The 144,179-nt window shown below is 42.8% G+C and overlaps 2 protein-coding genes across 4 annotated transcripts; one reads left to right on the top strand and one right to left on the bottom strand.

Moving 5' to 3' along the window:
* Nucleotides 1-11,569: 11,569 nt before the first annotated feature.
* Nucleotides 11,570-25,631, top strand: SPHK1 (sphingosine kinase 1). Its single transcript, XM_063458997.1, has 5 exons — nt 11,570-12,124; nt 21,164-21,310; nt 21,957-22,051; nt 23,222-23,337; nt 24,135-25,631. The coding sequence occupies exons 1-5, from the start codon at nt 11,728-11,730 to the stop codon at nt 24,919-24,921; spliced, it is 1,542 nt and encodes a 513-aa protein (XP_063315067.1). The 5' UTR covers nt 11,570-11,727; the 3' UTR covers nt 24,922-25,631.
* Nucleotides 25,632-45,454: 19,823 nt separating this feature from the next.
* UBE2O (ubiquitin conjugating enzyme E2 O) lies at nt 45,455-140,838 on the bottom strand. Of its 3 annotated transcripts, XM_063458996.1 has the most exons (19): nt 140,814-140,838; nt 133,404-133,466; nt 78,848-78,907; nt 78,551-78,661; nt 77,828-77,925; nt 77,392-77,455; nt 73,708-73,851; nt 73,042-73,151; nt 68,034-68,184; nt 66,823-67,289; nt 63,190-63,344; nt 62,796-62,908; nt 61,734-61,862; nt 61,194-61,283; nt 58,562-59,255; nt 55,475-55,611; nt 51,890-52,093; nt 50,615-50,672; nt 45,455-48,981 (listed from the first exon to the last, which is right to left on the bottom strand). In XM_063458996.1, exons 2-19 carry the CDS (start codon nt 133,446-133,448, stop codon nt 48,281-48,283), a joined length of 3,531 nt encoding a protein of 1,176 aa, XP_063315066.1. In that variant the 5' UTR covers nt 133,449-133,466; nt 140,814-140,838; the 3' UTR covers nt 45,455-48,280. The 3 variants fall into 3 exon arrangements, with proteins under 3 accessions (XP_063315066.1, XP_063315063.1, XP_063315065.1); XM_063458993.1 differs by lacking the exons at nt 133,404-133,466; nt 140,814-140,838 and adding an exon at nt 83,808-84,253; XM_063458995.1 differs by lacking the exons at nt 133,404-133,466; nt 140,814-140,838 and adding an exon at nt 83,808-84,253 and having other exon boundaries at nt 66,823-67,286.
* Nucleotides 140,839-144,179: the final 3,341 nt, after the last annotated feature.

Here is a 144,179-nt window from a genome sequence, read left to right as displayed (position 1 = left end):
GAAGGCATCATAACACAATCAGCTGGAAACTCATGAGAGACCTACCACATGTTTCGCCCATGCCCAGTCCTTTACTCCCCATCACCCACAACCCGGTGATAGGCGGGGGCTTCCCACCGAGAGCATGGCCCTTTGCAGAGGGCCGCGCCCATGTCCCCATCTCCACGGTCCTGCGTAATGGCGCCCTGAGATCTTTGGACTCCCTGCTGGGTGACTCGCTCCGGACACCACTACTCACGCTACGCTATATGCAGGTAAAACACTACTACGAAAATGTACGCAACAAGGAAAAACTACACAGAGATCTCACCTGGTTCGAAGTGAGATGCGAGAGGGGCTCATTGCTGGGAAAAACTATATCCACCCTCTACCAACATCTGTTGGTAGGATACTTGGCAGAGAATAATGTCTTCCGCAGGCAGTGGGAGACATTGTTAGACACCTCCTTTACATCCCAGCAATGGGAAACCGCGCTACTCTGGCAGCACAAGAGCTCCATTTGCACCATATCAGGAGACGAATTATAAACTACTAGCGCTATGGTACCGGACGCCCATATTACTTCATAGGATCTTCCTGACGACGCCCCCAACATGCTGGAGGTGTCTCGAAGAAAGAGGCACGCTCATACATATTTGGTGGGAATGTCCCATACTGGGAGATGATCAGGGACAAGATAGCCGACATCTTGGGGGAGACAGCGGAGCTGTCCCTTTTACATATTTCGCCGATGTCAATTGCTGGATACAAAAAGTCGATCCTGTGCCACCTACTCAATGCGGCCAAAGCACTGATCCCGCTATATTGGAAGAAGACGGAGGCTCCCAAAATGGAGGAATGGATCCGTAGGGTGGAAGATATTCACGGAGCTGAAGCAATTCGAGCCTCGTTGCTTGGTAGGGGGGACAGACACGCGGAGCTATGGCGACCATGGTTCGCATTTATCTCACGTAACCGTTAGGAGCGGGGGGGGGGGCACCTGGCCCAGTGGGACTTAACCACCCCTTCCCTCCCTATACTTCCTAACCCACCTGTACCCGGACCTGGGGGCGGCTCTTCTATTCTTCTACTCCTCTTCTCTCTCTATCCACTTATTCTTGACTCTTCAACTCCTCTTCTCTCTCTATCCACTTATTCTTGAATCTTCTCTGAGATCTTTAATTATTACAAGCACATGACTAGCTGTGGCATTGCGCTTACATTATGGTAAGGACCAAGCGATTAGGCTACGAACATTGGGCACCTCATTTACCCCACACCACCTCCCACGGGACCTTTTGACAGCTTAAGGATCCTCGCACAACTGATTTAGGAGAGGCTATGGTGGTCGGTAAACTGACAACGGATCTCGTGACCGTAACCACACACGCACACATGCATATTATGGTGGCGCGGAACCTCATAGCCACACGAGGACCCATGACAGTCAGTTGTACCCGGTCTGGGTTAAACCCCACTTTAGTGACACCCTTTAAAACACCTCATGTGAAACACCAACACAGGGTACACTTTAGACACGCAGCGCACTAAAAGTTGACCTCTAGCTGTACACACCACCACGAAGCGAAATCAGATAACGTCATTACATATTAAGTGCTGTTTACAATACTACATATGCCTTACCGAATCTCCATGTGTCATGTACAATTCTGTGTGATAACTGTTCCACTCAATTTTTATGCAACTTTACTCTGTTACGAGCAATTGGGACCTGCGAGTCCTCACTGACGACTATGTATGCACATTTAGACTTCTAACTTCGTGATTCACCAATAAAACAGATTTTTTTAAAAAAAGGTTTCTATCCCTTCTTTAAAACTAACCACTTTGCCAGAAGCTAAGGAATGCTTAGTATATACAAACCTGTTGATAAGGAATGAGAACGGGGGATGGACAGACTGTTGAAATGCTAATGGCATATAATCAATTCTAAACCCAGACATTTGTGACAGAGAAGATTAAATAATTTCATTTTTACTTTCGATAATGTATAACGTCCCATTGTAAGTTTAGGGGTCATATTTAGTTATAACTGTCATTTTAGAAATTATAGCAGAATTTTCCAGACACATAGTCTGGACAAAACTTAAAGAAACACTTTGTACTGACAGAAAACTTAAGTTATAGACAACTATAAAGATAAGGTAAATGACGTCAAAATAGCCACCAGGAAAAGTTAACTCTTTCCTGGATAGGTATGTTTAGTGGGACGAGACTGCCCTCTATAGACCAAATACAAATTGTTATCTGGAAGGTAACCACACCTCCAGTGTTTCTATTGGTCGATCACCTAGTGCATTTTTCCTTTAAAAGACAAAGGGAAGAGAAGGGATGCAGAGAAAGCAAAGGGTATGCAAAGGAGGCAGTCAGGATCGCAGGCTAAGAAAGAAAAGCAGAGTCAGAGCAAGAAATCCAAACAAGTTCCTGAGACTACCTACTAATCTGATGAAAATATCTACTCAACTGGTAAATATACTGGTTTCATTTAATTAATCTAAATTAATTAAAATGTTCTAATAGCATGATATATGACTGGATAAATCACGATTAGATTTCGGTATGTAGAAATCTTAGTTACTAAAGAATATATGATTATGACATCCCAATCTGCAGATGGGAAAAGATTAATTATGTATTTATGTGACATATCACTTGTTAGCATATCGTGATATTTATCCAGGTGTATTGATTTGCTCTAAAATAAGATAAAATATCTTTTTAGGCAAGTTAAAATTCTGCTTATAGAACATGGTAGATTACTCTTATTGGATGGTTCCAGGAAGTGTCTAATGAACTGGTTTAAATGTTATTTTATTTAAAATCACATGAGAATAGGTCTTAATTACTTAGGAGGTCTAGCCAGCATTGAAAGGGTTATTCTAACTGTCAGCTAAAGTTTTATGGCCTTAAGCTGCAGCTCTGTGTCTGTGTGTAAGTTTCACTTTCAAAGCTCTGTGAAAGACAGTCATAAATCTTGTCTTGACAATTAAGGCTGTTAACCATTGAAAAATGTTTTTGTATTGCCATTGTATTGCATATCATGTTATACTAAATATTCATTGATTATTGTCACGCATGTTACATATTATTATTATTTAAATTGTCACAATAAATTGTATCTATTTTTATAACAAATTGTGATTTTATTTATATGGAATACATTTCACTTACACAATAACGATCTTTGGGATCTGAGAATTGAAATAGTGGGCAATTCTCAACTGTTTACTATTATTATCCCATAAATATCCCCACAAGCCCCCATCTGCTAGCTACAGTTGGGAGCAGGGGGGTGGACAGTAATCATTTTAACCCCCACTTATTTTTTTTTATTTTAAATCCGCCAACCAATCCCCACAAATGGGGGCTGTAAAATGATAGAGCTAACTATGTTCCCTCTATTATTTTATAGATCCTATCCCTAAGAGATGCCGTTATCTGTCTAAATTTTTAATAGATTTGGCCTGGCCTACTGCCTGGAAGGTGGGGGCATTGAAAGGTTTATAACCTCCCTTATAGTAAACTAGGAGGACCCCGATAGGCTTTTTTTAATGTGGTGTCTGGCTAGCAAGTCAACGCCATCTACCACATGGTTAACCCTCACAGTGCTGAGTGTTTTACCTATTTGGCTGCTAGTACAGGTAATAGTATAGATTTTTTTTATCATCCAGGTGTCATGGTAGTGTACCCCAACATGCAAGATTTAGTCCAACAAGAGACAAGATAAAGAAGATACGTCTTGGCGGGCCTTATAATGGCCGGACTCAACGTAGTACAGAGAAGTGACAGAGTCAGGAACGAGCCGAGGTCAAGGGAACAGAGAGACAGCGAAAACAAGAACTAGCCAAGGTCTCGTACACAGGAGTCAGAAAACCGGCAAACAAGACAAAGCAGGGATAAAGAGAAAAACGGAGTCAGGTACAAAGCCAAGGTCAAGCAAGAAAAAAACACTACTGAACGATACAAGCACTAAAGGGAACTAAATCAGAAACCACATAGGGCAGGGAGCTAAGGAAAAGGGGTGTATAATAACACTAGTGTTCAATTTGATTGGCCCCTGTCATATCCACGCCCCCAAAACGTAAGTGTAGGGGGAATGTGGAATGACATGGGCCAATGGGAGACCAGTTTACATTTCGGCTCCCACTGTCCCTTTAAGAGCGCGCCCGAGACACACGGCGCGCTCGAGACACGCGGCGAGCTCCCAGAGCCAGGCGAGTCACGTGATCGCGGTCAGTGCACGCCTTCCTGATTTCTCCTTCGGACGAGCCGCATGCGGCTCGTGCAGATGCAGGACCGCGCGCGGCAGGAACAGAGGACCTCGGCCGGCCCCCGGAGAGAGTAAGTACTGCTACACTAGGTCCACATTTGAAGCATTTTGGGTCTGGATTTCAGACGTCTGACAGCATTCAATCCGGCTGAAAATCAGATGTCATTCAAGTTCTTTTAGAGTGAATTTCAAAATCCAGACATTAAAGGAACATTGTAGGGTTAGGAACACAAACATGTATTCCTGACGCTACAGTGTTAACACCTCCACCTAGTCCCCCTGCCCCCTCTTTCAACCCTAAAAATAGTAAAATATTACTTTTATTCCAGTCTACTGCTGCTGGCTCTGAATCTGATCTGCCTGCTTGGCTGAAATAATCAGAAGTGATTCTCTCCATCAATAACAATGCTTTCCCATGTGATTGGCTGAGACTTTTAAGGAGGCAGATCAAGAGCAGAGCCAGCACTGTGACTGCCCCAGGAAGCACCTCTAGTAGCCATCTGAAGAGTAGCCAGCAGTGTTAATTTCAATTTAGTTTTAGTCATAGTCTTTTGACTAAAAAACCCTTTTCGTTTTTGTTGTATTTTAGTCAACTGAATTGTTTTAGTTTTAGTCGACTTACTCTCAAAAATTTTAGACGATTAAAATTGTTAGTCGACAAAATTAACACTGGTGGCCAGGGAAGGTCTCCCTAGGCTGTAACATAAACACTGCCTTTTCTCTGAAAAGACAGTGTTTACTGCAAAAAGCCTGACGGTAATGATTTTACTCACCAAAACAAATTCAATAAGCTGTAGTTGTTCTGGTGACTATACATTCAGTAAAGGGTCATTTGTTTTTTATTGAATAATCCGGTATATTATTACCTTATGATTCAAGGGACACTATAGTCACCTGAACAACTTTAGCTTAATGAAGCAGTTTTGGTGTATAGAACATGCCCCTGCAGCCTCACTGCTCAATCCTTTGCCATTTAGGAGTTAAATCCCTTTGTTTATGAACCCTAGTCACACCTCCCTGCATGTGACTTGCACAGCCTTCCATAAACACTTCCTTATTGCAAGTTCTGTTTAATTATGATTTTCTTATCCCCTGCTATGTTCATAACTTGCTAGACCCTGCAAGAGCCTCCTGTATGGGATTAAAGTTCAATTTAGAGATTGAGATACAATTATTTAGGGTAATTTACATCTGTTTGAAAGTGAAACCAGTTTTTTTTCATGCAGGCTCTGTCAATCATAGCCAGGGGAGGTGTGGCTAGGGCTGCATAAACAGAAACAAAGTGATTTAACCCCTTAACCCCTTAACGCCGTTACGGCGTTCTATGCCGTCGCGGCTTTAAAGGGCTTTAAAGCCGTTGCGGCGGCATAGAACGCCGTAACGGCTTGCAGCCCCAGGAGCAGAGGTGTACTCACCTCAGCCGCGATCCTCTTCTGGGGGGCTGTCTGAGAGCCCAGGCAGCCCCCCTCCGGCAAATGAGGCCCCCGGGGGCCATGTGATCGCTCTCAAAGAGCGATCACATGGCCCCCTATAGCTGGCTATGGATCTGCCAGCAGGGAGACTGTCTAAAATATTAGACAGCCCCCCTGCTGGTAGGTAGTGTAAAAAAAAAAACATTAAAATGTTATAAAATAAATTAAATGCCTTTTTATATATATATAATATGTATATATATTATATATATAATATATATGCATATTATATATATGTAACGTCATACGTAATGTATTTTAATATTAATATTAGTATATATATTAATATTAATACAAACTGCAAATATCCCGCACTCAATGTACCGGTCTTGTGCTTGCCTCGGTGCTGCCTCAGCCTTCAATATATACAGATGAAAAGAGTGCACTCGAAAGGTCTTCTTAAAGATATAAACAATTTATTGTGCCAATGTTCAAAGACATACAAGTCGACGTTTCAGTCAGATTATCTGGTTCATACAGATATATCTATGGCGCATCAGTCTGTTCAAAGTCCAGGCTGTTATCGTTGTTTGAAGTGCATGGCTTGCAATAGTATGACCCCGGGTAAAGCGTTTTACCACCCTCGCTCAGGTAAAGAATACAGGATACAGCAAAGGATCACGTGCACCACTACACATGTAGTCTATCGCATCACCTGCCCATGTGGACTCATGTACATCGGCAAAACGTCTAATGACCTCAGGGAGCGCATGAGGGGACACAGATCTACCATTAGGACTGCGTTATCCAGCGGCACAGCAACCACCCCCATAGCCAAACATTTTCTGGAAATAGGGCATACACTGCCCACATTGAAATTTATGGGCATTGAACATGTTCCGGCCCCGAACAGGGGGGGTGACAGAGATGTCCTACTTCTTCAAAGAGAAGCCTTTTGGATCTTCACATTAGGAACTTTGTCCCCGGGGGGACTTAATGAAATCAACCCACTCAGTTGCTTCATCCCGAAAAGATAAAGAAGCCACAGTTTCGTAAATAATAGTAATGGATACATATCTGTATTAAAGGTCACAGAAGAACCATTATTGGTGATTAACTCATGAGACTTTTTGTTAAATCAATCATATATTAATTATATATTAATTTTTATTTAGCCGGGTATGTTAGCTTATAGATGCTCCTGTTATATTCCATAGACTGTATGGCCGTTAGTTTGTAATACAATTAAGTAAGTATATATATAGTATCCCTAGGGTTATTCAAATATACTTTGAAGTTTTTTCTACAATGTGTCTATAATTAGGTCTGCAACCACTTGGCACTTGGAATTCCAATGTAAAAACGTAGCCACCTTATGCTATTGTTTAAAAATTTAAAAATGTAGCAATCGTAAGGTATTGTTTAACTTTGTTTAACAAATTTGTTTAAATATTCAAATAGAGTCTTAAACACTTAGTCAATCTAAGGTGGCTTCGATATTTCTTATCCTTGAATTTTAATATGTCTGCGAGTGCAGATTATTAGACTTTTGGCCGTAACCACACCCACTTCCAGGCCTTTCTATTAGGCACTTAAGGGGTTAATCCCTATTTCAAAGTTGAGTAATCACTTTCACGTTTGCACAGCCTCTCTTTCATATAACCTACTCTCCAATCAAATCACCTGTAAGGTATATTTAAATCACTTTTTTTCCGCCTTTCATTGTCTTGAAAAAAGTCCCACGAGGACTGAAACGTCGACTTGTATGTCTTTGAACATTGGCACAATAAATTGTTTATATCTTTAAGAAGACCTTTCGAGTGCACTCTTTTCATCTGTATATATTAATATTAAAATACACTTAGAATGACGTTACATATATATAATATGTATATATATTATATATATATATATAATAGATCTACAGATATATTATATATATATATATATACGCACAATTACAATAATAAATAAATAAAATAATTAAATAAATAAATAAAATATTGAAACAAAATATAAAATAAATTATATATTCATATGTAATTTCATTCTAACTGTATTTTGTTATTAATATATATATATTGGAAACAGAATACACTTAGAATGACATTCTATATATATCTATCTATATATAAAATACAAATAACCGCAAATATATATATAGAGATAAATACATATAATTACATAAAAGATTACATTAGTATACACGTAGAATTTATATACCTATAAATGCATATATATTAAAATTCTACGTGTATATTTAAGTAATTTTTTAACATAATTATGTCATTTGATTAATTAAAATTTGATTGACATGCCTGACAACACAGGGAGAAAGTGCAGAGAATTTAATTCGCAAGCACTATATTAGACCCTGTAACTCTCCAAGACACCATAAAACCTGTACATAGGGGGTACTGTTTTACTCGGGAGACTTCGCTGAACTCAAATATTAGTGTTTAAAACTGGTAAATTGTATTACAACGATGATATTTTAAGTAAAAGTGACGTTTTTTGCATTTTTTACAAACAAACGGCACTTTTATGGACTATATTATTGTTGTAATATGTTTTACTGTTTTAAAACACTAATATTTGTGTTTAGTGAAATCTCCCGAGAATAACAGTACCCCACATGTACAGGTTTTATGGTGTTTTGGAAAGTTAGAGAGTCACATATAAGGCTTGCATTTCATTTTTTTGACATTGAAATTTGCCAGATTAGTTATGTTGCCTTTGAGACCGTATGGTAGCCCAGGAATGAGAATTACCCCCATGATGGCATACCATTTGCAAAAGTAGACAACCCAAGGTATTGCAAATGGGGTATGTCCAGTCATTTTTAGTAGCCACTTAGTCACAAACACTGGCCAAATATTAGTTTTTTGCTTTTTTCACACAAAAACAAATATGAACGCTAACTTTGGCCAGTGTTTGTGACTAAGTGGCTACTAAAAAAAACTAAACATACCCCACGTTCAATACCTTGGGTTGTCTACTTTTTCAAATGGTATGCCATTATGGGGGTAATTCTCATTCCTGGGCTACCACACCGTCTCAAAGGTAACATTACTAATCTGGCAAATTTCAATTTGAAAATGGAACGTTCTATATTTGACCCTGTAACTTTCCAAAACACCATAAAACCTGTTAATGGGGGGTACTGTTGTACTCGTGAGACATCGCTGATTACAAATATGTGCATTTTGTTGCCGTAAAACCTAACAGTATTATGACATTTACAGCTGAAATGTGAGGCGGAACTACAAATTTAAAAAAAAAAATTACATTTCTCACAGTTTTTTTTTATTTTATTCATAATAAATTGTTTCATATACAAATATTTTATATGAAATGAAAGCCCTGTTTCTCCTGAACAAAATGATATATAATAAGTGTGGGTGCATTTAATATGAAAGAGGGGAACTACGGGTGAACAGACATATAGCGCAAATTCCAGTTTTTGTTTACGTTTTGTTTTGATCAGAACGTGTACTATTGACTCCGTCCTGAAGGGGTTAAGGACCGGCCTGTTTTTGCGATGTTTGTACGTTAAGGACCAGAGCAGTTTTAACACTTTTGTGGTGTTTGTGTTTAGCTGTAATTTTCCGCTCTCTCATTTACGGTTCCCATACAAGTTATATATTGGTTTTTTTCACGACAAGAAGGGCTTTCTTTACATACCAGTATTTATATTATGTCATATATTGTATTTAAAAAAAAATAAAAAAATATGGTGAAAAATAAAAAAAAAACATGTTTTTGGACTTTTACGTGAAAAATCTTTTACTTATCTACAAAAGCTAATGAAAAAAACTGCTAAATAGATTCAAAATGTTATCCCGAGTTTAAAAACACCCAGTGTTTACATGCTTTATTGCTTTTTTTTGCAAGTTATATGCCTATAAATACAAGTAGGAAATTGCTGTTTCAATATATATATATTTTAAATGTACCAATAGTGACATTGTTACACCGTTATCTGTCATAAATCCCCGAAACACACCTAACATGTACATATTTTTGTACAAGTAGACAACCCAGGGTATTTAAAATGGGGTATGTCCAGTCTTTTTTAGTAGCCACCTAGTCACAAACACTGGCCAAAGTTAGCATTTATATTTGTTTGTGTGTTAAAAATGCAAAAACCGCTAACTTTGGCAGGTGTTTGTGACTAAGTGGCTACTAAAAAAGGCTGAGCATACCCCCTTTGCAATACCTTGGGTTGTCTTCTTTTGCAAATGGTATGCCATCATGGGGCTAATTCTCATTCCTTGGCTACCATACGCTCTCAAAGGCAACCTAACCAATCTGACAAATTTCAATTAAAAAAAAAAGTGAAATCAAGCCTTATATTTGACCCTGTAACTTTCACAAACACTATAAAACCTCTACATGTGGGGTACTGTTATACTCAGGAGACTTCGCTGAACACAAATATTAGTGTATCAGAACAGTAAAATATATCACAGCAATAATATCCTCAGTGAAAGAGCTGTTTGTGTGTGAAAAATGCAAAAAAATTCACTTTCACTGACAATATCATCGCTGTGATAAGTTTTACTGTTTTGAAACACTAATATTTGTGTTCAGCGAAGTCTCCCGAGTAAAACAGTACCCCCATGTACAGGATTTAGGGTGTCATAGAAAGTTACAGGGTTAAACACAGTGCTAGCAAATTAAATTATCTGGACTTTTGGCCTGGGTTGGCAGGCAGGTCCCTCAAATTTCAATCATTAAAATTACTTAATTAGGTAAAAATATTACATAAATATGCACGTAGAATTTTAATATATATACATATTTATATATTTGACGTCTACGTGTATATTTATGAAATTATTTATGTAATTATGTATGTGGACATATGTATATTTCGTATTATTTTTATTTATTTATTTATACATAGATATATATATCATTACATTCTAAGTGTATTTTGATATAAATATATATATCAATATCAAAATACTGTTAGAATAAAATTGAATATATATATCATTTTTTTTTAATTATGAAAAATTATTTTTATTTTTTGTTATTTATTTTTATTAACATATTATTTATATTTTATAATAATATATATATATATACCATATATATAGTTATTATATATATTGTTTATATTCGTGTGTAATTTAAATATAAGTGTATTTTTATATTAATATACGTATATATAAATATAAAAATACTTAGTATGACATTATATATATGATATATATACATATATTATATATAGGTATATATAGATATAATACATGTATATATATCATATATATATATACACATATTATTATTTTTTTTACACTGATTGTTTTTTTTTTACACTTTATTTTTGACTTTACAGATGCAGGGAGACTGCCTGTCAGCACAGACAGTCCCCCTGCAGGCAGATACACAGACCCCTATTGCGGTCATGTGATCTAGTGATCACATGGCGTGGGGTCCTGATCTGCCGAGGGGGGACTGCCCGGGCAGACAGGCAGTCCCCCTGGACCGGGAGGAGAGCTGATCGCCGCCGTGGGACCGACGGCGATCAGGTAAGTAGCCCCTGACCGTTATGACGGTTCAGGACCGTCAGCGGTCCAAATGCACATTTTACCGCTGACGGTCCTGAACCGTCAGCGGTCCTTAAGGGGTTAACTCCTAAATGACAGTGAATTGAGCAGTGAAATTGCAGGGGAATTATCTATGCACTAAAACTGCTTTGTTTAGCTAAAGTAATTTAGGTAACTATAGTGTTCCTTTAAGTTTTTGGGGACATTAGTGCTCTTAGGAAATAGTGCACCGTGTAGTTTGTAATGTTACCACAAGAGGTCAGCAGGGAGCAGAAGGTTCTAGGAGCTACAAACTCAGCAAGTAACACACAGAGTAGTCAGATGGGATCTACCAGGCACAAGAGCTGAGTTTTCTCTCTCTCTCTCATTCATTCTCATTCTAGCTTTCTGCATGGCTCTCCCACTCATTGGCTCTAATTTGTAACTAAATTATTTCCTGCTTCACCACCCCTATGTCTATCTGCTTGTGATCCCTAACTAACAGAGGATGGAAGAACACCAGGAACCTCTCAAAGCCTCCTCAGATGTTCTACTCAGTGATACCTTCACACTGGTTCCCAGTCAGGGCTTGCTCCTTTCTCTCCAACTTACTAAGACTGAGCTGCAGGTGCATAGCCAGCCCAGTGGACATCATGCACCAACCAGCACTCGGCTGTTCCTGACTGACTGCATAGGTTGTCGCTCCTTCAGGGGTAAAGACCCAACTGACATTGGAGGCTACTTTACAGTTGTGTTTTACCCTCTCACGATGGGTAAAGGGTCAACAGCATATCGCCAGCGACTTTCCAGGACCTTCCGTGCGGGAAGTTTCCAGGGCAGAGATCAAAACATGCAGGTGGCTAGGACCTGGGTGCAGACCATACAGCAACTAGCAGACCAGCAAGGTAACAAACCAAAAACAAAAAACGAACAATCAGGTGTATTCTACAAGCCCAGTTTTTTCTAGTTCTATAGAAGCAGGTATTTCTACAACAAAGTTCTAAATGTGGAGCAGTTGCCATAGTGATTGCTCCACTATTAGAATGCTGCCCCAAACTATTCCATTAAACGTTCTATAACCCATGAAGTGTGTTAAAGCTGCTAGTGGATGATCATATATAGATATTTTAGATATGTTCTATTGAAAATAACACTCCAAGCACCATAACCACTACAGCGAGCTGTAGTGGTTATAGTGCTTGATCTGTTCCCCTGAGAGTGAATATTAAGATGGTCTGTATGTAGTAATCAGTATGTCATAACACTGCATATAGCAGCCTTTGATAAATATTGTAGGGAAACATACACCATATTTTTTTTTATTTCTTTAAGGTACAGACAGGTGTGTGTAAATGTTTGTACTTTTTTTTTTAACCTACAACCTACTGGTTGCCATATCAGCTACAACAAAACAAATTGGGTGTTTGATAAGACGAGTAGTTTTCGAACCCTGAGACACTTTTTGCACCGGTTCTACAAGTTTGAAGAAAATACTTTTTAATGGACAGGTAGAAGAGAGTTTCATAGATATAGTTATCTGTGTTTGCATTAGATCGTTTTATTTGTACGCAAAGCTTCGTTTTTTATTTCCTGTGTAAAAGTGGTAAAGTCATATAAGATAATCATTTTGCGGAAGTTACGATAGGCTAATAAATTACTCTGTCCTCGTACCCATTCAATAAATGAATCCACCGCCCAAGATACTGATATATATATATATATATATATATATATATATTTATTTTAGGTTGGTAGCTCCCCATGCTTCACAAAATACTCTGGGGTTTAGCTACTCAAATATTGTGAATTGAAAACCAAATTTAAAAATTTGGTCTAAATTAGCCGAGTTGTGACTGTAGATAATTTGGAGAATTGTAGAAATCGAGCACTTTTTGTCACATTTTTCAATTCATTTTTAATGCATTTCTATTAGGTATTTAGTAAACAAACCTCCCTGGAACTGTGGGTAATAGAACTATGAAATTCAAATAAATACCATATTTGGAAAGATTCTCCAAGTCAGCAATGGTTTTAGTTCTGCTGTTTTAGGAATAAAATGTGAAATTCACAGGCCAGCTCCCAGCTATTCAAGGTTCAGTTGCAAGGACCTTGGACCTTTATTGACATGCGTAACACAGCCGTTAAGTATATTGATCAGTGGGTATGCAATTCAATCTCCTGTGAACTTTTCATGTGGATCAAAGTAGAAACAGGTGTGACAGGTTGGGACACATTCCAAAAGCAGATTATGCAAATTGCACAGGACAGGTGCTTTTTTTGTATGTTGTTGGCTAGCTGTGATGAATGCTTTAGCTTTAATAATACCAAGTAATTCGCTACTTAAAATAATCACCCACTGATAAATAGCACCTATTTTTGTATAAATAAACATCCCCTCTACTTAGAATTTGGTATGGCAATTTCCTTTTTCATTGTTCCTGTACGCACATATTTTTATTTATTTATTTATAAAATATATATATATTTTTAATTCTTTATTTTATTTGTGCACATCTGTCTTACAATGCCACAACAGCTAAGGTAAGCATTTTTCAACATAGCATGACAGTAGTTAGGCATTAGTGGGTATAGCACAATTTTGTATATAATAATGTCGCTTCTCTAGGTGTTGTTCTATGTTGCTGAACAGGAAAGATGAGTTACACGATTAGACAGAGCAGGATAAGATATGGTTAATGCTATAATGTAAGGTGTTGCTATTAGGAGGTAGATTGGCAGTTGCCTAAAAATAACTGCATGTTGTGGAGCTATCGCTAGTGATTATGCTAAATATTTAGAGGCTTCAGGCTTTTAGTACCTCTATAGTTTGTTAATATAGCTTCAGCTAACACTGCATACGTTTAAATGTGTAGGCTAAACCATCAAAGCAAAAATATATTTAACGCAGATCTTATTATAACGCTTGCCCCCAGACCGCTCAGCCGAAGCTCCCAGAGGATGAGGTGCAGCCCTTGGGCAACCGAAGTCCAGCATGTGTGGGCAGGTCGCCCCTCCAAGCCCCTCTGATGCGGTGTGTACCGGAGGTCTATCCTGACCGCTCACTAGAACCGTAGTGTGTGGGTGTCCGGCACCGCTTAGTGAGGAGTCCTCCTTCTGCAGGTTGATTGCCGACAGGAGCCCTCCTGCGCAACTCGGGATACAGGTGAGAGGCAGTTGGTGTGGATGTTGTGCCGTGAATTTGGTGTGCAGCTTGTGACGTCCACCTGTGTCTGCACCTCTGTGGTAGCACGCGTGGGACACACAGTAGAGGCCGCCTCCATGCCTTTGTATCCTGTTCTCTTGAGTCGCATGCTGCGAGGTTTGGCGACGGTTTTGCCGTCTCTCCGTGCGGCATGTCCGGGATGTCTGAGCCGCCTTGTTGGCTGTGAGCGTGAGATGGGAGCAGGTATTCCCTTTACCGTCTGCGCACATGGCGCCCGCCATTTTAGGTGTGGCGGTCTGGCTCCCCAGTTGCAGCGTCGCGGTCAGGGCCACAGGGTGAGGGCCGGGATCACCCCCCCGGCCCAGAGGGGGGGGAACGGAGCCGGATCCGTGCCGGTCTGTACCCGCAGCTGGGTTCCGTGGTGCAGGATAGTGGGGCAGCGGCCGTCCGCCCCACTCACCGCAGGAGAAAGCCCCGGTTGGGGCAATGTGTTTTTCTCCCCCGGGGGACTGAAGCTCGGTGAGCCAGCCTCTCCCCGGGTCCAGCAGTATCTCAGCTCTGGGTATCTGCTCTGGCGGTCTGATTTTAGGTGGTGGGACATGATTTTAGAGAGTAAATGTTGTTGGATGGCAGGAGCTGCTCAGGCTTGCGACCATCCAACTCGGCGGCCGGCCCCGCCCCCTTTTATAAAATATTTTAACAGGAAAGCTGCATATGTCTAAAAAGCTGCAATCGAAATTAGCGGGACCCTTAACTCCTTAAGGACACATGACACGTGTGACATGTCATGATTCCCTTTTATTCCAGCAGTTTGGTCCTTAAGGGGTTAAAAATTATGTCTGAAACGTTTGAAAGCTATAGAAGCCGAATGTTTTAAAAATTCAGTTTTGTGTTTTAGCGCTAGACTGTCACACTGTATACCTGAACCAGAAAACAATTAAGATTCCACGGTGCCTTACGCAGGTTACTCGTTTAGGGCCACACTTCATTTGGGTGTGTAATGGGGCCTAGCAAATTCATACTTCCGAGGAACCTGTCTAACATGTGGGCAGTAGGCAGCCGCCTAGGGTCGCCTTATAGATAAACTTGCTCTGACCTGGTCTAAATTAACAGGGAGGTAGCAGCATGGGCCGGTACAGCCTCAGCCTCAGCCTCAGCAGCAATATTAGTTCTGATGTGTGTTGTAGCATCTTAGTGTTTGTTTTTTTTTGTATAGTTAAGGTGGCTGGTTTAGTGTTAGATATGTGGCGTTTATAGAGAGAGTAAAAGTGCCGGTGTTAACAATAGAGATGTCCAAATAAGATGGGCCATAGCTAGAAATCTGAGCTTGTTGGTAGAACATGCTTGCTTTCTTATCTAGCAGATTCAGATGTATTCCTTGCACATTCCTAGCTTAATTAACCCATAGGCAAGGAGGGGGAAAGTGGAACAATAGAGGACAAAACTAGTCGGTCTGAGAAGGGTTGAAATAACTATCCTGATCTGTGTGTGAGTAAGGATGTAAAGTTTTGCGTGGTTAGGGGAAGAGGCTCTCTAATTACATGTGTCCTTAACTGGGCCTTTAAGAGGCAGTCCTGTTTGAGGTCAGGTTGTGGCTGTGACATGAGTGTCTGGTATGGCCGGTTTGGGTACAAATTCCGCAGCTGTCCCTGGGTTCCATCTGTGGGTCGGCTGAGGCGCTGTACTCAGAGCGTCGATGTTGACGGAGTTTTGGGGGATTCCCAAACGCTGCAGGATCGCTACAGCTTCCTGGAGGTCTCGTATGATGTGGGTCATGTCCCCCGTGGAGATTCGACAGTGCTCGAAAGGGGCACCAGCGGCAGCGTATGTTGTGCCGTTGTAGAAGGGAGGTGAGTGGTCATAGTTCTCGGCGCCATGCCAGAGTGCTGCCACAGAGGTCTGCGTAGAATGCCAGTGACATGTTTTCGAAGGTGTAAGGTAACTTGCCCCTTAGAGCAGTCAGAAGTCTCCAGAAGGATATTGATACTTTAGAGAGCGTTCAGAGATGGGCTACTAAACTGGTTCATGGATTGCAGGATAAAACTTACCAGGAAAGGTTAAAGGATCTTAACATGTATAGCTTGGAGGAAAGACGAGACGGGAGGATATGATAGAAACATTTAAATACATAAAGGGAATCAACACAGTAAAGGAGGAGACTCTATTTAAAAGAAGAAAAACTACCACAACAAGAGGACATAGTCTTAAATTAGAAGGGCAAAGGTTTAAAAATAATATCAGGAAGTATTACTTTACTGAGAGGGTAGTGGATGCATGGAATAGCCTTCCGGCTGAAGTGGTAGAGGTTAACACAGTAAAGGAGTTTAAGCATGCGTCGGATATGCATAAGGTTATCCTAACTATAAGATAAGGCCACGGACTAATGAAAGTATTTTAAACAATTGGGCAGACTAAATGGGCTGAATGGTTCTTATCTACAGTCACATTCTATGTTTCTAGGACCGCTGCCTTGTCTTTTCCGTTTTGGAATTGGATTATCAGGTCCCTTGATATTGTAGGTGGCGCCTGTCTTGGGGTCAGTAAGGCTGGCAGCAACCGTCTCACCATGTGTGATATCTCAGCTTCAGGGATATTTTCAGAGATCCCTCTGATTTTGAGATTATTCCGGCGGACGGAATCGTCTTGTGCAGCAAATCGGCACTCATATGTGATTCTGTTTTTGCAAGTCACGGATCTCATGTTGAAGAGATGTTATCTGCTGTGTGCAGAAGTGTGAATTAGTTTCCAGTGCTCCGATTCAGCTTGTCAGGCCCTGCAGGTCCTGGCGCATTATGGCCATGTCTGCCTATAGGTTTTTTTGCAGGTCTGCTAGGCGCTCCTTTAATATCGTAGTTGTCATCGAAGCCGAGTCTGGCTTTATGGTCATCGAAGCCGAGTCTGGCTTTATGGTCATCGAAGCCGAGTCTGGCTTTATGGTCATCGAAGCCGAGTCTGGCTTTATGGTCATCGAAGCAGAGTCTGGCTTTATGGTCATCGAAGCAGAGTCTGGCTTTATGGTCATCGAAGCCGAGTCTGGCTTCATGAGAGGGGTCGGTGGTGGAAGTGCCTGAGCAGATGTGTAGCCCTCCTCTGTTTCGCAGGAGAAGTCATCTGTGAGGTCTGAGCAGTCCCCAGTGAGGGACGCCATTTTAGGCCCATGAGCGCCATGAGCCTGCTGCCACAGATCTCCAATGTTCATGCCCATTCGGGGTGCATCCTGCCTTGGTTTTTTTGTTCTTTTCCCCCATGGGGTTTGAGCAAGCTGGGGGGTTCGTCAGAACTCAATAAGGCTGCTCTGGATGTAGAAAATTGGGTAATTATAACCCTCGAGGTCCGGAGCTCTAAAAACATACGACCTTCTGCTTTGGCTGTCAGATTCCGCCCCCCCCTTTAAAAAGTTTTAAGACATTTGAAAAGTATATACAAAAATATTAAATCGAGGCCAAGATTTCTTTCTTATAACTCACAGGAAGTAACATGCATGACCTTACCTCGTCTCAAATGTAGTTAAAAGTAGTTTTTTGGGCTGGATCCAGTTCATGTTTTCCTGATGTACTGTAAATTCCATCAAACATAGCTGTGAGTATGAACTTCATCTCCACAGACATCGTTTAACTTCATATCCATTGATCCAGGATGCAGAGTCAAAACAACAGCTTGTATGACTATCTGCGAGCTTATTGACAGCCTTGGATTTACAGATAAATGTCTATGGAAAATGTGTCCAGAAGGTGGCTATAGTCCTTTTGCTTTTGTGAATAGAAAGCAAAATCACATGATGTGTTTCATAGAATCTAAGAACTGATCTCAAAATGCGTTGGTGCCATGCAGTGCAGACTTTTTGCAGTCTCATTTTAAAGCAGCACTGTCACCGTTTGGGGAATTTGCAATGTCCCCCGATGGTGACATCGCCACTGGTGATCCGTTGGCACGTAAAAAGGTAAGTTTACTTACCAGTACCTGTCCCTCCCGGGCGATGCCATCTTGATCCGCTTTGGTCCTCCTCGGTGCTGATGTCACTTCTGTACTCTCTTTTATGAAATATTCTGTCTTTATGAAAAACTAATTTTTGGGGGGCAGGGGGGATCAGGGAGGGTGACAGTGCCGCTTTTAGATATAGGCCAGGAGTAGGCAGCATTCGGTACTCCAGATGCCATTGTGGCTTTAAGAGCATTATGGGAGATGTAGTCCACAGCGTCTATAGTGCTGAAGGTTGCCTACAACTTATAAAGGTAGTCTGGTGAATTGTAACTGCATGCTGTGGGCCTGTACGTGCAATCAATTGAAGATTTATAGTGAGACACTAGGTATCCCCACTCAGCATCATAATTACAGTGTATATTTATATTGAGCTGTGACTCAGAAGGAAGCCAGACAATTAACTTTTGTGTCTAAACCTTACATGATATGATTTGTTGTAGATTTTCTCCTGTGGAATATTTAGCGTTTACAAATAGGCTTTATTTACAAAGCCTGATTGGCTCACATGGTAGACTGGCCGATTCACTGGCCCTCTAAAGAACGCAGCTGTCTAGAATTCACACTGGGATGTTTCTACTTCCACATTTGCATGATACCTGGAACAGATAGTGATAAGAACTGGGAGGGCTTCTTTTAATGGTGTGACTGTGTGTGACTGATAAGGAGTGAGAAAGCTTCTCGGAACCCCATGCATGCTGTATATACACAAAATATGAGTACACCCGGGTACATGATCTTACACAGGCATGTATTGAAATGAGACTGTAAGTTCTGAATTAATCAGCATTCCTTCAGGCTGGTGGTAACTAACGAGGGGCAAAGGCAGCGTTTAGCATCACGAATCTTGAAGAATTTGGATATGTTTTTCAAATGATTTAGTATTTTTGCATAACGTTTTAAGATGATTTTTTAAAATATTTTTTAAAATATTTAATATTTTTTTCCATATATTGTTTAAATACTATCATATTTTAATAGTTTGAAAAATACATATATATATTTTAGAACTTTATAAAAAAAAAATTAAATCATTTTAAAAGTTTATCCAAAAATATCAAAATCGAGGAATTAATTTCCAGCTCTTAATTCTCATGTACATCCACATTTTAGCTCTAGATTTTTTTTGTATGAACATAATCCTTCATCCAGTTAAGTGTCCAACAATAGTAAAACCGTTTAACATCTTACCATGGGATGGTAACGGGGCACTCCTGCCACCATCATCACTACATCAAACTGAAGTGGTCATGGTGTTTGGAGTGTTCCTATATAAAAATAATTGGGGGAAAAACAGCCTGGATTGTACCCTTTTGCATATAGCTTGAAAACAAAGAAACAAAACAGTGTGAGACCAGACCTGTCCTGCTGGCCTCTCCCACTAAAAATAAAGTGTCCCTCTTTGTCATATTGAAAAGTTGGGAGGTATGTCCAAGGTACCGTATATACTCGAATATAAGTCGAGGCCCCTAATTTTACCCCCAAAAAACTGGGAAAACGTATTGACTTGAGTATAAGCCTAGGGTGGGAAATGCAGCAGCTGCTGGTAAATTTCTAAATAAAATTAGATCCCCCAAAAATTATATTAATTGAATATTTATTTACAGTGTGTGTATATAATGAATGCAGTGTGTGTGTTTGTGTATATAATGCAGAGTGTGTGTATGAATGCAGTGTGTGTGTGTATATAATGCAGTGTGCGTATGAATGCAGAGTGTGTTTGTGTATGTGATGCAGAGTGTGTAACCTTGGTGGGGGGTGGACATTTTTTTTTTATTATTATTATTTTAATATTACATTTAAAAAAAATAATTTTTTAATATTAAAATAGCAGTCCCTGGTGGTCCAGTGGAGTGCACTGTGTAGGAGGGGGGCTGGCAGCGAGCTGTTACTTACCTTTACAGCAGCTCCTGTCAGCTCCCTTCTCCTCCATTCCGGTCAGCTCCCCACTGTAAGTCTCGACGTCTGAGCACCGCGCGGAGCGTTGCCACGGTAACCCATGGCAACGCTCTGACGCCGCGGCTCTCGCGAGACTTACAGTAGAGCTGACCGGAACGGAGGAGAAGGGAGCTGACAGGAGCTGCTACAAAGGTAAGTAATAGCTCGCTGCCAGCCCCCAACAGGACTGCCGGGCTTATAATGAGCCCGGCGGTCCGGGTCTGTATTATGGCAATGTAAGTTGCCATAATACAGACACTGACTCGAGTATAAGTCGACTGGGGGTTTTTCAGCACAGAAAATGTGCCGAAAAACTCGACTTATACTCGAGTATATACGGTATATTTACATATATGCTTTCAAATTGATTAAATTAAATAGAAATAAGGGATTTGGGGGCACACCCGGAACATGCCTTTGTCAGCAGCAATATTGCTGTAAGGACCAAAATATATAAAAAATACAGATTAAGGAACAACACACGCACAAAAAAATACAGTGTTACATTTTATAAGGCTATTTAAAATCACCTATCTCAGCAAACAAATATTCAGGTTCAGTTCCACCATATGGCCACCCTGTGTTAAGCCGACCACTATTTCCCCAATATCGGTAGGTCCTACACTAATTATAACATGGGAGATTATCATGCTAATTGTAATACATACATCTTAAACGGCTATCATTGGCTTTTCTGTGGGTTTCCTGTGGTCACCTCCAAAGGAGCATAATTAATTTATACACAATACAGTTTATATATCATGTTGCTGGCACAGCTCCATGGGAAATGTAGTTGAAGAACATGCCAGGTGCCAAGGTTACTTATCACTGCATTATTGTTGACATATATAATTTTTATTCCCAGGAGAGCCATATTTTCTACCTACCTCACCACACTTTCTGGTGTTGGTAAATCCCCACGGCGGAACTGGTAAAGCGCTAGAACTGTTCCAGAAACACGTGGTTCCTATTCTAATGGAGGGTGATGTACACTTCACCTTGCTGGTAACAGGTATGGGTTCTAAGGGTATTATAGGGGCAGGGTTATTTGGTTACTTACTAAAATGGGATTTCAAAGTGAATTTCAACTTTAAGTTAACTTATGTTTTCAAACTTTGCTCTGCTAATTCTGCTAAGGCTAAAATTCACCATAAAAATGGTTAATTGGTTTCTGAGATGAAGGTGTTTTCAACAATTTACAGTGTATAAAGAATCAAAGTTTCACTTATTTTCTTTATTTTTTTTTTTTATTACATTTTATTAAACCTATTAATATGTTTTAGTGATTTATAATTATTTTTTTATGAGAAGTTCACTTATTTGTATCTGTCTAATCAACCATTTTGGGCCAGACTGTACTGTAAGACAAGCTTAACCTAACTTGCTTGCTGTTGTGATTGCTCTATGAAACTGCAGCAGGCAAATTAGACAAAAAATATGAATAATTTAGTTTCATTAAATGTAATAATTCAAAAAAAAGAAAGATAGAAAGTGACAGTTGTGCTTTAATTTTGTAACAATTCACGCTATGTCTGTGGCTCCCAGGCATACTGAAAGAAAAAAAATGTTCTTCCATTATTATGTAAGGGTCTCATACAGGGTAGGCAGCGGCGTTTATTCACTCCTTCTGCACCATTTTCTGTCTCCTGGATCCATAGAAAGGCCCAATCAGGCACGCGAATTGGTACGTGACCAGGACCTGTCCAGGTGGGACGCCATTGTTGTGATGTCAGGTGATGGGCTCATTTTCGAGGTATCAGGACACCTACTCAATCTATGGTTCTCTCTCTTCTATATTTCTTGCTCATCTGCAATCTTTCAACTGTAGGCTCCAGAGGCAGGACCAAAATATGTAAAGGGCACTCCAGGCACCAAAACAACTCCATCCAAATTAAGTTTTTATGGTGCCAAGGCGCCCCCGAGCGCACTTTCACCTTCAGGAGTTAAACCGTTCTCCAACTGTTTAACCACACTGTTTAGGTTGCCTCCTGTGCCGGTCAGCTGACGCTCTCAGTGACTCCCCATTCACAAAATTGTCTTGGAAAGGGTACATTGCTTTCCAAACCAATTATGGGAATAGAGAGTCACTGATTGGCTGAGCGTGTCAGCTGACTGCTTTCAGACAATCAGTGGCACCCCTGCTTGGTTGCACTCTGCGCATCTTTAAACTGAAATTTCAGAAACCGAATGCCATCTAGGGGGGAGGAGTGGAGAACGGAGTGTATAGTTGAGAACTGTTAAACCTCCTGGCACCATAACACCTTCATTTAGATGTAGTTGTTATAGTGCCATAAGCAGCCTAAACTGTCCCTTTAAAGGACCACTATAGTGCCAGGAAAACACTCGTTTTCCTGGCACTATAGTGCCCTGAGGGTGCCCCCACCCTCAGGGTCCCCCTCCCGCCCGGCTCTGGAAAGGGGAAAAGGGGTAAAACTTACCTTTTTCCAGCGCTGGGCGGGGAGATCTCTGCCTCCGATCCTCCTCCGTTCCGCCCTGTCGGCTGAATGCGCACGCGCGGCAAGAGCTGCGTGCGCATTCAGCCAGACGGTCGCATAGGAAAGCATTTACAATGCTTTCCTATGGACGCTTGCATGCTCTCTGTGATTTTTCACAGTGAGAAGCACGCAAGCGCCTCTAGCGGCTGTCAATGAGACAGCCACTAGAGGACATAGGGGGAAGGCTTAACCCTAGCTGGACCTGGCACCCAGACCACTTCATTAAGCTGAAGTGGTCTGGGTGCCTAGAGTGGTCCTTTAACCCCTTAAGGACACATGACATGTGTGACATGTCATGATTCCCTTTTATTCCAGAAGTTTGGTCCTTAAGGGGTTAAGCTTTAGGATTGCTTTACTCTTTTACTCTATGGTATTTCTATGTCAAGTATTTAACTACAAATAAATGTGGCTTTTTTCATTTCATCCAGGTCGTTAATGGGTTAATGGAGCGGCCGGACTGGATGCTTGCTATTAAAAAGCCACTTGCAATTCTCCCAGGAGGATCGGGGAATGCCTTAGCTGCCTCTGTAAATCACTATTCTGGGTAAGGAAACGTATGCGTCTTCATTACATGTCTTGATTAATATTTAACCAACAAATTGGGTTTTTATTAATTAAGTAGTGAGTAGTGAGGGAAATGCTTGGAATTAGAAATTCTTCCAACTCTATTTCACCTGCTCCACTAGTTTGGCCTACAATTTGCAGTCCCTTTGTAATTTGTAAGCAATTCCTGCTTAGAGAATTATCCACAGTTTTTCCTGCTTCCTTTGAGAATGTGACAAAGTTCTACAATAAAGTAATATTGGTCCAGGCACTCAAGTTCAATCTAGTGGGCAGATTTTTTGGAACACTGGATTGAACTTGAGTGCCTGAACCATTATTACTTTTTTGTAAATCACATTGTGAGGATTGGCCAACTCAGGACCGGTTGCACCCTGGAATCCAGGAGAGTGCGGTATCCATATTTGTAAATATAAAGTTCTACAATAGTCATTAGGACTATAGAACATGCTGTCTTCACGTAGGGACGGAAGTGTGTGACAGATGTCTGCCCAACCTCCTTCAGCCGTATTCCTATTTTTCTCCCAATTGTGCTAAATTGTAATACGTCCCCGAGGAAATCCATTGCAGGAAAGAATTCAGGCTGCCTTGTTGATAACTCATGGGTTGCACACTTTGTAAGACATAACAATTTTCCCAACCCCCATAGATAACAGCCTGGGTATGGTCCCATTTTACAAAATTGACATTTGTTAAATCTCTGTAAATAAACACGTGGAAGCCTAATAGCTTACAATATATAGCCATCTGGTTATATAACATGTATTTATCTTCTTGCAGGCAACAGCAGGTGATGGGCACCAAACTGCTGATTAATTGTTCTTTTGTGCTGTGCAAAGGTCGACCTCAACCCCTGGACATTGTCTCGTTGACCACCCTCTCTGAAAAGCGCATATATTCCTTCCTTAGCTTGGCATGGGGTTTTATATCTGATGTGGACATTGAGAGTGAGAAGTACCGATTCATGGGTTCCATACGTTTCTCATTTGGAACCTTGGTGAGGCTAACTGCGCTTCGTACATACCGAGGACGTCTTTCCTATGTGAAAGATAGTAGTTTGTCGAAAACCAAAGACTTAGACACAATCACTAACAATCCCAGCTCTGATAGCAAATGCCCAGTAATACAGACTGATGGAGTGGTGAAAGAGGAGCTGGAAGATGCATTGCTTGTACCATTGGGTCAGCCTGTTCCAAGTCACTGGACTGTAGTTCAGGAAGATGAATTTGTCCTAGTCCTGGCCCTTTACCAGTCTCACCTTGGTGCTGACCTTTACACTGCTCCTATGGTGCAAAATTTAGGAGAAGGCAACATACATCTCTTCTATGCCACTTCCAGAATCTCTCGGGGGTCTCTACTCAAACTGTTTCTTTCTATGGAGAAAGGCACACATATGGATACTGAAATTGCACATTTAGTACATGTTCCCGTCAAAGCCTTCCGCATAGAACCATTCCAAAACACGGGAATAATGACTGTGGACGGAGAGGTCATACCATGTGAACCTATTCAAGGACAAATACACAGAGGCCTTGGTTGTTGCATTTCAGCCCCAAGTAAAACATGATATCCTTGGTTTAGACATCAGCTCACTACAACCAGGGCACTGGCACCCTTCCCCCCTCCCCCAGTGTAACTATTCCAACCTTTTGTTAACACCTTGAGAATTTACCTTGGATCTACTGGGTACCAATTTTCTCCTCCATTGCCACTGGGAGCTGGAAGCTTTCTTCATTGAGTTAAGCCCGAAAGTACAGAGCTCAGTTGATTGGCTGAGCACAATCCGGTGATGCTCTCAGCCAATGATCTGGCTCAGCACAACAGGGTTTCACCCAGGAGAGCTATTGAAAGCTCCATGAAGTCTTCAGTGGTGGATGTGACTGGTGACCAGTGCTTGGTGGACTTGTCAGCAAACACTTTGCCTGATTGCATTGCAGGTGACAGGGCACTTCTGCCACCATAATTACTACAGCATTCAGCAGTGGCTATGGTTCTTGGAGTGTTCCTTTACTCAGGTGGACTCCAAGATTCAGAACATAGACACGTTTCTTTCAAGGGCATTTGGGTACTACAATAGTTTGACCTAGAAAGCCTGATGTTTACGTAGTTATGGATTTCCAAACCACTCACAAATCTATGTTTAGCATTTTATCCCTTAACTGCAACGCCCAAAATAGTCTACAGATCGATAAGAAGCAATTATATGATGATGATGACTCACAATAACCTGTAGTAGGCTGTCAACAAAGTGAAACTATAATTATAATTTTCAAAGTATTTTGTGTATGTATTTTTTTTATTCATATCTGTTTCTATTTAAAGGGAAATTGTCATTTCTCTGGAATTGATGCCACTGAATAAAACATTGAAAATCACCTATAACTTGTGCTAACATTTTTATACACAAGTTGAATGATCTGATTTCTTTTAACTTTATTTTAAAGATTTAGCAAATCACATCATATTCTAGTTCAGACAAGGCAAGGGCGAAGCAAAAATACAACCGAACAAAAACAGATTGTTTTAGTTTTTCTTTAGGTTAGTGATTTATTTCTCCTGTTTTCTGTTCTGACAGCGCTTATAACAAAAATTGACAGGGAGCTAAGATGGCGGTGCTCAGTTACAGGATGAAGAAGTCTGAATTTCTACATTTAATTATTTTTTTTTTTACATCTCACAAATATATTTTTGTTAAATATAGAGATATGTAAATATATTGTAGCAAGACTTAACTTTGCAGAGTATAAATACAAAAAATCCTTTGAAGTGACAGTCCCTTTAAATCCTGTTTGCCAACACCATCTGTAGCATACACAACTTGCGTCAGCTAATCTATGGCTTTAACATTTTTTAACAACTCATTAAGGTTTATTCACTAAACGGTGGATGAGGGTGAATTGCAAAATTGAGTCCAAAATTGATAAACTGGAAAAATTCTCCAATTTACCTGCAGTCACGAGTTAGTTTTGCAATCCAGATTATAATTCATCACCGCCCACTGTTTAGTGACTAAACCATAATCTATCCTTACATTTATACAACATTGGAATCACTGAACCACACCACAGGTAAATATTACTAAAATAAAATGCAATTAAAAGGACACTATAGTCACGAAAACCCCTACAGCTTAATGTAGTTGTTCTGGTGTCTACAGCCTGTTCCTTCATACTTTGTCATGTAAACACTGTATTTTCAGAGAAAAAGACAGTGTTTACACTACGGCCTAGGAACACCTATAGTGGCAGTCACTCAGACAGCCATTTGAGGTGCTCCCTGGGTCAGGGCTGCACGATGTACAGCAGTAACGTTCCGCATCTCCACCGCACTGCATCTATGAAGAGATGCTGATTGGTGCTGTGCAGTGTTTTGCCGCGCATGCACAATAGGCTTCCAGCGCTTTCCTGTGGGAAAGCATTGGATTGTCTGAGATCATCAAATTTGATGATAACAGCCAAGAAGGCGGAGCAGGGGCGAGACGTGCACAGCGCTTGAAATAAGGGGAGTAAAATAACTCTTCTAACAGTGGGGCCAATCACATAAATTAAGGTTTTAGAGCTGTAGTGTCAGGAATACACATTTGTATAAATAAATGAATAGGTGTAGTTTTATACTGAATAAAAAGTTAACCTACCAAAAATCTTTTTATAGCGGGAGTGGGGTGATATATGGGACAGGTCAATATATATGCTAATTTACTGTTACAATTCTGCTAACACTTCAGGCATTTCTGGTTTTATCTGTGTTGGACATTCAGGTAGATTTCCCTTTGAACACAATTAGCAGTTCCATTGTCTCAGGGTTACTAACATATGATTGTGGTTATAGCCCCCGGCTTATTGCAACTATTTAGTTGGGTTTAATCAGTAAAGGAACACGCCAATGTTATAAACACATGCAATACCTGAGGTTTTGCAAGGGGGCACCTGTCTGGCTTGGACCTCTACTTGACATGCAAACTCCAGGACCCATTCGAAATAGTGACCATTGCGACCCTGCTAGTTTCCATCACTAGACAGACCCTTCTCTTACCAGGATGAGACGCTTCAAACAGGGGCATTTAATTCTGGAATATTCTTATCTCATGAAACAATGTCTGGCAGGTTTCTTTATTATGCAGGATTATGCAACAAACCAGTTTCCGAAAAATCTTTGATCAGTGGAGTTAACATCAAGTATTCAAGGCTAGCCCCAGTCACAACTAGGAATTATAATCACTAAATGACAATGATTATAGGAACACTATAGGGTTAGGAACACAAACATGTATTCCTGACCCTATAGTATTAACCCCTTAATGACGAGTGACTGACAAGGTCCGTCACAGAAGGGAGACCCTTAACGACGAGTGACGGACCTTGAACGTCACGCGGGAAAATTAACCCCAGATCGCCACTATTGTGGCAATCGCGGGGTTAATGGTGCTCCGGTCTGCCTCTGTATTGGCGGCAGACCGGGAGCACCCGATCGGGCTGTCCCAGGACTGGTGCTCGCTCTGACAGGCTGTCAGAGCGAGCACATGTGCTCAGTATACTTGCCTTCCGCCTCCCTGCACTTCCTGGTTCTGTGTGACGTGCAGGGAGACGGATCGGTGCTGATCCTGCCCCCTGTGTAAAAAAAATAAAGTTTGAATAAAATCCCACCCCCCTTTACCCATTTTAATAAAAAAATAACCCCTTTCCTGCCAATTGATCACTGACTACAATGATCAATTGGCAGGGATTACATTTTACGGTGATCTGATTTTTTTTTTTTTAACCCCTGAGGGTTAATAAATTTTTTTTTTTTTAACCCTCAGGGGTTCAATTTATTTAATTAATTTAAGTATTTTAAAATTTATATATTTAGCTAGCTGGGGTGGGTGAAAGTTAGTGGGGAATTTGGTGTTAGGCTAGCTAGGGGTTAACGTTAAAAAAAGTTTTAAAATAAGATTTAAAAAGTTAAAAATTAAGTTAAAAAAAGTTTGAATAGGGGCGGGGCCTGACTGCCATGGAGAGAAGACGTGCCTAGCTGAAGCTCCCGACTAAACTACAAAAAAAAAGCTACAATGGCACCTTCAAACCACACGAAACGACAGATAGTGACCATAAGCGAAGACCTAACATCCAGTCCACACGGTGAACCGGTGATGCGGACCGTACACGGACGACAGGCAACAGGCCATGCCCGCGGAGGCATGTGGCCGGGTGCGCAATGGCGGAGAACAACGGCCGAGTTCCCAGACCGGAGTGACCCGAGAGCTGAATGCCACACGCGGGTACACCGCAACCCCCCCCTATGGACCGGTGGGGGTGATCCCGGTCCACTACTGGGAGTCCTCCCAGCCACAGCAGGCTCACAGAATTCCGCCGGTGGGCCGAGAGACTCACCAAAGATGGCGGCGACCACGCGGCTTGTCGACAACCTGGACGAACAGGGATATGCGGCCAGGCTGGAGAGCATTTTTCAAGATTTCTGGCGCAAACTACAGGACAAGATGCTCCATCCAGCCCAGACCTACTAAGCTGCCAAACTGCCACGGAGGCGACTGCCGGTCCCACGACTTAAGCACCCGGAGCCCGCGCAGCAACAAGCCCCAGTAGGGCGACAAAGCAACTCACACCTGCACAGACAAGCAGGAATCAGGGACACTAGTCATACTCACCCACGGCCTGCCTCACGACAGCTAGCCACGGCAACAGACATCGTCCACAGGAACCCGACAAGGCCTGGTAACCTGTCTCCGGAATCAAAGCTGCCCCCACAGCGGCAGAAGTGCGGGACCCGTCAGCTACGACGAAAAACCCAAAGCCTCAATCACCTCATTGGGGCGAACATCGTCGTCCGCCCACAATACCTTCCCAGGCCGAAGACCACATGGAGTATACCTCCTAGGCACCGACCACATCGCCGGAGGAGCGCCCGTCGCGGGCGGCGGCAGGACACCCAAGCTCCCCATGGCGCCCGACAAAGGGATGACCCGGCCTCACCGAGAAACCGAGTCAGTGGTACACAAGTGCAGGCCTTCCCAACGACCTGGGGCTGGAGAGCGACCGACACCCATCCGCACCCTGCTGCTCCCATGGGGATCCTACAGAGAAGCGGTTCCAACACCCAGGCGACCAGGAGCTACCCCGGGGTAGTCAGGGATTTACCGAGCCGAGGTATTGGCTGACCGTGCTACATACCCTCGAGCAAGGTACCCATGCCCCCCTAAGGACATGCAGTGCAACCCCAACATGCCAGTACTTAAATAGCGGCCCAAAACACTCTATCCTATTGCTGTATGTTATTGTGTTCCCTTAATCACACCGACCTAGCTAAACTATTTGCTTGATAACAATGTTTGTACATAATTCTGTTTCCCACGTAATGCCACTGGTTACACTCCCAGCCTCAGACTCCAGGCCATTACCAGGTTTGTTAGGATGATCGTACAACTCAGCAGGCTGATAACGTGTGTTAGTCAAGTCGAGGGTAATGATGACATATACTCTTAAATGTGGCCAGCTTATGTTATGCAGCCGTCAGACAAGGGTCCTAGAGTGTATTTAGATATCTCCATTAAGTGTCCATGCCATGCTAATGTCGATTTTTAACCGGCCTGATGGTGCTTCTTGTTACACACACTTGCCTCACGTAAATAATAGCCTATGACTGCCGCTTTTCTGACTAAAACACACTCCCTTAGACGACCCACGAAACACAACACTAAGGCACCAAGAAACTGGAAATGTACTCGACAATGCTACTACTTGGTAACCTATGCTGAACTACTCATGCACCTACCACACTTTCTCTTGTACTCTGCATAGTAGCCTTGATAAAAGAAACACATTTGAGCAAGCGTACGTGCCTGGTGACACAAACCTTATACCTTTATGCGCCTCACCGCCTTAGTCACAAAAACTCAACCTGCACACCCCCTAGTTACTTAACACGTAGCCTGCCTAAGCTGATATAATGTACACGTGACAATACTGTTAACTATTCCTCGCAGACACACTACATGAAACATGCTTGTATCCTTGACTTTTACCTCAGCTTGTTAACAACACGCTATTGTTCATCGACATAAAAATATAAAAATTAGGCATTCATGTTCAGGAAATGTATACGACCACTGTTAGCACTGTTTTGACCCTACTTTTTAAACCATATATGCATCTCCCACTTTTTATTCTGTACCCCTCAAATATGCCTTAATAAAAGAAAGATTGACAAAAAAAAAAAAAAAAAGTTTGAATAACGTTTAAGTAGAAAATAGAAAAACAACCCCCCTTTACCCAGTCCAAATAAAAATTAACCCCTTCCCTGCCAGTCGATCACTGCCTCCAGTGATCAAAATACAGATCACAGTATTATACTGTGATCTCATTTTTTTTAACACCTGAGGATTAGCTTTTATTTATTTTTTAACCCTCAGGGGTTCAATTTATTTAATTAACTAATTTAAATATTTTATATTTTTTTGCTAGCTCGGGTGAGTGGGAGTTATGGGAAAATGGGGAATTTACTGTTAGTGCTGCTTACTGCTAGTTAGGGGTTAATGGTAAAAAAAAGCGAGTTGGATGCGTCCTGCAGGAGCTCCTCGGGTAAAATCCACCCAAACGCTGAATACAAGCGAAAACGGCACTTTTACCAAGCCACCAACCGCCTCCTGTGTGCCTTACATCATGGGCAAAAAGGCGAAAAAATATAAAGTTGATCCCGGCTCGGGAGCTTTTATGCGCACGACCATGCGGCAGGACCCGTGCAAGATGGCGCCGGCTGGGGCCTATACCTCGCCTTCGACAGACGACGAGAGCCAGACGGCCACCCACACACCTCCACCTAAGGTACCAGCGAAGCCCGCGACACACATGGAGCTAGGTGACTCAGCTCCAGCCACGAAGGCCGACGTAAAGGCTCTAGTATAGGAAATACAAGCAATGTTCCATGCTGACATGGCCCTGATTAGGGAGGAAATCTGCACGCTCACAGGAAGGGTGAAGATGGTGGAAGAGGACCTTAAAAGTGTTGGGGTAGCCCAAACTGCCACACATGCAGCCCTGGGATCACTACAAAAGCAATGCAGCACCCTGACTACACAAATAGCTACTATTGAGGATAAGGCAAAGGCACGGAACGTGAGGATCCGATTATGGCTGGTCCCGCACATGCCCCACCCCTTGGCTGAGATCATCAATCTTTCTTTTTTTTAATTCTTTATTTTTGTTGTGCATATGTGTTAACAGAAACAGGATCAAACATATCAATCCAGGAAGCGTGCAGTTATCTTATTATAAGCCTAGATATTAATGCGACGAGACTCTACATAATAAACTCCACCTACCTATATTACCTTAGCATGCTAACCTTAAGGGTTATAAGACAAGCCAATTCTAATGCTACTAACTGCTGAGACATATAGGCCCTTCTTGTAACCATGCCTTTCCCTTCACATTATAAAATGTGCACGGTTCCTCATGTCACACAATTGTTATATTCTATTTGAAGTTATTCACGCACCAGCTGTTGTGGCAGTGCAATCTTGTATTCTTAGCCTATGCACGAATAAAATAAAGAATTAAAAAAAAAAAAAAAAAAACATATCAATCCATTTAAACTTTGGTCTAGAGTTAGGATAACTAGACATGTCAGCTATACTGAACATTATTAACATTAGGTTACAAGGTTGTTAGTCCTAGGCAAACTGCAGGGATTGAGTATGCGCTATGTGATCCCTCCAAACAGGCCCAAGCCATAGAACACGCTACTCTACTAAAATCAGGCAGGGGTAGACGAAATACAAGCTGGACTGTCCCTGTTTAACATAAAATAAAGTAACCCTATGTATACACTATGTATATCACAGGTAGAGTGAAACGCATATGAATAGTTAGATGAGTAGACCAGCTAGGAGGCTCTGCATAAAACACACTGAAGACTTGGATCTAACATAGGTAAGTTAAAGACTAACTGGAACAACTGATTCATGAGGTTTATGAATTTCTACCAAGACACATATTTTGACATATTGTTAAGCGCCCGGCTGAGAACCACAGCAGTTGAGGCCACTTCAGTCCACACCCGATAATGAGGTGACAAGATAGTGAACATGAATCTCGCGTCTCCAGACCCAGCTCTGACTCAATGGCAGTGTCCGATGTGGCAGGGTCTGGCCACACTGCAAATCCAGGTAAGTCCCTTGTTTCTTGCCAGCATAATCTTCCCAGATGGTAAAGTGTCGTTTTCCAGCAGTCACTGATGCAGCTTGTTGTCTAAGGGAATCCCAGCTTGGACGTGGCTGTAGTTGTGCTTGGAAGTTGGGAGCCAGCTTGGGGTGCTGGAAACTGTCACTGTGAGTAGGTGGGCATGCACGCTGCTAAAGGTTCCCCCTAAATTGGGTACAAATTAGGTCATATCCCTCCAGCTGTTTGTAAGAGTCCTCAGAGATCTCAGACTCCATTGCATGTTGGATGTCAGCCATCTTGGCTCCCCATGCTGACTGGTTATGGGGGCATTGCAGGCCTCTGAAGTTCGAAGGCGAATTGAGTGACCCTGGCAGAGTAGCCTGGGACAACCCCCACTGGTCCGGTGGGGAGGAGGGACGCGCCAGCTGTAGGCTCTAGCAGAAGTTCAGCGTCTGGCAAGCCGGAAGAGCGGACGTCTATCCTGTCCAGCATCTGCACCAGGCCCCACTGTGTCCTCTGTGCTTAGTTTTGGCAAACAAAATATCAGTTGCTCAAGTAGATACCCAAGTTGCGCCATAAATTACTCAGGTATAGGGTTTGCAGATTTGAACTCAATTGAATTAACTCAATTACGTAACATTATGATATTATGGTAATAGAGATTAAGGTGACACTCCCAGAATGAACACAACTCTAAAGGTTAAACTTGATGGAGTCGTTTTTCAATCTAAGTTAACCTTGATTATTACTTATTTTTTATATATTTTACTTATATCCTAAATAATTATGCATGCTCAGTTTTGTAGTATAGAAATTGCATTTGAAAAACAAGAAAAAAATCACAAACAAAACAAAAAAATTATAATAAAAACAAAATATTTACTGTAACTAGAATATGTGAAGTTCTTTTGCTGGTCTTTCACTATTGGTGTCCCACACCCAATATTCTGTTACTTATTATGAACATCATACTAATTCTTACTTAATATGTTACTTATTGCAAGCACAATGAAAAGAATTCACTTTGGATGAAGCATTCCTCTACCAAGCGGGCAAAACGGTGCCTATGCTGTAACATGCTAACATGTTTGACCCAAACTGTGTACATAGTATGACCTTGTGGATCAGTTTTACCCGAGACTGCTGCCCTGTCTTGGCCTGTCAGTCCTGCCCAATCCTGTAACCAAAATGGAAAATATTTGGAAGTACCAGTGATGGAGAACATCTGGCTCCATTTGTTGAGGACCGTGGTTTAAGCTCAGGAAAGCTTTGGAAATCTATGTTATCAGTTTTAAAGGGGAACAGTCACTTTTCTGGAATTTACCACATTGTATAAAACATTGCACATGTCCTGTAACACATGTTAACCTTTATTTCTTTCATTAGACGTTCCGTTTTATTTACAATTTGTATTAAATAATTAGCAAACAACAAAAACAGATCCAGTTCAGACAAGGCAAAGCCAGGGCAAATCAGGAGAAGAAGAAAACAAACTATTTCTCCTCTGCTCCTCTGCTCAGTATGCTTTCTGTAGAGAACCCACTGAAAGGATGAAAATTTAGGCATGTATCCCTCTCAGATAGGGTAAAAGATCATATACACTCATAGGCGTGCGCACGGGGTGGACCGGGTGTGCCTGGGCACGCCCTAATCAGGGGCGGCTCTCTAATTAGTATTACCAGTATACTCCATCCAACACCACCATTACCCCTCCCTCCCAGTACCCCCCTCACTATCACCCCCTCCAGTACACCCCCTATCACACCACAATTACCCCCTCCCTTCCAGTTTCCCCCCTTACTATCACCTCCCTCCAGAATACTCCCACACCACCATTACCCCCTCCCAGTATCCCTCTCACTATCACCCCCCTCTTAGTATACTCCCTCCCAGAATCTCCCCTCACTATCACCCCCTCCAGTATACTCCCTCCCAGTATCCCCCTCACTATCACCCCCCTCTTAGTATACTCCCTCCCAGAATCCCCCCTCACTATCACCCCCTCCAGTATACTCCCTCCCACACCACCATTATCCCCTCCCTCCCAGTAGCCCCCCTCCCAGTATCCCCCCTCAATATCACCCTCCTCTCAGTATACTCCCTTCCACACCACCATTACCCCCTCCCTCCCAGTATCCCCCCTCATTATCACCCCCTTACATTAAGTGTATGTATGTATATATATATATAATTATATATACATATGCACGCAGCGTGTGTGTTTGTGCTTTAGTGTGCACACCCTAATGCAATAGGCTGCGCACGCATATGTATACACTAGTGATCTTCAAAGTAAATCTTAGCACTCAAAATAGAGAAAATATAGTGCAGATGATAAATGTATTAAGTGGTAATGCACTTACAAGACATCAAATGAAGTGTCAGCATATCTTCATATGACACGTGGTATCCAGAGTTCTGCTGATAGCACAAAGTTCCAGAAATAAAATTGAAAATCTTCAATAAGAAATGAAAATAAAAATACAAAAACAAAGTAAAGTAATACAATAAACAGTCCTACGCATTTTGTCCTGTTGGACTTCTTCAGGGATGTGTAATAAGAGTTCCTGATGCTCCTCTAAGGCATATATATTTTTATATATATTCACTTTGGTGATTTTCGTACATATTCTGTTTTTTTCTTTTTGTTTTTTCTGTATTGTTGCTGAGTGTTTTAAGGGAACACTTTTTTCCTTGAAGGGCTTAATGTGTTTTTAGCGCATATAGTGTTTTGTTTTTGCACTTCTGTTTTCTTCCCTTTTTTCCATAAATAAGCATAATATTAAAAACCCAGGGGAGTGACTGTTTTCCTTTAATCATTATGTATGAATTTGTTCTAGTTCACAGTTGTAAGTAGACAAAATACTTAAGCCACAAAATGGCGTTTTCACCATTTTATTTTTTTCACAAAAAAAATTTAAGAAACGAACTAGAACTTACCTCCATTCCAGCTATGAGACCTAGTTCTCCACGAAGCCCGATCCTCTTTGGCTGACACCACTCCCATTAGCAGACTGGGAGGTAGGCTGGGGAGATGAACTAAGGGGAGGACAAGTGCAGCATGGAGGATGGGGGGCAGCATGCTGCCATCAGAGTCCAATTTGCACAGAACTGTCATTAGCCTTTCTGGAACTTTATTCCGGGATTGTTTATTCCGGGTTGCTAATGATGCTGCCGGAGGTGGAGTTACATCTCTAGCAGCTTAGAGGTTAAATTCTGTGTGCCCAACATTTCAAAGCCGAAAGCTGCACATACAGACTCCCAGTACCATTGACCAAATCAATGAAGTTGTTATGGTGCTCTGAGTAACCCATTAAAGTTTAATGATAAAATCGGTTAAAATCTATGACACTTTAGGGATACTTTTTCAGGCATACAGCATGTACTGTTGGGTTAGATCCTTCTCTTACAGGTGATATGATGGAGAAAGATAGCGAAAAATATTAAAGGGACCCTTAGACAATTACATGTTATTCTAATCTTTTTCCTATCCTACTTTCCTAAGTTTAAGTTGCTATAAAGATTTCCATTAGAGTTTTGGGATATTATTATGTAGGATCACGTTTCCAATAAGAGTAGTATTCCACTTGTGATTCTTCCTCCCAATATTTTCCCCTTCGGTTGGTTTTATAACCTTCTCTCTTTGGAGGATTGAATTAGGCAATTTAACAATTTCCCGTCGGTAAGAAATAATAGGTCTCAGCCATTCTAGGGAATTCTAGACATTTAGATATTACGCCTCTCTCAGCAGTTAGGAAACTCATTTGATATAAACACTGCAATTCTGTGATATCAGAAAATGATCCCCATCCAGAGACACTCTTGAAGTGACACAACCTGTAGACCGTATAGATATAAGTGTTCCTTCTTTTTCTAGATTAGAAAAACTGTTTGAAAAATTATGTGGACACCATACATTCATTAAAGACTCACTTGTCCCCTAGACTCCCTGCATCCTCCAGAATGTCCCCTCCCCCCTCCCTTCCCTCTTCTTTCTGTACCCCCCCTTAATTCATATTTCCACATAAAATGTATGGGGCATGTTTTTTCCTCGTATCATGTTCTAATTTGTTTTGATACTAAATGCAAGCAGCTACAATGTGATGTCCACGATAAATGTAACCAGACCATAACTTCCTCTGTTAAGTTAAATAGGACATTTTGAAGATACACTTGCATTACTGTTTTGAATGCATGTCCCAATAAAAATTGTCAAATTCAAAAAAAAGACTCACTTGTACTCCTTCTTTTCAATTCTTAACCGATATTCCATTCTACCATAACAGTAGACATCCCACCAACAACTAGGTAGACTTACAGATGGTGTCAGCATGCTGATGGTGTCTTCTCAGAACAACATTTGAAAATGAGAATATTAGACACAGTTTTGGGGAGGGATCCACACTTTTCAAATGGCAAATAAAAATTGGTTGGGAAATCTCATTCTAGAAAACAATTTGAACAAAGATATGATATCAACGTGTTCATAAGTACAGACTACCCAGCAATTCAAGTAATAGATGATACATTTGTCAATGGTAGGAGCCTCCCAGGCATTGTTCCAGAAACTTGTGGAAATTATATGGATATATGGAAAAAAATTGAGTGGAGGAGGTTAATTAAAAGCAAGGACACATGCCAAGTTCTTGAGACACAGTAAAGATTACTGAACCAGACAGGTTTGTAGAATCTTTTGAAAAGTAATGAGATGTGACTCAGACAATTATATGGCTTCAGAATGGAAGATTTTAGATACAGGATAGTTTCATCTCCCTTGTGCTGGTTCCAGTTAGTATCTCTGTTACAGTTGTGTGACCGGTTTACCAGAATGCTGTCTGGAATAACTATTGGTAGGATAGCAATCTTTTCTCAATCTCATGCAAGCCGGTTTTTAACAAATGTGTAGAGAAGTATAGTTTTTGTTTACGACGCTTGGCCATGCCTATTTTATGGAACCTGCGCGTGACACTGGCTCTTGTGTATAAACATACTCTCACCGCACTGGGAATGACACCAGAAGCTGTTTGGGTAGAAGCATTTGCGGAAAATTCTGGTTACTGAAATAAAAGTGCTGGTTGTAATGGGGACCTATGTATTGGCCTATCGGTTTGGATAAGTGTTTACCAACAGAATGCTTTTTGTTTCAGCCTCAAGTGAGTTTTGACTCATCGTCTGCTTGCTTATTATATTATTATTATATACCTGTATCATTCATAAATGGTATTTGGTTCTATTACTTTTTAATAGTACAATGACCTCCTCATTCGGATTGGGAAAGTTGTTCTGTGGATACCGACACAGAAGTACAAGCTTATCTGACCAAATAGAACCACAGAGGTGTGAATATTTAGAAATGGGAGAATTAGTTGAGGGACTCTGTGCACCAAAACAACTTTAGCTTATATTACATACCTGCAGGCTCACTGCCTAATTCACTATCATTTAGGAGTTAAATCACTTTTTTACAGCCCTAGCTACACCTCCCCCAACTGAGACTTCACCAGTCTCTCTACAAACTTGCTATAAAATAGTCTAAATGTTTTATTACCCTTTGTTGCATTGTGTTTTACTCTAGGATTTATTTTCTGTTAATAGCCTGCTAAAGCCAATAACAGCCTCCTGTGCAGCGGTGGACCAAATGTAGAAAACTAATGTAAAGAGCCCCATGATGTTTTGCCAACTAGGGACCTTCCATGTTCCCATCTTTCCCGGGTTGTATTTGTGAGTTTAGGTGTGTGTGTGAATGTAGGGGTGTATTTGTATATACTGTTGCTGTTTGAATGCAGTGTTGTGTTTGAATGTAGAGGTGTGTTTGTATGACATGTTGGGATATGAAAGCAAGTGCACATTTGTGTGTAGTGTTGGCATTTGAATGCAGGGTTTTGTATGCAGTGTTGTGGTTTGACTGCATGGTATATTTGTGTATACATTTGGCATTTAAATGCTGGGATGTATGGACATATACACACACTGCCACACATACATACTGACACGGATACATGTACACAGTCAGAACTGGGTAACCCTTAAGGTGCCTAGGCCGAAGGATAGTGCAGCCAGAGGAATGGGAGTGAGTGCGGCAACTATGGCATGTGTACGAGCTGTGCTGTGATGAGCCGCACAGGAATCTTAATCCGCATGTGTAAACAGTGACACACTTTCTGACACAGATACATAGTGACACACAGAGATACTTGCACATTCTAAAACAAATACACATACTGATGAAAACATGCTCAAGTCATAACTTACATATTATAGCCACCCCCTTCTTCCATACCTTTTTGGTGCAAGAGATTCCCTGGGGTGCAGGTCTGTTTTGCTGTTATTTTGACCCAGATTACTTGACTATGTTCTGCTCTCTTGCCCTTGTTTACCTGACCCAGCCTGTTTGCCTTCTGCCTGATTTAGTGGACCAGTTCCTGGCCTGTCTGACTTCTTGTTTTGTGTACCTATCCCTTGCTTGTGCTTCACATTGTCTCCTGGCATGTAGACTTTTTCTTAGTTAAATCCTGCTACTTCCTAGCTCATGCTTTACGTTAAACCTGGCCACTCTAAAGTCCTCAAACTGCATAATGTATACATTTTGGTCACTACGGCAGCACCATTCCTACAAGCAGCATGTTCTAGGTGTGCCCTAAATTTGCTTTTGTTTGGAATGTAAAGTTTGGAATCCAGACCAGATTTCTTTGGGTTGAGCACCCCACTGAGCCCCCAGCGTCAGATGCCCCTTTGGAAGTGGCCACAGGTCTAGATTTGAGGAGGTTTTGGATAGTAATGTCACTTTAATTATAACTTTCATAGAGCTAATATATGGTATGCATTGTGAGTATACTTCTAAGCACCATCACTTTAATTGTTAGTTTTAACACCATCTTTTAAATTCCCTTCTTAACATTAATTTGACATTATATACACTGCTCAAAAAATAAAGGGAACACTTAAACAACACAATGTAACTCCAAGTCAATCACACTTCTGTGAAATCAAACTGTCCACTTAGGAAGCAACACTGAGTGACAATCAATTTCACATGCTGTTGTGCAAATGGGATAGACAACAGGTGGAAATTATAGGCAATTAGCAAGACACCTCCAATAAAGGAGTGGTTCTGCAGGTGGTGACCACAGTCCACTTCTCAGTTCCTATGCTTCCTGGCTGATGTTTTGGTCACTTTTGAATGCTGGCGGTACTTTCACTCTAGTGGTAGCATGAGACGGAGTCTACAACCCACACAAGTGGCTCAGGTAGTGCAGCTCATCCAGGATGGCACATCAATGCGAGCTGTGGCAAGGTGGTTTGCTGTGCCTGTCAGCGTAGTGTCCAGAGCATGGAGGCACTACCAGGAGACAGGCCAATACATCAGGAGATGTGGAGGAGGACGTAGGAGGGAAACAACCCAGCAGGACCGCTACCTCCGCCTTTGTGCAAGGAGGAACAGGAGGAGCACTGCCAGTGCCCTGCAAAATGACCTCCAGCAGGCCACAAATGTGCATGTGTCTGGTATGAGGGCCCAACACTGTGCAGGACGTTTGGCATTTGCCAGAGAACACCAAGATTGGCAAATCCCCCACTTACATCAAAGTTGGATCAGCCTGTAGTGTGTTTTTCCACTTTAATTTTGAGTGTGACTCCATATCCAGACCTCCATGGATTGAAAAATTTGATTTCCATTTTTTTGTTTTTGTGTGATTTTGTTGTCAGCACATTCAACTATGTAAAGAACAAAGTATTTCAGAATAATATTTAATTCATTCAGATCTAGGATGTAATTTTTTTGTTTCCTTTTTTTTCTTGAGCAGTGTATATTCACAATGGTCTTACAACAGATTATATAAATACACTTCATGTAAAGAGCATATTTAGCACTATTTGATTTTCTCCCACGTCAGAATTAGTGTAGGACCCACCGATATTGGGGTACGATGACGCAGTAGTTGGCTTAACACGATTTGGCCATATGGTGTAACCGAATCCCTATTGTGTTTGCTGAGATAGATGATTTTAAGTAGCATTATAGAATTTAGAAATGTATAAAATACTTGGTTGCAGCATCAGTCTACTAGGCACCTCCAGTCGATGACACCATCGTGATTACTTTCTGTGCAGTTCTCTCCTCGACAAACTCAGGAACCATTTGTCTTCGTCTCTGGGTTCCACCTTTTCCAGAATCTCCAAAATCCCCACACAGATCAATCACATCAGTGGATTAGAATATTTGATAAAGTGATAGGCATCTGTCTATTTCATCCCATTAACAATGTCTGTATCCTGAGAAACCGCTTCTGCTTCCAACTAATAAAGGGAGGGTGACATCGCAACAGGGACAAAACCTAAAAGAAAGGTCATTCTACCTAGGGACGTTAGTAAGGCTATATTTTGTTCTAGAAGAGGTTATGTTTTCTTTTAGATGGCACAGCATAAAGTGGATAATCCAATTTCCAGGTACCGATTTGCTACAGCCAGCCAGAAAGAGGCATATTTGGATATTAAAGGGAAACTCCAGTGCCAGAAAAATGATCCGTTTTTCTGGCACTGGAGGGTCCCTCTCCCTCCCACCCACCAATCCCCGGTTACTGAAGGGGTGAAAACCCCTTCAGTGACTTACCTGGGACAGCGGCGATGTCCCTCGCCGCTGTCTCCGCCTCCGCGACGCTCCTCCTAGTGATTACGTCGGCCGGTGGGCGAGACTGATCTCGCTCACCGGCCGAGGAGACAATGCGCATGCGCGGAAATTCCGCGCATGCGCATTACGTCTCGCCATAGGAAAGCATTGAAAAATCATTTCAATGCTTTCCTATGGGGTTTTGAGCGACCTTGGAGGTCCTCACACAGCGTGAGGACGTCCAGCGACGCTCTAGCACAGGAAACCTGTGCTAGAACCCAGATAGTGACCTCTAGTGGCTGTCTAATAGACAGCCACTAGAGGTGGAGTTAACCCTGCAATGTAAATATTGCAGTTTATGAAAAACTGCAATAATTACACTTGCAGGGTTAAGGGTAGTGGGAGTTGGCACCCAGACCACTCCAATGAGCAGAAGTGGTCTGGGTGCCTGGAGTGTCCCTTTAAGATTGTGGAACATTTCGTTGTTAGGAACAGTATACAGAGTTGATTTGATTTGAGAAGAAAAGGCATCAACGGAAATTTACAGCTTCCTGCCTAAAGTAAAGTCTTCCAGTGATTTCACATTGAAAGAAATCCATTCTCAGCTACTTGGTAAGGCATATACTAAAAATGTCAAGTTACATATTTGCACCGACAGATGCAGGGGCAGAGGACTGTGGCATGGGCTCCCATCGAGCCACTAAATGGGCCCTCTCAGAATGCCAGGAAAGGAGGCTACAGTGATCCAAACATTTAAAAAAAAAAAAACTCATTCATGTCCCCACCCCTCTCCTTGTGCATATTACTTTTTAATGTAATGCAGCAAGGGTCACTTTAACCCCTTAAGGACACATGACATGTGTGACATGTCATGATTCCCTTTTATTCCAGAAGTTTGGTCCTTAAGGGGTTAAGGAGTACTATTTATCTCATATTCTATAGCAAACAATGCATACCATCCTCTATGCCCAACATCGGCATCCTGTGAAGCAGATGTCAGTGGGGAGGCCAGTGGGCGGGAGTTAAATTGTGTAGGTCACGGATGTGAATTATACCACTAGCACTGCCAAAGTGGGCAGAACCACCTTAAGAACAGACAGGTCATCCTGGTGTGAATGCACTATAGGCTGCCTGCCAATAAGCATGCAAGTCCACCGAGGGTAGATAATGCAGGGAGCAAGGTTTTAATACTTACTGCAAGATCCTAGTGCCCTAATGATGCATTTACGCTACTCTGTTTGGGTACAGTGCCCCACAGCAGGACTACAGGGAATAAAATTGGGACGGCAGGAAAGGATCCTAAAATTAGAGCTGTCCTGCCAATATCGCTAATCCAATGAGGCTTAGTGATGATGTGTCTGCAGTGAAACATAGTGGAATTACAACTCTGGCAGCATCATTAAATACCTCTAGCTGTGCGTCTATAGCTGTGCGTCAGTGCAAATCACTGACGTGATCATGGTGCTATAGTAGCCATTTAAGAAGGGATCAAAATTATTGGCCAACTTCTTCATACAATTGCATTGAATACAGTTGAAGTGTATATATAAGGATGCTGCAATCAATGAGATTTATTTGGATTTTGCTAAAAACTGATCTGGTTTCTCACAAAAGGTTACTGAACAATTTAACATTCTCAAGTTTAAACAAAGGTGCTGAGAGGAGTCCCACTGGTGTCTATTTTTGTTGATAATAATGATCTTCCAGTATGCATTGAAAGTCAGTGTTTGCAAATAATATAAAACCTGGTACAGTAATGCAGTATGAGCTGGTTATTGTATTGCTGCACAGGGATTTGGACATATTACAGGACTCTGCCGCCAAGTGACAGATTAATGTAGATAAATGCAAATGATGCATTCTGGAGTGAGGAATGCACAAGCAATATATATATACCAAGTTAGGCAAAACTTTTTATTCCAGGTAATTCAATCTGAAAGCCCCGTGTCAACGTAACACTGGATATTTCAAATGGCTCATCTATTGACTTCACTTCATCTGATTCCAACCGTTTTGTTAAAGCTAAAGATGAAAAGAAGAGGAAGAGGGGGGAAAAAAATTTTTCAATTCAAATAATGATAGTTGTGCTATTCCAGTGAAGAAGACCTAGGTCACTAATTACAACTCGAATGTTCCTGGAACCTTCAGGAATCAGTCCACCCAGATCAGTTTACTCTACTTCATTGATGGACCCAAATGCAAATTTCCTTTCATCAGCTATGATTTTAGGATTTCATCTGTTCAGACTTGACAGAGTTCTCAGTTGTGGGCTTTCTGAAGGTCCAAATGTCCACATTATCTGTTCTCTCCAAGATGAGAGAATTTATTGGCTTAATATAAGAAGCCTTCTCTCGTGGTCCTCCTTTTACACTTCTTTGCGCTAAGGTTGGTTCCTTTGAGTCAGTTAAAGGGGATCTTGTAAAATAATTTTTTAAAAATGTAATAAAAAATTATATATATTTGATATAACTATATTTGAAGGATTTTAGTTTGAATACCTAGCCAACCTGTATTGCTTTCTCTTCTTATTAAAATATTGCTAATTTTGTTGAACCCGATGAATGCCAACATTGGATCATTACAGTTCATTTGCCTTAATAAAGATTATTCACTCATTTTTAAATCTGGCCTTGAGCAGACATGGAACATACAAAAATGGCCCTTATTTGAAATGACTGAAGAGTTCAGTATAAGACTTAATTAGAATAGTAATTTTTACATATATTTAGGAGTTCTATTTTAATAATGATTGATCACATAGATCTGATTTTGTTGAGGGTTACAAATGCCTCGTTTTTTTGTTTTGTTTTTTTATACAAAGCTTTGCCATTAAGAGTCTGAAATTAAGCAAAAGATTCATGTACACATTTAGAAGTCATGGTCCCGGTGGGAAAGAGCTAAGTAAACATATTTTATAGTCACTTTGCCCAGGTACACCATATCAGTCCAAGGTTATGTGAACGGAATCCTTATCTTCAAAACCTAAAGCAAGATTTTAGTAAAAGTACTTGTACAGGTCAGCGAGTTAAATAGCAGAATAATTCAACTTGTATTACAACTCATTGAGAAGCAAAGGAAGGTCACAATCACATGTGCGTTCGTTGTTTTAGCACAGAGGCTGCTCAATGGATAGTCTGATTGGACTATCCCCCCGGAGGTGTGGGTAGGGTTGTATAAACAAAGTTAAAATACTTCTAAGAGGCAGATAATCGAGCAATTGAACTGCAGGGCTACAATATAGACACCAAAGCACTTCTCTAAGCTAAAATGGGTTTGGTGCTTAGAGTGCTCCTTTAAAAAGAGTCACTATAGGTGTCTAGACTACTTCTCAGTGAAGTAGTCTGGGGGCAGTGTCCCTGTTACCTTAACCCTGCAATGTAAAACATTGCAGTTTTAAAGAAACTGCAATGTTTCTATTGCAGTGCTAAGACTGCCTCTAGACATAGGCAACCTTCAGCACTCCAGATGTTTTGGACTACACCTCCCATGATGCTTTGCCAGCATTATGGGTGTAAGAGCATTATAAGGGATGTAGTCCACAACATTTGGAGTGCCGAAGGTTGCGTATCCCTGCTCTAGTGGCTATCTACCAGACATCCACTAGAGGCACTTTCTGCAGTTTCACAGAGTTTGACTCTGTGAAACCCTAGCAGTCCTCATGCTTTGCAAAAGGAACACTGTAATGGTTTTAGCTCATTGAAGGTTGCAGTGTCTGGAGTCCCATTCTTCTATTCAGCATTAAACCATTTTAATAATAAAATAATGTGTTAATGCTAAATGTGAGCCCCTAGCAGCCCAACTACCTGTGCTGCTTTAAGAAATGATGAAGCATTGGCCTGAGTAGCAATGGGTGGCTGTGATTGGTTGAGAGTATCAACCGCCCACATTCGGCTTGTCACAGTGCCCATTGCTGGTATGAATTGGTATGGCTAGAAGAAATTGTGAAGTCTGTGCCTTAGCCATACCTCTCGTAGCGCCTGACCTGTGGGCAGCCAGGGACCCTCATTCAATGTTAAAATGCTTTTAAATGGTTTAACACTGAATTTAGGGACAATGCCAGAGGACTCCGTTCACTATAACCAATTCAATGAGAGGAAATGTTATAGTGCCTACAGTGTCCCTTTAATCATAGCTGCATAATGACTTACAGCAATACCTTAAAATATACCCCTTCCTCCACTATTCCAAAGGGAGTAGCTGGGAAATATCAGGCACTTACTACACCTAATAAGGGGAAACTCAGGCAGGTAGGTGGGAGTGTTGGGAACAATTCATATACAACTAAATTCATAAAGGAAAATGGGTAATATTGCAGTTTAAGTGAATCACAAAATTCTCAGTCAGTCAGTAGAGGCATCTTTAATTAAACAATCCTGCAGTTTTTTTTCCAAACATTAAATTAGCATAAGAAAAAAAACCCTGTAAAAAATTAAATATCACAGCACTATACACACACGCACACATCAGAAAGCTCTGGCATTCAGCAGTTTACAGCATTTTGGTTCAAAACAGATCCGTTGCCAGCATTTAAATACTGTACATTTGCCAGATGCAAGGAATTAAGTCATTCATTTATTTTTAACCCCTTCTGCCCCAACACTAGCTTTACAGTTTATCAGCTTATTAATGAACTCCAGAGCAGCATGGAAAGCCTTCAAAGTAAGACCCGTAGGCTAGCCTTTTTTTTTTTACCCCCATGTTCTTTTAGAATCTAAAGACATTCATTGTGAATAGAATCCAACATGCCTAGGTGATCCAGGCTGCCTGGTGCAATCTTGGCACAGCTACCCAAAACATTGTCGTGGGCATGCTGCTAATTTTCATGCATTCGGCACGTGAGTAAGCAAAGACAACGCCATAAGGTCAAAAAAGGTATCCTACACCTTTTGCATTACTATTAGGCTTGTTAAGCAGTATACTGCAGGAGAGAAGGGATTAAAATCAGTTAAAACAAAAAAATTTGCAGCTTAGTTTGTACATGGTTTAAATAAGATCACGCAGCCTATATCTACTGGCCATCAACACTCATGCGCTCCTTTTTGCACCTTTTTAAATATTATTTATTTTGCATTATTTAAACCCTTAAATATTACATACACAGAGGATATTACCGCATTAAAGAGGGGCAGGGAGATGGCAATAATTGTCCCCCGGAATAAGTTTCACATTATTAGGAATGTGGGGAAGGGGGTTTGTAAACATGCCTAGATGTAAGGCAGTGTGTGGCGGAGTGCGGGAAAGGGTTACAGGGGTATACTTTGGCCATGTTTGGCGTTTGCGTGGCAGTGTGCTCCTTATCTTCACAAATAAACTACACATAGTTTGCTTAATGCAGCAATGATCAGCATTATTCTCAAAATGTTCAGTTCTGAAGATTCCATTGATAAAATATAAAGACGTCAGACCTGTTTAAAATGGTAAATACTTCAAGCACAAAGAGGGCACAACCACAACTGGGTACAACACTGGACCATGATACCATAAGCTTTTAACTAGTAGCTACTGAAGGCTTCACTTTACTGAATTTATGGAGAAGCATCTTCTGGTTATATACGCAAAAAAAATAAAAAAAATCCTTATTTAATATAATGGCACTAATCAAAAGATTAACAAAGCCATTTTTCCGTATTTATTTTTACTTTACTGTTCCCGTCAAAGTAGAACTACAAGTTCCCTTTTTTTATTTTAGACAGACTATCAAGGTTATTTTTTACATCAAAAAAAGGTGTGCACTTTTTTTTTTTTTTTTAGATATATGGTTTTTCAGCGTGTATATTTGGGCTATTGCACTTTATAAGGTGCTACCAATTATAATTTTATATGGAGATATTTTTAGAAAGAAAAAAAAAAGGATTTAAAAGTGCAATTTTTCACTTATTTTTGTATCAGTATTAGGATTATTTGATAAACTAGGAACTGACCGGCGAATTACATTTTATCCCAAAATGATTAAATATTATTGAATAGACGGGAAAAATAATTTTCCAATCCAGAAATTTGGCTTAAAATGTTAAACATATTGGTCCATTTATCACCGAGTAGTCAATCTTAAGTATATAATAAGATGGTCCTTTTTATATCTGTACAATATTTCATTATTTTCATAATGTAAAAAGTGTGTGGTGGCATCTATCAAACGTTTTTCTTTCCATTATTTAGCAAAACACAAAATTAAATGGTTTGCTGCACAAAAGATATGTCTTTAGTGATAAATTAGCTTTTAAAATGAGGTTAATGATAGTTTTATGAGGCACTATACTCCAAGTACTGTGCAATGGTAATTCCCACGCTCAATTTAATGAAATAGTGGTCAAAGATAATGTGTAAAAGTACCATACCCTTTAATGTAGGTTAAAGCATGACAAACCCCATTAGTCAAGGAACTATAGCTTCTAAAATACAACTAGACAACTCCAAATGTATTACACATTTGATGTAGAACTCCTTAGGGTTGGTCTCAATCTCGCTCATACTAAAGAGATCGGTAGGTCTGACTGTCCCATTAATTTCACCAAATATTTGTCAGCACCAGATATGTGTGCATGAACGTAATTACAGTCTAGGGTAGCCTTTGGCCAAAACATGCATATGGGTAGTATATATTCCATTGAGGAACGTTGATTGTTAATATATTAGAATAATAATGCCATTTTGTTTAATTTAATCATTTGGGTCCGGCCCAGAAATGTAATAGCCAACTCTAAGTCGCCATACCACCATTTCTCATCTACAGTTTTTTTTCCCCCTACATTTTTTAGGTACCCATATTGGGTTGTTTACAGACTTGGTGGATATATTTTTTTTATACCAAGTATCTTTTGCAACAGTGAAAATAAATAGCTTTTTAAGGAGAGAAAAGGATTGCGTTTTTTTTTTGTTAGACGGTCAGTGAACACTTCACCCCATAGCAGCAAATTTGTCTCCAGCATATGATGTCAGGAGCAACAAAACTAACACAGCAATATACAATGAAAGCGAAAAACTCAGATGTTTGAATTCAATTACAATCTTGTTTGGTCTTCGTGTTTACGAGTTGTTCTGTGTTTCATAACATTAAGATATTGCAGAGACCTATGGGACCACCTGGCAGTGGAAAGGGTTTGTGAATATTAGTGGTAAGTTGGGGAAGGAGGCAGCATGTGCATCTCCCTGCCTCTCTCTAGTTTTTACAATGGTAGTACTAGTCTGTCAACGCGGGACTCCGTGATACCAGCTTCCAGAAGTGAAGCCTTGTAGTGACTTAGAACACCTTGGATGCTTTTGATGAAGCCCTTTGACAGGGGAAACAGAGGAAAGCCGATGTCAGGGTAGCCTCTCTTATCAGGCAGGAAACTACGATAGCTCTTTCTGCGTTTCTTTGGTTTCACACTGGGCTGTGCTCCCCCAGTTGCACCCTTTGCCTCCTCAGCAGGACTGCTGCAAAGCAAAACTCCTTTGCCCATGTTCTCCAAGTCAGAGTATTGCTGGGTATCCCCAGGAGAAAGGGTGGAGGCTCCACAACCTGAATCATCCAAATCCTTTGAACTCAGTGGAGGTTCCGGAGTGCATTCTTGATCAGTGGGGCTGTAAGGAACGATACATGGGTGCTCCTGGCCATTAGGCAGCGCCTTTCTTCTCTCCACCACGGCATTTGTTTCTAGCCAGTTATCTATCCTGCGAGCTAGACGCCAGCCGCTAATCTGAAAGTGCTCCTTAATCTCTTGTTCGAAAACTTCAATAGGTCTGCGCAACAACTGTGTCATGGACTGGACAACTCTGATGAGCGACATTTCATTATAGCAGCGACTGTTCTCATACCCTTCTTGTAAGCCGCGGTCACTGTCGAAACCAGCCTCGTTGTAGTATGGCTCGTTCACTAAAATGAGACCTGTAAGAAGAGAAATTGGGGGGAGGGGGTTATGCATATATTTTTACTCTATCACTATGCACACACATCTAACTTATCTCTATCTATATAGGTAGATACATATACACACACACACACACACATTATATAATATGTAATACACACACTATGGACAAACCTAAATCTTTCCCATCAGACCAATTACCACAGGTGTATAAAATCAAGCACCTAACCATGCAGTCTGCATTTACAAACATTTCCGAAAATATGGGTCGTTCTAAAGAGCTCAGTGAATTCCTTATTGCCACCTTTGCATTAAGTCAGTTTGGGAAATTTCATCCCTGCTAGATATTTCTTACAGTCAACTGTAAGGGGTATTATTGGAAAGTGAAAGTGTTGAGGAACACCAGCAACATGAAAAGGAAGACCAAATAAAGTCACAGAGGGGGTGACTGAGTACTGAGGTGCATGGTGCGTAAAAGTCGCCAGCGCTCTTCTGATTCCGTAGCTGAAGAGTTCAAAACGTCCACTGGCATTAATAACACAAAAACTGTGCAGAAGAAGCTTCATGGAATGGGTTTCCATGGCCAAACAGCTGAACGCACGCCTTACATCAAGTACAATGTCAAGCGTCAGATCGAGTAGTGTAAAGCACAGCTCCACTGGACTCTGGAAAAGTAGAAATGAGTTCTGTGGAGTGATGAATCATGCTTCTCTGTTTCGCAGTCTGATGGGAGAGTCTGGGTTTGGTGGATGCCAGGCGAATATTGCTTGACTGCAATGTGCCAACTGTAAAGCTTGGTGGAGGACGGAAATGGCATGGGGCTGTTTTTCAGGGGTTCGGCTAGGCCGTACACTTCTGGGAAAAGGAAATCTTAATACTTTAGTATACAAATACATTTTCAACAATTCTAGGCTCCCAACTTCAAGGTAAGTTTGGGGAAGGCACTTTTCTATCCCAGCATGACTGTGACCCAGTGAGCAATGCAAGGTCCATAAAGACATGGCTGAATGAGTTTAGCGTGGAAGAACTTGACTGGCCCACACAAAGCCCTGATCTCTACCCCATTGAACACCTTTGGGATGAACTGTAACGGAGATTGCTAGTCAGGCCTTCTCGTCCAACATCAGTGTCTGACCTCACAAATGTTCTACTAGATGAATGGGCAAAACTTCCCACAGAAACACTACAAAATCTTGTAGAAAGCCTTCCCAGAAGAGTGGAAGGGGTTATAGTTGCAAAGACGGAATCAACTATATATTAATGTCTATGTATATAGAATGAAATGTCATGACATTACCTGTTGGTGTAGTAGTCAGGTGTCCAAATCCCTTTGTCGATATAGTGTACTATATATCTATTAAGCTCTACATACAGCTTAACTTTTATTCTGGTGCCCCTAAAGACGGACGTAGATGACAGACGGGAGTCCCATGCATAGATTGGTACCTGGGACTCCATGGTGTGAGCAGGGATTTAACCCTGCTCACAACAAATCTATAGGAAGTTCCATGTTGTCCTAATTGTGGAATGTCCTAATGATGGTAAGGGGTTAAATTTAGATGTAATATTACAATATTTTTCCAATTGTAAAAGCCCCTCTAAAAAAACAAAACAAAACCCCCCCACAAAAAACCGCAGACACCCACCCACCTTGTATAGAGATGAGCACTTGTAGCAGACTGGACTTGCTGGTCCATCTCTCTGTACCCTGCACAGATAAAGACAATGTTATGTTAAAGTAATTAAAAACACTGGGGTAACAAAGATCAAATGGTTATCATCTGTACATCATGTGAATAGGACAAAACCACATACAGAAATTCTATATTACAAAAGCAAAATCTAAACAACTATAACAAAAAACAAAAAAACCCAAAAAACACACACATTAAAAACACCCCTACAAAGAAATTATTTAAATACACACACTATATAGTATTGTACAAAAAAGTGAAGCAGATTTAGAATTCTTCTACTTTACCATTATTTGGGAAATCTATATACTATTCACATATGGATTCAATAGGAAAAACTAAAATACAATTCAATTTAAAGGGATACATACAAACTACATCTTAAAGAAGCAAAATATATGCAGTCTCTTTAATTGGGCAATGTAAAATGTGTTTCAAAGAAACAGAAATTTTTACATTTGTTTTTTAACTTTGAGGCACATCTGCCCGTTCAAATTCAGGACTATCGTACACAGTGCAAAAACAGGCTCAAGCGTGCACAGAAATCATCAATCTTTATTATCTCACAGAATGACTCCTGCAAAGAGAATGCCCTGGCACTGGCATTAAAAGCAAGTTGTGACAGATCACCCAGTCACTTAGCTCTTTTAGGTGGAGGTGGTGGATGGGAGCATCTTATTCAGCGGTCACGGAAACGTCAATACCCTGTAGGAGACCGGGCACAACCTGGAACTCTAAAATTGGATTGCAGAGTTTGTGCGATCCGGTAACATTTGTGAGGCTGTTCACGGTTCCATGACCACCAAACAGGGTGCTATTTTAAGGGGTTAACAGAGGAGGTTGTGAGGCTTTGAACAGTACCAACAACTTGAACGAGCTCCATGTACTATTGGAAAGCGCCCTTGTTGAAAGTGACCAGTACTTTCCACCAAATGTATGAATGCTATTTATTTTCTTCCAAAATACCTTTCCAAAATTCTTCTACAATCAAAAACACAGGGCAGTATGTTTTGTCCAAACTCTAGAATCAAGTGCTTATCTACGTAAAAATACATTCATAATTGTAGACTCCGATAGGTACCCGGAGCCTGGGTATAACACTTTAAAACAAATAAATACAACGATTGCTCCCCACTCATATAGTGTTCATATAAAAGTAGACTGTGTACAGACCACCACGTGGTAGGATACATGGATAAGTGGCTCTGATTACCAATACGATGGAGCTTACCTTTCCAATCCAGGTTCCGAGCAAGCTGACACACACCTTCCCATTGTCATACAGATTTGGGTTCAGCCTCCCACTGCACTGGGAAAGATAACGGAAAAGTGGTGGCACCGCAGGGTAGATATTGGGTAACTGAATGTCAAAGAGGAAAAGGCCATCTTCATAAGGTGTTCGATTGGGACCTTTGATTAATGCAGAGAAGAGGTCCTATTTGGAGGGGAAAAATAAATATACAAATTGGACTATTTTCTGTATTTGCTAATCTAATGTGATCTAATAGTGTAACACTGAATGCACACAGCATACTTTACACATGCAGACGCAGAATGTTTGAAATAAAATACATTCAATTGGAAACTGAGCAAATAAGTTATCAGTCAAAGAGAAAACTCTGACCAATAACTGAGGAGGGGTTACAGGGGTAGTGTAGGGCTTAACCCTGAATATATAATTTATCAAAAAGTAAAGGAAGTGAGGAAAGCTCCCCGTAAAAAACGGGGTCCTTAATCTCACAACCGCTACCCCCAATCTCAAAGCAGTTAAAACTAAAAATAACAAAAGCTTTAATAGAACACAAATTATATCAAACAAACACACCTAATGTATCACCCCAAAATGTGAGGATTAAAAAGCAAAAAATGATAAAAAGCGACTGCAACTATACATTGGCAAAACAGTGCGGCAGAGAACCTTATGGGGTACAAGCAGCAACAACAGTCACATAGATGCAATTAGTGTATGAAACATCTAAACAAAGTTGCAATAGTGAGGAAACGTAGTTGCTGACAAGACCTCCCACGGAACTGCAGCCTATTTGTAACTGTTTTATGCCAGGAGACAGAAAAAGAAAGGAGGATTCTCCTAATTCAAGCAGTCCCAGGGAAAGCCAGGGTCTGGGTTTCCCTATAGCAACTTCCGATAATCCTAAGGAGTATATGCTTTATATATTGCCAGTTATCAAAATCCCTGGTATATCTAGTGCAACCAAAGGAGAGTAAATCGAAAGGATAGCGAGATCAGAAAGTCCCTACCTGTTAAGAAGGGGGTGGGGTTCACAAGTGCCCGCCAGCCGAATATGCTTGATTGCAGCTGGCGGTATGCGCATGTCCGTATCTAGTTATTGGCGCATGCGCGAGGACTTTACTTTCGTAGATGTATATCTTCTTTAGCGGGCGCATGCGCCTGGACTTAGTCTCCGGGCAAGGCGATTATTCCACTAAAGGAGATGCGCATGTCCGTATCTAGATACCGGCGCATGCGCGGGGACTTAATGTTCGTAGATATATGTTTTCTTTTATGCGCATGCGCCTGGACTTCATCACCGAACGGGGCGATCAGTCCCCTAGAAGAGGCTGATCCTAGGGGCACTTGTGAACCCCACCCCCTTCTTAACAGGTAGGGACTTTTGGGTATTTAAGGGATGAAAGGAGAGGCTCAGTATGCACTACTTGCCCTTGAGAAAGGCGGTTAGACCGCCGAAACGCGCGTTGGGCAGCTTTGTTCATTGCTTTCTGAAATGATCCTGTAATTGGACAAACTTCTGTCGACTGCCTTGACAGCTTGTTGGATACTCCGCAGTCTGAGGTCTATACTAGAGGGACTACCACAATTCTGAGTTAGGAGCTGCTATGGCGATTGAGCCCTTCTTTTAGCTCTGTTTAGACTCAGCCCTTTTCATACTATTTTATTTCCTCTACTTCTGATCTCGCTATCCTTTCGATTTACTCTCCTTTGGTTGCACTAGATATACCAGGGATTTTGATAACTGGCAATATATAAAGCATATACTCCTTAGGATTATCGGAAGTCGCTATAGGGAAACCCAGACCCTGGCTTTCCCTGGGACTGCTTGAATTAGGAGAATCCTCCTTTCTTTTTCTGTCTCCTGGCATAAAACAGTTACAAATAGGCTGCAGTTCCGTGGGAGGTCTTGTCAGCAACTACGTTTCCTCACTATTGCAACTTTGTTTAGATGTTTCATACACTAATTGCATCTATGTGACTGTTGTTGCTGCTTGTACCCCATAAGGTTCTCTGCCGCACTGTTTTGCCAATGTATAGTTGCAGTCGCTTTTTATCATTTTTTGCTTTTTAATCCTCACATTTTGGGGTGATACATTAGGTGTGTTTGTTTGATATAATTTGTGTTCTATTAAAGCTTTTGTTATTTTTAGTTTTAACTGCTTTGAGATTGGGGGTAGCGGTTGTGAGATTAAGGACCCCGTTTTTTACGGGGAGCTTTCCTCACTTCCTTTCCTTTTTGTTCAATTGGAAACTGTTAAATGTAAACCGTTCCATTTTTCAGGAAGGATGCAGAGGTAGTATCTATGCCCTGATATCACTTTAATGATTTTTTTGGTACCCTTTAAGCTTCAAATAGTACATTTTTCCCTGAGTTGCTGGGCCCATTTATCAATAATGTATTCAAAAACAGATCATTAATCATATTAAAAGGAACACTATAGGGTCAGGAACACAAACTTGTATTCCTGACCCTAGTGTTAAAACCACCATCTAGTCCCCTGGCCTCACTAAATTTAGCAAAATCATACATTTATTCCAGTCTGCTTCTGCTGGATCTGCCCCTGACCTGCCTGCTTTGCTGACATCGGAAGTGGGGATCTGAGACAATCACAATGCTTTCACATTGGAATGGCTGAGACTGAAGGAGGCAGATCAGGGACAGAGCCAGTACAAGTCAAACACATCCCTGGCCAATCAGCATCTCCTTATAGAGTTGCATTGAATCAATGCATCTAGATGAGGAAAGTTCAGTTTCTCCATGCAGAGGGTGGAGACTCTGAATGCAGTGCTGCACCTTTAATATTAGCTGGAAAAAGGTGACAGTTTAGCAGAGGAATTTAAAATTACATAATCTAATGAAAGACGCAGGAAGGCGTCTTCATTTTTGATTATTTATTTTAAGTCGTAAAAAGAGCATAGCAATTTCTAGTCTGTACAATTACATAAGCTCCAAAAAATATCTGGAATGTTATTATGATACAAACTTCCATTCCTATTTTTTCATTCTTATATCAATGTTTAACAGCCATTGGTAAAAACACCCACTAAATGGGGAGCATATGCAGTAATGAACACACAAAAGATTGTCATAAAATTACAAAAAAGACAGACTTAATATATTTTTGATACAGAACACCCACTGTAGTTGGTAATTTAGGTGACAAATCAAGATCTAAAGTTATTTATGGAATATCTAATTACCAGAAATAGGGTTTTCGCAAACTGTTGTTACTAGAACGTATGTGGCATTGTTAAAGCTGTAATGCTCAGCTTGTGACAATTGTAGAGACTATTTTCAGACTCTGCTATGTCTTACTGCCAGGCAAAGTGTAATTAACATGATTTATAATGTGTTCAAGTGTTGACAAAGACCTTACGGTGAGGTTGAAACATTGTGTGCTCACTTTAATCCAATGAACACCACCATGCTTTGAATTGCTGGGTGCCCTGACATACTTGCTCTACGTGCTGACTGAATAAAGATATATATCCAGCGTCTTTCTAAAACTCTATATATCATCCTGGAAATCAGAAACAATTTCAGGGGGTCCTAATTGTATTTACCATCCTATCTTCAAATGTTTTCACCATGATTCCATCAGGAAGGGATGTGGCAAGGAGTGCCATCTCTTTGCGCACAGTGCTAAAGAACTTCTTGGCTTCAGCTGGCTGGAATTCCACCTTTTTGAATGCATGACTTTCTAGAAGGATAGAGTATTGGAGAAACTGTCACCTCTCTGGAAAATACACCATCAAAATAAACATTGGAAGACAACTATACCTTTCTGCACGGTTTTCTTTTTAACATTATTTTGGGATCTAACAAATTACATCACAATAAAGTTCAGATAAGGCAAAAATTGCCCACTAGGAAGAGATAGAAACTTGAATTTCTCCTTTTCCCTGCATGCCTTTTCTAGGATGTCCACCAGGTGCATAGGTTATTCAGATTGGAATTTAAGAGCCTTGGTTTAAACTCAGAGGATATATGTGTGCACACACACAGTGAAAATGTGTGCACAAGTGTAGTAAAATAAAACCTAGAATGATAACAGACAGGGTGCTACAATGGAGGTGCCCAGTTACATAGTTACATAGTTAGATAGCTGAAAAGAGACTTGCGTCCATCAAGTTCAGCCTTCCTCACACCTGTTTTTTGCTGTTGATCCAAAAGGCAAAAAAAACCAAAAAAAAACCAAAAAAAACCCAGTTTGAAGCACAATTTTGCAACAAGCTAGGACAAAAAATTCCTTCTTGACCCCAGAATGGCAGTCAGATTTATCCTTGAATCAAGCACATATTACCCTACATTGAAAGATTATATCCTTGAATATTCTGTCTTTGCAAGTATGCATCTAGTAGCTGTTTGAACATCTGTATGGACTCTGATAAAACCACTTCTTCAGGCAGAGAATTCCACATCCTGATTGTTCTTACAGTAAAAAAACCTTTCCTTTGCCTTAGACGAAATCTTTCTTCCAGTCTAAACGCATGGCCTCGTGTCCTATGTAAAGTCCGGTTTGTGAATAGATTTCCACACAATGGTTTGTATTGGCCCTGAATATATTTGTATAATGTTATCATATCCCCTCTCAGGCGATGTTTTTCTAAACTAAATGGGGTTAAATTTTGCAGTTGCATGGCAAAGAGGTGTGGATTTCTACATGAATGGACCACAAGAAGCACTCCGATGACTACTCCACCATATTGAGATTAAGTCATTTAGTGTTAACCCTTCAATGTATAATATTACCATTTAGTAGATATGGCAATGCTTACATTACAGGGTTTAACATGCCTTTTTGACAGCCACTAGTGGTGGTTGTACTGTGAGAATAGAACCAAACTATGTTCTTATAGCTAACCTCCATTTCGCTGGAGGAGCACAGCACTAGGTGCTTTTCAAACTCAATGCTCCTCTATGAGAAGCATTGGAAATGAAAAGAGAAGAGTTTGTGTGATGTTACAGGGTGCCTATTGATTGCCTGCAGGATCTGGACCCCAACAGCAGAGTATTGAATATTTGATAGAGTCCTATCCTCAACATCTGAGGAAATTGATTTAGAGGTAATTATTTCTGATGACTTGAAGGTAGGCAGATAATGTAATAGAGCAGCAGGAAATGCTAGTAGAATGTTTGGTTGTATAGGGAGAGGTATTAGGAGTAGAAAGAGGGAAGTGCTCATGCCATTGTACAGAACACTGGTGAGACCTCACTTGGAGTACTGTACGCAGTACTGGAGACCCTATCTTCAGAAGGATACTGATACTTTAGAGAGAGTTCAGAGAAGGGCTACTAAACTGGTTTAGGATAAAACTTACAAGGAAAGGTTAAAGGATCTTAACATGTATAGCTTGGAGGAGAGACCGGGGGGATCTGATAGAAACATTTAAATACATAAAGGGAATCAACACAGTAAAGGAGGAGACTATATTTAAAAGAAGAAAAACTACCACAAGAGGACATAGTCTTAAATTAGAGGGGAAAAGGTTTAAAAATAATATCAGGAAGTATTACTTTACTGAGAGGGTAGTGGATGCATGGAATAGCCTTCCAGCTGAAGTGGTAGGATGTTAAAACAGTAAAGGAGTTTAAGCATGCGTGGGATATGCATAAGGCTATCCTAACTATAAGATAAGGCCAGAGACTAATGAAAGTATTTAGAAAATTGGGCAGACTAGATGGGCCGAATGGTTCTTATCTGTCGTCACATTTTATGTTTCTATGCTGAATTTTAAGTAAAATAGTAAAGTAAACCCCCCCCTTTTTTATATTATTGAATTTGGGGTGAGGAACCTTAAACTAAATGCACAGGACACCAACAATAAAGATTTCGGAATACAGTTTTTTTTGTTTTGTTTTTTATGGTTATAGTTCTCCTTAACATAAAAAAAAAAATAAATGTGTCAGTTGGGAAACTTAAGAGTTAAATATATGAATCCGTAAATAGAATATTAGAAATCATGGAAATTTATAGTTCCCCTACAGTTAATTATTTTATAACAAACTTCTAATTACAACATTTTCATGTAGCAGGATATTAGAAAAAGTAAATGGAAGATGGCCAACTGGTACTGGTGGTGGTTTGGAGAGAATCATGAGATCTAATCCAATTATGCCTATATATTATAAATACAATAGCAGATTGCATGTGTGTGACACTTTGTTTATTCCTTAGTACAGTATACCAGGCAGACATAAGGCAAGCTAGTGTTGGTTTGCATGAAAGATGGAATCAATCATTCTATTTAAACAGCACACTGGTAACAGCCTCATAGGACATACACCATTCCTCCTAGTATAAGCTGTATGTAACTGATAACCACTCTGACAAGGCGCAGTCCTTGCAGGATAAGGCACACTTTTTTTTTCCTTTTTCTTTTTATTGACAGTTTACTTCTACGTACACACACACACACACACACACAAAATGAGTTTTTTTTGTTTGTTGTTTTTTAATGGGCGTTTCACACCCTCGTTGAACCTAGCATCAAGTATATATTTTTTTTACAACATGGTTCTTGCGATCTATATAATTTTACTAGGCTATTTAGTTGTGCTAAAATCTGACGTGACAGTGCCTGTTCAGGTTATTTGTCCTATGTGCTACTTGAACCATTACATTGTTCCCCCCCCAATCGCATGCTCACCTGGTGCAGAGTCTAACACAGAAAACACCTCTCCCTTGGCACTGGTGAAAATGACTCCTGGCTTCCCACCACTCTGCTGGCACAGTACAGGTGTATCACTTGGCCACTCCGACCGAACAGGTGTCTGTGCCTCGGCTTTATCTTCTTTATCTCCCTCAGCTGCCATCTCCATCTTCTCTTCTTCTACAATGGCAACATTGTCCAGGGTCTTCTTGAGATTATCCTGCAGTTTCTTGATGTCATCCAGGAACTTCTTCTCTCGGGTGAACTTTTCTGGTTCAGCAGTAGGAGACGTTGGGGATCCAGACAAAAGCTGCTCCACTGTCATATTCTTTAGGCTCTCCAAGATTTTCATAGCCTCCTTCAGCTCCTTAAAGCTTTTGATAATGACTTCTTTCTCGTTCATTTTTACAGTCAGCTCACGTATACGGAGGGCAGTGGCTACAGCTGATGCAGAGCTCTGCTCTGGTTCTTCTTCTTTAGTGTCTGGTGCTGCCTCTGCAGCTAGGCTCTGGCTTGGGGTTTCAGTTGCCTCATCTGTTAGTGTTCGACTATATTCATCCTCTGTCAACCCATTGTCCGTCTCCCAGCTATCACTATCATCCTCCCACTCATCAGAAGAGGCACCACTAGAGCTGCTGTCTACAGAATCATAGTAAGATTCCTCTAATTCAGACTCCACATTGTACAGGTGCTGGAAGCAAAACCAAAAACATTATGAGCACTTAAGTGGATCAAGATTGCTTTTTCAGACTGGAATCTGCAAAAATGCATGAACATTTACCATCACTGTAGCCAATCTCAATTTAGAAAACTAGACAGAACGAATCTAAAGGCTTGCCAGTGGACCATGCAGTAGAACCTCGGCAGTAGCCTTGTTAGGCCAAACTACAATCCAGCTAAGCGGGGTATTGGAATGTAGACAAGCAAATAAGAAGGTTGGAAAAGACGAACAAGGGAAGATGGGATTATGCCAAAAGGCAAAAGAAAGTGATAGAAATGTAGAGCAAATAGGTAGAGAGAAGCATGCTTCACTTATGGCAAGGTCTTTAAATGCATATTTATATATTGGTGGCCATTACCACTGACAAACGAGAGAGTGGGGCACAGACTATTCAAAAGCCCATCGAGATTGAAGAAATCTGCTAGTCAGCCATCAACCCTTATTTACTGTATAATAAATGCGACAACATACAGTCTGCATACCACCAAGACAAGCTGACAGACTTATAGGGGAGGGAGATCATACATATAGATAAGCATGGAAACTTAAAAGGAACAATCCAAGAACCACATCTACAGTTCGCTGTAGTGGTTATGGTGCCAGGAGTGCCCTGGTGCCCTTTCAGGGAGAATAGCGAAGACATTTACAAGCAGGCTGACAACTTACCTGGGGTCTGCCAGGCACAATCAACCTCTTCTGAAGCCATAAGCAAGGAGCTTCCATTAGGACCATTATGCCAAGCCATGCACTACTGAGCTTAGATCAATGCAGGGAGCTTCCAGAGGTACATGGCAGACCACAGGTAAACTGTCAATACGACTGCAAATGGTTTACTTACAGTGGGTATTAGCAGACTCTTGGCACCATAACCACTACAGCAGGCTGTAGTGATTTTAATGCTTAGAGTGCTCCTTAAAAATAAAAAAGTACAAGTTATTCACATTATTAACATAGCTTTTATTAACTTTTCTATCTAGTACAAAGCTATACACAGATTTTTGTTCTAACTTCCTAACCCTTGCCTGCCCTGTTTTGTTTCCCCATCAGTAAGGACTGCTATTAAAGAGACACTACAGGCAGCTAAACAAGTTAAGCTTAAATTAAAGCGAATAAGCTCAAAATACCTGTGATCAATTTATCTGTGTCAATTCTGTGTAGTTCTCCTGTTTCTGTCATCCAACCTCACTACCCAGTGTTAATCCCTCCCCTGCCAGTCCCGGTCAGCCAACCTCACCACCCAGTGTTAATCCCTCACCTGCTAGTCCCTGTTAATAAACCTCCCTAGAAAGAAAAAGGTAGACAGACAGACATAGGCAATTTGAGAGAGAGACACACACACACACACACAACACAAAGCTCTACAGGTATTTTGTCTCTTTATATTTATATATAATAAACATATGACAGGATATGATATCTAATGTGGTGAGGAAACGCTTGTGTGAGTTGTGGTTTGTAAGTTCTAGTGTCTGAATGCTGAGGACTCCGAGGAGGCTTGGGCAGGCATTATGGGCATGTGTTGTTCAGGCACACCCAGTAAGGCGTATTATTACTGATTCTCAGAGAATCACTAGAGCATGGCCATTGGTGGACAGTCTGGCTGAAATATAGGAAGCAGGAAGAAAGCAAAGGGGGAAATGACATGCTGTCAGAGGAGGAGCAGAAAATCTGATCAAAATAAAGATTAAAACAAAGGATTCTAAAAACATGCAAAACATGTAATATCAAAAATTGCAGAACAGTAACGTATGTGTTTGAGGAAAAAAGTGCAATTGTGGGATCGTGAAGAACTTGGGTCTCGTGGTGGATTATAATCTCTCCAGAAAACGTTGACAACATAAAATTGCAAACCACATGACCTAGTTTAGTGGTTGAACTGGATTCACAAGACAAGCCGTATATCATTACCTGTGGAAGAACAATTGACCGTGTATTATCTGGCCAGATTACTTCTACTTTGCTGCTGACGTCCACTTTAGCAACCTGTCCAATAGAGGGCTGCAAGACATAAGGGTTGAGTGAATTGATTCTTGTAGTAATCGGCAGATGATCCACATTAATAGAAAAGGACTTGTCTATGGATGGTTGAGCAGCATGTGATTTAAATTCTACAACTGAAGATCTAACAAAATTTCTGCCGTCACTACTTTACAAAATAAGCAGTTTTCTTTGCGTAATCCACACCTGCATCTGCCTGGCGATGCAAGTGTTGATTAAGCAAAGAAAATTATTATTTTGTAGTTTCATGAAAATATTTTAGTCACCTAGAGTATGGTTGGATAGTTTACATCTGTCCATAAAGGGTCTATCAAATTCCACCATGTCTTTAATCTTCAAAAGATCCATCCCCAAAAGATGAGCTGAACAACAAATAAGCCTGAGCACATCATCACAACCTCTATAAAAAAAAAAAGAAAAAAGAAAAAAGGAAAAAAAGAAAGGTCTCACCTTGCTGACATCTTGAAGGGCAGATAGCTCAGAGTATCCAATAAATATCACAATGTCTGTTGATCGAAAGCGGAAGTCTGGGTGGTCAGCAATATCATATACACTCACATCCTCTTCTTCCCCAACAACCTGAAGAAGTTGAAATCTAAGAGTTACCACAAACACATCACACCTAAAGGCACTACAAGTAATATTCTAGCGAAGATAAAAAATAAAAAAATCCACATACCAGCCCTGTCAAGGACCTAGTATTAGGTAAATCTCTTTTAAAATTAGGCTAAGGACGTAATTTCAATTGCATTCTCCTAATAAACAAACACTTTTTGGGTACAGTATGTAAGCCTTCTTTAACGTCCAAGAACAAGGTAGCAACTAATACAGGCTAATGAAAACTACACTATATGGACAATAGTATTGTTACACCTGGAACATTACACCAACAGGGACATTTACAACATTGCATTCCAAATAGCAGATATTAATATGCAGTAGGTCCCTTCTTTGTGGCTATAATAGCTTCAACTCTTCAGAGAAAGTTTTCCACAAGATTTTGGAGTGTTTCAGTGGGACATTTTGCACATTCATCAAGAACATTTTGAGGTCAGGCACTGATGTTGAAACAGAAGGTTTGGCTAGCAGTCTCCATTCCAGTTCATCCTAAAGATGTTTAATGGGGTAGAAGTCATGGCTCTATGTGGGCCTTCCACACCAAACTCAACCAACCATGTCATAGACTTTGCTTTTTGCACTGGGACAGTCATGCTGGAATAGAAAAAAAACAAAAAAAAAAAAAAAACTGTTCCGCACTTCTGACGAGGTCACCCAAGCAGGCAGATCAGGGCAGGGCCAGCAGCAGGAGACTGGAATGGAGTAAGATTTTACTATATTTAGGGAGGGCAAGGGGGGGCCCAGATGGTGTTTTTAACACTATAGAGTCAGGAATACAGATTTTTTCTACAGTATGCATATTTGGAATAGAAACATGCAAAGCTAAAATGACAGCAGATACTAAACTGAATGGTACAAAAAGACAGGAAGGACTGAACAAAGGGATCAAACCACCTCTACATCATTCTCGTCAGGATTCTGTTTGACCCATTTTACGACACAAGTACGTCCTGTGTGATCTCCAGACTGGACCACTCCATATACACTGGGATCCTGAGAAGCATGTGCTATAAATGGGAAGGAAAAGACATGCTTAAATAAGACCAATTGTGTCTAGCTCTCAAAAAAAGAACAGAAATATACATAGATATGTATAAATTCAGATTACTTTATAGCCAACATTTGGCAATTCCTTTGAGAAAAAAAATAAAAAAAATAGAATAAATCCCAGTTCAATAAATAAATGTATTTGCTGCCGAACGTGTATGGTCACTTACAATGTTGCATTGCCAACTGAACCAGAAAACAAGAGCTTATAACAGTTTAGGTTATCCCAGTGACTACTAACCTCTTTTATCAACCACAAAGTCTCCAGGGCAAAACTCATTGTTATCCAAGTGTTGAATAGGCAGTAGGTCATTGGACCGGATATTTGTCTCCAAACTGCCATCCTGCCACATAACGTCCGCTGTAGTTACGGTGGTAATTACTTCTACAGCCACCCTGTTAAGGAATGATGAATATGTCAAACAAACAAAAAAAATCTTAAAGAACTATATGTACATTGGTTCAATAAGGGATAATTGGGTCATAACACAATGAGAAGGACCAGAGCCATCGTGGCCTTAGGCTTGTAATATATGCATTTTAGGCCTATGCATATCACTGCATCCAGCACGCAATGTGCTTGGTGTTTCCATAGACCTAAAAGGCATGCCTAAGGATACTGTTTGCTGGCACATGGTCCCTGCCTGCATTGGGAGATGGAAGCTCCTGCATGGTGTTTGTTAGCTCTCTTGTGATTAACTATGCAGCGCCAGCTCATTGGCCTGAGGCTGTACATGAATAAAGTGGCCAGGTGCACTAACATCTAATTTCTGTATGTAGACAGCTGCACTCACGATCGTTTAATAAAAAATAACTTTTAATCCAAAGTGCTTAAAATCAGGATCAACGTTTCAGTCCTAAATAGGGACTTTCTTCAGGATCATAATTATTAAACCTATTGCTAAATGTACATACATAAATTAATTGTCTGACCAGCTTAATTCCGGACAACAGATTATACAAATTATAGTAGCCAGTTTGGCTACTATAATAAATTTGAAATTTACTTTGACTTTTCACTTTAGCATATAACCTTGTATAAGTTGTGGACCATGATCCAGCGGTCATGGTCCATATTGGTTCCCGATGAAAAGGTCAGAGGAAAATGGGGTGTCCTAAAGAGTGAGTTAAGGGAATAAGGAATAAAACAGATCTCCAAGGTAGCATTTTCAGAGATATTACCTGTGACGTGCTACAGTAGAAAGGCAGCAGAAGATTTGAGATTAACGCATGGCTAAAATTGTGGTGTACGAAGGAGGGTTTTGGCTTTTTAGAGCACTGGGCTGATTTTGCACTTGGGTACATTCTCTAGAGCCGTAATGGAGAGCGGGTGTGCCAATGAACTGGGGTTTTTGTGGATATATAGAGTAGGAACTTTAGGCATATTTTACCGAGCAAACGCAGGCTGAGAGAGTGTGGCATGTAAGCGCCCATTACAGATAGTCGCAAGCCGCTTGGCTGTGCGAGGGCGTTCGCTATTCGAGTAGCCGGGAGCTCTAGAAACTAAGAACAGTTGTAAACAGAGTTTAAGAAATATAAGGAACCATTTGCATTGCTTATTCCTTCAGTCCAGTTGTGGCTTGTGCCGCTCGGTTAGTGAGAGCTGGACTGATGGCAGATGGGTACGTTAGTTTTACGCCTCTGGGTCATTGTGTGTTCTGTCTCGCAGTCAGACTCTAGTAAAGAGGCGGGGGGAGAGGTGTGATGGGAGTGAGCGCAGGACTCATCTTTTTGTATTTGTATTCACTTTTTGTATCACACAGCTTTGTTACACTGCTGCCGCCCATCCCATGTGTTCCCTATTAAGGGTTAAATATAAAAATACCCCTCTCTGTCTCATTAGAGATATCTTTGCCAGAAGCTCAAGGAAGCAATGTGAAGGGTCACAGTAGGACCCGTTTAGGGGAAGTCTGCCCGACGTTGGCATTCCCTCCAGTGGCCATTGGAGTAACTAAATGACCTCCATTTGTTTAAATATACATAGGGATTAAGGAGAGAGCGCAGGTAACTTTTTTTTCTTTGGTTTTTACCATATGTATTGGAGCTGATGTGTACTGTGGTCGTTGCTGCCGCCCAGGAGTGATGGGAGTGAGCGCAGGACTTTTTTTATTTTAAAAAAATTACAACGATGGAGGAAGTGGCTGCCCAGTGAACAATGTTATGTAATTAAGGAGAGTTTTAGATTTGTTTTTTTTTTAACAAAAAAAATAAAATCTGAATAAAATGATCCCCTCAACACACAAAAACAACAACAAAAAAAGCGGGGAGATATTGATTCTAAACACCAGCAGAAACCATGTTAAAAATATACTTCTAAATGTTACGACATTCCTGTAGCGTGGGGTACACGTGTTTATAATTCAAAATCAAAACCTTCCAACACAAACTTCTTCACCAACAATTGCTTCCTACTGCTCCATTTTACATAGCCCTTTGCTGGATTTCTGAGGAATACTTTTACACATTTTACCCCGACATAACAAAGCTCCTCAAAATCTCTACAATTCCGTCTTTGTTACCAGTTACTACACAACGCTGCCTCTGCCTTCTTTCCAAGACAACTTATCAAATCGTCCATCTCTTGCGATTACTTCCCCCCCACCCCCCTCCAAATGGCTGGCATCTGTGGAGTGCCTTAGGAGGTGAACGCAAACCTCCTCTTTAAAATGCTCAATTCATATCTTTGAAAGACTTGTAATATCATTCATCTCTAATCGTAGACCTCACATGTTCACATTTCAGTGACTTTGACATTGCAACTAACAAATTCTTGCGATTCTCTATTATAAGAATTTTCACAAAACTGTGTTTTCCTCCTCCTTTAATACTTAAACTAGCAAAAGTAAATATTCCTGGCCTAATAATTGTATACTATAGTTAATAAATTAAACAAACCTACACTTCAGGACCTAGCTCCCCCCTAACCTTTGTAAATATATTATACATCAATAATATACATACATGCTAGGAAAATGTGAGGGAGCTTATATGAGAAATGAAACTCTTGTCTAAGCTGAAAGCAGCAGTACCATGGATGCTATTAGCTTACTGCTGGCTCCATTCAAAGTAGTTTGCACATCAATATACATGCTCGCAGCTCCATAACAGTAAGCTATGAATGAAGGGCAAGGAAGAGGAATTGTAGCTGCAGTATGTTTCTCTCAAAGTCACTGTAATTCTGGGTATCGGTTTGCAGTAACATTGATTATCTACTTGCACAACAACCTATGTATGAATTATAGGTTTGTTTGGTATTGGCGCGTCCTTTTAACTTAACATTTACACCAATCTGTGCAGCCCATTTAGAATATATCATCTATCATATCTTCTCATAGAAAAACACCAGAACCCCTTAGCGTAATGATAGATAGAGAGCCTGTTCATGCAGCCAGACTCCCTATTACAGTCCAGCAATATTTGCAGGATCGACGCTCACATAAGCAGTAGAACCCTGAATGCTTCTCTGTGGAGAAGCATTGGATTGGACCAGATCATCAGTTATGATCTCAGCCAGAGATCGGGAAGCAACCGTAGTGAAGGATAACAAGTTTTTGGTTTATGGTTACAAGAGGGGCCCTACATAAAACAGTTTAAAGTAACTCTGTTGGAAATAAATTTGAATTTCTTATCTTAGAGAGGGTTCCTTTAACCCCTTAAGGACCAAACTTCTGGAATAAAATGGAATCATGACGTGTCAGACATGTCATGTGTCCTTAAGGGGTTAAAGAACTCACAATGTGTAAACCAAAATGTTGATGCAGACTATCCACACATATCTGAATATTTTACACATGAAAAAGTCCTCATGAGTTTACAATGCAGTGGTTTACACACAAATTATAACTTAACTACATTTTCTAACAACATTTCTAACCTGTCTCCTGGTTTGAATGCTTTGTAGACTTTGCTTTTTTTCTTCTTCTTATGCTTCCTCTTAAGGTTTCGTATAGACAGTGGAATACTTTTCTTACGCCCTGTACCACTGCCACTTTGGGACGAGGTTGTTGAGCTTGCTGAGGAAGTCACGGAGCTAGTGTCATCAGTATCTCCATTAGCATCATCATCTACGTCCAACTCCGTAGAGTGCACCTGGAAATCGTGGAATACCTCTCGGAAGGTACCCAGTGGTAGATCTTTTCCAGAACACTCTTCAGAATTGGGCAACTCTGGAACTTCTTCAACCTGCTCACTGGAAGCTTCCCCTCCCTCTGCACCTTTTAAGTATAATTGCAACACTGGAAGTGTCGCAGAGTTTCTTTTCAGAAGCTCAGATTGGCTGGAAGGCTCCTGAGTGCATGAGATTATCTTTACAATCTGCTTTTCTCTCAACTTGTCCACCTGCTAGGAAAGAAAATTGTGAAAGGTTGTATAATGAAAACATAAAAAAAACACATACAATAAAATAGTCTAAATAATAAAATGGTTGTAATATCGTTATAAAGAATCACCAACAGTTCAGAATTCTGGTATTAAAGAAGGGGGTGCCCAAAAGGTAGTTCCCCAATTTTTGGATAACTAGAAATACCACCATGAAGCTCTGGCAGTGTTAAAGCCGTAAGGGCAACTAGGAAATTTTAGTTCTGCAATAGCTGGGAACTACCATTTGGAGAACCAGGGAGTCGACAATTTCATCAATATGTGGATATCGGTACTCCATGAGGTTTGAGGTGTAGTGTTTAGGTATAATGTAATGATAGACTATTGGGTATGGGCACTACAATAATCATTATCTAGAAAACCTGTTTACATTATAACAATGACACATTTGTGACTGCATCACAGATTTGAAATGTTCATTTTGTACACATTTTGTGTTCTAGATTATAAGCCCACGATACGAATGGTATGTTAACATTTATATTGTCAGTTGATTGCCATTATTAACTGTAACTTACTACTGACTTAGGTTGCTCTATAACTGCCAACAACTAGAGGATGGCTGATACATTAGAACCATGCCAACTAGCATATGCTATGGTCATTACCCCCACAGGAAAAAATATATAAAAAAAGACATTGTAGCATGACAGATCTATAGGATATCCCTCTACCATTGGTTGCAAAAGAGAAAGCCTTAGCCATTACCTTTCTGGAGACATTTACTTCCCCCAATAGACAGTTCTTCTCAAGGCTCTCACAAAGAATTTTTGTTGGCTCCACTTTGGTTGGGAAGATATACAGACACCTTTCTCCTAATGGCCTTTGAGTGTGGTCAAATGAGCCCAGTCTCTTAACCCTGGGGAAAAAAAACAAAAACACAATTATATACACACACACACTTAATTACCTTCAAAATGGTCTTACTTTTCTGTGGTTTATCAGTTTAATTTATCCCAACAAGACAAGTCACACTGTGTTCCACTGAACCTATTTAAAGTGACCCTGTTCCGATAGGTTTACTTTAACAGATAAAAGCTCCCAGGGTGCTTACCTGCTGCCCCTTGCTACAGCACTGCCATTTCAAAGGACATTTGGCTGTTACAGTGCTGCAACACCCACCCCCTGTTGCTGCCCAATATGATGTGATTGGCCTGATGATTGGACACATCCCCAAGTAGGACAATTTTCTGCGCGGTCATACCAAACAAGCTTCAAACACTATGCTATTCCAACATCAGAGAATAGGTAGAGGTGTAAATAACACTTCTCATTTACCCATTAGCGGTACAGAGATTAATGCAGACTTCAATAACACTTTTAAACACCATTATTTTAGAAATATGAGCTAAATGTACTAACTGCATATTAAAATGCAGACTTTTTTTTACACAGATTATTTGCCATTTATAGAAAGCTGTACATTTAGCAACATCATCAAGCTCCTTACAAATAACCATCAGGAGCGTACCTGACTGTCACAAAGATAGGTGATTTTCAATGTTTTATTCAGGGGCATAAAGCGGTTCCTCTATTTTTTTTTTTAAGTTTCCAGCTGCCCTAATACATATGAAGCTGGGAATAGGTCAGGGGGAAAAAATCCAACAAGATCCATGTTTTGCAGCTCATCTCACCACCTTCTAGAATCACAACGTGCGCATCCAAGGCTGTGTTTTTGCAATGTTGGGAGGTATGCAGTAATTATGGGCATATAGATCCAAACATTTCAAAGTAATGTTGCAATGTACTGAATGTTGTTTGGTGGATTAAAATTGATCCCCCTCCATTTGAATTTTTACGCATTGCACACTGTTTTACGTTTGTATTGCTACCCTAGAAAACCAGGCTATATTTGTAAAAAAAAACAAAACAAAAACAAAAACACTTCATTGCTTATTTCAGTATTCTATTTTATCTGCATAATATCAAATTAACCAATAATGGAACTGGAATTTCAATGACATTTGTAAGGTTAGTAACACATGAATGCAAATAACACAAATACTAACTATAGTTTAGATCAGTGTACTTACATGGTTACATAGGCTGAAAAGAGACATGTGTCCATCAAGTTCAGCCTTCCTAACATTAGTTTTTTGCTGTTGATCCAAAAGAAGGCAAAAAACAAACAAACAAAAAAACACAACAAATAAAAACTTTTGAAGCACTTCCAATTTTGCAACAAACTAGGAAAACAATTCCCTCTTGACCCCAGAATGGCAGTCAGATTAATCCTTGGATCAAGAAGCAAATACCTTACAGTTGAAAAATTATCTAATTAAATACTATGTTTTTGCAAGTATGCATCTAGTTTAGGGATCGACCGATATTGATTTTTTAGAGCCGATACCGATACCGATATTCTGTGAACTTTCAGGCCGATAGCCGATATAATTTGCCGATATTCTGTACATTTACCATTTTGGAAAATAAACTATTTCTAAAGGTAAATGCACAAAATATACATGCCACGTGTAGTGGATGCAGTGTGTTTAGACAGGGGAGCTGTGTATGTGTGTATAGCGGATGCAGTGTGTGTGTAGCGGATGCAGTGTGTGTGTGTAGCGGATGCAGTGTGTGTGTGTAGCGGATGCAGTGTGTGTGTGTAGCGGATGCAGTGTGTGTGTGTAGCGGATGCAGTGTGTGTGTGTAGCGGATGCAGTGTGTGTGTGTAGCGGATGCAGTGTGTGTTTAGCGGATGCAGTGTGTGTTTAGCGGATGCAGTGTGTGTTTAGCGGATGCAGTGTGTGTTTAGCGGATGCAGTGTGTGTTTAGCGGATGCAGTGTGTGTTTAGCGGATGCAGTGTGTGTTTAGCGGATGCAGTGTGTGTTTAGCGGATGCAGTGTGTGTTTAGCGGATGCAGTGTGTGTTTAGCGGATGCAGTGTGTGTTTAGCGGATGCAGTGTGTGTTTAGCGGATGCAGTGTGTGTTTAGCGGATGCAGTGTGTGTTTGTGTAGTGGATGCAGTGTGTGTTTGTGTAGTGGATGCAGTGTGTATTTGTCTAGTGTGTATATAATGAAAGCAGCGTGTCTGTGTAGTGTGTGGGTAGTGTGCGTAAAGTGAATGCAGTGTGTGTAAAGTGAACGCTGTATATACTAAATGCAAAGTGTGTGTGTTTGTGTAGTGTGTGCATATAAGGAATGCAGAGTGTGTGTATATAGTGAATGTAGTGTGTTTATATAATGCAGAGTGTGTGTGTTTGTATAGTGTGTGTATATAATGCAGAGTGTGTGTGTAGTGTGCATTATATAAACACACGACACAAACACACTGAATTATATAAACACACTGCATTATATAAATACACTACACAAACACACTGTGTATATAATGCAGTGTGTTTGTGTAATGTTTATGGAATGCAGTGTGTTTGTGTAGTGTTTATATAGTGTGTGTGTATATAATGCAGTGTGTTTGTATAGTGTGTATATAATACAGTGTGTTTGTGTAGTGTGCATTATATACACACACACTATACAAACACACTGCATTATATATACACACACACTATACAAACACACTGAATTATATACACAGTGTGTTTGTGTAGTGTATGTGTATGTGTATAATAGTGTGTGTGTGAGGGGGCATTTTGTAATAATTTTTTATTTTTAATTTTATATTATTATTTTTTTATATATATATATATTTAATTATTATTTCTTTTTTGTTGTCCCCCCTCCCTGCTTGTTGCCTTGCCAGGGAGGGGGGATATGTTAATCCCTGGTGGTCCAGTGGCATTAGTTTAGCGAGGGGAGGGGGGGTGGGGTGGGCAGCAAGCGTTTACTCACCTCCCAGCAGCTCCTCCAGCTCCCCAGTGTAAATCTCGCGAGATTTACACTGGGGACCTGGAGGAGTTGCAGGGAGGTGAGTAAATGCTTGCTGCCCGCCCCCCCAGGACCGCCGGGCTTGTAATGAGCCTGGCGGTCCTGGGAGGTATTATCGGCAATATCGGTATCCCTATTGGCCGATAACGATATTGCCGAAAATACCGAATATCGGCCGATTATATCGGTAAAACCGATAATCGGTCGATCCCTAATCTAGTTGCTGTTGAAACATCTGTACGGAATCTAATAAATCCAAAGATTGGCAACCCTTTAGACAGTGACCTTTCTCCCTTTGGCACTTTTTCGGGTGCTTAAGTACTATGGGGAGATTTACTAACACCCTATGCCAGAACTAAAAAAACCTTTATGTATATTGCAGAATTAGGTGTTTAGTAACTTTATCGCCTCACTTACTTAGGCATGGGAGTAGCCTTATAAGGCTAGTTCGGTATTTATTATTATTTGGAGTTAGTTTATTTTTGTGTTGATACTTTCTGTTACTTCAGATATTTAGTGGTCTCCCTCTGGTTACATTGTTCCATACCACTGAATGCTTTGGTGTCTACGTCTTTATCTCCAGCCAGCATTATATTCAGTTTGTGAATTTTTGCTTTGTTGTTTCTGTGTTGCAGTGGAAGTGATCTACTTGGATTTTGCCAAGGCATTTGATACAGTTCCTCACAATAGGTTAGTCTTCAAACTAAAAGAAATTGGTCTAGATGAATATTCTTGTTCTTGGGTAGAACATTGGCTTAAGGATAGAGTACAGAGAGTTGTCATAAATGGTAAATTTTCAGGCTGGATAAAAGTGGTAAGGGGTGTCCCTCAGGGTTCTGTTTTGGGACCACTTCTATTTAACATATTTATAAATGATCTTGCAATAGGCATTGAAAGCCATGTGTTTGCAGATGACACAAAACTTTGTAAAGTAATAAAATGTGAGCAGGATACTGCTTTGCTGCAGGGGGATTTAGATAGATTGGGGGACTGGGCACTAAAATGGCAGATGAAATTGAATGTAGAGAAATGCAAAGTTATGCACTTCGGGGTCAAGAATGCACAAGCAACTTACACCCTAAATGGTGGTGAATTAGGGATAACAACACACGAGAAGGATTTGGGAATTGTTATAGACAACAAATTAGGCAACAATATGCAATGTCAGTCTGCAGTTGCTAAGGCCAGTAAGGTTTTGTCATGTATAAATAGGGGCATAAATTCTCGGGATGAAAATATAATTTTGCCTCTTTATAAATCGCTGGTAAGACCACACCTTGAATATGCTGTGCAATTTTGGGCACCTGTTCTAAAGAAGGATATCATGGCACTAGAAAAAGTTCAGAGACAGGCTACAAAATTGATAAAAGGAATGGATCATTTTAGTTATTAAGAAAGGTTAAAAAATTTAAATCTCTTTCGTTTGGAAAAACGGCGCCTGAGAGAGGATATGATAACATTATACAAATATATTAGGGGCCAGTACAAACCATTATCTGGAAATCTATTCAAAAACAGGCAAAGGAAAGGGTTTTTTTTACAGTAAGAGCAATAAGGATGTGGAATTCTCTGCCTGAAGAGGTGGTTTTATCAGAATCCATACAGATGTTTAAACAGGAATTCCATAAATACTTCCAAAAACATACAAGGATATAATTTCTAATTAGTGGGGTAATAGCTGCTTGATCCAAGGAGATATCAGACTGCCATTTTGGGGTCAAGAAGGATTCTTTCCTAGTTTGTTGCAAAATTGGAAGCGCTTCAGACTTTTTTTTGCCTTCTTTTGGATCAACAGCAAAAACATATGTGAGGAAGGCTGAACTTGATGGACGCAAGTCTCTTTTCAGCTATGGAACTATGAAACTATGAAAGGGTTGCACAACTCACTTAGATACATTCTCCTGAGTTATTACTGAGGATGGTGGGTCCATAGAATCTGTACCTCCAAGACAAAAGCTTTTTGTAATCCAAGTCACTCTAAGTTCTGTTACTTGCACCTGAAGAGAGAGGAAAAGAGATGGGAAAGATAGCAACCAAAATGAGAAAAAATAAATAAACACAAAACCCCCCCAAAAAATAAAAAAAACACAAGACTATTTCAGAATAACTGAACTTCTAGTTAATTGCTCATGTAATTGTCCTCTCCTGAAACGGTCATCAAAACAAAACACTAAGCCCTCAATGAATACTATCCTAGCAACCTACTTTTCTACGCTACCCTAACCTTCTGTATCACTATACCCCACTCCCTCTAGCATGTAAGCTCATTGAACAGGGCCCTCAATCCCTCTGTTCCGGTTCGTCAAACTTTCCTGGTTACAAATACGTGTCTGTTAGTCCACCCATTGTACAGCGCTACGGAACTTGTTGGTGCTTAATAAATAATAATAATAAATTAAACTGCTACCTCAACCACCAACAATGATCAAGTCAGTTTATGAAAGCCCTGGTTACACGTTTCTTTTGCCAGAATTGTATTTATATTAATTGAATGAATTGATCGCAATATACATTTGGCTACCAATCTAGATGAAAAGCTTAAAGTATAATTACCTCTTCAACACCCACACGGAATTTGCTCTTGGCACTGAGAACTGGCTTGACCCCTGAGAGCCACTGAACATTTGAAAACACTTTGGATGGGCCGATGAGAACTTGCCCAGGATAAAAGCCATAAGAATCATCGAAGAACAGGCCCTATAAGAGGACAATGAAGGGTGAGCATGCTGTAAAAATTCTCAACTGACTGAACAATGATGTTTGACCTTACAATGGCTCTGCCAATAGAAACAGTGCATAGAACATATACCACGTTTAACCCCTTCACTTTTTTGATTGAAAAAAATCTTAGCATAACAGGTTATTTGAAGCAAGGGATATATTGAAATATATAACGGTAATTTTGCATATGAATTGCTTTGCAGCCAGATGTAAAAAAAATAAAAATATGCAAATTCACACCATTTTTATTTTACACTTATTTGTTCATCCTTGGGAAATGAAATGTTTTTAAACAGTATACACCGTGTTTTTCCATCTTACAATATTTCACACAGTGTCTGAAATGTAGAAAATGCCAATTTTCTCACATATTGTAGCTATGACAAAAATATATAAACAACATTGTCAAACACTTTGCCTATACGTATTTGTAAGTATCCTGGAGGCATTACTAGTAGTGCAGTTTTGGGATCGACCGATTATCGGTCTGGCCGATATCATCGGCTGTTATTTGGTATTTTCGGCAATATCGGTATCGGCCTACAGAGATACCGATATTGCCGATAATACATACCAGGAACGTCAGGCCCATTACAAGCCCAGCGGTCCTGGAGGGCCCACAGCAAGCCCTTACTTACCTTCCCAGCAGCTCCCCTGTGTAAATCTTGCGAGTCCCGCGGCCATCACAGCGTTGCCACCGGTTACAATGGCAACACTCCACGCGGCACACTGAACGCGAGATTTAGACAGGGGAGCTGAAGGGAGCTGCTGGGAAGGTAAGTAAGAGCCTGCTGCACTGCACAGTCCATGCCACAGGACCACCAGGGAATGCCATATTCCCCCTCCCAGGCCAAGTAAGAAGCAGGGAGGGGACTAAAAAATAAATAAAATCATAAAATATATTTTTTCAAAATTTAAAATTAAAAATGTCCCCCATTTTACACAAATTGCATACCTACACAAACACACTGCATTCACTATACATACATACACACTGTGTGTTTGTATAATTAATGCATTCTGCATTCACTAAATATATACACGCACACACTACACAAACACTCACTGCATTTACTACACAAACACTCTGCATTCATTATATACACACACACAAATACACACTGCATCCACTACACACACTACACAAACACACAAAGCTCCCCTGTCTAAACACACTGCATCCACTACATGTGGCATGTATATTTTGTGCATTTACCTTTAGAAATAGTTTATTTTCCAAAATGGTAAATGTACAGAATATCGGCAAATTATATCGGCTATCGGCCTGAAAGTTCACAGAATATCGGTATCGGTATCGGCTCTAAAAAATCAATATCGGTCGATCCCTAAACTAGATGCATACTTGCAAAAACATAGTATTTAATTAGATAATTTTTCAACTGTAAGGTATTTGCTTCTTGATCCAAGGATTAATCTGACTGCCATTCTGGGGTCAAGAGGGAATTGTTTTCCTAGTTTGTTGCAAAATTGGAAGTGCTTCAAAAGTTTTTATTTGTTGTGTTTTTTTGTTTGTTTGTTTTTTGCCTTCTTTTGGATCAACAGCAAAAAACTAATGTAGAAATAATTTTTCAAAATGGTAAATGTATAGAATATCGGTAAGTTATCGGCCTGAAAGTTCACAGATTATCAGTTTTGGCTCTAAAACAAACAACAAAATCAATATCGGTCGATCCCTAGTGCAGTTAACTAAAAATGTCAACATAATGTAAAAAGAATGGCTGCTTTTGAACAGAATGACTACATACAGTAAATACAGTTAAATCAAACATTTCTGAAATAAAAGGTCCTTAAAACCGCTATAGCAATCGACAATCAATCTCTGGACTGCAAATATAATACTAACAATGTAAGGTACAGTAAATTCACTCCTCTTTCCTCCCTGACTTTAAGAAGGCTATCACCCAGTGAAACTTCCTGTACTGTTTGAAAGCAGGGAGTGAGCTTACAATTTGAGCAAATTTACATTAATTATATCAGTGACCAGTAGCATCTGGCTGAGTAATTCATTCCTCTACATGCTTGTAGTCAAAGCAAGAATATACATGAGGGCGAGTGAGGCTTTATGGACAAGATTTTATTCTGCAAAATACATGGAAATAAAAACCATTACTTGATTCTAGTATTCTCAACGTTGGGAGTTAAAAATTAAAAAATATAAAGTACAGCCTGATTTATCATATTTTCACTATATTTTATATTAACAAATAAAGTTTCTATAAATATTGAATAAAACCACGTTAGCTGACTTTTGCATCCCTTGTGCACAGGTACTCCTCAGCATCAACCTCCTTTCCTGCAATACTGAAAGTTGGAATCTATTTAAATTAAAATCCCTGGCTCTGGATATCAATGGTTCTTTGTAGTCCTTTTTCCAGAGTTTCTCATATGAAATTGATTGATATAGTGGATGTTATATAAAGGTCCCCTGAAATAATTTAACTAAACACAAAACACAAGTGCCTTGTTGTGGTAGCAGTGAGCCACGTTCCCTTGCTAAAAGCCACACCTGACCGACTGGCTATGGATGGAAAAAACAAAACAAAAAAAACGTTGAATATTTAATGGTATAGTCAAAGAGGTTTTCAATATATATAGCCTGATTTTAGTAAAGTACTAGTCTTGATTGATTGTATAAAATGGAAAAATGCGTAATGCAGATAACATCACAGACAAAATAAATAAATAAATAAAAACCACAAAAGAGCCGCATTAAAGAGGATTTTTTTTCTAAATGCATTACACTAGTCAATACAGCATAAAAGTTAAAATGTGAAATCTTGGAAAATAAAAACAAAATAAAAATAAAAAATACAAACACACACATATATATATATATATATATATATATATATATATTTTTAAGAGCTATGAATAAAATGCATAAAAGTCAAGAGTGCAATCATGAAACAATGATAAGGTGTATATTATGATCATAAATTCTCAGAAACAGAATAATACATTTTAGCTGTGTTATAAGAGGTTAGCTAATTATCCCCTTATGGACAGATGACTGATATATTCTGTCATGATTCCCTTTTATTCCAGAAGTTGTGTCCTTAAGGGGTTAAACGGTCAGGGCAGATTAATTTGATTTGTTTGTCAGTGGAGTATATAAATAAGTTGCAACTCGTTATCCATTTAACTATCAATCCCATGGTTCTGCCAGCCGAATTGTAACACTTTGGTTGGTCATCCATACTACTGACATTTGAGGTGGAGAACTATTGATTTATTACATACAGGGTTATTTACAGAAGCAAGATCATACGGGAATCCAAATAGAATTTCAAATAAAATAAAAACATATCCGAAATAGAGAAATTATCAAACTCTGTTATGCTTCCAGTTTGGATACTTTGGGCTTCTAATTGCAATTTTCTTTGAATTCCTGACAATCTTCACTTTAGTAAATAGCCTTGATGACTATTTAAGCAGCAACGCCACCTTAAAAGGTGTTCAGGTTGAAACTATTCTCCAATAAGAAAAAACAGTTACCGAGTCACTGGCATGAGGACAGACATCATACAGTTTGGATGCATCTTCTGTACTCATGGAACATCTGGATGAGAGAGAGAAAAAAAGTAAAAAAAAAAAACAACTAAATTAAAACAAAAACCAACAAGCCACGGCAATCTGTGTGGATTTGCCTAAAACTAGCAAATCCAACTTTGAATCACCAGCCCGTAAACTACAACATAGAAAATACTGTTAGCCGATGAAGGGCTGAAATTTAGTTTTGTCCTTTAAAATTCACAGCAACAAAAATAATACATTTGAATATGGACTGCCTATGACTACAAACAGGCTACACAAGTTTGAAGTTTACAAAAGGTATCTAGTACAATCTGGAGAATTTCCAGATATTTAAAACAAACAAAAAAAAAACAAAAACTTTTGTGTACACCAAAACTATAAAATTAATAGGATTTACCTGGCTCCATTAGACAGCTTAAGAATGACCTGGTTCTTAAGGTCATACACCTTTCCCAGCCAGCAATCATAAACGATGTAGTCTCCATACATGATGGGCTAATAAAATAAACACAAAGAGGTCATAGCACTGAAACCAGAACCCACTGAGACAGAATTGGAAATGTAAGTGACCCGAGGAGGTGTGTAGGCATACAGAACAAGGTATAATCAGAGCTACACCAAGTTATACAAGCACCTAAACATCCCACAATAAATCTACCACTGCTGGTGACAAAGGCAAAGTCGAATACAGTGGGTCTCAAACCAGTCCTTAAGGATTGTTCAGGATTACCCAGTTGTGTATAAGGCGTTTTTTCCCCCCTTAGACACAATTGGGTAATCCCTATATCCTGGACTGGTAGGAGTGCCTTGAGTACAGATTTGCGACCCACTTGAATCCCTGCATACATACTAGATATTTATCCAAAATATATAAGCACCTAATTGTTCATGCTCCTTAGCTCACCTTGACTGCAAAGGCAACATTGGTGGAAGGTAGAGAAAGTGATACAGTCTCAAACAATGCAATGCCTTTTAAACATCCATAATCTGTAATATTACTATTTCTACACAGAACATTTGGTGCCTGCAGTGTAATGCTCTAAACTACAGACCAGAAACTCTGGATTTCTTGTGTAGGAATGGGGCATGAGGAAACCCTTTAAAAGCGATGGAATCTCACCCAGATGTGCTGCAGGTCCTTGCTGTTGACTGGGTGCAGGAAGCAGTTGATGCCAACCAGTTTAACTACACAGTCAATGTTCACATCAATCACTGTGCCACACTGGCTGTCCTGAAAAATAATTAAATGGAACAGTGAGGTTCAGTTATAAGGAAGGAAAATTTCAGTAGATAATATTACTTTGAGTCATTTATTTGCCAACTTGAAAGCAGGACTCTATAGAATAACATTGAAGTGTTCATGCTCTCTACATGTCCAGTCTTAGTAGGGTGATTGATAACAGAAGTCAATACATACCTTTGTGCCCATTCGTCGTACAACATCTCGGGGCACTAGTGAACGGTCTTCCAGTTTTAACTGAAAAACAACAATAGTCAATATTATAGGATGATGGTACTGGTACACCAAATAAGGAAGTTAAATCCAACAGAAAATGGACACAGCACATGTATAAATCTAGAGCAAGAGTTAGGCAACCTTTGGCACTCCAGTGCTGTACCAGTTCCCATAATGCTCTTACAACCATAATTCTGGCAAAGCATCGTGGAACATGTAGTCCACAACATCGGAAGATATGATGGTGGCTTACCTCTGATAGAGTAATGGCACATTTTGCTTGTTTTGAATTAAACATCACTTTGATATAATTCTAAGAGAGACTCTGAAAAGTGTGTTTAGTACAATGTGAAAGAAAATTGTTTTTGGAGTGGGGACAGGAATGTTGAAAGGGATGTTGATATACTAGGTAACACAAACATATTCAAGCAATTAAACCAACACTGCATTATCATGGCTAGGGATAAAGAAGATATAAGGGCAGTGCCTAAGGCTTTCTCGAACCCTTTTAGTGGGAGAAAAAAAAACCACAAAACAAACAAACTGGAGAATAACTCCATACCCACAGTCCACTGCCTAAAAGTGAGATTTCATTAAGAAATCTTACTTACTCATTATCTGTCAAATTGTATTGCATTAGCACACACTTTATTCACATCAAAGGGTCTGTGTTGATTCAGTTTGACCGAAATCAACCTATACCCTAGCAGTCAGGCTCTCTCATACAGACAACTAGATGAATGGTTGACGAAGTGAGATTTTCTTCATTGTGACTTTGCATACCCATAACTTCCAAGAACCATAATCACTGCAATACATTGTAGTGGAGATGGTGCTTTAAGCAACGTTGTGATGATCAGATGAAATGTCATTGTTAAAAAAAAAAAAAAAAAAAAAAAAGTTACATTGTCTCATGAAAGGATCAAGAGGTTTACTAAACATACTACTTGTGTGACAATATCCATAAACTTTGTTAAGAAACATGGTAACGTCTGTTTTCCATATAGAGATGCTGAAGTTAACATATTAAAGGGTGAGATTTCTAAACAGCAGAATGTAATTCAAGGCACTATGTAAACACACAGACAGAAAGGGTTAACCACATCCCCAATGGGAAAGAGTCACGGGAAGTCCTTCCCAACACTGTTTGCACAAAAACCTCCCAACGGACGTCAACTACAACAATCACATGCTTACTATTCAAAGTAGCCTACAATATGGTACAGGGTACCAGCAGTAATAGAAAAACAAGAAGGACAATGCAATCATTAAACAAAAGGCGATTTTGTTTCTGTTTTGGCCAGAGTTCTATGGAATTGCTGACTGCAATTGATATGGAAGGGAATTCTCTGGTGTAGTGTGAAAGTGGTAGTACAATTCTGAACAGACTGGCTTCTTGCCAGAATGCTCCTAGGATACAATGCAGACAAACTGCATCAGTGGAGAAAAAACAGTCTCTTCTAGCCCGACCTGTAGCAATGCCCTCTCTGCATGATGCAGCAGAATTTGGGCAACTATTCACATGGATATCTGTTTTTCTAAGAAAATTTCAGACAACAGAAATGTAAGAGAAAGTGGGAAAAAGTTGCGGAATTAGTGTTAAAAAGGTAACAAAACAATTCTTCGATTTTTTTTAATTACGGTTACTTATTAAAGTAAATAAAATGTTTCATATCCATTATTAGATGTATTGCCCAACAATTTCATTTATTAAACAGAAGGCTAAAAAACAAGCACCAGATTCCAGGCCCCTAGCCAAAGTCGAAACAGAATTGACAAGGAGAATTTTTCTAACTCTGCTAATATTTAAATTCACATTGATTTCCTGGTAATTCTCACTTTAGTGAATACCCTTTTATGTAGATTTATTAAATGAATATAAAGAACAGATACACCTACAAGCAGTGATTTCAGATTCCTTAAAAAAACTAAAAAAAAAAAAAAAAAACCACTAAATATCAGATCACAGACTAAAAACGCACAAAGTGAAGTAATAGAATCGTAAAATTTGGAGAGAAATTTAAAAGATAAATAGCTACTGAGAATGATGAGGCAATGCGGATCTAAAACAGCCCAGATGAAAATGATACTATTAAAAGGTTTATCAATATTTCATATAATTCTCATGAGAAAAGAATCTGATGGGCTGATTAACCACGTGAAGATAGGAGTGAATGTTCAGTCAAAGCTGTGCAGAGGCTGAAAATATTTAACAGCTGCATTACGGCATCTTCACAGATACAGACCCTGGATAATTAATAGACAGAGTGAAATCTCACAAGATAAGCAGAATATTTCACATGTTTTTAAATACTGGTGAAGATTTCTTTATTAGTGTACATTTTTATGTTACTAGTATTATATAATTCTCTAACCAATAACCGTAATCACTATGCTTCTAAAGGGTTTATTCACCAAATACAGAATTTTAGATACATTAAATCAAGTCTAAAAAATAGCAGATATGGAAAAAATGGATACATCTGAGACTCCGCTATAATTACGGTTTATTTTAGAGTGTATTTAGTAATTTGATCCTGAAATCTCTGCAAACTGGTGCTCAATTAACAAATTGCTAAGTGTTCTGGTCCACTAACCCCTTGAGTATTTGGCTCAATCTTGAGTAACCTTTGGCACTGGAGCTGTCATGGACTGTGCCTTATAAGGCGCAGGCAGCCATATCGTTGGCTGAGCCTCATGGGAAAGGTGGTCCACGACAGCTGCAAGGCCAAAGGTTAGCGATCAATGATTTAGTATAGTGAAACAATATAATCTTGCAGGCACTGTGACTAAAACCTGGGCAATCAGTGATACACAATATCAGTAAGGTTGATGGGGGGGATATTCCGGGTCTTAACAGTAATTTCTGCACAGTCATGTGATTTATCTGGACTGCAGTGTGCTGTAATTTTCTCACTCCCTTTCCATTAACTATCTTATCACAAGTAGGGAAATAACCTGCCTTCCCCAACAACACACATGTGATTTCAGCCAATCATTAACTTAACACGTAATAACATGTTTATGTAATTTTCAGATTTCCAAAGGCATCAATTTTAAATAAAACTAAAAATACAAAGTTATAAATATATTTTAACCATCTGCACAATTCCATTAACTATGGGCTTAATGCAAAATGTCTCATTATAGCAGATCTAATGCCTTTCGAAATGGTCATAAAGCGTACAAATATGAAACACATATCATGTTGCAAATTCTCAGTAAAGAAAAATAAAAAAATATATATTTCAACAAACATGACCTTAAAGGCCTAGATGAACCAGCTACATCTGATCTGAACTGCTTCATAATGCAGACACTTTAGAATCACACCCATCCTTACAGTCTGCTTTGTCAGACCTGTAATTGTGTCACGGAAAATTTAATTTGTTCCAGTTTTTCAAGACAGGCAACATATATTGCATATGTCTTTATATTAATATTTAAAGACGTATGAGGCCTAATTTGCATTGCTCACAAACTCATGCTTTTTTCCCCAATTTATACATAATTTATTTGGAAGATTTCCTAGACATAAAAATCTGATGGTGTCTTACATCTTGTAATATGCCTAACAGACTGTACAGGAAGCATTAACTATGTGTTTAGAATTCATGGCAATTTGGATATAAGAGATGGTGGCTGCAAAGGCCTCTTTGGAGTTTTTGGGAGTAATGGAAAAAAACAATGACATATCCTGTGCTTTAATGATGGAAAGACACAGAATGCCTCAGGCAGTGCCAGAGTTGGATGGGGAAAATGAGAATAACTGAAAAATATCTTCTGACACTAGGCCACGATTACTGTCATTCTGTACCAAATCAACAAGACCTGCCTAAACAGACCTCATCTGACAAGCTGCCATTATCATTAAAAGATGTGGCAGATTCATAGTTGCATTCATTACTTTCACTGAAATATTACTTTGACCAGATAAAGAGGGTGGAACAATCCCATCTCAGGGATAGATGTCACCGTGGAGAGATCCTTTTATATTAAGCTGAGCTTGCCAGCCATAAATTGTCACAGTACATCAGTAATGACTCAATGCTAACGCTTCAGGTGTTAAGGACCACATTACCCAAGTTACTATAGCCAGCAAACAATTTGATTTTCAAAAACTGTCACTGTTTGATTAAAACAAAATAGTAATATGTAAGAAGACCACATCACACAGTTATACAAGAATTTTGTGTTTTTAACTATTATGGTGTCTTTATTGTCTATTTATTCAAGGAGATGTTTAAAATAAAATAAACACAGTATTTCACGGCTGTAAAATTTAAAATGGTGGCCTTTATTTTATCCAATTCTGCTATTGGTATTTGACCATTACATTCCAGACACAGTTCCACTTTACCATGAGCACAGTATCTTGAGGTTCTATTTTATAGAACTACGTAAATGCAAAGGTGGGGCTTATAAGAAATGCACCCTGTTCTGAAGTGTATATATATTTCTGTGTTCTTTGTGCATGGGCAATGCAGTAGTCCTATAACAATGTAGTCCAAAGTAGTCCTATTACAAACCCCTAAGTAAATTCTATCATTATGCATGCTATAAAAAAAAAAAAAAAAAAAAAAAAAAGCTAATTCCAATACTTTCCTCTAAAACCCCTCAACAATCAACAACTAATATCCTGCAGGTAGCATTTAACTTATCCACTGCAAATTCCGCACAATGCTCAGCCAGACAAATTAACATGAGGTTTGTGTAATCTCTTAACCTGGAATGGTTTGCCGCTGACCAGGGTGTACAACAATTTCAGTTGAAAATAGTCTACTTGGGGCGAAAAAAGTGACATTTAGCAATTTTTTTTACCCCAACACGTCCAATTGAAATGATTTACAATCCCTATCAGTAACTATCACCCACTGATGGCCCAATATTACCATAAGCATCATGACACCCATTCCATTACCTTTGTCTCCCTCACGTCCTGCTTGATGCCCTCTGGGTACCACTGCACCCGCACATACCCCCTCTTCAGGGGCCCAAACCTGCTCGCCTCCCCTGCAGCCTCCGAGCCGGGGCTCCCCTGGACCCCTTCACCCCCTCCTCCTCCTCCCTTCTTGCTCCCTCCGCCAGACTCCTCTTCTTTCACCACCTCCTCGTCATCCTCCGAGTCAGAGTCCTCCCCGTGGATGAGCCGCACCAGGCCGAATCGTGCCAGGCCCCGGTAGTAACCGGACACCAGGTCGTGTGAGAAGAGCAGCCGCTGGGAGCCGTCGGTGCCGGGCATGGGAGGAGGGGGGGGCGCGCCGGTGGGATGCGGAGGGGGGGAGGAGGGAGCCGTTATGTCTGCGGGATCCGCCATTGTTGTTGTCCGGAAGAGAAGAGAGAGGGGAGCTGTGGCCGGTGCTCTGGGCGGTTACCTAGGAGAGCGCGCCGTAAATGCGGACTGAGCTCACCGCGCCTCACGTCGTTGCCATGGAGTAGGGATGCTGTTGCTAGGGAAAGCACCATGTTGCCATGGAGGCTGCAGGCAGGTCCCAGCTCCAGGCACCAGTAGGCAGGCAGTGCATGAGCATCCCAGCCAGGATGTACCCAGAGCCATGTGGTACCATTACTGGACTCACTGTGTGTTTACACACACCTTCTCTACATCCCCTCCCCCCCCCCCCCCCCCCCCCCCCCCCCAAAACACAGAGACACTGGGTTTTACTGCTCACCCCTGTCCATTTAACATCCATCTTTACATACATTAAATGGGCACTCCAGACCCCTAAAGCATTTCAGCTTGCTGAAAAGCTGTGTGAAGAATGTGTTTTCTCTCTCTCTCTCTCTCTCTTTTTTTTTTTTACAGAGATTTCAGATAGAAATTGACAAGAAATTGCAGATTTCAATAGACATTAATACTCTTATAAATTAACCCAGTTATCCCTCCCCTCCCCCCATGACTTTTTAAGCAGACAACAGCCCCTGTTACTCCCTGGTTTGGTTACCTCAGTGGAGCTAAGCTCAAGAAGCAGCAAGTGCCCAGAGCACCTGCCTTGCAAAGACTTCTCATTGAGCTGTATTGGGAAGCCTGTGATTGGACAGCCACAGAAAGTTTGGGCGGGGTTAGAAGGGGACGGCTTGCAAAGGAAGCAGACAAGAAATACTGAAAGGGTGTGATCTGATGTTTAGTGGTGCATGTGTCGGGTTTGGTGTATTATCAGTGCCATTCATGTGTGAATTTTGATGCGGGTAGGAGTAGGAATATGGAACCAGATAGGGAAGAGGGGTTGAAAAGAGAGAGGATAAAGGGAGAGAAAAAAGATGACGGAGGAGGAGAATAAAGAGAAAAAATAAAGGGGTAGGGGGGGTAGGGTAGGGTAGGGGAAGTCGTATGCACTCTGTCACGCATAAGCCAAGGTAGTAGAGAACTTGAGGGAAGCGTGTAGACTGTCCATTTCGTCCTGCCCTCCCAGGCAATTCCGAGCTGTTTAGTGTCTTACTTCGGATCACCCACCATTCCCCTCCCGCCTACCTCCGCCTTGATATGGCTATTCTTCTCTCTGTGATGGTTTATTGAACTATCATAAAGTCATTGTGTCAAGTTTCTAATTTTATGCACCTCTCCTAAATTTTATTTTCTTCTCTTCCCCTGTGATCCTTTGTGATTTAATTTGTTTCCATCTACTCCTTTGTTGGCATTTTTAATCCCCACACTTCTAGGTGTGAGTTTTTGGTTTTTCTCTCACTTTTGTGCTTCTATGGATAGTTATGGAAACCCACAGATGGGCAAACTGCATACATCATGGACAAAGGAGAGCAAAATGGCGGTGCCCAGTTATCATTGTGCAAGGGGGGGAAAAAAAGGACCAAATAAATACATAAATGAATACATTTCCCGCATGGATTATTGTAACCCTCTCCTGATTGGTCTTCCCAAAAGCCGTACTGCACCGCTACAGTCCGTAATGAACGCTGCTGCCAGACTGATTTTTCTCTCTAGTCGTTTCTCTCACACCTCACCCCTCTGCAAGTCCTTACATTGGCTTCCTGTATGATATAGGAGTCAATTCAAGGTACTAACTCACACCTGTAAAGCACTGAACAACTCTAGCCCCTCTTATATCTCCTCACAGATCCATAGGTATGTCCCTTCTCGGTCTTTCCGCTCTGCCCGTGACCTCCTCCTGTCCGTTGTCCGCACACGTACGGCCAACTCACGCTTGCAGGACTTCTCGCGAGCAGCTCCCTTCCTATGGAATAGCCTGCCTACCGCCATCAGACTCTCCCCTAGTCTTGCATCTTTTAAGAAGTGCCTTAACCGGGGGGGCATTTTTTTTTTGGTTTCGGGGAGTGTTCATTCACACCTGAAACATCTTCTTAATATCTATGCGCCGAACATCCCTTCACCGATTTTTGGGATGATATGGCTCAGTTAGTGAATTCTCTGCCACACGGCATGGTGATAATGGGAGGTGATTTTAATGCGGCACCGTGTCCGGCGGTAGATAGGGGCCCATGCGGTGGACTCCCACAATCCCATGGGAGAGGGGGACAGGATAAGTTGTTACACAACTTTATACGGCATACGGGCCTCATAGATATCGGGAGAGCACATCATCCTGACGATCGGGATTACACTTTTTATTCGGCACCCCACGATACCTACTCAAGGATCGACCTTTTTCTGGTGAACCCCCATGTAGTGCCCAAAGTATCCGGTTCTGCGGTGGGATCGATCACATGGTCGCACCACGCAGAGATCACTATGACCTTAGATAAATTGTGCACGGCATCTCCATGGTCATGGAAGTTGAATACTTCCCTACTTCAGGACCCGGCCGTGGTAGAGAAGGTTCGGGGAGAACTGACGGAGTACTTTGCTAGAAATACGGAGGCTGGCCTCCGGCCATCCACGGTGTGGGCGGCATACAATGCGGTTATCCGGGGCATATTAATCCGAGAAGCCACCCTAAAAAAGAAAAGAAAAACACAACTATTAGCGTCACTCTTGGAGGCCCTGGGGAAAGCGGAAACGAAACATAAATTAAATACATCGCCTAGCACTTTAGCTGACGTGAAGACCTTACGAGCATCGATATGCGAAACACTCCTAGACGAGACAGCTAGGGCTATTATATGGTCCAAGAGGACTTACTACGAAAAAGCAAACAAAATGGATACGCTCTTAGCAAGGTCTCTCCGACCGTCCCGCACATCACGAGAATTAAGGATACATCGGGTACGTACCACACTGACCCCACCAAGATAACCCAAGTCTTTACGGATTATTACTCCAAGCTATATAATCACTCTGGTGGGGTCGATGGTGACCCCTCAAGTGACACAGATAACACCCGCTCTTTCCTGTCACGATTGTCCCTCCCAGCCTTGCGGAGTGCGGACTCGGAGGCTCTAGGAAAGCAGATCTCAGCTGAGGAGATAGATGCTGCTAAATCATCGTTAAAAGGCAATAAAGCTCCAGGCCCCGATGGCTTTGAGGGCAGTTACTATAAGATCTTTCGCGAGGAACTTACTCCCCATCTGGAAACGTGGTTTAATGATCTTTTGGAGGGAGGCGCGCCGCATAGGGACATGTGATTGACAGACATCGTACTTCTACCAAAACCGGGTAAAGACGATACGATCCCGGAAAACTTTCGCCCTATAACCTTGATAAATCACGACTCAAAAATTCTGGCAAAGGTCCTAGCTCATAGACTGAACCCCCTGTTGCCACGTCTAATACATCCAGACCAAGTGGGCTTTGTACCCGGTAGGCAGTTATTCGAGAACACTAGGCGCAATGTCGACCTCATCTGGCGGCAAACCGCTAGGAACACCCCAAGCCTGATACTGTCACTCGACGCCGAGAAGGCCTTTGATAGGGTGAAGTGGCCATATCTATTCGAGGTGCTTCAACATTTTGGATTCCCGACTCCATTTATATCCGCGATTAGAGCCATGTATACAGATGTTAGGGCTCGGGTCAGGATAGCGGGGCCCAGATTGGTGCCTTTCAGCTTGGGGAACGGAACCAGGCAGGGTTGCCCTTTATCGCCCCTTCTGCAAGCTATACGAGATAGCTTGGATATTAAGGCAATTGCGGTCGGAGGGCAGAAGTATGTAGTGTCGGGATTCGCTGACGACATCTTGCTGACACTGACCGATCCAATGGAGTCGATGGCGGCATTAACGAATACGTTGAAAATGTATGGCGGGATAGCTGGATACAAGGTAAACATGGCTAAATCTAGCGCGCTTCCTATAAGCGTAGGAGACACGGAAATGGCCCTTATAGGACAAACTTATAAAATACGCATAGTGAGAGACTATATTACATACTTGGGAGTTCGAATAACGGCGGACCCTGCTCAGCTGTTCCAACAAAATTACGTCCCCATGCTACGAACACTGATTGACGATATGGAGAGATGGGTGGATAAACCAATCTCTTGGATCGGCAGGATACATTCAGTGAAAATTAATATTCTCCCTCAAATTTTGTTCCTGTTTCAGGCACTCCCGGTCCGGCTGACTAAAGCGGACTTGGGAGCGCTTCAACAAGCTATAGGTAAATTCATATGGCAGAATAGGAAGCATAGAATCTCGCGCAATGTTCTTTATCGGGTGAAAACGAGGGGCGGATTGGGACTACCTAACATCCACTTTTATTATTTGGCAGAGGCGATGGGTAGACCTGGAATCTACTCTCATGGGCTCAGACATGCCGCAATTCTACATGTGGGTCCCTCAGGACCATAGACCATCGATACATATTGCGTGCCCGGCTATTAATAACTCCTTGAAAATTTGGGACACCACGTCATCAAAATATGGTTTATCCCCCTGCATGTCTCCGTTGGCCCCTTACTTGAGGAATACAGCGTTTCTCCCCGGGATGGAAACAAGGGACTTTAGAGGCTTAGAGAGTACTGGGGTACAGCGTTTATGCCATCTATATGAGGGTGGCTCGCTTCTATCCTTCGAGGAATTGAAAACCAAAGCCCCTTTACGTCCGTCTGACTTTTTTCGATACCTTCAACTTCGGGGACTTTGCCCAGAACCCAGTGGTAAAAACAACTGCGTTAACCCCACTCACGTTTTTCGAACAGATGTGCATGAAAGAACAATTTCCAAAAGGCCTAATTACGAATTTGTATGCACATCTGAACACGAACACATCTGAATGGGGGGAACTCACTTATATTGACCAATGGGAGGCGGACTTAAACGAGGAGTTAGAAGGCAATGAATGGCAGGAGATCTGGGAAGCCACGGCGACCTCGTCGATATGTTTCTCCATGCAGGAACAGGCTTATAAAACCATTTTCAGATGGTACGCCACACTGGTAAAGCTCTGCAGAATGAATAAAATGTACACAGATCTATGTTGGAGAGGATGTGGCCAGAAAAGGACTTATTATCACATGTGGTGGGATGCCCAGAGGCACAAAAATACTGGAAACAGATCGCGGACCTGCTGCGGGATATATTTGACAGAGAGGTCCGCCTGGACCCCTGGGTATTCCTCCTGGCCAGGTCTATGGATAACTGGTCTAGAACTGAACAGAAATTAATACGTAAGGTAAACTTAGCTGCTAGGAGGGCTTTAGCACAGGTTTGGCTGCAGAGAGGGATCCCCTCACTAGACCTGGTTATACAAAAAATTAAAGACACTTTCTTAATGGACAAATTAACAGCACAGGTCTGAGGTAACTTACCTAAATTCGAAAAGGTCTGGGGCCCATGGGTAGATAGCGGAGTTGGCGACTAGGGAATGGGGGGGGGGTGGGCTCCCTTATTTCTGTAGCCGATCTGCCCTAACTTTTGACTCACCAAGCCTACACTCCCGCAGGGGGGCAATCGGAACTCGCGGACAGCCCCTCACCCCCTCACAGCCCCCCTAAAAATTATGGAATCCCTTTGTGATTAGGTCGCAAAGACCTACAATAGTTATGGTAAATAACTCCCTGTACCACTCCCTCCTGTGCTTCACTTTCCCCTCCCCTCCTAACCCTTCTCCCTCCCTCCCTCTCTCTCTCTTCTCTTTACTTCTTGAAGGTTTTGTCTATTCCTATCATTCCTAACATCACTTTCTTCTCCGATCTGACTGACACTTACATCTCGACCGTACCGACTATGAGGGCATTACCTTTCATATGATGGGCCACAGGAGGTAATAACAGGAAACTGGTAACACTGTACTGGAGACACCATAAGCTGTGCTAGCTCTCTCAAGTGCTACGAACCCACCTGAGCACTATATAGGTTGTCAAACATGGGCGCTGGATGTTAGGGTCCTGCACACAATGGTTGGTCAGATTCTCACTGTTTTACCTTTTACCTTTTATCTAAAAACCTGGCAGGGCACCACTGAAGTACAATCTATTGCAGTTGACACACAACAGTCTCATGCACTTGAAGTTTGATTTTATAAAAATGCACGTTTGTTCAACTCGTGCAAACTTGGATATATCTTCAGGATTTTGTGTCTAACTGTGTTGTAATATTTGAATTCATGTGGTGTATTGCCTTGGAATAAATAAACAATAAAAAAAAAAGAAGTGCCTTAAAACCCATCTCTTTAGGAAAGCGTATGGCCTCCCAGAGTAACCTCTACCTCACATACCTGTCTCTTGCTCTCTCCTAAAGGGCAGCCCACCTTATTTGACTGCACATTCCTGTCCTAATGTGTTTTACACCCCACCTCCTATAGAATGTAAGCTCGATTGAGCAGGGTCCTCTTCAACCTACTGTTCCCGTAAGTTTATTTGTAATTGTCCTTTTTATAGTTAAAGCCCCTCTCATAATATTGTAAAGCGCTACGGAATCTATTAGCGCTATATAAATGGCAATAATAATAATAATAATACATGGAAGGAAGGTGAGTGTAATCATTAGAGGAACGCTACAGTGTTAGGAATACAAACATGTATTCTTAACTCTATAGTGTTGGACTAGTTATTTACGTCCCTGCACCCCCCTGCCCCCCCCCTACTCCCATAGAATGGAGTTAAACTTACCTTTTCTCCATCGCTGTGCTGGTCTCGCAGCAGCTGGCCCCACTTCAATGGCTGAGCTCAAGGCCGTCTTTAACGCGGGGCAAACGGGGCAGCTGCCCCGGGGCCTGTCCCTGCTGGGGGGCCCAAGACAGCTGCTCCGTTTGCACCAGCCCGCAAACTATGGGGGCCCATCGGGTGGCCCATGCACTTAGGGCCACACGGTGGGCCTGTGTCAGCAGGGGCCCGGTCGGGCGCGGTGGTGCTTTAACAGCGCGACCGGCCCTTGCTTTTCGCCAGCCGTCTGGGAGGAAGTGACCGCCGCGCGTCCCACAGAAACCGGAACCGCGCGGGAGGAAGGAGGACCAGCTGCTCAGAAGGGGGCCAGGCCGGGAGAGAGCGAGAGCTTAACTCCCAGCCACCCCAGCCAGCCCACTGGACCCCAGGGAAGCCACCCTCCAGGAAAAGGTAAGAAACTGGAGGGTGGTTATCACATTTTGCATGAATGTCTGAGTGTGTGTGTGTGTCAGTATATATGTATGTCTATCTGTGTGTATGTGTGTTTCAGTATGTCTGTCTGTGTGTATGTGTGCCAGTGTGTCAGTATGTCTGTGTGTGTGTGAGTCTGTCAATGTATGTGTGTTTCAGTATGTCTGTCTGTGTGTATGTGTGCCAGTGTGTCAGTATGTCTGTGTGTGTGTGAGTCTGTCAATGTATGTGTGTTTCAGTATGTCTGTCTGTGTGTATGTGTGCCAGTGTGTCAGTATGTCTGTGTGTGTGTGAGTCTGTCAATGTATGTGTGGTTCAGTATGTCTGTCTGTGTGTATGTGTGCCAGAATGTCTGTCAGTGTGTCAGTATGTCTGTATGTGTGTTTGTCTCTCAGTGTCTGTGTGTATGTGTTTCAGTCTGTCTGTCTGTGTGCCAGAATGTCTGTCAGTGTGTCAGTATGTCTGTGTGTGTGTTTGCTCTCAATGTTTGTGTGTATGTGTTTCAGTCTGTCTGTCTGTGTGCCAGAATGTCTGTCAGTGTGTCAGTATGTCTGTATGTGTGTTTGTCTCTCAGTGTCTGTGTGTATGTGTTTCAGTATGTCTGTCTGTGTGTATGTGTGCCAGAATGTCTGTCTGTGTGTCAGTATGTCTGTGTGTGCATGAGTCTGTCTGTGTGTGTGTGACAGAATGTCTTTGTGTGAGTCTGTCAGTGTCCGTGTGGTTCTGTATGTCTGTGTTTGTCAATATGTCTGTCAGTATGTGTGTTTCAGTATGTCCATCTGTCTGTGTGTATATGTGCCAGTATATCTGTATGTCTGTGTGGTTCAGTATGTCTTTGTGTAAGTGTGTTTCAGTATGGCTGTCTGTGTCAGTACGTCTGTCAGAATGTGTCTCTGTATCTGTATGTTGTCCATTTGTGTTTGTGTGTGTATCTGTATGTGTCAGTGTTTGTATCTGTATATCTGCATGTGTGTCTGTATGTGTGTCGGTGTATCTATATGTAGTCAGTGTGTGTACCTTTTGTATCTGCATGTATGTCAGTGTTTGTATCTGTGTGTGTGTGTCTATGTGTGTGTCAGTGTCTGTGTGTATCTGTATGTTCTTGTGTGTATCTATATGCGGTCAGTGTGTATCTGCATGTGTATTTGTGTGTATCTATATGTAGTCAGGGGGGCCCAAGTAAATGCTTGCCCAGGGTCCAATCAAAATTAAAGACGGCCCTGGCTGAGCTCATCAGTTATGACCATCTCAGACAATCAAATGTTTTCTCTTTGGAAACTATTGGGCGGCTATTGCACATGTGTTTGTTGTTGTATAATCTCCATTTCATCAAGCGATGAAGTGTATGTGAGGTTCTTGGGAGAAGTGTCACATTTGCTTGGCAATATTGCAGTGATATTGAGTAATACCAATCAGGTAGTTCTGGAAGAAATTAAGCTACTTCAGTGGTTCTGTGATGGAGCACCTCTAATCAGATTGATTATCTTTACAGAGTATCCACTCTCCTTTGTAACAGATCAGCTAGAGTGATTGTAGATTAGTTTCCAAGCATCAGCCAAGGCTTGAAGTGTAAAACAGACACATTTTATTCAAAACGTGCACATATTTATACAGGGATTCACACCAGGGGGTCACCAAACCAAACAATACAATCCCACCCCTGCACTTGGTGTCTGGTACATAATTACGTTATCCTGCCTTTGACTGAGTTAACTAGCCGACACCAGGGCTCCTTAAAACAGTGTCCCTAAAACAGAGAGCACCCCAAAAAGTTATCCCCAATGTGCTCTGGTTTAGAGGTGCAAGCTATCCAAAAGTGCTCAGATTGGAGATGTCTAGCTTGAGTAATAACCGGTCGAAGTTTGGCTGGGCCGCGACCATCCTCTGATCCAACACAGAGTACCAGACTGTTTGGTACCAAGTTTCGGTAATGGCTTCCCGGAGCCCCATAGAGGGAGGTTCTTCAAGTCCTTGTTATTGCTAGATATCTCATCACCTCGCTGACCTTTGCTCCAAATAACACTCAGGTTGGTGGTCCTTGGACCGAGCAATACCCACTTGAAGGTCTCTCTGGGCACCTTCCGGTCAAGTGCTCTGTGCTCTATTTAGTTCCAAGACGTGTTCTGAAAGTGAAAGGCTAGGTTCCCTTGTGTTTTGTAAATTTCTGACAGCATGGAGGGGCAAACATGGTGATAAAAGTTCTCTTGTGGAGGAGTTGGTCCTGAGTCCAGGGCCAGTTGTTTAAGTAACCAGGTCAATCTGTCATGCTGCTACCCCTTAACCATTACTCCTGTGGACACAGCTTTACCCTTACAGGTAGGCTTTGGGATGTCTAGGGCACAAACAGTTATTATTCAAGTTGAGTTTGCCGGGACAACCTGTCAGCATTTCCATTCTGTTTAGCGGGCCAATAGTGTAATGTGAAATCATATGACTGGAGGGCTAGGCTGCATCGCAGTAAGCGAGCATTGACCAGGCCACCCGGTTAAACCACACCAAATGGTTGTGGTCCATGATTAGGGTAGAAGGGCACCCATAAAGATAGGGTTGTAATTTCTTCAGCTCTCAGACTAGAGCCAGGCACTCTTTCTTCATGGCGGTGTAGCTGACCTCCAGAGGCAGCAACTTCCTGCTGACATAGGCAACCACATGTTCACCGCAATCTTTCCCAACATTTTTCAACTGTTGGAAGGCCTTCTCATATCGGGAGACCACAGGATTGTCTGGGAAGGTTATTTTTGGTTAAGTTATTCATGCCTTAGCAATGGCGCAATACTCAAATCACCTGTAGTAGGCAGACATACCTAAGAAGGTTATAACATGAGTTTTGGTACAAGGTGTGGGCCAATTGGCAGCAGCTTCAACCTTGGCAAACTCTGGCCACTGTTTCTCCGCATCCCATCCAGTTTCCCAGGTATTGCACCTCAGCCATGCCAAAGTGGCACTTGTCTGGCTTTAAATCTGACTGGTGTGCCTGATTCTATCTAAGATAGGGGCGCATATGGCACCACCAATACTTCTCGCTCCTTGTATGCTTTTAGCATGTTGGTATGGAAGTTGTGTCTCACCCTCTCATCACAGATTTGTTCCACCACCTTGTAGGGACTCTTCCAAGTTGCCTTCAGTTTGTCACTTAGGAACGGCTTTATAACTAGGAACTTCTGGACAATTTAAAAACTGCAGCTCCTAGCACCCCTATCATACCAGACACTCTTTTGCATTGGGCAGCCTGGAGGTTTTCCCATATGGCCCTCGTCAATTGTTCCAGGCGGTCCCTTAGCTCTAGCATGATATGATAGGAATGCCCTCTGCTTTCTCCTCCCAGTGGTTGAGAATGAGATCCAGAGATCAGCCTCCCATACAATAGCTCAAACAGGGAGAACCCTGTGGATTCCTGCGGCACCTCCCGGTATGCAGGTAGGAAGTGCGTCAGGAACTGTTACCAGTCATTGCAGTAGCAAACATCCTCAGCATCAGCTTCAGAGTCCCATTCAAACTCTTATACAGACTGTTGGTTTGGAGATGATAGGGGGCAGCTCTAGGTCGGTTTGATCCCGCAGATCATCCAGAGTTGGTGCGTAACCTCTGCGGTGAACAGGGTGCCCTTATCTAAGATAAGCTGCCACTATTTCAGCTTGAATACTGATCCGTGCTACCACCTCTGAGTACCTTGTAGTGCAGTCCACCACGGTAAGAATATATTTCTTACTGGAAAGACTAGGCTTAGCTAATGGTCCTACAATGTCTTCTGCTACCCTGCTAAATGTCTCATCTATGATGGTCATAGACTGTAACTGGCCCCTGGGACGGTCTCCCTGTTTACCCACCCACTGACAAGTATCACAGGTCTGGCAATACTGTTGGGAAACTCTGGGTCAGAAGAAGTTTGGCAAATGCCAAGGTTTCCTACCAGGGGGATGCCATGCCCGATTCTCAGAAGCTCCAGCCAGCATTTTTGTGGAACTACCAACTGTGACCCCTGAGTTGCTTTCTCAGTCACCCAATATAGCAGTCCCTGGCTTCATATAAACATAAACAAACTAAGTTTCCCGCTTAGTCCCCCTTGACTTTTCTCAACTCAGGATTTGCAACCTTGCAGGGATGGGTCCTCTGTCACCTCTCAAATTCAGGTGGAGCGTCCCATGGGATTGGGGCTGTAGTCACTGTTGAGTTAGAGAATGTTGGTCTTACCTGTGCCATGTCCGAGTGTGATCCAGCCTCCATTGAGCAGGCTTACAGCCTGGTTGTCATGGGATGAGCCTCTGCTGATGGTGGGCCAGAGAACGCGTAGGTAAGTTGACCCACGTCGTTCCCCAGTAACACTTTGGTCGCTAAGTCTTTCATTATTCCGACTTCCACAACACCAGATCCAGCGCCCCAATCCAAGTGGACTTTACCTGTGGGTAAACACTACTAGAGTTGAGCGGACACCTGAATGTTCGGGTTCGGAGTCAAGTTCGAGCCCGAATTCAAACTTTTTGATGAAGTTCGGTCGAACTCGGCGAACCCGAACATTCAGGTGTCTGCTCAACTCTAGTAGTGATTACCCACAGGTAAAGTCCACTTGGATTGGGGCGCTGGATCTGGTGTTGTGGAAGTCGGAATAATGAAAGACTTAGCGACCAAAGTGTTACTGGGGAACGACGTCAATGAAGTCAATGGGGACCCGAACTTTTGGGCACTAAAATGCCTCTAAAAAAGCCCTGGAAAGGGCTAGAGGGCTGCAAAAGGAAATAAAATGGGGGTAAGAGTAGGACAAGTGCCCTGCAAACAAATGTGGATAGGGAAATCACTTAAAATAACATAAAATAAGCAGCCGCTTGTAGATAACTCCCTAATTCCCATGGTATTAGGGAGCTATCTTCCAAAAGGCTGAAAGACCTAAATTGGTATTTCAGCCACATTTACAAATACTAAGTAAACATTACTTAGTATTAGTAAATTCAGCCCCTACTGGCTATACCGCGAGTAGAGGCATGTCTAGTAAACAGTGAGCAGCCAGTGGCTGCTCACTGTAAAAACAAACCTAAAAAAAAACCAACCTATTGGCCCCCACCCCTGAACGGCAGTGGGGGCCCTAAAGTAAAATAAGGGGGGTCCTATTGTCCTCCCCCCAGCCCCCACCCCTGAGCCCCAGCCCCCACCCCAGCCCCCACCCCTGGTGGCCCTAAATAACAATGAGGGAGGGGACCTACTGTCCCCCCCCTGGCCCCCACCCCTGCGCGGCAGGTGGGGGCCCTAAATAAGAATGAGGGGGGGACCTACTGTCTTCCTCCCCGGCCACCACCCGTGCGAGGTGGGGGGGGACCTACTGTCCTCCCTCTCCCGGCCCCCACCTCTGAGCGGTGGGTGGGGCCCTAAATAACAATGAGGGGGGAACCTACTGTCCTCCCCCCCAGCCCCCACCCCTGAGCGGCTGGTGGGGGCCCTAAATAAGAATGAGGGGGGGGACCTACTGTCCTCACCCCGGCCCCCACCCCTGCGCGGTGGGTGGGGGCCCTAATTAAGATTGGGGGGGACCTACTGTCCTCCCCCCGGCCCCCACCCCTGCGCGGTGGGTGGGGGCCCTAGATAAGATTGAGGGGGTGACCTACTGTCCTCCCCCCGCCCCTGCGCGGTGGGTGGGGGCCCTAAATGAAAAATTTAACCCCCCCCATCACCCTCCTCCCTCAAAAAAATAAGGGGGGACCATAAGCTAGATACCTGTAAAAAAAAAACAACAACAAAAAACTTACCATTTGATGTCTTCTTTCTTCTAAAATCTTCTTTTTTCAGCCAATAAAAAAGGCAAAATAAAAATCCATAATAACCGACGCAATGAAAAAAAAAACGAGCGCAAAAAAAAAAATCCGTCTTCACCTGGAGGGCTCCGCACAGACTGAGCTCTGCAGGGCGGGGGAAGGATTATGGAAGGATTATAAAGCCTTGCCCCGCCCTGCAATTAGGCTAAGAGCACTCTGGTGGGTTTAAGCCATCCAATCAGAGTGCTCTGACAGGTAAATGAAGTGACTGACAGGTAAGTCTCTACATTTACCTGTCACAGCACTCTGATTGGTTAGCTTGAAATCCACCAATCAGAGTGCTCTGTGTCATTTTACAACGTGGGAAAGTTCTTTGGAAAGAAGACAACAAATGGTAAGTTTATTATTATTTCTTTTACAGGTATCTAGCTTATGGTCCCCCCTCATTATTTTTAGGATGAGGGGGGTAGGTAGGGGTTATTTTTTTGGGTGGAAGGGAGTCACGGGGGGAGGGGGGTTAATTTTTTATTAGGGGCCCCACCCTAAATAAGCACAGGAGTGGGAGCCGGGGGGAGGACAATAGGTCCCCCCCTTTTTCTAAATTTAGGGCCCCCACCCGCTGCTCAGGGGTGGGGGCCGGGGGGAGGACTGTAGGTCCCCCCCATTGTTATTTAGGGCCCCCACCCGCTGCGCAGACGTGTGGGCCGGGGGGAGGACAGTAGATCCCCCCTCATTGTTATTTAGGGCCCCCACCCGCCGCGCTGGGGTGTGGGCCGGGGGGAGGACAGTAGGTCCCCCCCCTCATTGTTATTTAGGGCCCCACCCACCACGCAGGGTTGGAGGCCGGGGGAAGGACAGTAGTTCCCCACCCCTCATTCTTATTTAGGGCCCCCACCCACCGCTCAGGGGTGAGGGTCGGGGGGGAGGACAGTAGGTCCACCCTTTAATCTTATTTAGGGCCCCCACCCACCGCGCAGGGGTTGGGGCCGGAGAGGAGGACAATAGGTTCCCCTTATTTTACTTTAGGGCATCCACCCACATTTTACTTTAGGGCCCCCACCTACCCCCAACTCTAACACTAACCACCACAACTACTTACACTTCTAGGGTTAGGGTTATGGGGTAGGGTTAGGGTTGGGGGTATGGTTAGGGGTAGGGTTAGGGGTTAGGGCTAATTGTAGGGTTAGGGTTGGGGTTGGGGGTAGGGGTAGAGGTAGGTTTAGATTCATGTCATTATTCCCGTAATTTTCGGCAATTCTGTTCGGTTAGGCACTTCTGAAATTCAGTAATTCGTCAATTTGGACATTCAGACATTCGTAAGCATCCGAATGTCCAAATTGCCAAAATTCTTCTGAATTTACATTCGGAACAAAACAAATTGCACATGTCTAGAGGAAACTGTACCTAAAGACTCCTTGCACTATGTACTGTAGAGGTCCTTAGAGTGCTCCTTTAAGTTAGTTTAAGCAGCAGGGTAGGGGGTGTGACGAGACCAATCTCGCCACTGTGCATTGGAGGAGCCTGGTTGCCCGCCTGCTGCCTTTAGACTATGGCCCCATGTTGAAACACTTAATTTTCCCCTGCAAAGACATGAAAGCCGGGTCATTCGGTGCGTGCCCTGTTTGAGTGGTGACACCCCAGATAGCTATGCCATGGAGCCCATTACTATAATGAAAGACTATGGGACAGACTTTGGCTCCATGGCAATTGAACTGTATGTGTGTGGTCTGAGCGCCATTCAGTAATAATGTGTGCTCAGACCTAAGCTATCTGGGGATATGTTGCATGTCTGCATTTTATGTAATAAATGTAACCTTGTGTATTTTATTGCATTTTACTGTCTTTTCACTGCCATGTGCTTAATGGAGTTTTGCCTCTGTCCTTGGAGATAATTCCAGGATAGAAGACTCTGTGGAACTGGTTTTGGGCAGAAAAGCCATTCTTCCTTTGGTCACAAAGGACTTCGACCTATCTTTTGAACCAATGGACCAATGTGGATGATTTTGACATATGTTCGTATTTGGAGTATGCTGATTCTGAAAATGTTTTATGTAAATGTGATGCATACTTTTAAAGTTATGAATAATGTGAAAAAAAACTGTATTTCTCTGTCTGTGATAATTATATTACCGATTGTGTAAGTTAATTGTATCACAGACAGAGGGGAGGATTTTGTGTGGGAGTGTCTGAGTGTATTGTACGTGTTTATTGGTTGTTTTCCAAAACCCTGTGGGTGGTACTGTTATGGGCAAATGCAAATATTACAAGTTTTAGAATGAAATGTTGTATTTGTTAAACAGTGTACTTTGTCTTTAAGATATATTGCAAACTGACAAGGTGTTAGAAATGGAACATATTGTTTTTCATAGATGTTTCTTTAAGCAATAACCTCAGTGCATAATATGTTTGCGCCATTTTGTCCCAGACAAATTACAATAACAATAATGCATAAACAAGCTTCAAGGCTATGCTACGACTCTTTCAGTACACAATATACTGTGGTAACCCCAAGTTAATGGAACTTCCCCAAATCTGGGAATCTCCCACGACTGTGCACTTACGTCTTAGTATGAACAACAGATAAGCTATTCAGACTTTAAAATGCCATCTTGAACTAAGTCAGGAAAATTTCCATGACGTATGCACCCTTTAGTTATGGCCTTGTATGTTTGCCAAATTAAGGGTGGTCCTAAAATGAATAAAGTAAAAAAAAAAGTAACTTTTTCATATATGAACTACAGTGACCGTAAAATGACGACACCTAAGGTATAAATAGGTGTACTTTTTAAATGTTAAGACACAGAAGAGAGACTTGGAGACAGACGATGCTCCATCTTAAAATGACTTAGAGGCTGACATGATGACATGTTCAGAAGGGTATGTTAACCTATTAATGATATTTGCAAGCATTTAATTTCATCTTATAAACTCTGCTATAATGGATTTTATATGTCTATATTTATATTTTTATATGATAAATATCTGAAAGACAAAACTAGTGCTTCCAAGACAATCCTTATTTTATATTGTATTCTCAATTATTTATATATGTTAAATAGAGGATCTCTTACACTAACTATATAAAATTATCGCTAAGATATCTGTATGGTTAGCCCTACTAAGTTCTATGCTTTAAGACATTATAGTGGCAAATAAGGGAACCGCCCGCGGCTACAATTGGCGACCACGAAGGGACTTGTACTTGGAAGCTTTAAATATAAAATAATAAATACCTAGGTAACCTCTTATACGTAAGAGAAGACACAATAATTTGTCATGGCACAAGTCTTGAAATATCAAGAATCTATTGAGCTATTTGTAGCCCAGACTCAGAGAGAGATCTTCATCATGGAGAGATGATTTTAATGTGAACTTGTACAAGGCACTTTAAGTTCAGGTGCCAGGTACATCGTAATTACAGCAAAAAGAGGCGTTCTTGAGAATCCACTTTGATTGCTGTATCAACATAACATTTACTATAATGGAATCCATGTCACTTAAGACAATGTCTTGGAAATGCTGTCAATTAATTTATTCCGTAAAAGAATATCGGAGAGTATCCAATCTATACACATCATAAACGGTGTAAAAATGTTTCATGGAAAAAACAAAACAAAAAAAAGACAAAAGACAAAGACAAATACCAAAACCATCACCACAGTGATAACAGATGATGCTGATTCAATATCTGCAACCAATTCTAGCCAAATATTTGGAAAGCTGGACTCTACAACCTATACTCTACAACAAATACCCGGGTATTCTACAAACACAACCTCCAGCAATGTATCTAAGGAATGTCAACTTCTACAGGCCTTTAAAGACTTTGGATTACAAATACAATTACTACTTTTAACTTTGAATTACAATTCGTATCTGGATCCATCCAGGAATATCTTACTCTGGAACTTGGCGTTCTTTTCAATTCTTTCCCAGACAAAAACTCTGCTCATTTTAATCAACCACCTTTACATGCAAAGATCACACTACGGATGTTTTACTTTTACAACAAGGATCAAAGATGCTGGGAGCACAGAAAACCGAAAGACTGTTGGAGAACTTTGGTTTACTAATTTAAGAAATAAATGCTCTACAATGCCCACAGTTTAATGGAGAGGGTGTTATGGGCAAATGCAAATATTACACGTTTTAGAATGAAATGTTGTATTTGTTAAACTGTGTACTTTGTCTTTAAGAGATATTGCAAACTGAGTATAATTAAGGTAACTTTACTGTCCAAAGCCCCCTCACATCTATTTTATAGAATCTATACTTTTCTGTGGTCACCTCCAAAGGGGCCTCTGAAACTGGGGGGCTGAGAGGGGTGCACATCCTAAAATGAATCAGATTTCACACTTACAAAATAAATAAAAATAAAAATAAAATAAATTATAATAATAGAAGAAGTATTATGGGAACATCCAGAACATGCATTTTTGTATTTAGTCTTAATTTCGCAGATATTTTATACCTTAAAGACATATAAAGGATATTTAATTAAATATTCAGGTATCTTTAAAAATTAAGTAATGTTAAAATTAATAATAATAAATATTTTTTTACCACAAGATAAACAGTCCCAATATAAACAGCTTTGTTAAACAGATTTAAGTACAAGGATTTTGTCAAAAAAATATACAGAATACGTTTACAACAGGCAAGTTTAGCATTAATGCAAAATTGTTGTTCTTTGGGGATTTATTATTACCCAAGAAATCTCTGAACATATTCAGAATTTTTGAGAGCAGCAAGTATAGATAGCAGATTGCAATGGACACCATTACAATATGGCTTTGCCAATTGAGGTCAGAGCTTTAAAGAATAAATAAATAAATATTCTATGGCTCGCTAGACCACTGGCTTTTAATGAACAGTTTGCACAACACTTATGAATAGTTTGTAATACTGCACATTATAGCTAAAATGGTACAGGGTACAAATGCTACTTCACTGTTTAATAGACTTGCCCAGTATTTAAGGACAACATGTTTCTTGCAAAGTAATCGGGACTTTGAGGGAGTTTCTAACTATGTTTAATTAATTAATTAATTTACTAAAGAAAAAAAAAAGAAAAAAAGTTGTTGTTTTTTCCCCTGCAAGTGAATTTTCAGCGCAAGGTCATTTTTTGTTCACAGACTATTCGGATTTTAAAAAAGCTGTTCTTTATCTCACATTATGAACGGCCTTGTAATTCCTTTCCACACTAAAAGTTGGCTTTTAAATTTAATTGTTTTAACTTTAATATTTCATATTTAATACATGTAGCGGAGGGCAATATTAAAATCCCCGATATCCGCTGGTTCCACAGGTACATCCACAGTCAGCGCTGAAAAGTAAGGCAAGTTCCCCAAATCCTCCCAATAACCGGACGAAACACAGTCTGGGAGTCAACTAACTGGCTTTATTCACAGCTGGCATATTTATACAGTTCCCCATGCAAGGGGTTTCCAGACAGTAAATCCAGGGGATTTCTCCCATCATGCAATATAAGTTTCCCAACAGGCTGTGCTGCACGAGAAGGATACTCCCACTAAAATGGACGATTAAGTGGATTATCCCCTCGTGCAGCAGAACCGACAATTTATATTAAAATACGGTTTTCACATTTTATTCGGTAGATTGGAATGACCGAACGTTCGGCAGATAGCTGGGACCTGAGCGCATCTTTTGGGAGAATACCGCTCAGCTCCCAGCTGAACTGACCGAACGTCACATAAAATACATGTAACCATCGAGTTCGGTTTAAAACTACCGAACACCGATGGGGAACACAATGTGATAAGAGCGAAACTCCCGAACGCTCGGGAAGTCCAGCGGTGTTCATCTCATTGAGTAGCCGTTTTTAGTACCAGGCGCTCGACGACCGAACACCGCTGGAGAAACAAAGGATCCAAGATGGCCGACCGCCGCATGGTCGGTAGTCGAACGACGGCCACCTAGAAGAGCCTTTAATTACCGATTGCAACAATGTTGCAATCGGTTAACGAGCGCCACACGACTCCTAAGTGTGTGGTCCACCTGGGGAGCCCGTGTTCGGTTGGCGAACGGCCCGGATGGCCGCAATTCGTCAAACGAAGAGGTTGCATGCTGGTAGCTTAGGGCTGCCAGCATGCGAACGGTGCTATACAATACACATATAATACAGAGATACAGTCCCCCCTTAGCATCCTATGGACAACCTTTACATATCATAGTCCAGAAGTGGCCAGGTTTGCCACAATGCTCCCCCAGAACCAAGCCGGCATACACAGTCTGATCCCAACGGATCGGCTTGGGGATGTCCGGGGGAGTACTCACAGATCATTTTTCAAGTTCAGTTTGTCTGGATAACCCGTCAGCGTTACCGTTTTGCTTCCCTGGGCGATAATGGATCGTAAAGTCAAAGGGCTGTAGCGCCAAGCTCCAACGCAACAGTCGGGCATTGTCCCCAGCCACACGGTTCAGCCATACCAACGGGTTATGATCTGTGAGTAGGGAAAAGGGTTGTCCATACAAATAAGGTTGCAACTTTTTGAGGGCCCACACCACGGCCAGGCATTCTTTTTCAATGGCGGCGTAGCTTACTTCCCGGGGTAACAACTTTCGGCTTAGGTAAGCTACGGGATGTTCTCCGCCATCTGCTCCTACTTGGCTTAGCACTGCTCCCAATCCAAACATTGAAGCGTCTGTGTGAACAAGAAATCTTTTAGTTGGATCAGGAGCGGCAAGTACAGGAGCATTAGTCAAAGCAGTTTTGAGGTGTTGGAATGCCTGCTCACACTCTGGGGCCCAGACAACCTGTCGGGGTAGGTTCTTGCGGGTCAAGTCAGTCAGGGGTTTGGCCAGGGCACTGTAATTGGGCACAAATTTTCTATAGTACCCTGCGGTACCTAGGAATGCCAACACTTCAGTTTTGGTCCTGGGGGTAGGCCACTTGGCCACAGCTTCAATTTTAGCCGGCTCAGGTTTCTGCTGCCCACACCCCACCCGGTGACCCAAATACTGCACTTCTGCCATCCCAATATGGCACTTGCTGGGTTTCAGGGTTAGCCCTGCCTCTCCGATACGATCTAGGATGGCCCCTATATGCTGTAAGTGCTCCTCCCAGGTCTGGCTAAATATGGCAATGTCGTCTAAGTACGCACATGCATAATCCTGGAAACCGTCCAGTAGCCGATCCACCATCCGCTGAAAAGTTGCCGGGGCGTTTTTCATCCCGAATGGCATGACCCGAAACTGGTACAGGCCAAACGGGGTGACAAAGGCCGACTTGGGGATGGCATCATCGGCTAGGGCAGGGGTAGGCAACCTTCGGCTCTACAGATGTTGTGGACTACATCTCCCTTGATGCTTTGCCAGCAATATGGCTGTAAAAGCATTATGGGAGATGTAGTCCAAAACATCTGTAGAGCCGAAGGTTGCCTACCCCTGGGCTAGGGGAATCTGCCAGTATCCCTTACACAAATCGATGGTAGTGAGATACTGGCCACGGGCCATCTTATCTAGCAGCTCGTCTATCCGGGGCATCGGGTAGGCATCAGACACGGTTTTGTCATTTAGCCTCCGGTAGTCGACGCAGAACCGCGTTGTGCCGTCCTTCTTAGGTACTAGCACTACCGGGGATGCCCAGGGGCTATCGGAAGGCTCGATAACCCCTAGCTGCAACATTTCGTCCAGCTCAGTCTTCATATGTGCCCTCACTGATTCGGGGACACGATATGGAGCCTGTCGCATTGGTAGCTGTCCCTGGGTTTCAACTCGGTGGGTGGCCAGCGGAGTGTACCCAGGCAGATTGGAGAAGGTAGCCCCCTTAGCTACAATTACTGCCTGTACCTGGGCACGCTCTTGAGGGCTTAGCCGCTCCCCCAGTTGAACTCCCTTGGAGGGCTCTATCTGGGACTCTGGTTCCAAGAGGTCGGGTAGGGGTAGATTCTCTTGATCCTCCAAGGCAGAGGCGCATATCGCCATCACATCCTCTATCCTCTCATGGTAGGGTTTGAGCATGTTCACGTGGAGCATGCGTCTCTTCCCTACCCCTGAGCAGGGGCCAATCACATAGGTGGTGTCACACTTTTGTTCCACCACCTGGTATGGGCCCTGCCAGATGGCCTGCAGCTTGTCTGTGCGGACAGGTTTTAAAATCAAAACCTTTTGCCCTACTTGAAAGCTGCGGTCTCTGGCTCCCCTATTGTACCAGCGGCGCTGGCGTTGTTGGGCTGCCTGGAGATTGGTGCGTACGGCCTGAGTGAGTGCCTCCAGTCGATCCCTAAACTCCAGCACGTAAGATACAATAGGGGTCCCATCGGGGCTACTCTCCCCTTCCCAGTGCTCCCGAATTAAGTCTAGCGGACCCCGTACCCTCCTCCCGAACAGCAGTTCAAACGGGGAAAACCCTGTGGACTCTTGGGGTACTTCCCTATACGCGAACAGTAGATGGGGTAGGAACCTTTCCCAATCTCTATGGGCCTCTCCAAATGTGCGGAGCATCTGTTTCAGCGTACCGTTAAACCTTTCGCATAGGCCATTGGACTGGGGGTGGTACGCTGAATTTACTATGGGCTTAATGCCACAGAGTTTCCATAATTGTTGGGTGACCTCGGCGGTAAACTGGGTGCCCCTATCGGAGATAATCTCTTGGGGAAACCCTACTCGGGAGAATACCTTCATTAGGGCCTCGGCCACTGTTTCGGCATGAATGTTGGAGAGGGCTATAGCCTCGGGATAGCGGGTGGCCTAGTCTACTACCGTCAAGATGTACTTTTTCCCGGAGGGGCTAGGGGTGGGCAAGGGTCCCACTATATCTACGGCCACCCGACTAAAGGGTTCTTCTATGATGGGAAGGGGGCAAAGTTTGGCTTTATGTCGGTCGCCCCGTTTGCCGACCCGCTGGCAGATGTCACATGATGTGCAGTACTGTCTCACATCCTTAGAAATCCCTGGCCAGAAGAAAGCGTGGGTTAACCTATATCGAGTCCGGGTCATCCCTAGATGGCCAGACAGGGGAATGTCGTGTGCAATCCTAAGCAATTCCTGCCTATACTTCTGGGGTACCACTAACTGTTTCGTCGTTACTGTGACTGACCCTCCAATTTCGCGTTCAGCAATGCGATACAGTAGCCCTTTCTCCCACATGTATCGCTCCCCCTCTGACCCTGCCTGATTAGTGTGTACCCGGTCCCTGTATACCTGTAGTGTGGGATCTGCTTTTACCTCGGCCTCAAACTTAGTCGGGGTATCCCAGGATAAACGTGTCGGGTGGGGGTCTTGGTCTCTTACCTGAGCCTCAGAGTGTGTTGGTGGAGCTATGGTGCGAGCCTGTTGCCGTGTGGTTACCGGATGGGCTTCCTGGTAGGGAGCCTGTGGAACAAAAGCAGAGGTCATCTGGCCCAAATCATTCCCTAGAACAACATCTGCCGGTAAGTTCTGCATTAGTCCCACTTCTACTGTCCCCTCTCCCGCACCCCAGTTCAAATGTACTTTCGCAGTGGGTAGTCGGTATACAGCTCCCCCGGCTACCCGGACGGCCACAGATCCGCCAGTATGCGTGCCCTCGGATACCAAATGGGGTGCTATCAGGGTTAAGGTAGCTCCCGAATCCCGCAGTCCCTGAACCTCCTTCCCCTCAAGGGTTACCAGCTGCCGGTGATGCTGCCGGTTATCGGTGGCTCGGATCGACATTACCTCATGCAATATACCCAGGGGTTCCTCCGCATGAACACTCCACAACTCCTGAGTGGTTGGTTCCCTCTGATAATGGTGAGCAGCCGCCCTGGGTACCGGGTTTGGACGCCCCTGATTCCAGGTGGGCTTGCCACGATTTTGGGTACATTCCCGGGCCATATGCCCCCATTGTTTACAGGAATGGCACTGGATGTTGGCTCGCCCGTTGTATCTGGAAGGTGGAGGTACACTCCCTTGGGAAGGACGAAACGGGGTGGCTGTGTGCGCTGGGGTTGGTATAGCGCTAGGTAGTCCTGTGGGTCGGGAGTAGCTTTTGACTATAGGTCCCTGGTGCCTCCGTGCATCAAAATGTTGGTCGGCCAATCTAGCCGCTTCAGTTAGGGTGAGGGGTTTCCTGTCCCGCACCCATTCTTGTGTCTCCGGGGATAGTCCATTAAAAAACTGCTCCAGCAACATCAGCTGGCGCAATTCCTCCATGGTGGTGGCTTTGCTGGCCTGTATCCACCCTTGGGAGGCTTGATCCAATTTGTGTGCCCATTCTGCGTGCGAATCTCGCTCTGGTTTGCGCAAGTGTCTGAACTTGCGCCGGTACGCCTCTGGAGTAATGGCATACCTCTCCAAGATTGCTCGCTTCACCTTCTCATAATCCTTGCTGTCCTCACTGGGTACAGCACGGTAGGCTTCGGCTGCCCGACCTGCTAGCTTGCTTGCTAGCAGTTGCACCCATACTGTCCGCTCTAACTCATGTAGATCACACAGTCTCTCAAAGTCCTGCAAGTACCCATCAATCTCATCTTTTTCCTCGCAAAATGCTTTGAAGGCCTGGTACGGGATCTTGGGCTTTACCGGGTTGTAGAGGGACCCTGTGGTGGACTCGGTTCGAGTCAGCGTGTGCTGCGGGCTGTGTGCCATTACGTACTCCTGCACATTTGCCATCACCAGATGCATCATGGCCTCCGATATAGGCTGCGGCAAAAATGCTAGCCTGGTCCTCATCTCTCTCTCATAGAGAGTTTCTTCCATGACTGCTGGGGGTGTAGCGCTGCGGGCTTGGTCTCCCTCCATCAGCTCGGCAATTAGTACCGCCTTGGTTTTGCTGCTGGCTACTTTACCCCTGGCTTCCAGTAGTTCCTTTAACGTCTGTTTCTTTAGTTTAGAATACTCCGTCTCCATTCACTTCGGCAGTCGGTTCTTTCGTTGGATTCTGCTTGCCATTCCCTTTCCTCATTCGGCAGTTGCAATTTGCACGAATTGCGCTTTCGGCTGTAAGTTCGGATCCCGTCGCTTGCCACCAATTGTAGCGGAGGGCAATATTAAAATCCCCGATATCCGCTGGTTCCACAGGTACATCCACAGTCAGCGCTGAAAAGTAAGGCAAGTTCCCCAAATCCTCCCAATAACCGGACGAAACACAGTCTGGGATTCAACTAACTGGCTTTATTCACAGCTGGCATATTTATACAGTTCCCCATGCAAGGGGTTTCCAGACAGTAAATCCAGGGGATTTCTCCCATCATGCAATATAAGTTTCCCAACAGGCTGTGCTGCACGAGAAGGATACTCCCACTAAAATGGACGATTAAGTGGATTATCCCCTCGTGCAGCAGAACCGACAAGTTATATTAAAATACGGTTTTCACATTTTATTCGGTAGATTGGAATGACCGAACGTTCGGCAGATAGCTGGGACCTGAGCGCATCTTTTGGGAGAATACCGCTCAGCTCCCAGCTGAACTGACCGAACGTCACATAAAATACATGTAACCATCGAGTTCGGTTTAAAACTACCGAACACCGATGGGGAACACAATGTGATAAGAGCGAAACTCCCGAACGCTCGGGAAGTCCAGCGGTGTTCGTCTCATTGAGTAGCCGTTTTTAGTACCAGGCGCTCGACGACCGAACACCGCTGGAGAAACAAAGGATCCAAGATGGCCGACCGCCGCATGGTCGGTAGTCGAACGACGGCCACCTAGGAGAGCCTTTAATTACCGATTGCAACAATGTTACAATCGGTTAACGAGCGCCACACGACTCCTAAGTGTGTGGTCCACCTGGGGAGCCCGTGTTCGGTTGGCGAACGGCCCGGATGGCCGCAATTCGTCAAACGAAGAGGTTGCATGCTGGTAGCTTAGGGCTGCCAGCATGCGAACGGTGCTATACAATACACATATAATACAGAGATACAGTATCCCCTTAGCAACCTATGGACAACCTTTACATATCATAGTCCAGAAGTGGCTAGGTTTGCCACAATACAAAGTATATTAAATATATTAAGTAATTTAAAAAAAATATATTGAAAGTATATTATTTGATAGGATTTCATTTATCTATTTCGGTCACTGTTCACTGATCTCGAATCTCAGTCTGGTGTTCAAACAGTTTTTCTTACGATACGTCGTGAGTTTATATCCACAACTACATTTTGCTTTGTGGTAACAAATTGAAAGCCTGGCATTGTAATACGTGTATGGACATGCAAAAGCATACCCTATCTCTCAGTAATGATGCAGAGTTTATGCTTGCAAGGATATCCAGACCTTATCCACCTGGTATCCGTATAAATACTCCTATCGTTTAGAGGGGTTAATTACATAATAACCATTGAAGGTAATATGTTGGTTGTTCTTCCTATAGAGGAAAGATAGACTTGCCCTAAAAGCTTTTTCATGGCTAGGACAAGCTCTTATAGAGAGAGGTAATGTACTTCTGACTCCTGAAAAGGAATATTGGTGGTCCAATATGGGAAATACTGTAATTCATGTCTTTAGTAATCATAAGCATTTGCTTATTGCCAGATTACTGATGTACTGTTTATTGAAATATTAATATCTAACGTACTGTTTGAATTTCTATATATTGGAAGTTTGCCAACATCTCATGGTTATAAATATGTTTTTGTATGTGTTGATGCATGTACCATGTTTACTTGAATATATCCTGTGCGAAGTGCAACCTCTGATGCCACGTTTTCTAGTCTCACTTCCTTAGTATGCATTTGATAATCCCAGGACCATCCATTTGGTTGGTGGTCCTGCAGTTACTGCAAAGGAAACCTAAAACTGGGCAACCACATTTGGGTTACTTTGGGATTTCAGTGCCCCAACCACCCCCAAAGTAGTGGGGTTGTGGTCTGGGAAAATGCTGAGGTTAAATGATTATTAACCAAGTTACCAGTTGCTTGCCCCACACAGTGGTATCTATTTATTCCTATGGTACAGATGAGCATTCACAACATACCTGATGTTACAAATGGTGAGACACCATATGAAATGTTACATGTTTTTCACTGACAAACATATTTCTGCACCAGGGAGAGCTTAGAACCATTGGCTCTATTAGAGAAATTTAGAGGATTTTTTTTTCCAGCCCACCTCACCATGCACCACCAATTTTTTCTTACTGATGGCCAGCTTGTCCTGGAGAGGGTGACTGCGAGAACTTTTACTACAGAGAACAATCAGAGCCAACAGAGAACAGTAAGTTTTTATATTTTACAACCTGCTAAATACTTCCAAGATGTTCACAGAACCACCGACTGATACAATGGATGCTGTTAAAGATGACAAGATAAATCAAACAGAGGATGACAGAAAAGCCACCAGAATCATAGCCACGTAACAGACTGTATATCATGATCTGACATCTGAACCTGCAAATGTGAAGGAGAAGGATGAACAGACAGGTGTGATACATTCACAGTTAACATGGAATGTTTGAAAAATGAATCATCATCATCATCAGACTGAACCTGAATTATCTTATACAGTAAGAAAGAAATGCAAAGATCCAAACAAAATGATGCTAGAAAATTGGTTATGGTGCCTCCTTCTTACAATCTGCAGCATTATCATAACATCAACCCTAGCTGTTGTTTTAAAACTTATATAGACACAAAAAAGGGATGAGATACGGCCGTATAAAATCTAAAACAGGAACAGAAACAGAAAAAGAAACATAGTGTGATACAGCAAAGTGAGGGACAATGCGCTAATACAGTGTTGCACTCACGAGATCCAGGTGAATAAATCGCCAAAATGAGAGCCTGCCCAAATTGATTTGGGTGGCTTTGCGTCTCCACTCTCCACTGGAACTCCAAGCGGACCAAAGATGGAATGAGACTTCAATAGAGGTAGGTTTAATGGATATGCAGATTTATTAATTATAAAAAGGCTATCAATTGGTAGCCGTATTTTAAATAAAGTAAAAACAAAGTAAAAACAAAAACAAGGTCCTACGCGTTTCGTTCCTATACAAAGGAACTTCCTCAGGGACCAAAATACAATTCCATAAAATCAGTCAGTACAAAAATTGCATACAACCTTATCCCCCCAATAAGTCTCTATAAATAGGCCTAAGCCTTCAGTTCATTGGTAGATCCAGTGGGAGTTACCCTTGATTGTTGACCCGGTTCAGATGTGGAGTGTCCATCCGGTTGGTTCTGGTGTGGAGAAGGTGTTCCGACGGATAATTCTGGCGCCAGCCGATGAAACCGGAAACCGGAAGTAACATTCCGTTTGTACTTCCGCGTTCCATTGCCCTATGCGTTCCAACTCATAAACGAAAGGCAGTTAGATAGGTCGCCATCTAGAGGTCTCCCAGAATATAACAATTATGATATTACTGCACAGTGTGATCTGTTTATAGCAGGCGGACTTCTTTTAACAGAGGATAATTGTAATCTGGATAATTAGATTTAAATGGTACAGTACTTTCAAAACAATATATTTTCAATCTACTACCCTCCTGTTGCAATTCAATATTGAGAGTTCTCAATTTGTCCTTTATCAGTACAGTACATCTGAGAAACAATCTGATTCCGTTTATTTTAACGGTATTATGGAACCCTCTAAAATGATATTGATATGAGACTAAACTGATCCATCACATAAATCATCTTATAGTTTCATTGTGTGAAGAAAATGATAATAATAATAATACATAGTGACGTCATATTTAATAGACAATTGGCAATTTAGTAGATGCTGATCATAATTCCTATTATACTAATCAAAAAAATATTAAAGAATGTATTTACAAAATATATACACCTGTGAAAACACCTTAATATGAGCATTATCATCAAATACATTTAGGTGTCAACCCATAATGTGTGAATTTATTTAGTGTTATATATCTATATGTTTAATGTATTGGAGGAGTTTGAATCATAATCTCCATATTACAAAGTGCTCCTAGTGGTGTATCCTAAAGATCGAGTAATAATCTTATATTAATACTTTCTGTGAATCTGTTCCTTAAATTGTAATAATGTGAATTTATCTCACGGGATACAAATCTCTTAGCCCTTATATAAAGGAGGGCAAGAAAAATTGTAGACCCAAAAAAAAGAGAAAAAAAGGAGGAAAGAATGAGGGAAAAGGGAGAAAATCCCTCCCATCAAGGCACCGTCGTAGGATGACCCAAAAGCTGAGACCAGATTTAATCCAGGAAACATATGAGATCTATGTCATGATTAAGTCCTTTGGGGTGAAGAGTCTGTAGTTTATGAATCCAAAAGGTTTCACGTTGTGATAGTTTTTTGAGTCTATCTCCTCCCCTCCAGTAGGGTGATACTCTCTCAATTCCCACACACTTAAAATTGGAAAAAGAAAAGTGGGGACATGTATTACAGTGGGTAGGTACAGAGTGAGTCTCAAGCTTCTTTTTTATATTATTAAGATGTTCCATGAATCTGATCTTGAGAACCCTCTTGGTACGACCCACATATTGCTTGCCACACGGACACTGCAGTAAATAAACTACAAAGTCCGTGTGGCAACCAATATCACTTTTGATGTTAAACTCTTCTCCCGTGCTGTAGCTACAGAAAAGGTTTGTTCTGGGTACAAGGCTGGTGGTACAAGCCTTGCACATGTGACATCCCCTAAAGAATCCCGATGTCTCAGGAGCTTTTTGGTTTTTAAGTTTGAGGGCATAGCTGGGGGCTAACATGTTTTTGAAGTTCCTATTCTTTTTATAAATGACTGTGGGTAATTGTGGTAAGGTGGTCCCCAATACTGGATCCTGTAATAGGATCGGCCAATGTTGTTGTAGGCATCTTTTAATTTTGTTGTAATCGGTATTGTATTGGGTTAGAAAAGCTAATGAAAATTTTTTCTCATCCTTAGGCATATCGATCTGGGGCTTGTCCCCTAGTAGCTTGTTTCTATTGACTTGTTTGGCTAACCGGATCTCTCTCTCCAGAGTATTCTTTTTGTAGCCTTTCTCTATTAGTTTATTTTTGACATGTGTAGATTGAATGTTAAAATCCTGGCTGTCGGAGCAATTGCGCCTTAAGCGTGTGAATTGGCTTTTCGCAATGCCCCTAAGCCAGGGTTTATGATGGCAACTTTGCCGATGAACAAACCCATTCCCGTCAGTGGGTTTGAAAAAGCACTTGGTTTTGATCTCTCCCTTATCGAGGAACAAGGTGAGGTCCAAAAAATGGATCACATCTTTGTTCCAGACAGGGGACAGTACCAAGTTGTAAGTATTGGAATTAAGAAAATTGACAAAATCCTGAAATAAAGAAGAGGAACCTCGCCAAATAATAATTACGTCATCTATATACCGCCGCCAGAGCACCAGGTTCTCCCTCCAGTCATGACCCGACCATACGTACAGATCTTCCCAACGTCTCATGTAGGTGTTGGCATAACTGGGGGCGAACCTGGTGCCCATGGCGGTCCCCGTGGTTTGTAAGTAAAATTCACCATTAAAATAAAAGTAATTGTGCTTTAAAATAAAATTAACCGCACTCAAAAGAAATTGCTGGAGATTAGGTGCTAGATTGGTGTCCTGTGTCATGAAGTGATTTAATGCCTCCACTCCCAATTCGTGATTAATCACTGTGTAAAGCGAGGTCACGTCCAGCGTGGCCCAGCTGTACTCAGCATGCCACTCAATGGACTCCAATTCCTGCAAAAAAGATTTGGTGTCCTTAATATAGGACAATGCTCCTTGAGCATATTTTTGCAAGAAGGAGTCCGCAAACGCTGACAGATTTGCCGTGAGTGAATTCACACCGCTGATTATTGGGCGACCTGGGGGGTTGGGTAATCTTTTGTGTGTCTTGGGAAGAAAATAAAAAATAGGAATAACTGGATTTTTTCTGAACAGAAAATCAAAATTCTTTTGTGAAATGACGTCTTTATTCATGGCTTCCTCTAAAAGATTCTTTAGTTTATGGTTGAAAAGTAAAGTGGGATCACTATTCAGGATAACATATGTTGTTTTGTCTCCCAAAATATTGGAGGCTTCCTCCAGATAGTAGTCAGTAGTCATAAGAACGATCCCCCCCCCTTTATCAGCCTCTTTTATTACAATGTCATCTCTTTCCATTAGGTTTTTTAGAACTCTATTTTCCCTATGTGTGAGGTTATAGTCACGTGGTTTATGCCTGGTTGTAAGAGTATGAAACTCCTTTTCAACCATATGTTCAAATGTCCTCCAATACATTAAACATATAGATATATAACACTAAATAAATTCACACATTATGGGTTGACACCTAAATGTATTTGATGATAATGCTCATATTAAGGTGTTTTCACAGGTGTATATATTTTGTAAATACATTCTTTAATATTTTTTTGATTAGTATAATAGGAATTATGATCAGCATCTACTAAATTGCCAATTGTCTATTAAATATGACGTCACTATGTATTATTATTATTATCATTTTCTTCACACAATGAAACTATAAGATGATTTATGTGATGGATCAGTTTAGTCTCATATCAATATCATTTTAGAGGGTTCCATAATACCGTTAAAATAAACGGAATCAGATTGTTTCTCAGATGTACTGTACTGATAAAGGACAAATTGAGAACTCTCAATATTGAATTGCAACAGGAGGGTAGTAGATTGAAAATATATTGTTTTGAAAGTACTGTACCATTTAAATCTAATTATCCAGATTACAATTATCCTCTGTTAAAAGAAGTCCGCCTGCTATAAACAGATCACACTGTGCAGTAATATCATAATTGTTATATTCTGGGAGACCTCTAGATGGCGACCTATCTAACTGCCTTTCGTTTATGAGTTGGAACGCATAGGGCAATGGAACGCGGAAGTACAAACGGAATGTTACTTCCGGTTTCCGGTTTCATCGGCTGGCGCCAGAATTATCCGTCGGAACACCTTCTCCACACCAGAACCAACCGGATGGACACTCCACATCTGAACCGGGTCAACAATCAAGGGTAACTCCCACTGGATCTACCAATGAACTGAAGGCTTAGGCCTATTTATAGAGACTTATTGGGGGGATAAGGTTGTATGCAATTTTTGTACTGACTGATTTTATGGAATTGTATTTTGGTCCCTGAGGAAGTTCCTTTGTATAGGAACGAAACGCGTAGGACCTTGTTTTTGTTTTTACTTTGTTTTTACTTTATTTAAAATACGGCTACCAATTGATAGCCTTTTTATAATTAATAAATCTGCATATCCATTAAACCTACCTCTATTGAAGTCTCATTCCATCTTTGGTCCGCTTGGAGTTCCAGTGGAGAGTGGAGACGCAAAGCCACCCAAATCAATTTGGGCAGGCTCTCATTTTGGCGATTTATTCACCTGGATCTCGTGAGTGCAACACTGTATTAGCGCATTGTCCCTCACTTTGCTGTATCACACTATGTTTCTTTTTCTGTTTCTGTTCCTGTTTTAGATTTTATACGGCCGTATCTCATCCCTTTTTTGTGTCTATATATGTTGTAAAAGGTCGGGAACTGGGCCACGACCTTGAGAGGCTGTTATTACTATATGAGATAAGTATAAGTTTATTCTGATACTATTGGTACTTATTTGGAGGTACCATATACATACATACTGTTTGTATTTTTCTGTTGTTTTAAAACTGCATTGGAAGCAGGAAGCACCTCAACTGACTTGGACTGCACATTATACAAGTTCTGTGATCGTGAGGACTACCTCCAAGAACTATCTCAAAAGGAGAGACACAGCTCACAGTGAAATGATTGCTAATGTGAGGGCGTGGTTTCGGCTCCGTCTGAAATGGCCGCGTGAGAGAAGTGCTCCGCTCACCTAAACCCCCGATATAGCGTTTTACAGCGGCAACTCAGCTTTCATGGGGCGCACTAAACGCCCTGAGCATCCCCAGACCCCAGGGAACCCCCAGCAAGGCCCCCTGGACAGTTTCTTGCAGCCACAGCCCGGGGCGAGCGGCGACTCCGCAACACCCAAAATGGCGTCGGCCCCAGCACAAGGCCCAACACATGCTGCCCTGGAGAGGATTGAAAATTCCCTCCGGGATCTAACAGCTGCTATGGTCACTAAAACTGACCTCCAAGCAGTGGCCACAAACCTGCAGGATGCCTTGCGGACGGAGGTGGCTGGGCTCCGCGCCGAACTCACGACGCATGCAGGCCGCATTGCCGCGCTGGAGGAAGCAGATGTGACTATGACGACCCGCATAGCATCCACGGACACCGCGGTCGCTAGGCAAGGCGAGATGATCCTATCTATGCGCCGCCACCTCGAAGATGTGGATAACCGAGGTAGGCGATGTAACATCCGCGTACGCGGTGTACCAGAAGCCGATGGGACAGAGGAGGCTGCGGACACTCTCAGGGAGCTCTTCCACTCCATTATGCAGGTTACACCACCACCACCAATCCTCTTTGAAAGAGCACATAGGGCACTGCGCCCCAGGAACGCAGAGGACGGCCCGAGGGACCTCATTTGCTGTGTGAGCTCTTTCCCGGTGAAGAACGCCATCATGCTGAAAGCCCGGGAACGAGCTTTTTGGCCCTTCAGAGGGGCCCAAGTTGCGCTTTTTAACGACCTGTCTCCTATCACCCTGGAGGCCAGGCGAGCACTCCGACCTATTACAGCAACACTGCGGGAACACAATGTGACTTACAAATGGGGTTTCCCCTTCGCCCTGAGGGCACGACACCAAAATCGGTGGGTTACTCTGAGATGGCCTGAGGAAGTCCCGCGTTTTCTAGGAGAATTGGGCCTTCCAGAATAGTGGGGTAATGAAAGTAGAAAAGGTCACAACAAACAAGACCCAGTGGAGCGCTAATGTAATGTATAAACTCACCCTTTTAAAAAAAGGGATATGAAATTCAAGGGAATCTGGAGAGAGAATATCAGTGGCGGCTCTAGACTTTGTGAGGCCTTAGGCGAAACTCAAACATGAGGCCCCCACTAACACCTAAAGTTAAAAATAGGGGTTGCATTGTGTGTATAAGGTGCTGTTGTTGTATTTAAGGACGAGCTTGCAGCGCTGGATACAGAGAGCTAGTCTCTGTATTCATCGTTCAGAGGCTTGCAGTGTAGCGGCTCCCTGTGCCGCCGCATTATGATTTCTCTGACTGTAGTTATGACATAATATGAAAACTAACTTAATTTGCAATAAACAAATTTAATTAGCAATTATGCCAATCATTTATACATGACTGAGGGGTATGGTTACATAGCCTTGTAGTCGTGTATACATAAGTGCCGGTGTATGTATATATGAGTGTATCTGGCATTGTCTACCTATGTGTGACAGGGTTTGGGGTGAGTGTTGCACAGTTGGAGTACAGGATTGTAAGGGTTTATGTAATAGGGTGAGTGTGGCATGGTGAAGGGGGTGAGTGGGACAGACTGATAGAGGATGAGTGACAGGGTCGGGGGGTGACTGTGACAGTGCAAGAGAAGGTGAGTCTGACAGGGTTGATGGGGGGGTTAATGCAATAGGGTAGGTGTGGCAAAGCAAGGAGTATTGTATGGTTGCAGTGGGTGAGAGTGACAGGATTAGGAGGGGTTATGAAAGTTTGGCTGGGTGTAGGGGGCGGCAGTGTGTGGGGTCTGAAAGTGTTTGGGAATGGTGATAGTGTATGTGAAGGGGGTGTCAGTGTGTGTGGTAATAGGGTACACAAGGTGTGCGGTGGAAGGCTGTGACAGTGCGTGTGTGTGGGAAGGCTGTGATTGGGTGGGTGTGGGGTGACACGGTAGAGGATCTGTGAGAGGGTAGGAGACTTTGACAGGACAAATGGTGGTGGGGTGGCTGGGGCAGTGGTGGTGGAGTGGCTGGGGCAGTGGGTGGCTGGGGCAGTGGTGGTGGGGTGGCTGGGGCAGAGGGTGGCTGGGGCAGTGGTGGTGGGGTGGCTGGGGCAGTGGTGGTGGGGTGACTGGGGCAGTGGGTGGCTGGGGCAGTGGTGGTGGGGTGGCTGGGGCAGAGGGTGGCTGGGGCAGTGGTGGTGGAGTGGCTGGGGCAGTGGGTGGCTGGGGCAGTGGTGGTGGGGTGGCTGGGGCAGAGGGTGGCTGGGGCAGTGGTGGTGGGGTGGCTGGGGCAGTGGTGGTGGGGTGGCTGGGGCAGAGGGTGGCTTGGGCAGTGGTGGTGGGGTGACTGGGGCAGAGGGTGGCTTGGGCAGTGGTGGTGGGGTGACTGGGGCAGAGGGTGGCTGGGGCAGTGGTGGTGGAGTGGCTGGGGCAGTGGTGGTGGGGTGGCTGGGGCAGAGGGTGGCTGGGGCAGTGGTGGTGGGGTGGCTGGGGCAGAGGGTGGCTGGGGCAGTGGTGGTGGGGTGGCTGGGGTAGTGGGTGGTGGGGGAAGTGGTGGTGGGGTGGCTGGGTCAGAGGGTGGCTGGGGCAGTGGTGGTGGGGTGGCTGGGGCAGAGGGTGGCTGGGGCAGTGGTGGTGGGGTGGCTGGGGTAGTGGGGCAGAGGGTGGTAGAAGGGCAGGGTGGGGAGCGGAGGCATAAATACCTTAGGATCCCTGGTGGTCCAGTGGGCGGCCAGGCTGTTTCCCTGGTGGTCCGGTGGGCTCCCTTTACGGTCTGCAGCTCCGCCGGGTGCAGAGCTGCAGACCACGTGGTAAGTTTAGTCTCGCGATCTCAGCCAGTCAGAGCGTTGCCGTGGTAACCCGCGGCAACGCTCTGATTGGCTGAGATCGCGAGACCCACTCAGTCTGCAGCTCTGCGCTCGGCGGAGCTGCAGACAGGCTGGCTCTCCCGGGCAGGCATAGGAGGGGCCTCGCACCCGGCGGCATTAAGGGCAAGCCGCCGGGCACCCTCCTGTGTCGGGTCCTCGGTCTGTGACCGAGGACCCGACCTGTGACACTGCCCTAAGGCGATTTAGGCGGCCGCGAGGCCCCCATCAGCGCGAGGCCTTAGGCGGCCGCCTAAATCGCCTAATTAGAGAGCCGCCTCTGGAGAATATAATGGAGACAATAGTGTAGTATGTATGGACTTGAGGTACATAAAGAGAGGAATCTATATGTAACACACTCACATGGTGCAGAGCCTGAAAACGATAGGCTCAAATCACAAGCGCAGGGGTGTTTTAAGGCAAACACCAAGCCTCTTCAATGGTTTAGTAGCAATCCTCAAAGAAAGGGAGAGATAAAGGGACATGGACCAAAGTCCTAGTGTGTTATCCTCAACCCAGAGTGGTATCAAAACAAATAAAATGCTTGCTCACCTTTTTGAGAGCCAATACAAACTGGGCTCTCAGTGTGATAGGTAGTGTGCCTTTAAGAGGGCACTGCTCTTCTTTGTAGCAGGAAAGTAGATGCAGGTCGTAGGCTCAAATATATAAAAAAACTTTTTATTTAAACACTTACATAAAATATAAATAAAAAAGTTCCCATAAAATTATGGTGTAAAAATGAGTCCTCTTCCGAGACGCGTTTCGCCTTATACAAAGGCTTTTTCAATCGGTATCCTGCTGGTGTCCTCCTGCTGTTTAAATATCCAGAGAGTCCTTCCTATTGGTTCTTACCGCCTTCCGGATGACCAAATATGGTAAGGGGTGTTCTGATCAGCTGTTCGTGAGTTCTCGTAATTCCGGAAGTGACGTATCGCCCTTGCCGCGACGTCACTTCCGTTTCGACCGTAGCCGCCATTTTGGTTAGTGGCAAGCTTCAGGCTCATTCACATAGCATTAGTGTTGTGGAATACAACGTAAAATGAAAGGGAAAAAGGGATCAGTTTAACATCTTGATTGCATAGGTGTATTAGTAAGACAATAAACCCAATAAGAGTATGTTTGGAAGGAGATAGACTTCATATTCAGCAACTGCCTATATTCGGCTGTGTAAATAGATAGTCATTTCGATCTTATATCAAGGTCCTTAAATATATAGGAAAATCTACAATGATACTGCTTTAAAGGGATACGGCAATCTCTATTAGGTTGTGTAAATAAATTGTCTTTTAAATCTTTAGACTGTTGATTACATAGGTGAATTTTCGATAGCAATGCTGTCTTAAAGGGATATATACCCAATTGATGTTTAGTAGAATAGAAATGTCAATTGCAGACGTGTGTCACCCATATAAAGTATCCTATTCTGATAAATATATACATACATTACTCAAATGTATATATAAATCTTAAGTGGTGTTATTGTCTTAAAGAGATACAATATCAATTCAATTATTATAAAAAAGGAAAAAAAAAAAAAAAGAGAAAAATTGTGTTGATAAATAAAATTACATCTTATATATTTCATCATAGTGAGGAACATATGAAGACTGAGATGAAGGGGAAGAAAAAGGAAAAAAAAAAGTTTTTTATAAAAAATGACAAAGTTCAAAATCAAGATTAAGACCTCTAGGGTGTAGAGTGTCCAATTCGAATATCCACTTCATCTCAGCCTTCCCCATTTTCCTCACCAAGTCATCACCTCACCAATCTGTGACTACCTTTTGGATACCCTTAAATTGTATCCCTTTTGGGTCGCTATTATGCATATTTTTAAAGTGAAGTGATACGCTGTGTAACGGATCACCTGGCACCCCGACTGGGTACCTCCGTTGATGGATGCTCCTAGCGCTTCTTGAGGATTCCAAGCACTCTAGCCGACAACACAACCACCGCAGGACGAACCTCTCTTCCTTCCAGAGCGAAGCAGGAACGAGCTCTTAAAAGAGCTTAGGAGTGATTATAGAAAGGGAATATGCAGAGCATAGCAATCCCTCGTAGCAGATTCCCCCAATAAGAGACAGGACTCCAAATTGAGGGTGAAGTAGAACTGACAAAATCTTTATTTTACTTGGGACTAGCCCATTTGGTCATTACATTAACATTGCTGTGAAAACTCAATAAAATTACAAACAGTCAAATCATAGCAGGCAACATTCAGTGACTTATTTTAACATAATTACATATTTATAAATAGGTGGGGAAGACCATAATTAACACAAATGTCTCTCCTGCATGCAGAATTAGCGATATGCAAATCTACCCGAATATGCAAATTACCAGTCTTGCTATTCAGGTAGTGCATATTACTGTTGCTACCAACAGAGGGCACTACACAAGCTCCATAGCCAAATCCACCTAAGGGGTAGCAATCCTCAGCAGTACAGGAGAGCAGGCAATACATCTCAGGGGCCATAGTCACATGGCAGGAGGCTGGCAATCAGTCTTCTCCAATGCCCAGTGGCAAGGCTGGTACCGCCACATTTCTCCCCTTTTCCAAACAGACTAACAGGGTATCTGACCTCCTGCCGGTCAGTGCCCTGGTTAGTCCAGCAACCCACCCACGAAGCACAAACAGTAATACAGCCTACCCACAATACATGGTTACTACATCTGGGTAAAAGATTAGCTCGTCCATGTCCAGGTGCCTCAACAAAGCTGTGTGGGGTACTGATAGGCTGTCTTGGTGGGTTGCTGAGTGCCAGCGCTACCACGGGAGTAGCCTGGTTGGAGCCATGCTGAAAAGAAGAGTTGGTAGGCTCCTCTCTCGGGATCTGGGGCTGCTGCTGGAGGGGGAGACCGACTGTCTCCCCTTTGGTTACATAGTCCTGCTGCTGGAGGGGGAGACCGACTGTCTCCCCTTGGGCTAAACAGCCCTGCTGCTGGTGGACAGGACCGACTGTCCCTACCCCTAGTGGTGCATGTGCAGAGACCACGGTCCCATCTGCACTGTTGTGGAGCTTACTGTCTCCCCTTGGTGGGTTAAGCTGCTGCTGGGGAGAGGGGGTAACAAGCTCCTCTCCCATACACACTTTCAGCTGCTGGGGAGAGGGGGTAACAAGCTCCTCTCCCATACATACTTTCAGCCGCTGGGGAGAGAGACTAACTGTCTCCTCTCCTAATGACACACACTGCTGCTGGGGAGGAAGGACGACACCTTCAGCTCCCTGTAACACACACTGCCGCTGGGGAGGAAGGACTGCACCTTCGGCTCCCTGAGACTCACTGGACTGCTGGGGAGAGGGACCAACTGTCTCCTCTCCTAAGGACACACACTGCCGCTTGGGAGGAAGGACTGCACCTTCGGCTCCCTGAGACTCATTGGACTGCTGGGAAGAGGGACCAACTGTCTCCTCTCTTAAGGACACACACTGCCGCTGGGGAGGAAGGACGGCACCTTCAGCTCCCTGGGATACATACTGCCGCTGGGGATCTGGGCCGACTGCCCAGCATCCCTGTAGGGCCGGTAGAGAGACCTCGGTCCCATCTCCACCTGCCAGCTGGGTGTCTTCCCAGGACAAGTCAATAAGATCTTCCATCTCTGGTGCTGGTTGGGACATATGTGGTACAGTACCAAGGTCCCCTGATAACAGGCTTGGTTGCTGGGGAGGAAGAACTAAACTCAATGCTTCCGGTGGCATACAGTCAATAAGCCCCATCATGTCAGAGACAGGCGGCGTTATACATTGGAATAGGCAAACATAATCCTGTTCTAGTTCCCACTCCCGGTTGGCAAGAAAAGATAGATCTGGCTGAATGGCATCGATCTCCGTAAGGTCCCAGTTGTCTGCCCGCTCAGCTCGGATGGACCAGAAGCGAGCAATGTCGGTGTCTCCGAACCAGAGACTAGTTTCAATAGTATCCCACAACAAACCAGGGCCATCGTAGTCTTCCCCCTCAATACACTTGTACTCGATCAGCCATGGGTAGAGGTGGTAAGCATGCCACCGCAGGGCCCGATAGGAATCATCCAGCCACACCTCAGTCTCAACTAACGTCTCCAGTTCGCTTACCCATTCCTCTGAGGGCTGGTTTCCCAATAATGGCATCCGCAGCTCTAGTTGTTCTGCTTGGCGCTGGTTAGTGGTCAGGATTTCCTCGTACCGGAAGGGTCGAATTTCGTCGATGTCCTCCTTCCAGAGATCGGTACGAAGCGCCACCCTCCACTCTGTCTCTTTTTCCTCTGGGATAGGATACTCCATACTGCGCATCACATCCTGTAGTCGCTGCTGGAGCCTGGCATCAAAGGGAGATACTGCACGGCCTTCCATCTCTGAAGTAGTGCTGGTTTTCCCAAGGCTAGGAAGCCATCCCACCGCTGCCACCAATGTAACGGATCACCTGGCACCCCGACTGGGTACCTCCGTTGATGGATGCTCCTAGCGCTTCTTGAGGATTCCAAGCACTCTAGCCGACAACACAACCACCGCAGGACGAACCTCTCTTCCTTCCAGAGCGAAGCAGGAACGAGCTCTTAAAAGAGCTTAGGAGTGATTATAGAAAGGGAATATGCAGAGCATAGCAATCCCTCGTAGCAGATTCCCCCAATAAGAGACAGGACTCCAAATTGAGGGTGAAGTAGAACTGACAAAATCTTTATTTTACTTGGGACTAGCCCATTTGGTCATTACATTAACATTGCTGTGAAAACTCAATAAAATTACAAACAGTCAAATCATAGCAGGCAACATTCAGTGACTTATTTTAACATAATTACATATTTATAAATAGGTGGGGAAGACCATAATTAACACAAATGTCTCTCCTGCATGCAGAATTAGCGATATGCAAATCTACCCGAATATGCAAATTACCAGTCTTGCTATTCAGGTAGTGCATATTACTGTTGCTACCAACAGAGGGCACTACACAAGCTCCATAGCCAAATCCACCTAAGGGGTAGCAATCCTCAGCAGTACAGGAGAGCAGGCAATACATCTCAGGGGCCATAGTCACATGGCAGGAGGCTGGCAATCAGTCTTCTCCAATGCCCAGTGGCAAGGCTGGTACCGCCACACGCTGTGTTTCATAAATCCATTTTTCACATTTCTGACGTGTTCCTGTATTCTCACCTGCAGAGGGCGTATTGTCCGTACGCCACATGGGCACGTCAGCATGTAAATTACCCTTTTGGTGTGGCAGGTGATAATGTCCTCAGCCGGTCACCAACTGGATTCTGGGCCCGCTGGGACCGCCACCGAGACCACAGAGAGAACCCAGACAACGTTCGGCTGGAGCTTCCTATGCCCCCCGGACTGGACGATACCGAGACCCGACGTCCCCGGAGGAATAGTCGCGCTCCCCTGAACTTTCCATGATACAACACCCTCTACTCTAAGCGATGAAACCCTGATGCTGGACGACGACGGTTTCCGCTCTGGTTGTCTCTGGATGTGTAAGTTCCACACGACAGACTTTGAGGTACTATGGGGCCCCCTCTTTTTCTTGTCATCTTGGGAGGGGGGTTATTGGGACAAGTGGACTCTGGACTGGGCCCTCTACTGCTGTGATTCCCGTACCTAATTGCCTTATAATATGGCATTCCTGGTCCCATGATTTGTGACACCAACTGCATACGCACATGTTGAACCTTTGGGTGGGGGGATTGGGGGGGGGGGTGATGCGGACTGTCCCCTCCGAGGTTCCGCTGTGAACAACACGGACTTGTGGGCCACTGGTTCTTGCCTGGGCTATGGGATAGATGTGGATTCGGGGGGGGGGGGGGAGCGGGGCGGGGGTTGTAGGATGTATTCCATGCCTCCGCACTACTTGCCGTTTTCCATAGAGGGTCACATGTTGTTGTACTTAACTGCATATTACCTCGGGGTTTAGTACGTATAAGTGTCAAGATGGATGGCCTGCTCCGCACTCGTACCCTACTCCTGAGACCTACACACCCATAACTAATTTGTGGGGGACCGGCTTGCGGCTCCTGCCCCGCTCCTTTCTCCCCCCCTCCCGCCCCGCCCCTCTCTGTCCCCCCCCCTTCTCACCCTCTCTCTCCCACCCCCTCCTTCCCTTTCCCCCCTGCCCCCCCCCCCCGCTCCCTCGGCCCCTTCTCCGGGTGTGTGCGGTGGCCTCCCAAGCCCCCCGCCCAGACACGCACATGGGATTGCAGGGATATCAGAACCACCTGTTCATCTCGGGGTGTATCCGCCTGTTAACCCCCACCCGGGAGCGCCCCCCCTCACGCGTGTGCATTCCCCCCCTCCCGCTTGCCCCCCCTCCCTCTCGGATGCGGGGCGAGCTGGGGGAGGTGAACCGTGGTGAGGGATTGTACTTAAAGATGTTAACACTGTTTTAAGGTTTGCTAATCTTGTTTTGCTATATTACGTTTTGCATGGATCACTACATATGCACGTGGTTATTCTTATCTTTAGGTTTTGCTCTCCATAGACTCATTCCCCCTCATGACCCGGGGATTTGCCATATGTAAAATGTTCATTAATCCATAATATGATCACTAGCCGACCCGCAAGGGGCGGACTAGTGGGATAGGTGGGAGGACTAGAAGGAGGTGCTCTGAGCTGGGGCTGTACCTGGGAACACGGGATAGCTTTGGAATTCACTGACTAGCCTGGACACTTGTATTTATTGCCTAACCTACTTAACGATTACTGTCCACGGGCTCCTTCATCGCTACTGCCCAAAAGGCCATTTACATTGCCCACTAACTCTCAACACGGGGGGTGGGTTGAGGCGGGTGCTGAATATCTTCTCGTGGGAGATCCTTTGAGCGGAGCCCGAACCGTGCTTCCACACATATACACTCGTGCTAAAGGTGGTGCGGCCGCGCAACGAGTACTTTAATCTCCTGGGCTGGTACCGGAGTGAAGACCCATTGACGTCGGCTGCTGCACGAGACCACCCTCCTCCACCTTGGTGGGGGGTATAGATTTGGGATAGAACCCAAATTCTGTGAGGGTATCGACAATAGGGATACTTACCTCCTTTTAATCCCCTTACAGACGACTGAACCTGTACCTCGGGCCCCTGGACGAACCTGCCCCTACACTCACTTTACCTATCTCTGATCCCCTCTCTTCCCCCTACCCGTTCTCTCACACCCCCCCTATCTTTTTTCTCCCTCTTTTCTTTCCTCTTCCTCCTCCCCCCCTCCCTCCTGCATTGGACTGCCGGGCGTGTGGACTGGTTGCTCTTCACTAACCCACATTCCCGACGATACTGAGCACTATGGCCTACCGCACAGCACCCCTGAAGGTTATCACGCAGAACTGTAGGGGACTTAACATCCCCGAACGCAGGACGCACCTATTGAGGGAACTACATCGAAAGCGGGTGTCAATCGCCCTGTTACAAGAAACACATTTTAAGGAAGGGTCACAACCCAGATTACGCAACCGACACTATGCTACCAACTACTTTTGCAATCATCCCGCATCGCACAAGACCGGTGTAGCCATTCTACTGGCGACCAACCTGGGATTTGAAGAACTCGACCGTGTACAGGACTCAATGGGGAGGTACCTCTTCCTTAAAGGGGTCATCGCGGACAAAATTTACACCATAGCCTCCATTTATGTACCTAATAAGAGGCAAGCTCCTTTCCTCCGCAACGCTCTCCAACAATTAGAGGACTTCTCCGACGGAATCCTAATCGTAGGAGGCGATTTTAACGCCCCACTGGACCCGACGTTGGATTCTTCCACGGGTCACAGCTGCATATCGCAGCGCCATATTAGGTCCATTAGACAATCACTAGAGGCCCTCAGATTAGTGGACTGCTGGAGGACATTACACCCCTCGGTGAAGGATTACACCTACTTCTCGGCGCTTCATAACCGATATTCACGCATTGATTATCTTTTCCTTACTCAAGAGGGACTATCTTGCCTACTTGGAGCCGACATTACCCCTGCTACCTGGTCGGACCATGGATCTGTCACCATGGAATTGGCCTCCCCACTCTACAAACCAACAGGATGGACCTGGAGACTCAATGAGGCCCTGCTACTAGATATGGACACGAAGGACCAACTACATCAGGCACTAGAGCAGTACTTTAGGGAAAATGACACGACGGATGTCTCCCCGATCTCGCTCTGGGAAGCACACAAGAGCGTGATCCGCGGGACATTCATTCGCATCGCCTCGCAAAAACGGAAGGCATTCATGTCCGAGCTGACTGAGCTACATCGCACCATCTCGGCACTGGAGCGCAGTCATAAGAGATCCCAACTGAATGCGGTCTATGGAGAACTGATGGAACATCGAAGACAACTTAAAGCCCTCCTCTTGAAGAGACACCTCAGGTCTGTACAACGCTCTAAGGGCTTCTACTATGCCCACGCCAACAAAGGTGGCAAGTACCTTGCACGGCTGTTAAAAGGCCCCATGCCCCATAGGCAAATTCGACAAGTCTGCTTGACCTCCGGGGAGATATCTCCCTTCCCGGAGAAGATTGCGGAGGAATTCAGGCAGTTTTATGAAAAACTGTATAATCTATATCCACCTAAAGGGGAAGCTGAGACTGTGAGGCACCGCTCGATGGTTCAGGAATATCTGTCTGAAATGGGCATTCACAGACTGGAGCAAGATTCTGCGGCACTCCTGGAAGCTCCAATTGGTATTGAAGAAATAGCTGCAGCCCTGAAATCCTCTAAGACCGGTAAGGCACCAGGACCAGACGGCTTCTCTGTGGGGTACTATAAAAGTTTCTCCGACATACTTTTACCTCGACTCACTGATGCCCTCAACGCAGTCGGAGAGGGGGGACATCTGGGGAGGGAATCAGTAGCTGCTACCATCTCCGTACTCCTGAAACCTGGGAAGGATCCGTTACACTGCGGCAGTTACCGCCCGATCTCATTACTTAATGTGGATTCCAAACTGTTCACAAAAGTCCTGGCTACCCGTCTCAAATGCCTTCTACCCGAGCTGATTCACGAGGACCAAACAGGGTTCATACCGGGTAGGGAAGCCAGAGACAGCACCATGAGATTATTCGCCATCCAGCATCATGCTAGGAGACATGGGACCCGATTGATGCTTCTCTCCACGGACGCGGAGAAGGCGTTTGATCGGGTCAACTGGTCATACCTTATGGAGATGCTGAGATGGCAGGGATGCGGTGAAAGGCTCCTCTCTTGGATATCTGCACTATATATGGACCCTCGAGCAACTGTGAGAATCAATGGGGCCACGACGACAGACTTCGCGATCCGTAATGGAACCAGGCAGGGATGCCCGCTCTCACCACTGTTGTTCGCACTATACCTGGAACCCCTCTTACAAGCTATCAGGCAAAGCCCAGACATCAAGGGCTATGAGTGGGAAGGAGTGCACCATAAGGTGGCAGCTTACGCCGACGACCTCCTCTTTTTTGTCCGCAACCCCCGAACAACACTACCTTGCCTCCTCACAGAACTTGACAGATTCGGACAACTATCTGGATTTAAACTCAACATCCCTAAATGTGAGGCACTAAACATCACACTCCCCACAGAGGAGGCCCGCTCCCTGGAATCGCAATTCGCGTTCCGCTGGTGCTCCAACAAAATGAAGTACCTAGGCGTTTGGGTGACTACGGACCCGGAGGATATATACGACTGCAACTTTACACCCCTCCTCAAGAACGTCCTGATGGACCTCTCCAACTGGTCCTATCCACATGTTACATGGCACGGCAGAGTTGCTGTACTTAAAATGAATGTCCTACCAAGGATCCTCTATCTCCTGCAAACAACGCCCGTTGCCATTCCGGAGTCTTTCTTCTCGGCCCTAAAATCGGGAGTGCTTAAATATGTCTGGCGAGGCGGTCGCCCTCGACTTCGGCATGAAATCCTGTGCCGACCTAGGACACAAGGCGGTCTAGCGCTCCCTGATTTTAAAAAATATTATCAGGCCGCGGTAATGCAACGTGTTTTAGACTGGCATGTAACCTCGGCACCCAAACAATGGGTGACCCTGGATAGGGGACTCATAGGCTCAACGCTGGAGGCCCAGGTATGGGGGAATCCCGGAAGACGCATCACTCCGACTCGCACTGAGGGACTGGTCTCTCAGACCCTGATTGGTTGGCGAACACTGAGGAAGCAAGAACACATCTCCCCAATGCCTAGCCCAATGCTACCGATCACACACAATGTAGAGGTAGGAGGTGGGCTCCCAGCGGGAGCATGGCCCATCGAGAGTGAACGTGCATATATACCCATACATACAATCCTCGCTGATGGGAAGCTTCGGGATCTCCCATCGCTGCTTGGAGACAGGCCCTGGACCCTTCTCTCCCAATTCCGTTACATGCAACTGAAACACTTCATTGCCTCCATTCCACACAATGCACGGTTGCGTAGGGACCTCACATGGTTCGAAAGACTCTGTGACCAAGGACTAGATCTGGCCCACGCAATCTCGATGCTCTATCAAAACCTATTGGTGGGAGGCACCCCCGCACCGTTGGCGTTTAAGCGGCAATGGGAAGGACAAATGGGGAAGGAACTTACCACCCAACAATGGGAATCCGCGCTGCTTTGGCAACATAAGAGCTCAATGAGCTCTTATTACCAGGAAATGAATTTATTATTACCAGGAAACAAGCTGATATCCCTGTGGTATCGGACACCGGCACTACTTCACCGAATCTTCCCATCAATCCCACCAGTGTGCTGGAGATGCCAGGAAGACCGCGGCACGGTACTACATATCTGGTGGGAATGCAAACTCATTACCCCATATTGGATCATGATCAGGACCGAGGTGACGCTCATCCTGAGGGACATACCCAATTGGACTGCGGAATTGGCCTTGCTACACGCCTCTACACAGCCCATACCAGTGTATAAAAAGTCGTTACTGCGGCACTTGCTTAACGCAGCTAAGGCCAACATTCCAGCACATTGGAAAACAGATACGGTGCCAACTAAACAAGAATGGATTCACCGGGTCGAAGATATTCAGGGGGCGGAGGAGGCACACGCCACCATCACTGGTCGAAGAACCAGACACACCGACATGTGGATGCCCTGGTTTTACTATATTGCTCAGTACCGACAAGATGGAGACAATCAGAGACACACGGCGCAGGCATCTATGCCCCCCTCCTCCTAATCCCCTTTCCTTTCTTCTCCTCCTTCTGATCGCAGGGTCTCGAGGGGTCTGGGATCGATACTGGACAGACTGGACTTAAGCAGATAGGTGGAGCTCCGTGACAACTGACAGGATAGAAACCACTGACTAGAAACCTATGAGTTAGGACTTGTCATTGGACGGCAGACACTGGGGGTGGACATCGCCTTCAGGGACACTTACTGTACTGGACATTCCACAATCTGAATACGCTCTGATTCAACTCACTAGCATTTTGACATATGGACTGACAGAAACCCTACACACACACACGCAACTGAAAACACCGCCCGTGACAGGAGTGATCAGAGGCCCTTAGAACCATTCGGTGACTCAGCGCTGTTGAGGTAGAGGTGATCGGTAAGCATGTTTTGGGCTCCGCCTTGGATGGGTATCGCATGGGAGGGGTCAGCACTTGCATTGGGACTTAGTTTTCTACCCTTAGTCTGGGCATTTGGCTACTTATGGTGGGGGTGCCGGGTCATGGAGGTGTTGTAAGATAGGTCTCCCACATACCTTACCTAACGGGAGGTACTTCAACATCACTGAACCGATTATAGCTCTCCCCGGATGTGCCCCGGATTACATCTGGACCCTACCACCAACGTCCCCACATATGTGGAAGATTTGCTGGTGTCATTGCCCATACGCTATCTTCCGACCTTGGCTGACCCGACCCCGCATAGCCCTAAACTCGAGACTTACTGGTCTCCCTACCCTGAAACTATATTACGCCCCGAACTAGCCTCGAATATCTAAGGCAATAACTACCTATGTGACATATCCATCCCCTGTCCACCACATGCAAGCGCCAACTGTAATCCATGTCTAGCCAGAATTATATCAGGCCGTGAATAAATACTTATACACACACAAATGCTACATGAAGGCGCTCAATACTGAGTCCTGCTCTCTACTTCCACATATAAAGGGAAGTAATCACGGAATTTGTCAACCTAGGTCAATACTTTGTTCACCTGATTTTGTGATGTTTAACTGTACTAAAATTGTTTTACTCAGACTGTTCTGATACTAGAATATTTTATGCTGGCTTTATCTTGCTTTGGAAATATTACGTTTTTACTTGGCCTGCGAGCCACTTATGTTGATTATTTCATCTCAATAAACAGATTTACAAAAAAAAAATGATTGCTAATGTGACCTACACTGGTATTTCACAAGGAACCTATTGAGATCATTCCAAAAATTGATTATACATGAGAAAGATGTGATTGGACTATTACAAATCCTAATAATGGACTCAACGATGATGGCAAAGCATGCTGAAAACAGAAAAAGACGAGACAGATGCTTGTGAAAGACTTTGGATGCACCTATGAAGGTGATGTAAGAAAATACTTTGCCATATAGTTTATCATTGAATGACTACCGCAAACAGCCTTCTTATGCTGAAAAGAAGTGCTATGCTAATTATGGACATTGCTATTATGTTTCCAGACAGAATATGACCGGAAAAAGAAATAAAGGCTGATAACTGTCAACACCCAGCTGTTTCTCAAGATGGAACATGGTACTGACAAAACCAGATTGACTATCAAAGCACCTCACAGTACAAGACACAGATTGTTGCCTACAACTCAGAAAAAGTGGTTAATAGGAAGGAGCAGAAGAAGAGGAACATAGATTTCTACTGGAGGGAAAAACCAGCAATGAACTTTACAATGACATTTGGTGGCATATGAATTTGAATTAGAAAGAAACACGAAAGAAACCTTGATGCAATTAATAAATAATAACAAGACCGGCCTACTAAGAGCAGATGCCCTGCCAAGAGAATGGAATATAAAAAGCCAGCAAAATCTTTCAGAAACCTGACATCATGGGACACTTGTACTAAAGCACGATTTGCAGCTTTTCTTAAACTCTACATATTATGTACATACCTGCAAAGCAAGGAACTCCTGTAAACATAAACACAGAGACATTGATACAACAAGGAATCTGTAATGGTTCTGTTGCAGATGTGATCTACCGATGTACTCCTTGCTCTTTTTGTATAACTATACCAATCAAAACGTTAAATGGCTCCATAGAATCAAACGACAAAGGATTTTTGCTATATTCCGGACTTCCAGGAATGTGGTGCATGGACAGAAAAATTATCATTACCAAAGCAATCATGCTATTTTTTTCTCTGTATCAGAAATGTGTCAGTGACGATGTGTAATATAATAAAGATACTATAATTAATGGTATAAAATAAACACATAATGTGTTAATTACAAAGGTGGATAGACTTTGTGAATATCTGAAACGCAATTGAAGATTATTGCTAAAATGCCATATGCAGCTGCAGTCTGGCCTACAAACAAATATATTAGACATAAAGTATAAGAGCATAACAGCTAATTACCCAGATAAATAATTGAATAATGATAGTTAAAGATCATATGATTACAATAACAACTGCAATAATTAATGTTTTAACCTTAAAAGAAAATGTAAAATGTTTTTATTACATCAGAAACTACTCGATATTCGTTCAAGTTTGCAGAGTGGTATAATTAATACAATCTAATTCATGTAAGTGAAGTACTTCAACAGTTAAAATGTAACTGAAAGACAGGCAGAAACTTTACTTCACCTATCATAAAGTTTATTTACAATGATAAACACATTCAGTCTGCTATAGCTAAGGCCAGTCAATGGAAAGCCAAAGAGTATTATGGATTAACCCGTCCAGGTGATATACATGATTATTTTAGAAATTGATCATTTAGGTCACCTATTGCAAACTGGTGAAAAGATGTCAAAAATATAAATTCAACATCCATACCACTCTATGTATATATATATATATATTAAAATACACGTAATCAAATATTTTATCGGTTTTTCAAATACCAAGAAAATGTTATTTGGTTTGTGATGGTTAAAGGTACATAAAAACACCTATACAAAGGTAGAGTTATAATATAAATACCTTCAATATTGTATCTGAGTGCTTTCTTAACTCACTTTTAGAAATAATAAAAAATCCAAATCATCTTAAGCTACACCCTACAGCCACTGAAAAATAAATTTAAACAATTAATGTCAGATCTTGGTAAAAAAAAAAAAAAAAAAAGTGTTATAGGACACTTTTTGGGAGTTTCTGGTATTTTAAGCCACTAATAACTGTAGTTATTATATTTACTAATTGTAACTTAGGGGATAAGTTGTCTTCTACCTAACAGGACCAAGCATGAATGAATAATGTCATATTTCCACCCGCGGTTACAGTACTAATGTGTATATAAGAACAATAAACCCACAGCTCTGTCTGTTCACTGCTTGACCCTCAACACGGAGCTATGTCTCGTTCTTGGGGGGATTTACTGTATGCTGTTAGAGACTGATTGCCAGGAGTGTAAGCCGCTTGGTGCTTTTCCTGTTCAGCTGCTAGCAGCTATTCGTGAGGTTCCAGTTCGGGAGTTTGGAGTGCTACTTGGTATCCTGTTAGGGAGTTTGGGGTTCTGCAGTAGCTGTGCCTGTGTCTCTGGAAGGGGAAGATCTACTAAACGGCTTTTAACCCCTTTTGTGCCCGGGGTGCCGTTACAGGGGGTTTCTGTCGATAACAATTATACTCTTACTTTTAACATAATACTTTAGTATTAAATGATATTAACATATTCTAGCCACTTACTATGAAAACTGACTCCTCATCATCAGTGGTAAAGATTGTCTCCATGGTAATGGCAATGTTAGCCTGTAAAAAATAAACTCTTTAAAATTAAAATATTACGTGTTATGTGGCTTGGTTTGGGGACATTTCATTCTAAACTTAAAATTAATTTTTTTTTTGAGTCATTTTACATTGTGGTTACACTATGTGCTATTATCATCTCCCTTCAGGGCTGCCTAATGTCAATTATATGAAAAAATGTACGTCTGTCGTCAGTGCGCCCAATGCATTGGTGACAGACGTGGTCATCTTCAGGCTCTCTGCCTGCAAGGGGAGGCTTGATTTTCCCTCTGTTTTGTGCAATGTCATTTAAAAAATGTTGTAATTTAAATAAAGTCCTCCACTCTTCTCTGCCCATCCCTCCCTCCCCTCACCGGCTCTAAACACATGCACCCAGAGCCAGTATAAGAGGTCCTCAATGGTCTTTGAGAAGCAATTGACTGGGCCACATGAGGCAGGCTGTGATGTCAGACGAAGTGTGGAAAGGGGCATGGGGTGATTCGTCAGTGCATGATTCCAGGTAAGTTTTGGATTTTGTTTTTAACAGGGTGGGGCCTAAAAGAAATAGGGCATTCTAAATTGAATAAATCCACTTTCTTTTAAAAAGTGTTCCCTTAAATGTGAAATTCACAGGGGGTGGGGGGGGGTGGAGCCTAACTGCCGAGCGAGACACACGCACCGGGAAACAGCTCCCGACCAAAACAAACAAATCAAGGGGTAAACACCCCAGAAATCGAAGCGGAAAACGGCAGAAAGGCAAGCAACAAGCAGGGGCAGCTAATGACCCCAAACACACGAGCCGCACACACCGCGAGAACCCCCAAAAGCCAATGGGGCCTACACGAGCCCGCACCTGGGAGAGGTGGACGCTCTACCCGACAGCAAAGCCATGCATGGCACCCATGGCACACCTGCATCCTACCCCCTCCCCCCCATGGACTGGCGGGGGATATCCCGGTCCTCACTGGACATCAGGGGCAGCCAGCTATGGCCTAACCACAAGCCAGAACCCGAAATGAAAAGGGACAAACCTGTACAAAGCACACCCAAGATGGCGACGAACTGCCTGACGCACAAGCAGACCATGCTGCCGACAATGCACCAGCCTGACCTCTCGCACAGAATAGAGGCGCTCTTACAACAGTTTTGGGACAAACTTGAGAAGCGACAGGTAGTGGCCCGAACCGTCAGCCCGAAACCTAGGCAGGAGGGTGGGCGGAACCACTGCCGGCAGGGGGTGAGGGGCAAGCACCTGGGCACAAAGCAACCACGATCACGCACCCACACTTTACCTGGCCCTCCCGGGCTGCAGACCACCGGGCGGAGAACCCAGACGCATCACCCACACACACGGTGGCAAACCAGACGTATGTGACAGAAGATCTCCAGACCCTCCGTTACTCCCGCAAGAGGAGAAAACTCAGGCCCTAGAGGTAACCGAGTTTGTGGCCAAGGAATGCAGGCCTGCATACCAGCCTGGGGCTGGGGGGACATCCTCTCGCACACCGGCACGACAGCGGAACGAACTGATCACCGCCCCAGGTACGCACACAAGGCCTCCAGAAAGGGCATAGGCTGAGGCAGACTGGACTGATGCGACGCACGGCCCGCAGCCTGCGACCCTGCTCACCACGCAGAGACTCCCTCTCCCATCAATCGGAGGCAACAAAAGTTTATTAATTTAAAATGTGGGACCAGAAGCCCAGTATAACGTACGCAGACTACACAGTTATGTTTTTGTTTGTTATACTTTCTTATCAATGTCTACCTACTGAGGCAGCGGATTATAAGCATTGTGTTTGCAGTCTTGAAGGGCCTCAGTGGCTTTAATTTCCGTGAGTCTCACACGCACTATGGCCACTGACACTAACATTCTATGTGGCATCCCACTAACAGGTGTAATCATAACCTTGCAATCCTGGTTGTCCGCAGCTTGAATGCATAACTATCACTGTCCACTCGCCTACAGACTTCAGCATGCTTATTAATAGTTTTCCCTTTTCATAAACTCTCAAAGGGCGAGATATTTTGTCTAGGCAAACCTGCATACATCTTGTGAACAAACTAAATATCCTGTTCGTTGTTCTAAGAAACATTACAATCGTAAACTACAGATATAGTAAAAAAAATGTGCATGTCCATTCAAATACCCTGAATGTAAAGCTTGATAAATAGTCGGAGGACTGCCGTTGGGGTACCTCAGGCTTGTAACCATCCTATGCACTGCAAAAAAATAAAAATAAAAAATAAAAAGGGGGAATTTACTTGAATTCACTTTGCATTCTCACTTTCGTAAATAACCCTGTAAATTACTAACTGCGTTGAAAACTATGAATTACTCGCCAGGAGACCGCAAGTCAAAATTGATAAACAACTCTGCCAGGGCCGGCGCCACATGTAAGGCGACCTAGGCAGCTGCCTAGGGCGCAACTTACCAGAGGGCGCCGGATCCCTGTCCCCGCTGCGCCGCCTGAGCGCTTTAGCAAGCCCCAGGCGGCGCAGCACTGCTGCATGGAGGGCGGCCGGGTTTATGACCGGCAGGAGGGAAGCGCAGAGCGCTCCCTCCTGCCAGTCTCTCCATGTAGCGTGGCCGCATGTGAGCATTTCCTGTCATTCCGCCGGCGGCCGGGTACAGGAAACAAAGGTTCCTGTCCCGCGTTCCGCGCCGCCCGGCCACGCTACATGGGCAGGAGGGGAGGGTAAGGACCACTAAGGGGGGGGGGCTTAAGGACCACTAAGGGGGGGGGGCTTAAGGACCACTAAGGGGGGGGCTTAAGGACCACTAAGGGGGGGGCTTAAGGACCACTAAGGGGGGGGGGGGGAGGGGAAGGGGCTTAAGGACCACTAAGGGGGGGGAGGGGAGGGGGCTTAAGGACCACTAAGGGGGGGGAGGGGGCTTAAGGACCACTAAGGGGGGAGGGGGGGGTTTAAGGACCACTAAGGGAGAGGGGGGGTATAAGGACCACTAAGGGAGCAGGGGGGGGTATAAGGACCACTAAGGGAGGAGGGGGGGGGTATAAGGACCACTAAGGGAGGAGGGGGGGTATAAGGACCACTAAGGGGGGGTATAAGGACCACTAGGGGAGGGATGGGGGGGGTATAAGGACCTCTATGGGAGGGATGGGGGGGATAAGGAGCACTATGGGAGGGGGGGATAAGGAGCACTATGGGAGGGGGGATAAGGTGCACTATGGGAGGGAGGGGGGGGATAAGGACCACTATGGGAGGGGGGGGGATAAGGACCACTATTGGAGGGAGGGGGGGATAAGGACCACTATTGGAGGGGGGGGGGTAAGGACCACTATGGGAGGGGGAGGGGGGGTAAGGACCACTATGGGAGGGAGGGGGGTAAGGACCACTATGGGAGGGAGGGGGGTAAGGACCACTATGGGAGGTTGGGGGGGATAAGGACCACTATGGGAGGGAGGGGGGGTAAGGACCACTATGGGAGGTTGGGGGGGATAAGGACCACTAGGGGAGGGGGGATAAGGACCACTAGGGGAGGGGGGATAAGGACCACTAGGGGAGGGGGGATAAGGACCACTAGGGGAGGGGGGATAAGGACCACTAGGGGAGGGGGGATAAGGACCACTAGGGGAGGGGGGATAAGGACCACTAGGGGAGGGGGGATAAGGACCACTAGGGGAGGGGGATAAGGACCACATGGGGAGGGAGGGGGGATAAGGACCACTAGGGGAGGGGGGATAAGGACCACTAGGGGAGGGGGGATAAGGACCACTAGGGGAGGGGGGGTAAGGACCACTAGGGGAGGGGGGGTAAGGACCACTAAGGGGGGGGGGGTAAGGACCACCAAAGGGTGGTAAGGAGGGAGGACTACTAAGGAGAGGGGAGGAGGGTGATTACCACTAAGGTTTGGGAGAGGGTGGACCACTAAGGGGTTTGGGAGAGGGAGGACCACTAATGGGGGAGGGGGGAGTGGGAAGACCACCAAGGGGGACTGCAGAGGGACAGGGGGCCAAGGGAGAGCACTAAGTGACAGAAGGGGAGAACACGGAGGGACAGAAGGGAAGGGGAAATCAATAATTGAGGGGAGAGCACTATGATTTTTTTTAAAAAAAAGAAAGCTGTTCCCATCTCAGTTCCTATCCTACCCCACAAACCCTCTCTTTTACACTACACACATACACAATGCATCCCCCCCACACACACAGAAACATACAATGCATTCCTACTCACACACAGACACACCCGAAACACACAATTCATCCCTTACGTTCTCTTACATAATTAATGCACCCCTTACAGACACACACTGCATTCAATTACATACACAGAAACAAACCTTGCACCCCTTACACACACACACACACCCAGAAACATACAATGCATTCCTTACACGCAAACACACACTACATCCCTTACACAAATTGCACACATAAAACATCCCCAACTCATGGATGGGCCATGTAGGTGGATTTATGGGTGGGCATTGTAGGCGAATGCCCCCTGGGGGCCCAGACCGTGAGCTGTGTAAGGGGCCCTAAAAAATGGAGCTGCTTCCTGTTCGTTAATTGTTCTGAGCACTGTTAAAAACAGTCTCCAGAGAGCCTCTTCTGCACCAGACCTGTGGAGCCAGACTGAGCCCATCATCAGCCTCTTGTCCTCATCTGGTGGTAAGTAGGCAATCCAATATATTATTAGTGGCACTAATCTCTAATTTACCTCACATTAAATGGATACTATAGTCACCAGAAGCACTACAGCATAATGTAGTGGTTCTGGTGTCTATAGCCTGTGCCTGTAGGCTTTTTAATGTAAACACACTGTCTTTTCAGATAAGACACTTTGTGAAGACTGGCGTTGGCCCATATGGCAGAGCATATGGGCGGGGCATTGTGATGTCACATGGTGGGCTGGACATATGGGGGGGCGGCAAATTTTTTTTTTGCCTAGGGCGGCAAAAATCCTTGCACCGGCCCTGCTCTTTGCACCTAAAATTTTGGATCGACTGAATGATTTTTCACGATTCCCAGTTTAATAAACTTACAGTGATCAGCCAAAACATTCAAACTACTGACAGGTGAAGTGAATAACATAGATTATATTGTTACAATATGTCAAGGGGTGAGATATATCAGGCAGCAACTTAACAGTCAGTTCCTGAATTTCATGTGTTGGTAGCAGGAAAAATGGAAATCAGAAAGATTTGAGTGATTTTGACAAGGGCCAAATAGTGATGGCTAGATGACTATGTTAGAGCATCTCCAAAACGGCAAGTCTTGTGGGGTGTTCCCAGAATGCAATGGTTAGTACCTACCAAAAGTGGTGCAAGGAAGGAAAACTGGTAAATCGGCATCAGGATTATAGATGCCTAAGGCTTATTGATGCACATGGGGAGAGAAGCCAAGCGGGTCTCGTCACATCACCCAGAAGAGCTACAGTAGTTCAAATTGCTGAAAAATGTAATGCTGACACTTATAGAAAGGTGTCAGAAAACACAGTGCATTGTAGTTTGTTGCGTAGGGCTACGTAGGCACAGATCATACAGAGTGTCTATTGCCTTAAATGGGAATGGAAGCCTCAGAACTAGAACATGGAGCCATGGAAGAAGGTTGCCTGGTCTGATGAATCATGTTTTCTTTTGGATCAGGAGGGTGACCAAGTACGTGTGGATTGTTTACCTGGGGACGAGATGACAGCAGTATGCACTATGGTAAGAAGGCAGGCCAGCAGAGGCAGTGTTTTGCTCTGGGTAATATTCTGCTGGGAAACTGTGGGTCTGGCATTCATGTGGATATTACTTTGACACATACCACCTACCTAGAGATTGCTGCAGACTACATACAACCCTTTATAGCAATGGTGTTCCATGATTGCAGTGGCCTCTTGCAGCAGGATAATGCACCCTGCCATCCTGCAAAAAATGCTCAGGAATGGTTTGAGGAACATGACAGAATCCATAGTGTTTACTTGGTCTCCAAATTCCGCAGATCTCAATCCAACTGAGCATATTTAGACTGTGCAGGAACAACAAATCCGATCCATGGAGGCCCCACCCCTCAACTTGAAGGACTTAAAGTGGCACTGTCAACATTTAAGGACTTTGCTGAATTTGCAAAGTCCCCCAATGGTGGCATAGCAACTGGGAGGCTGGTGGCCAGGGGCGCAGGAAAAAGTGATTTTACTTACCTTAACTTGTATGTCTCTTCGGCGCCAATGTCACAGCATTGAGATCTTTGGAGGATCCTGCAAAACCACAGGATCCTCCTTAGACACAGCCAATTCCCTTCAGCTGTCGCTGGTGACAGATTTTGGGATTGACTCTTAGACTCCACCCTGAACCTAGAAAAGTCAGGTGGAGGAGAAATACAGAGACAAAGTGGTACTTTGTCTCTGTATATCTCTTGACTGGGTTGGGATTTCAGTGATGTCAAAAGGATCTGCTACTAATATCTTGGTGCCAGATACCACAGGACACATTTAGAGGTCTTGTGGAGTCCATGCCTCAACGCATCAGAGCTATTTTGGCAGCACAAGGGGGACCTACACGATATTGGGCAGGTGGTTTTAATGTTGCGCCTGTTGTAAATCTGCATTAATGCTGTGATCACTAGTGACCTTATGAGCTGCATAAATTAAATGATTCATATATAAAGTGCTACATATCTAAACACCAAACATTGTTTTTTTTTTTATATGAGATATATAAGAAAGAAATTGGAGATATTTGGCTTATACATTTTAAGGAACACTCCAGGTATCATAACCAATACACCTTTATCATAAATATTCTCCCTTGTCAAGGGCTTCCAAATTTCCATCTGTTGCCAAAATGTATTCCTGTTTTTGCAAGTAACATTAATGAGGAGGGTATTTTAACCAGGTCCCTGAGTACACCTAAAAATAAGGTTCACTTACTATGTAGCTATGAGTAAAAGGGAACAGCAGAGGGCGCCGCACTGACTTCCCCTCATGATTGAGGCATCACCAGTGTGTGTCTCCAGTGAGGAGGTGTTCCAGGAAATGCTAATTTTAGCAAATTAAAAACCAATTTCAAATTAGGATTAAATAGCAAAGCAGTGATTATAGCTGGTTTCGAGATTAATTCCAAATCACTGCATTTTTCATATGTTTTGCATTTGTACATTTTGCGTTTCTGTTTTTTAGTTCATAACAGTTTGGTGTTTAGAAATAAATAGTATGAATACGAGATACATGCCTGGTTTACACAATTGAGGTGACATCATTATATGATTTTAAAGCATTTTTTGGAGTAATAAAAAGGTGAACGTTAAAGTTTAGTGCTTCACTATTTACGCAATGAGAAGTAATTTGTTAATATGGATGTAATAAAAAGTATAAACATGACGTCAAATGTATATTATTCAAAATATAAATGGACAAGCTTACCTTTGATGTTTAATGGGGAACTTAGTGCACCACACTGCAAGTCTCCAATGCATTTCCAGTATTTTCCTACCTGGTGGTGATGTCATAAATTGAAGAGTAGAGGTGTATAATAGTGCTCTTAGACTGTAATTACATATCTCCCAAAGTTTCAAATAGACATAGAGGGACAGTTTAATATGATGTTTGACTGGGGCTAAGGGAAAGGTTATCCTGAGAAGTTTTAGGTGACTTACTAATAGCAATTTATACGGCTAAAATGTAATTTAGATCAAAAACAATGTATCTGATTTACATAGACGTACTTCTAAAACCAGTTATTGTAGTTTCAAGACACATTACTGGGAGTAATATTGCTGTGGAAATGTGTTATACTCTCAGACATTCAAACAATATGGAACTCCTAGAAAAGAGGGTCATTAGTATAGAAAACAGAGGGAGTTGTCCTAAAATAGGGGCCGTGCCTACCAAAATAGGGACACTTTGGATGTATGTAATTTTACATATGTTGTACATGCTTAGTAAAGTTTATCCACCAAACACCATTCAGTTACAGACTAAGCGGTTGATTCACTAAAGTAAATTGCTATTACCATAAGTGGCAATAAGTTGAAAGTGACTTCAATGTGTTAACCTGCTTTGACACAACATAGTGCTGGTGGAGGTGCAGACTACAGTGTAGCATCACTGGACCATCATAAGTTTGTAATGTCCTCCTCCATAGCACAAGGTAAGCTGTAAGGGGTTATCAATTGTTGGAGGGGTGGTTGTTTTGTTTTTAAAATAAAAATAATGAAAAACAAAGTAGATCCCCCTCCTATAGACCCTATACACACAGTCGCTTCACCCCGTATACACACATACACCTAAGCCCCTATAAATAAAAGCACACACTCACTTTCTACATCCCCTATTCCAGGCATAGGCAACCTTTGGCACTCCCAGTGTTTTGGACTACACCTCCCATGATGCTTTGCCAGTATTATGGGTGTAAGAGCATTATGGGGGGTTGTAGTTCACAACATCTGAAGTGCCAAAGGTTGCCTTTCCCTGCCCTATTTTTTTTTTTGACCACTATACACACACTCAAACTCACACACAACACACTAGCCATACTTAGACTCCCCTCCACACAAAAACTTCAGTAACAACACACATTCACACTCAGCCTAATCCCACAGAGAGCTCTCAGCCTGCTCTAGACACAACACTCAGCCACTACACACTTGCACATACAACACTCAGCTCCTTCCCCCCTCACCCCTAATCTGGAATCCTGCCTAGGTCCCTGGGCAATCCTAATCTGGCTCAGCCACACCTCCCCTAAGACTCACACTGCCTCCCTACACACTTCCTGAAAAGGACTGTACAATGTTTAAGCTTCCCTTTTGGCATTGTACCAAACCAATTCAAAAGGAATAGAGGACCCTGTCTATGAGCTGAGACCTAGCATTTACAGGCCTTTTATATAAAGTACTAATCTAGGTAGCTCTTAAGGTTACTTGAGACAAGAGGGAATAAAATATTATGCTATTGATTAAAGAACATGGTGTTCAGATAAGCTGGACGTTCTATTTTGTTCCTAAATTGCTGATTACCTGCAACACATAACAAGATGTAATTCAATCATGTAATTATAAAGAACAGCCCGACATATAATTATAAAGAGTATCCCATTTTTTATTAATAAGATACTAATAAGCTACACATTGTAAATCACAATTTACTCATTTAAGGCACTATTATAGCTGTACTGTAACCATACGCAATTTATTAGACACTTTACTGCATTAGGAAGTATAGAGATGTTTTGCTGAGCTTATACTGGTAATTAGTGATGTCCCGAACAGTTCGCTGGCGAACATAGCTTGTTCGTGGCGAACGCGGCGGGCGAACATATGCGATGGTCAGTCCGCCCCCTATTCGTCATCATTGAGTAAACTTTGACCCTGTACCTCACAGTCAGCAGACACATTCCAGCCAATCAGCAGCAGACCCTCCCTCCCAGACCCTCCCACCTCCATGACGAATAGGGGGCGGACCGAACATCGCATATGTTCGCCCGCCGCATTCGCCACGAACAAGCTATGTTCGCCGGCGAACAGTTCCCGGCGAACTGTTTGGGACATCACTACTGGTAATGCAATACATTTTATTGATATGTTTTCAGTTTAATCTACACTTAATAACAAAGGATGAAAAAAGACTTGAATACATCAAGTGTAGCCTTCTCACATCTGTTTCTGCTGTTGATCCAAAAGAAGGCAAAAAACACAGTTTGAAGTGCTTTCAATTTTGCAAGAAATTAGGAAAACAAAATTGCTTCTTGACCCTAGAATGGCATTCAGATTTCTCCTTGGATCAATAAGCTGTAACCCCACATATTCCCATTCATTGAATATTAAACCTGATCCCTATGTTTTTTAAAATAATTTACCAAATTTAAAAATCGGTACAGACTCTGATAAAATTATTTTAGACAGAGAATTCAACATCTTTATTGTTCTTACTGTAAAGAACCCTTTTCTTTGACTTAGACTAAATCTATTTTTTTCCCTTTCTAAATGAGGGACCTTGTGTCCTATGTATAATTCTATTTGTAAATTGATTTTCGGACAGTAGTTTGTATTAGCCCCAGATAAACCGTATATACTCGAGTATAAGTCAACCTGAATATAAGCCGAGGCCCCTAATTTTACCCCAAGAAACTGGGAAAACTTATTGACTCGAGTATAAGACTAGGGTGGGAAATGCAGCAGCTACTGGTAAATTTCTAAATAAAATTAGATCCTAAAAAAAATTATATTAATTGAATATTTATTTACAGTGTGTATATATAATGAATGCAGTGTGTGTGTGTGTATATAATGAATGCAGAGTGTGTGTGTATATAATGAATGCAGAGTGTGTGTGTATATAATGAATGCAGAGTGTGTGTGTAGTGTGTGTATATAATGAATGCAGTGTCTGTGTGTAGTGTGTGTATATAATGAATGCAGTGTCTGTGTGGTAATGAATGCAGTGTGTATATAATGCAGAGTGTGTGTGTATATGATGCAGAGTGTGTGTGTGTGTGTGTGTGTGTGTGTGTATATAATGAATGCAGTGTGTGTGTATATAATGAATGCAGTGTGTGTGTATATAATGAATGCAGTGTCTGTGTGTAGTGTGTGTATATAATGAATGCAGTGTCTGTGTGTAGTGTGTGTATATAATGAATGCAGTGTCTGTGTGGTAATGAATGCAGTGTGTATATAATGCAGAGTGTGTGTGTATATGATGCAGAGTGTGTGTGTGTGTGTGTGTGTGTGTGTGTGTGTGTGTGTAAACTGGGTGGGGGGAGGGCATTTTTATGTTAATATTGTTAAT

Source organism: Pelobates fuscus, chromosome 6 (assembly GCF_036172605.1).
Source record: "Pelobates fuscus isolate aPelFus1 chromosome 6, aPelFus1.pri, whole genome shotgun sequence".
NCBI classification, from domain to species: Eukaryota; Metazoa; Chordata; class Amphibia; order Anura; family Pelobatidae; genus Pelobates; species Pelobates fuscus.
This window is presented reverse-complemented; position numbering and strand designations above follow the sequence as displayed.

What these genes read in the sequence shown, in the direction of transcription:
- SPHK1 (XM_063458997.1), top strand. Translation starts at nt 11,728, where the DNA reads ATGGAAGAACACCAGGAACCTCTCAAAGCCTCCTCAGATGTTCTACTC. An exon ending in GTGATGGGCTCATTTTCGAG is followed by an intron (nt 22,052 to 23,221) that starts GTATCAGGACAC and finishes CATTTCATCCAG; the next exon opens with GTCGTTAATGGGTTAATGGA. An exon ending in TCTGTAAATCACTATTCTGG is followed by an intron (nt 23,338 to 24,134) that starts GTAAGGAAACGT and finishes ATCTTCTTGCAG; the next exon opens with GCAACAGCAGGTGATGGGCA.
- UBE2O (XM_063458993.1), bottom strand. Translation starts at nt 84,203, where the DNA reads ATGGCGGATCCCGCAGACATAACGGCTCCCTCCTCCCCCCCTCCGCAT. An exon ending in AAGCTGTCTAATGGAGCCAG is followed by an intron (nt 77,456 to 77,827) that starts GTAAATCCTATT and finishes TCTCTCATCCAG; the next exon opens with ATGTTCCATGAGTACAGAAG. An exon ending in AGTGCTCATCTCTATACAAG is followed by an intron (nt 48,982 to 50,614) that starts GTGGGTGGGTGT and finishes CTCTTCTTACAG; the next exon opens with GTCTCATTTTAGTGAACGAG.